The sequence below is a fragment of the Crinia signifera genome, chromosome 1, assembly GCF_055691185.1.
Source record: "Crinia signifera chromosome 1, ASM5569118v1, whole genome shotgun sequence".
NCBI classification, from domain to species: Eukaryota; Metazoa; Chordata; class Amphibia; order Anura; family Myobatrachidae; genus Crinia; species Crinia signifera.
The window spans coordinates 144,269,629-144,396,700 of NC_139217.1; the positions used below are offsets into that span (position 1 = coordinate 144,269,629).

The 127,072-nt window shown below is 45.9% G+C and overlaps 2 protein-coding genes across 3 annotated transcripts; one reads left to right on the plus strand and one right to left on the minus strand.

Annotated features, from left to right (window-relative positions):
- Positions 1-16,317: 16,317 nt before the first annotated feature.
- On the minus strand, positions 16,318-94,489 carry MYOZ2 (myozenin 2). Of its 2 annotated transcripts, none has more exons than XM_083174458.1 (6): positions 94,246-94,489; positions 80,927-81,022; positions 43,996-44,165; positions 22,851-22,980; positions 20,347-20,530; positions 16,318-16,869 (listed from the first exon to the last, which is right to left on the minus strand). In XM_083174458.1, exons 2-6 carry the CDS (start codon positions 81,000-81,002, stop codon positions 16,644-16,646), a joined length of 786 nt encoding a protein of 261 aa, XP_083030584.1. In that variant the 5' UTR covers positions 81,003-81,022; positions 94,246-94,489; the 3' UTR covers positions 16,318-16,643. The 2 variants fall into 2 exon arrangements, with proteins under 2 accessions (XP_083030584.1, XP_083030585.1); XM_083174459.1 differs by lacking the exon at positions 94,246-94,489 and adding an exon at positions 81,111-81,179.
- On the plus strand, positions 29,861-34,870 carry LOC146026726 (uncharacterized). Its single transcript, XM_083157623.1, has 3 exons — positions 29,861-30,714; positions 31,068-31,575; positions 34,858-34,870. Exons 1-3 carry the CDS (start codon positions 30,162-30,164, stop codon positions 34,868-34,870), a joined length of 1,074 nt encoding a protein of 357 aa, XP_083013749.1. The 5' UTR covers positions 29,861-30,161.
- Positions 94,490-127,072: the final 32,583 nt, after the last annotated feature.

The window sequence follows — 127,072 nt, forward strand, 5'->3', positions numbered from 1 at the left end:
TTCCTTCACTCATTCCTGCAGCCGCTCCAGTGTGCAGCCCTCACTACTCAGCAGCAGCTCTCCAGTTTCTGCCTACTGTTATCAGTACCAGGGCCGAAACTAGGGTTTCTGGTGCCCGGGGCAAGACATTCATTTAGTGCCCCCCCCCCCACAATTTTTTTTATATATATATATATATGCTTACAGACAGCAGAAGGGTGATATTAAACCAAGAAACAAGTCAATATATCATATATTATTATAAACAGGGACAGTGCGCGCCGAAGGCGCGCGGTAAAAATTTAGGGCATTTTTTTTGGGGGGGGGAGGAGAAGTGGTGTGGTCACATAGTAGTATCAATTCACATTATAGCACACACCGTAATGCCCAGAACACATTACAGCACACACCGTTATGCCCAGTACACATTCCAGCACACACCGTAATGCCCTGAGCACATTACACCACAAACCGTAATGCCCAGTACACATTATAGCACACACAGTTATGCCCCCCAGTACACATTATAAGCATTGGTTAATTGCTGCTGCCACTGGATAGAACACTGTCCCTGAATGATACACAATATGCCACACTGCAATGTCCAATTTGTCACAAACATACCTCCCAACACGAGGCAGCGGAGAGGAGACATCTGCGCGTGCCGAAGTTTAGAGGGTTCACCTACTACCGTGGTACTCCTGCGAGGCTACATCTCCCATTTTTTCCGCTATGAGGGCATTGTCAGCTCTCTAAGAGCTGTAGCCACATGGGGTGCGGCCATGGAAAATGGAGGTGTGATACACATATGCCCCCAATAGTGCAGTGCCAAATACACATGACCCCAAAAGTGCAGTCCATGATGCCCATTATACCTATGCTGCACACTGTGATGCCCATTATAAATATGATCCGCACCGTGATGCTCCAATATACATATGCTCCACACCTGGATGCTCATTATACATATGCCACACACATGATGTCCATTATACATATGCCCCACAACGTGATGCCCATTATACATATGACGCACACTGTGATGCCCATTATACATATGACACACACCGTGATGCTCCATTAAACTTATGCCACACACATGATGCCCATTATACATATGCCCCACAGCGTGATGCTCCATTAAACATATGTCACACACATGATGCCCATTATACATATGCCCCACACCTTGATGCTCCTTATTAATGAGCATCAAGGTGTGGGGCATATGTATAATGGGCATCATGTGTGTGGCATATGTTTAATGACTCATTAAACTTTAATGAGTCATTAAACATATGCCACACACATGATGCCCATTATACTTCAGTAGGTACTATGCAGGCTGGAGTCAGACACAGTTTTAAAATTAAACATTGATTACCAGATGCAGGGAGATGATTTGGAGGAGCAGCGGCGTTGATGGCATGTCATGAGGGAAGGAGGGAGGAATAAAGCGCGATTTCTAGCACTGGCGATAGTAGGAAGGCAAGTGCTGCTGTGCACTGTTCCTCACTTGGCGGCAGGAGGTCACAGATAGTGACCTCCTGCCGCTCCGCCGTCGGGAAGCGCTTCATCGCTTGGCGGCAGGAGGTCACAGATAGTGACCTCCTGCCGCTCCGCCGTCGGGAAGCGCTTCATCGCTTGGCGGCAGGAGGTCATTATTTGACCTCCTGCTACAATACCGTACGTCAGCCCAGCAGCGGGACACGGGCTACATCAGTCCCCGGAACCCCGCTACCCCGCAGGCTGTCTCCTGGACCTGACAGCGCCCCCCACCTCCAGCGCCCGGTGCGCGTGACCCCCTAGCCCCCCCCTAGTTACGGCCCTGTCAGTACTCATCCGTTACACCTATGTGCTGTCATCTACCTGCAATACTACCTGCGCTACCAGCTACAGTCTACAATAGCCTCCTGCACGCAGTGTCCAACACTATGTGCTTTCATCTGTGCCCCTAAACTCTAGAACTCACACACCACATCCAAGGCCCCACCCCCTTTCTGTGTGTGTGGCGGCATTTCCAGCGCAGTAGGTCCCGCATTTCAAGTGGGTAAAGTTGGGAGTGTCCTAGGCTCTAGTAGTATAAATGCCACTGTATCCTTAGCCTTAGCCTATTATTACTATGGGCCTTATTCTGGTCGATGCGTAAATTTCCGAACTCTTTCGGATGGCGTTTTTAGCCATCTGCGCATGCGTGGGCAACGCTATGCGCATGTGCCACGCACGGTCTCCGTACACGTTCTCACTAATACCGTACAGAAATGTGCACCGCATTCACTCAGGAAATATGGGCGTAATATGGGCGTCATTCGGAACTACACAGGGGCGTAGTTTTAAAGTGTGCTAAACTGGGCGTAAACATGGGCGTACACGAGGGAGAGCACTAATTCTGATAGGCGTGCATTCGGACAGAACACCACCTGCAAACGAACCAACAGGCAGGAAATATGCGGTCTTCATAAGCAAGTTTCACTTTGCGGACACCACTCGGTCATGCGCTAGGCATTCGGATCGCTTAATTAGTACGGCCGCACCTGAACCACTGTCAGCTGAACATAATACAATCCACTCCTCTACTCATTACTCATTAATCACACTCTTTTCATTGCTTCAATTGGAACCATTGCAGCCTAAATGGACCATTACTAAACACACAAATATATGCTGAAAGCACGGCTGCATTTTTTACACACATTTACACTGCAAGCAATGGACAGAACTTTGTATCACTAATATAAATATACATGTCACTTTTACATTCAGCAATAACAGGACACATTTGGGGATCAAATGAAAAATGTATTACAGTTAGGGAAAGCATAACATTTTAATAGCATATTATGTGGCACATGCCAAAAAATAAAGGTACCATAACAGGAATGTACAAAACAAACAAAAATGTACAAAAATTTATTTCATACATAGCCTCAGCAGAATCATTAGGAACACATCAGGTGGCTTCACAAGAAAAGTATAGCACCAACACTTCAAGTACAGTAGACAGTAATGGTAGCAGAAAGAGGGCAACAGGGGAACCAAACAAAACATTTGAAACGAGGGCAAATGTGGGTACCCTGTGCACGGGAATGGGTTGCACACATGAAGCTGACACACACAGCAAAATGAAAGATTTGGGAAGACATAAGGGTGGAGATTAATGCGGAGCCAAGTTCACTTTCGGGACCTTTGGCCCTGGTAGGGTCCTTGCCACGTGCAGCAGCTCCTCGGCCATGGCCACGTTGGGATGGTGGGGCAGGTGGAGCAGATGCTGTGGAAGGGGGGATGGTATTCCCCTTCTGCCAACAGGGAGTGCTGGTGTAGGGAATGCACCAGAAACGGCTGACAATAGGGCCCTATTGGTGGTAAGTAGCTCCGCCACAAGCTCATTATGGCGGAGGAGGAGGTCATTTTGGCGCAGGGCTTGCTCTGCCAACACCTGCAGGCTGCCAGCTATCGACTGCTGGGTGGCAGCCATGCCCTGCTGGGTGGCAGCGATTGTCTGCTGGGTGCTGACAATACCCTGCATGAACTCCTCGGTCCTACGCAGCCGCTCTGATGCTAAGTCTCCCTGCTGGCGAATCTGCCCAAGCATCTGCACCCACCTGTCCAAATCCTGTGTGGCCGTTGGCTGCTGCTGCACATGGCTGGCACGTGTGGCAGGTGGCACTGTCTCCTCCGCCTCCTCAAGAGTATCACTCCCGCACATTGGAGATGCTGCTGAAAGAGAAACGTACAATTACAACACATTCCTATAAAATTAGTACTAACTACTTATGGCATGCAAAGAAATTACCTTCTAAGTCAGTAGCAAAAACTTCCACTGGGGCCTCACTATCCATGTTGCTCACCCCCCGGACCTCCTCAATTGCAATGCAGGGCAGAGCCAACTCCTCCAGGGGGGTGAGCTGCAGTCAGCCTGGCATGGGGCCAGCCCCAGAGGTGTGGCTGTGGTTCCATCGTGCGGTCATTTTCCTCTTGAGGTTGGTTTTGAAGTCATGCCACCTGCAACCAAAGTTTAAATATTATTACATGTCACCCCTGACGTTTGATGTAGCATGCATTGAAATCTGCTACAGATTTCAACGTGTGCTTCATTCAACATAACTTACATTATGTTAAACTATAAAACCAACACTTTGAGGAAACCTTTACACTCACCCTACAATAAATATAGAATAAGTGACATGGCAATCATGTTTGTTGCTCCTAGCAACGTGACCGACCATTTACCAAATCCATCTAACATCTAATAAAAACATTAATGGTCTTGTTCTGCTCAAATGTAACACACTTGAACTTGCCTCTTTTTCATGTGCTCCGTCTCACGAACTTGTGGAGCTACCGCATTAATCTCCACAGTTATGTCCTCCCAAATCTTCCATCTCCTTGTGTGTGTCAACCTGTCCTGTGTCAACTCTATCCAATCCCGTGCACGGGGTACCAGTATGGCAAGCTCCTGCGCTTCAAATGCCATGTTCCTGGTGCTTGGTTCCTCTGTTGGCCTCTTTCGGTCACGCCCACGGCTACCAGTCGCTGTACTTGAAGTGCTGGCCAGGCTACTCTCTTGTGAAGCCACCTGCTGTGTTCCCAATGATTCTGCTGAGGCAGAAGATGGCCCAGCTGTAGATTGGGCATCTGTAGATGGGCCAGCTGCCTGCTCACCTCCCAATGGCTGGTCTCTGGTGAGGGGCACATTGGAGGTGATGGAGTCCAGGCGAGCTAGGAGGCGCTGATGCTCCTGTTCTCCCTCTGATTGTGAACCAGACATGTTTGCAGCACAAAGTTGTATTTCGTGCACACCTATATATACACATTGATGTAATAGGCGTACATAAGCCCCACCCTGCGTTCTGTGCGGCAGCGTACCATACGGCGATGTACACCGTGGTGTTTGTGCGGCGCTTAGGCCACGCCCATACCTGCGGGAAATCAAATGTACAAAACCAGGCGTACATTCTAATTGTGATTTTGTAGTCATTGGCAGATTTTAATCACAATGAACAACTGCAACTTTAGGCAGACATAAATTATATCTGTGAATGTTATTTTGTACTGTGCACTTGTTTGGTATGTACAACAAATAACACTAACCCATTCCATGTTAATCCAGTCCACAACTCATGCAATAGTAATCACTGCTTGCTTCCAAATCACATGTGATAGGCCTATAAATACTGCCTTGATGCTAGGTACATTTTAATCCACATCTATAGTGTGGGCCGGTATAAGGTAAGTGTATAAATGACACCATGGCCTAATAATGGGAAAAGGTAAAGTACTATTTTGTATGTTAGTGGTGTATTGCTTTCAGACCAATAAGGCTGTCTAATTTAGTACCTTGTACAGATATGTCTAACTGTATATTGTGGCACACTATTTAACCTGTTGTTTTCACCCATGGTTGGTGAGTATTTTGGATCTCCTAAATCTTTCACCCTGTCTGCTTTGTATGTGTGGCGAAGGCCAGGTCAGCGATGCCAACCTATGGCAAGGGTTGCTTGGCGATGCAATGTTTTCGCCGATTGTTGGGCGCATACACAATGTTCATGTCAATATGAATAATAAAGTTAATACCAAATACTACACTTAACAACCAATCACAGGACATGAATATTTGTCATGTGCCAGTGCTAAAATGGCGTCATATCAGCGTGCAGCACCCTTTAGCACTGCAGAGCTGCTGGCCCTAGTCTCCGTTATGGAGCGGAGGCTGGGACGTGCAGGTCCCTATATTTCAAACAGGGACAAGCACAAACGTGCGGAGGACCGTCGCCCAGCTGGAGAGGCGATGGTCTGACCTGCGTAGGCGGCAGCCGGAATTACTCCAGCGTTTGAGGCGGCGTCTTGAACGCTGTAAGTATTGACGCAAATCACACATAATTAACAGTGAACTTTCATTTTCACATTATTAACTAATTAAATTACATGAGGTCAAGTGGGTGTTGATGATTTAGAAATGGCATATACTATATGTGTGATACTTGCTCTTTCACATGCAGTAATGTGGATATAATATGTAATTGTAATAGAAATTTGACTGTTAAATGACACTCATCCATTTTGTTTATTTTTCCCACAGCGCGGGAGAGAGCCAGACAGGCCCAGGAGGAGGCCCGTGAGGAGGCCCAGGAGGAGGCCCGTGAGGAGGCCCAGGAGGAGGCCCAGGAGGAGGTGGAGGAGGAGGGCCAGGTGGAGGTGGAGGAGGAGGGCCAGGTGGAGGTGGAGGAGGCGGGCCAGGAGGAGGTGGAGGAGGAGGAGGAGGGCCGCCAGGAGGCGGAACACTTCCACTCCACTCCCCCTACACACACCCCTCCCCCTAGCCACTCCCCAACCTCATCATTCTCCCTTCCTTCCCCACCCATCTACCCTGGTCATGATGACCCACCCCTACCCCTACCCAACTACCCACCACCCAGCAACGTGGAGGCTGAAATGGGTGTGGCAGCCAGTGGTACGTAGACGTAATGCCTCATTACTTACTTATTTAGGTACAGTTTGTTATGTCGTACAGCTGAATACATTTTGCTTTACTATAGTAAGGAGTAGTAAAACCAAGTGGTTAGCAACAGACACACTTTGGGGTTAGAGGGCCCTGCTGCAAACGTAGAATCTGGAGGCTCATGTAGGTGATTATTGATTATTTATGAAGGGTCTTTCTATACAAGAAAAAATAATACATAAATGGAGTATGGCCAGGCCTGATTTATAATGGAGTCACAAGTGGGCAGTGCCCCTGGGCCCCCCTCTAGCCAGTGGGCCCGTGTTGTTGCCATGTATTTTTTAAACCAATTATGTCGGATGGATTTTACTTAGAAAATGTTTGGTGCATGGGAGTGGATTAGTGCTGCACCTTCACCTATCTGGCAATGTGACAATGATTCATGGAGTAAGGGGTAGAGGGACTAACCCTGCCTTTTCATGTGGTATGTATGTAATCTATCTATCTATCTATCTATCTATCTATCTATCTATCTATCTATCTATCTATCTATCTATCCTGCAGTTTAGCATTGAGCAGTGACATGCAGGTTTATATGTATAGCAAAATGTAACAAGTTCTAGTGGATGTTGCTTTCTAGTACATTGGTGAGTGGTAAGGCAGGACAAGTGTGAGTGAGGCTCAAGTGTTGTTGTGCTTTTGAAACATACATTGGCAATGTTATAAGTAACATATTGGGCAGTATTCAATGAGGCTGATTCGCCATGTTTTTATGGCGATTTTGTGCTGTAAGGCGAATTTTTGACTAAAAAGGTGAATCACCCTATTCAATGAGCAGATGGCGAATACATTTCAAGGTTTTTTTCGCCATGATTCACCGAGTAGCAATCGCTATCTTTTTATGGTGAAGTGGAATGTGAACTTTTAAAATAAAGTGTTTTGTTTTTTACACTTGGTGTAAAAAAATCATGAATTTTATTCTGAGCAGGGGCATGCTATTTTTATTCATGTGCTGTAAGCACATGAATGTATATTAAATAAAAAAAAAAAAATATATATATATAATTTTTTTTTTGCACGAGCAGCCAGCAGGGGGCCGGGAGCCAAACCGCTCATTAGATATTCATATATTCACTGCACCCGATCATTACATATGCATGATCGGGTGTAGTGAATATACCCGGTCCCCTGCTGGCACCCCCGGGGGGCAGCCTGTGTTGCCTGGCACCAGGGGAGCCCACCTTCCCCCCACAAACGTTCTGGGGCAGGCAGGGAGACTTCCATCTCCCTGCCTGCCGCCGTCCTCGGGCTTCCTGCGGCATCGCCGCAGGAGTTAAAATTTGCTGGTCAGGGCAGTGAGCCCCTGACTCGTTGAAAACTGCAGCCGTCGAGGCTCCGGAACGCGGCGGGCAGTGGGGAATGTGCAGCGAATCCTAAACAGGATTCGCTGCACGTCGTCAGTATTCTCATTGAATACTGCCCATTGTGTAGTGTAAGCCACTGTGTGTGTGTCACCATCATAGTATTTATTTGAATTTGAAACACTATTGGCTATTTAATTGTGGATATGTATGATTTATCATGCTGTAGGTAGTTAGGATTGAATGTAGGTATAACAATGTGCAATGTCAACCTGAATAGCATACTTTAATGTTGAACCCCCTTTAACATGCCCACAGGTGACCAGAGGGAAGAAAGCGAGGGTGTGCTAGGGGCCCTCCAAAGGATGCGCCAGCACCTGCTCCTCCTGGCAGCGGATGTGCAGGACCTGTGTGACCTGCTGCTATAAATTGTTTAAAAAATTTTTTGTAGTTCAATAAATGTTTATATGAAAGTTAGAAGTGGTCTGTGTGTTTTTGTATCATTTTACAGTATAGGTATAAATTGTGTTGTATATTTATGTAAGTTGCAAAAGGTATATACAGTATATAGATTTTAGGTTTATTGCATACAAGTGCTTAAAAGTGAAGGGTAATGTAAAGATGTAGATAGTGTGTTGGTGTGTATGTGTGTGTTTGCATTTGAAGAATAATTGATGATCTAATATGCATACATAACACATGGGCGTAAAGGGGCAAGAAAGATTGTTTTGAACTTTGCATGATGTAAGGGTTAATCTAAAGTGGTAGTAATGTGTTTAATTATCAATTCGAAAAATAATTGATGACCAATAAAAACAATCCCTTTTTAAAGAGGTAGCCTAATTGCATAAGTGTGTCATGTGTGTGATGTTTGAGTTCCAAATAGTAGTATGTTTTGCGGAAATACACCGCATCGGTGCGTACGGGCAGCTTCCCGTCCGTTCTGACGCTGTAAGACCGTGCAGAATATGTGTGTGTCCACCGCACACGCAAGGTTTGGATATAGTCCGTAAACACGCCCTCTTCTTAAAGTGTAAGTCCGTCCGAATGCGGAGGACCGGTGGGCGTTTCTTCTTACAATGTCTGCACAGCGTGGCGTGCGGTCCCCTCCGAAAGAATTCGGAAATTTACTCACCAACCAGAATAACTTCCTATGTTCTCATTTTTGCTCAGAGTCATAAGAGGGACACTGAATGAAGAAAAGTATCATCCAACATCCTAGCTTTATACAATCCAGTACAAGCCAGTGCTGCCCAGTAATCCCAGTACAAAACAAACAGAACCAGACACATGTTGCTGCTCACTGGTAATATCATACATAAAATCATGACTACCTAGCAACTACTTACCTAGCACCTTGCCTGAAGCACAGTGAGCAAAGTTAGCCATGCGAGGGTGTGTGGATGTGATCACAGAGCGCTTCTTTCAGTCATTTCAAGTCTCTAAAAACTAATCTGTTCTTTTCTATAACATAAGTAAATAATTGCAATGCACTAAATGGTGGACATGCGTTTTACATGATTTTTTTTATTTTGTTGTACTTTTTATGCTTTCACATGAACTACAATTCTGAATGTTAAAGTCCCATGCCCGAAGCATAGCAAAGCCAGATGGAGGCCGCGATCTTCCAGGTCACAGTTTCTGCATGTGATGTCATGCAGCCACTGCAGCTTGTCCCCGCAAATGAACCGGGCAAGCCTGCATTTTCGTGGATCACATCGCTGGTCCTGCCATGACGAGTCATTAGCGCCCCCCCTGCCATGTCTAAAACTATACTCCTGGATGTAGCCACTGACCAGTATCATTTGTAAAATAATTTTATATGTATGCTCTATATCAGGGGTGTCAAACTCAAATTCATCGGGGGCCGCATCAGCAGTTTGGTCACCCTCAAAGGGCCGGTTGTATCTGTAGGACTATGTGTCCACTCTTTATTATCATAATAGTGTCCTTCATACAAGTTTGTCCCAAATAATACCACTGTAACTCAGCAGTAGCATTTCCCTCCTGCTATTGCTGTGAACTGCAGTGCATTAGGGCACACGCTGCCTGCACAGGGGGGCAGCACTCAGTCTTAGGGCATATGTCCTGCTTATTATCATGGGACACAGCAATTAATGATGGGCTGCAATGTGCCAGTGCACACACACACACACACATAGGCAGAGAGTTTGACACTTACCCGCTCTGATGCATCCACTCCAGTCTGAGCTGCTCCACCACCAAGGACACAGCTGCGCTCTCACACAGGCGCATTTCCCCCTTCCTCCTGTGAGTAGCGCTCCTCGCACTATCTATCCAGGAGTGGGGGGCAGCGTGCTCCCGGTACTGTGCAGTGCACACTCAGCAGTAAGTGACCTGGAGCGCACAGCAGCAGCAGCACCATTCACCACGACGGACCAGCTCTTTCCTCTCTCTGGCTCCTATACAGCAGGTGGGAGCGGAGGAGGGGTTGACGACCGGCGGCACTGCGCTAGAGGGCAGATGTTCTCTGGCTTGTAGGCTGTTGCGCATGCGGTAAAGAGGCGGCTTTCTTGTTTAAAAAAAAAATCGAGAATAAAAGGTGAAGGCTGGCGGCGGCTGCGCGGGCCACATGAAGAGGTCTGGCGGGCCGGATTTGGCCCACGGGCCTTGTGTTTGACACCCCTGCTCTATATCATTTATCATGGAAAAGAGCCAGTTCAACGGAAATCATTGATGACATTGCATCATTTGCAGTGTGGTCTAATGTGTATCCACCTGCACTGTAAATTTCCCTCATGGCTCATTTATACCATGTGCTGTGCATGCTGTTTCCTGTCACATCTGAAAGGTACTAAATTTTATGATGATTATTTTCTAATAGGTTTAGCTGACCATTTGCCATGAATGTTAACCTGAGCCACAGATAGTATAGGTGTTATAGAAAAATGCGTAACACATCCAAATCACGGAACTGGAGTCCAGACTCCAGACTAACCAGAAATACTTGCTTTTGCTGACATTTGTTTGTAAATACTATTGTAACATTCCATTCCTCTTGATTATTTGCCATCTAGTTTGTTTTTCAGCATTTATAAAACACATTTTCTTCAAAACATGCTGTAGATAGACAGCTGGCCCAAGATATTCTGTATGAACCGTATTGTTTAGGGAAATTGCTAATCAGGGGAGTATAAGCAGAACAAAGCTATATTTAAAAGATTACATTGGATCACCTAAAAAGAAACATAACACAATGGAATCAGGGCTACTGCATATTGACAAAGGAAATGTATATTTCCGGTATGCACAAAAATACATGAAGCCAAGAAGAAAAAATCAATAAGGTTATTGTATTCGGTAAAGTGTTGTATGAATGCATGTTGTTACTTATCCCCAGGGTAGTTAGATCATAAACACCTCTATTATGAATCATACACACATTGGGGATTAGTCTTGTATTACTGTGCCACAATAGTAGTAGAACATGTTGTTTGCGTTACAGTACATTGTGGTGTGTGACATCTTCACCAGTGTATGCATACAGCATTGTTATGTAGAAGTACTATTAAAAGTGCATAGATCTGCTTTATTTATTTTGGATTTGAACACACTTCAGATTAAAATAAATAAAAATCCAATTATGCTAATACTGCATAAGTGTATGTGTGTGTGTGTGTGTGTGTGTGTGTGCATATATATATATATATATATATGTGTGTAAATATATATAGTGTGTGTGTATATATATATATATATATATATATATATATACACATACAGTGTTAGTTATTATATCATATAAATACTATACTATCCACTCACCAGTCTAAACCCCAGGCAATTGAATACCAGTTATATATCTGCATCTATAAAGCAGAAGTGGTTAGCAGGGATGTAGTCACATGACTAAAACTTTTTGACCCTTTGGTCAAGAGAGAGGGGAGTGAGAGAGAGCGAGGGTGTCATGGGGAGAGAGTGAAACAGAGAGAGAAGAGCAAGTTAGATGCGAAGAAAGAGAGATAGGAGTGAGAGATAAATAGAGAGAGGGTTTTGATTGAATAAAAGGAAAAGAGAGACAGTGTCAGGGAGAGAGAGGAGCAAGAGAGAGAGAGAGAGAGAGGTTGTTAGGGAGAGAGAGGGGGAAGGAGCAAGCGGGAGAAACATTACTTGATTACAGCACAGGACGGGGGTGGAAGCATAGACGGTCAGTGATGAATGGACAGAGGTATTGACTGACAGATGGACACACAGAGCACAATATGGGGGAATAGACGGATAGATGGGCAGATTGTAGGGGGCATAAACAGACATATGGATGGACAGGAGGTGGCATACATGGACAGATGGGAGGGGCATAGATGGACAGACAAATAGACAGTGCACCATATGGGGGTATAGACCATATGGGGGTATAGATGGACGAATAGGACATAGATGGATGGACAGTATTGGGTATAAATGTACTGAGAGGGGCATGAACAAACAGACATAGCACCATATGGGGACTTGGACAGAAGGAAGGGGGCATGGAAGGATGGATGGGAGGGGGCTTTACACAGGAAATGCTTTGGACGTTAATACCTGGAGATTGTACCGTATAAAAATGAATAGAGCACAAGAGTCTCTGTATCTGCGGTAGAAAGTTTATGAATTGCTGTGAAATTTTTTTATGAGAAAACCAAATCACTTGCTATAATCTTGTGACAAAATAATTTTGATCACTTATGGGGCATTTCAGGGTATTTTCTAAGTGATCTCCATCGATCGCTTAGAAAATGTCCCTACATCGCTCCGTGTGTAGAGGTGATAGTGGTGCGCGACCCTGCGCATCGGCATTGCCCTACGATTAATATACAGCATAAATCTATTTCACTGCTGGTCAGGGCCAGTGATCTCACTGGAGAACACTGACCCTGACAGATCGCTCAGCACACAGCGATGACACATTGCTGTGTGCTGAGCGATCTTGCTGAGCAATTAGAGTGATCTACATTGATCCGATAGCTCAGCAGTGTCGCCCCATGCGTAGGCCGCTATACTTTCTGGCTAGCTAAATGTGACCATGAAGATTCCAGTTCTAGAAAGGGTTGCCTGCCTATTGTCATTATATCATTGTCTTTGTTTTAGTGCAGGTTGAGTATCCCATATCCAAAATGCTCGGGACCAGGAGAATTTTGGATAACGGATTATTCCGTATTTTGGAATATTTTAATATTTCAATGATGTATTTTGAAGTATCTTGCATGTATGCTGTATAAACACATAAAATAAACACAAATATATTTTATTTGTTCAAAAAACAAGGTTTCAAAACATGAAACAAAATGTGTGTACTATCTCAGCACTGAAGCAATGCCAAGCAATCATTTTCTTGTACATATATAGTGCCAATTACATATCATGTCCTCAGTAGTGCTGTTACGGGTTGGGATCATTTGGTCTATTGCATTATGGTAGAAAGTCATTAGGTCGAATCCATTAGGTCGACATGCTAAAAGGTCGACATGATTCTAGGTCGACATGGGAAAAGGTCAACATGATTGTAGGTCGAAAGGTCATTAGTTCGACAGGTCATTAGTTCGACAAGGTCATTAGTTCGACATTGTCTATGTCGACATTCACAAGGTCGACATGGGGTTTTTCACTGTTTTTTTACCTGAATGTCAACACAGTCGACATGGACACAGTTTAAAGTGCACTGCATCCCCTCGCATCGCTCGCACACATTGCCACCACACATATTACACTACTGCAGACTCATACATAATGCATTCCATCATCATCATCAATATGTTCCACATCACTTAGTAAACAAAACTGTGATTATATTTCTATTGACATGTCTTGATTGATTCTTGGTTTTACATAGATAACAGATACTGTATATATTGGTTTCACTTATCTAGTCTTGGAATCAGACATTCCTACCACATGCCAAAATGAACATTGGTAGAGTGCATTATATGTTTTATTAAGACAGACCATAGAGCAGATTGCCTTTAGTGTAATTGGGAAGGTATCCTCTACCCATCCCTTACCACAGGGGTGGGGAACCTTTTTTGTGCCAAGGACCGTTTGTATGGGGGAAAATCCTTCGGGGCCATATGTAAAAAATTATCTTACAAGTTGTCCTGCTGCAGCCGTTCCACGCTCCGGCGGCTGCCGCTGACTAGGACTGACAGTCTCCGGCTGCTGTTGATTTTTTTTTTTTTTTTTTTAAATGCTTTTTATTGTTTTTTTCAAGTAATACAGAACAAAATGTAACATACAAGAATGTCAATGTGAACCATTTCAAGCATTAGTTATACATTGGTTGTACATTAGTTATACATTATACATTAGACTGCACTTTGTGATGGTATGTCGGAGTCTAGGGCATATATACTTTTAGGACATAGTCATTCATATTCTCTGCAATATGCGGATATTTATTACATTAAATAGTCTGTGATTCTAGAATTGCAGTCTATCTAAACACATACAATAGGTAGAAAACGAAAGTATAGCGTAGACAAAAGCTTAAGTAGATAATTCCGTAAATGTTTCCTTGAAAGAGTAACCTATCTGTACCTATACTAGGTTAGCCATCTCCCTCCCTTGTCGCTTCTCATGTCTGTTTAATGACATGTATGTTTATTGTTGTTTTTAATTTTTCCTAGCCCCTCTCGCACCTTGAGGTTAGCTTCAAATCAGATGGTCATCATGTGTGATGATATATATATCATTAGGGTTCATATTGGTCCAGTATGTTAGATGGATCTCTATGACAGGGGTTATTGGGCTTAACCCAGGTGGTAAAAATATTCTAGTGGTATCTAGTGATGTATACAACTACGGTAGGGGGGGTGGTTTTGGTTGGGATCTAAAAAGCAAGGAGTAGGGAATACCTTATGAGTAGGAAGTAGAATAAAAGCTTACTTCTCCTACGGCTAAACTAAGCTCGAAATTTTAACCGTAACAGTTAACTAACTGATTGACAGCTATGTATTATCTTATACAAACATATACATACATTATACAGTGACAAAGACAGAAGGGGGAGGGGGTGGGGAAGGGTATGAAATGGGTAGCAATGTTTCTTCTGCCTAATTTAATGTTTCCTAGTGTATAACAGGTTTCGACTGATACTTATCTGGAATATTCCTCTCAGTCTTGTTAACATGTGTCTACGTGTCATCTCTCCTCTTTACAGGCCTCAGTCAACGTGGGAGCTCGTCGACTTTGGGGGGTTCTGCAAAGTCTTTTCCATATCCTTAATGGTACTACAGGCTCTAAACCATTCAAGAGGTGGTATTATGAACTCTGTTTTCTGCTACGCTTTCCGTGATCATGGGATTGACTCTGCTCCATGAGGAAGTTTCAAAGTAATTCATAATAGTATGTCTGGAGTCTTGATCTAGGGATGATATGAATTTTTGCCATTTTGATTGGAATTTATGTGTAGCACTATTTTCCTGTAAAATAATGATCGAAGTACAGATATTGTAATAATAAAGATTTTAATTCCTGAATACTGGGTGCTGTCTTTTTTATCCAGTGTTTTAAAATTAGTTTCTTTGCCAGCGGCTGCTGTTGATTAAGAGGAATCTCGCGAGAACTACTGACCTCTTGTGATAATTCCCCTGTACTTGACTCGCAGCCAGGGCTGCCATTAGGAATTTTGGGGCCTAGGACTCATTTCCAGTCTGTGCCTCGCCCCCCCCTCCTCACTTGACTTACCGTAACCCGGCTCCTGCTCTGCCATCTCCTCTTCCGCTAAGCTGCAGCATGGATCACAGGCTTCTTCAACTCAGGATGCCAGCAGCCAATTAAAATGCAGCACTGGCTAGTGAGCCAATCAGAGCTCACGTACCGGCAGCTGTTCTGATTGGCTGCCAGTACACGAGCTCTGATTGGCTCAAAGGGCCAGTGCAGCATTGTAATTGCCCGCTGGCGTCCTCCTTCAATAAGCCTGCGCTCCGGGACCTGTTTTGTTCAGCGCACTGAGTGCAGCGAAGTGGAGGAAGTCAGGGGGTTGCAGTGGGCAAAATAAGCTGCCCGGGCCCTTCCAGAGGCCAAGGCCTGGGACAGCTGTACCTACAGCAACCCCCTAATGGCGGCCCTGCTCCCGGCAAAGCCTCTGGGTGGGTGGGCGGGCCACTCAGACCGGCTACAGGGGCCGCATATGGCCCACGGGCCTGAGGTTCCCCACCTCTGCCTTACCACCTCCATGAATATTAAATGCCAACTTTTCTTGTTTTGCCCAATCAACAGAACTAGAATTTGTGAAATATGTAACTTGGTGACATATGCCTCTTTTCAACCTTACTATGGGCCAGATGTATCAAGCTTCAAAAAGTGATAAAATCTAGAGTGATAAACAGCCAGCCAATCATCTCCTACCTGCCATGTTGCAGTCTGTGTTTATCACTCTCCACTTTATCACTTTGTGAAGCTTGATACATCTGGCCCATGTGATTATTATATTAATTGTGATTTATTTATACAACATTTTCTCTAAAGAGGGGATAAAGCATCCCAGCATTGTGAGACATCAATACTAACCACAGTGTCACAGTGTTGTTCTAGTATAATCCAGTGATTTGGAAATCTGGGAATGTTTCTCTTAAAGCAATGACTTCATATACACTAATGACATCACTGTTGTATGTTTATTGATAACAATTTAATAGGCAAGGGATTCAAGTTCAACTCAACTTACACCTGAACATTATGGTTTTGAAATAAGGTAAAGACTAACTGTACCAGTAAACAAAAAAAATGCATGAGATAGTCCAAAAAAGTAGTTAGACCTGCTAGTATAACATTAATAAATACAAATCAGAGACATCAGAGAAAAATGTGATATAATGAATCTACATGGCAGTTTAACAATGAACTTTTATCAAAACCTCTTTCATTTACAGATCATCGGTTTCTGGGACATCGGGATACTGGAGGATGTCGGAAGAGACTATAATATGTGGGTTGTCACTTGTCCACCCATGAGCTATTCTGTTAAAGGATTTTCTTGATCTAAGAGGATTTGGTGACATATCAAAGATTAGATTGTTGATATCGAAATCCGGAACATTGAAAGTTATCATCTTGGATGCGTTTTCAAATCCTCCAAATGGAGTGGCAGCCCTAGAGTTGATCATGGGACAAAGAAGTATGGGAATTAGCCCTTATAAGTAAGTTATAACTCCTCAGATCTCACAATGAACAATCAACTAATGGGGTTATTCTGTTTCACTCCTTCTCAAATGGACAAAACCATGTGCACTGCAGGTGGGGTAGATGTTACTTGTGCAGAAAGAGTTAGATTTGGGTGGGGTTTTACTGCAAAGTGAGATCCATAATGCAGTGTAAAAATAAAGCAGTCAGTATTTTTCCTGCACAGAAACAAAATAACTCACCCAAATCTAATTCTCTCTGCACATTTTACATCTGCCCCCCTGCAGTGCTCATGGTTTTGTCCATTTAAGAAGGAATTTGCCAGAAGGAGTGAACCAGAATAATCCCCTAAATTACAGAGTTTATAAAAGCAAATTATATTAAAAGAAAATACAATGGTTACATAGTTTCCTGATCTGGGAAATAGACTTAAGCTCAGTTGCACTGGCAAAAGCAAAGCAAGAAATATTTGACTCAGACACCTAGTAGCTAGATCTATGTCACGCACATGTGAAGCCAAACCTGAGAGATCCTTCCATCTGGTGGTGAGGTGGAATTGCTGGGGCGTAGTAGGGCATGGTTAGACGATGAGCTCACAAGGTCAGACTCAGTCATCATCTAAGTTTCCAGTGGCCATGTGAAAGACAGTGGTCATATGTTGAATGACTTTGAGTGAACAGATACTCTGGCATTTTTACTGTAGCTAAAACAACCCATTTTACCAGCAGAGTATCTGTTATATTTAAGCTATGAAATACCCACCTTGACATTCTAGATTTCTGAAACTTTATATTTACCTTTAATTGTGCACTGTGCATTAGTATGATCAGATATCTCATTGAAGCTTGATAAGCTTTACTATTCTAGAGTTAATTTTATCCTTTGCATGATTTCAATATAATACATCCACCGACTTTTACCAAACAATAATATATGCATAAAAGATACATTCTGATATAGAATATACTATTTATATACTTCAAATTGCTATTGCTACTGGTCATGTGACAGTCATAGTCAGTCAAGGTTCTGAATCTCCTATTTTTCTCTTAACTCCCCATTGGTGCCAGCAGAGTTCCAAATGCCCGTACACCTTGTGTACACCAGGTCCAGGAAAGAGTTTAAAGAAGATGGCAGAGACACGGTTATGTATGGCACGTCTCGTATCAGTCTCCTGCTCCCCTCTGATTTGGTGCTCTCATTCTAAATCCTCACTGAGCTCTCACCAGTAATACCATTTGGCACCAAGTGTAAGGTTTTACATGGCACACTGGGCTACATGAGACAGAGTAATGTGTAATGGCACAGAGTGTGTTAGAGCATTAGGTCTGTGCAAACTGAAGGCATGGTACAATGAATCAATGGGTCCTGAATAAAACTTTGCTTTACACATGGTACTATAATTATTATTTTTATTTATTTGGTCTGCAAAGTTCTGCAGTGCCATACAGAGCAGAAATACAACACATATATACATAGTAGGCAGCTAGAGTACAGTATTTTTAGTATAAAGATGAATTGGTAAATTCAGCAATTGAAGAAGTGTGCATTGAATGGGTAATGGAGAAGGGTGGTGCTTGTAACTCTTGGAGAGATACGAGGAAAATCAAGAGGGGACTATGGCCCAGATTTACTAAAGCATGGAGAGAGAGATAAAGTACTAACCACTAATCAATCAGCTTTTAACTGTCTTGTCATAGGCTGTGTTCAAAAAATGACAGGTGCTGATTGTGTGGTACTCTATCCAAGCTTTGATAAATTTGGCCCTGTGTCACTAAGTCCAAGGAAGACAGGTAACAAACCTTCTGAAGAGTAGACAGGTGGGGAAGTTGCCCATATCAACCAATCAACTCCTACCTATCATTTTATAGACTACTAATTACTTGATAAATGTAAGACAGAAACTGATTGGCTAGTGTGGACAACTTCTTCACTTGTACAGATTTGATAATCCATTGCAATGGAGCAGATGTATTAAGCCTTAACAAGAGATAAATACAAGGGTGATAAAGTAAGGAGCTGATTGGCTGGACGTTTATCTCTCTTTATCACCCTTGCATTTATCTCTTGTTAAGGCTTAATACATCAGCCCCACTTTCCTCCAAATAAGGGAAAGGAGAAGAAATACTAAATGTTGAGTTGTGGGTGTAGTAAATGTTCCTAGCGATAAGGAGGTAAACAAAAGACATATACAATATTGGACTATCAAGGGAAGTGCTCTGCTTTGTACCCTAACCACTACTCTACTGTATGGGCTATACCCTCAAACCAGTGAATTAGTTTCTACTCTGTGCCCAGCAAGTAGATTGTTGGTGATTATTAATATAGACAGAATATACACATACACACACAGAGGATCAAGAAAAGGCTGGCACTCTGGGGTCTTTCAAAAACGTGCTGTATTTGTAGCAATAAAACGACCAACGTTTCGGGGGTGGTCCCCCTTTGTCAAGGGGGACCACCCCTGAAACGTTGGTCGTTTTATTGCTACAAATACAGCACATTTTTGAAAGACCCCAGAGTGCCAGCCTTTTCTTGAGCCTCTATATATATAAATATATATATATATATATATATATATATATATATATATATATACACATCTGAGTAAAGTGTTCATTTTATACATGATTACATTTTGTAGGGTGTGTGAGCAGGATAAATATTGAGATGCTGCAATCACAGTCATTGCAATGCACACCCTTGTTCTGCTATTTTAGTGGTAAGCAAACACGTTCACCCCTTTAGTTGGGGGCCCTCCCCACTGTTCTACACTTCATATTACACAAACTGATTCCACAGGGATAGGAGTTACTCTGATATGACTGGCTTTACCTCAGTTCATTCACTCACAGTGCATACTGTAATATCTGGGCAGCAGGTTTGCTAAACTGTGACAGATATCTGGCTGCTATGGTACCCAGTTGACTGGGTCATTTTCAAATCCTGACTGCAGCAGGTAGGATCTGCAAAACAACTAAACGACCACCGGGGATGCACATCTGATCGGAATCGGATCTAAAACATGTCAAAACGTGCCCAATTTACATACAATAGTTCGAGATTGTATCCACATTGGGGGAAGTGAGGCCAAATTGTTCTGGTGTGTACCCAGCATAAGAGTCTGGGAGATGGATAATACAGTATCTGTGTGGACCTTGAAGTTTTAATGAGAGGGAGAGACAGAGATCACCGTTGTTTAGTGCCCTTTCTGAAACCCAGGTTAGACCCAGTTCCTTAGCATGCACTTATGGGAATTGGTAGACATATCTGAGTCAGTATTACAGTAGTACACTTGTGCGTCCGTCTACAGTATGCTAAACAGAAAACATGCACGGTTAAGTAGCCCCGAGAACTGGATTTGAGAAACACTGCTCCAGTCCAACACAGTTACGGTAGAATATTTGGTGCAGACTGTAAAGGAGTAAAAGTATTTGGGAACCGTACCTGTTGAAACTCCTGTAGTCAGGGCTCTGCACCTTCTGTCCCGGTGCGGGCATTTTGGGGTATAAAGCCTCTAGCAGGTCAGGTTCATTCACAATAGCTTCTTGCCATGGAGACATATAATACTTAGGAACTGCTGTTTCATTAAATTTTTCTGGAGGAATTTCTTTAAGCGGACCTGTGTAGCCTAGGCAAGTGAGAGGGGACACTGTTACATAACACATTTCTGTGCCAACAACAAAAGCTGTGCTGTGACATTTTATTATTCTGAATTCTACTTTATACACCCAGAGAGGTTTCGAGCATTTAAATTTAAAAAGCAAACACAGCCCTTGTGACGTATTATGAACTCTTGTTATTCATTAACTGGTAAGTAAATATGTCTCAAAGCTTTATTGTTCTTGATTTCCTATATATAAGTTGATACGGTACTTATGTAATATCTGGGCTCCCGTTTTTCTTATGAGACCGCGTCCCCTCGCGGGGCTCGCTGCGCTCGCCACGCTTCGGGCACGGTGGCTCGCTGCGCTCGCCACACTATATAAAAATCAACTCCATGCGTAGTTGGATAGTAGGGTATGAAAAAATGGGGTGCATTTAACATGGGAGCCCAGATAATACATAAGTACCGTTGATACTGTACAAACCTTTTAACATTCACAAAGATAAATAATTGATCATTTTTGAGGAAAGCTTTGCTACCCCAACACATTTTCCTGACTGCTGGGAATTTTATGGTGATGTCAGCTGCTCGACCCCGGCACCCACATCACAGGGTGATTTCCATGGGAATGCCCAGCGTTTTCATTGGAAAGCTCATGAAACATTCGGCGCCACCCCACGCTCCCACCCACAGTGTTGGGCGCATGTGCCCGGCAAAAACCCTGTTCACTGTGGCCGCACACACCCAGCGTATGCACAGGTGCAGAAATGTGCCCAACATCTGTCCCCCATGCAAAGCAATTCGAATAACCCCCATTATCTGCACTGTTTGCATACTGAATGGAGAACACCGCTCCTGCAGCCTCTCCAGTGGTCATGGCATGCCGCTGATGCTGCGGCATTACAGCATGTCTTTCCTGCCATTACAGAGGTCAGTCTTAGCTCCCCACAGCCTTCCACGCTGACGCCATTACCACAGGCCACAATCATATCTGTTACAAACCAGTTTTCCCTCCTGAATCCAAACATGGGCACATCCATGTTTGGTAAGATCACATGAGCCTCCACAGCCAATCACTCACTGACTGCTATAAGAAAATAGTACTCCTAATTTGCCATTGCTATTGTTGTCTCTCCCTAGCAGCATCCAGGTTGCTCAGCTCCTGAGGATTAGACCGATTTTAATTCCAGCTTGCAGTACCGCCTTGCTTGAACTGTGTTCCACATCGTTCCTGTTCCATTGTGGTTTCTGCAATTGATCTTGCTATTATCGGTGGTCTACCATCGATCCTGCTATCATCAGGTTTCCACCATCAATCCAGCTCGTCGGTATTCCACAATTGATCCAAATGAAAACACTTGGAGAAGTGGGCACTGGGCACAGTAGCAACTACACCCCTTGCACCTATGGTAGTTTCACCTTTGTTCCGTTCTGTGAGGCCTTTCCCCAAATCCAGATGTGGGGAGATTGTTTGAGAACATGAAAACATCATGGCTGGAATACTGATTGTAATACCTGAAGTCACCTCATATTGATCATCACATACTTACGGTGTGGGTGTAATATGTCTTATATAACAAGTGTAAATGGTGACATCATCTCACCATTGATTCGGGGAGCCTCCATCTAAGAGCCTGATTCATAGATGTACAGTATTGCACAGCTATAGGTAAGCAGCTATGCAATACTGTACAACTAATAAGCTAATGATGCAATCACAGATCCGAGTTTGAGTAAGTCAAAGCTTGCTCCAACTGGCTGCCGGAACATGTGTGCCGACACTGGGAAGTCTGCATCCAGAGACACAAAACATTTGCTTGGCACGCCTATAACATGGGGATGACATGCCCTTCACTCATGCAGCAGCTAAGGGGGACTGCAAGAAGCTTGCTCCAACTGGCTGCCGGAACATGTGTGCCGACACTGGGAAGTCTGCATCCAGAGACACAAAACATTTGCTTGGCACGCCTATAACATGGGGATGACATGCCCTTCACTGATGCAGCAGCTAAAGGGGACTGCAAGAACCCATTCTTATATGTAGATTGTCTCTGAATTCATTATCCCTTGGCTCATACAAAATACATATGGACCTATTTACTTACAAATGGCAATAACTATGATTTGTTTTGCCACTTATCATACCTATTAAAAAAAATCTGGTAAATCTACAATTTCTGACTAATATTTCACCAAGGAAGCTAAGAAGTACTGGTGATACTTGCCATGGTGATACTTGCCTGGAGTGCTAAGAGTTAACTTACCACTTTCTCAAGGTAAAGCAAATGTCTGTATTCATGTTAGCACATACAGTTCCTAGGGAGGGGGAAAGAACAGAACTTACCTGGTGCAATGCTTTGAGGGTTGGGCGGGCTTCGAGGATCTGGTGTATTAGGTGGTGTCTGTGGGGCTGTTTGCTGCACAGAATCACTGGCAGTTCCTTCAGTTTTTCCATTCTGATTTATCATGTTTTGCTAAAAGTAAAAGTGTAATTACTGCATGATTACTAAAAAAGTATATTACAAGGATTTTATTTATCTACTTAACCGGAAAATCAAATAAAGGCTCAGGAGATGACTAAAATCCCTTATTACAAGTATCTTAAGGTGCCCATACACAGAGCGATGTGCTCCGTATTTTTTGTACTAGATCGCATCACATCTAGTACAATAAGCATGCAATGTGCTACAGTAGCGTGTGTTTTCTCTAGATGTGATGCGATCATGTACAAAAAGTACGGGCTGCACATACTTTTGTGTGGTGCGATGTGATGTGCACGGTAGAAAATGCTCTATAATTATGAAGCCCCGCCCCCTCCCCGCGGACCCACGATTTTACAGTAATTAAACCAGCGGGCAAGCGGGGAGCGGGGGCAATCCCCAGAAAGCGGGAGACTTGCCCACCTTCCCGGGGGCCCGGGAGGAGGACCTGATTTTCGGGAGGTTCCCGGCCATTCCTGGAGGGTAGGGAAGCCTATTGTAAGCAACCTATATTAATTGACAGATGAGAACTCTGGAAACTGGTAAGTGGTGGCCTAGGGGACAAACTCCTCATTCCTGGCCTCATGATAAATAAATACAATATAGCCCCCTTGTGCTCAAAGCAGAGCATTAACCCATTATTACTGCAATGCACACAATGGGGATTATTGAGAGCTGATCACTGTTGTACGAATGCAAGAAGTGATCGATTAATGAATGACTGTGCATATGTAAGGACCGTAGCACACATGCGCAAGGCCAAGCAGCGTCAAAAATCAGCAATTACTTTTTTCGCAATCCCCATGCAACTTGACTGACAGGAAGCCGCCGTTGGTGGGTGTACGGAGGTGTCTGGAAAATGCAGGCTTGCCCAGAGGTTTTCAGGGAGACGTTTGTGATGTCAGCTATGGCCTCAAGCAGCATGTCTCTGTCGCAGATATGTGGAAGGGTCAGGGTTAGTTATGCTCTCTTGCACAGACTGGGAAAATCATTTGATGGTGGATGAGTTGCATATGGATTTGTAGCTGGCCGAATGCTTTGTAATATTTTCGCACACCATTCGCAGACTTGCGCAGGGTAGGTTTTTACTCTAGCTGGGCAGCAACTAACTGATTACAGGCCTCTGCCATTTCAATCAGGTCTGAATCAGGAACATTCTCCCGGAGAGGAGAATATTAAAGTCGGTAACCCTGACGTACTGTGCACCTCATATACTGTATATTTATGGTGCATGTGGCTCCCTTTGCTTTGCAAAGCAACATGAATCTGGAGTTACTTCTGACTGCATGGGGAGAGTCAGACAGTTTGATTTCTATATGTACACAGCCACAGAGTGGCCACATTATTAGGGAGTATGGATCAGATAATATACAAAAGGAAGGTCGACAGTCATTAGGTTGATCACTGAAGGTCAACATGAAGATCAACATGACTGAATGTCGACATGGGGTTAGGTCATCAGGGTCATTAGGTCGTCACAAGCATTAGGTAAGGTCGACAGGCAAAAGGTTGACATGGGGTTTTTCACTTTTTTACCCGAATGTCGGTACAGTCGACATGGACACTAAAAAAGTGCACAGCGTCCCCTCGCATGGCTCGCTGCACTCACCATTCTTCGGGCACTGTGCCTCGCTATGCTTGGCACACTATTCTCCCACAACGCCCTAGTGGATGGCAGGGCATGAAATACCGCCTGTTGGCACATGTCGGCTCAAAAAAACGTGGAAAACCCCATGTCGACCTTTTGACTGTCGATCGTCCCCATGTCGAACTAATGCCTGTGTTTACCTAATGACCCTTTCAACTTAACACCATGTTGACCTTCAGTCATGTCGACCTTCATGGATGTCAACCTTTAGTGGTCGACCTAATGACTGTGGACCTTCCCCTTGTCGACCTAGTGACCGTATACCATTATTAGGTGCACCCCATACACTTGTTGTTTTCTTTAAATATCGAACAAGTCTGTCAGTAACTCAATAGATACAATCACAAGGTGAAAATTGTTCTTCTGAACACACACTGGGATGAGGAAGAAACGTGGCTTTTGATATAGAATTATTGTGTGTGTGTGCACTAGATGAGGTGGTCGGAGTATCTCAGAAACTGCTGATTTCCCAAATTCTCAAGCAGAACATAGTTTGTACAGAATGGCAAAAGTATCTGGTGAGCATCAATGTGGTGTGTTTAAGCGCCTTAATAATGAGAGAGGTCATGGGAGAATTGCCTATTGGTTTAAATCAAGATACCAGTAACTGAAATTACCAAGCGGTACTCAGAATTACCCCTCCCTTGTGAGTGATATCACTAAACTAATTGAGCTTCTGCCAGTATACTGTATATATGTGTATGTGTCAGAAGAGCATCTCTGAAGGCACATCATCAAACCTTGAAGTGCACGAGCTACAGCAGCAGAAGACCACACTATTCTACTACTGGGCCATTCCACGAACAAGTCCTTTTCATGTAATGTTTGTTACCAGTTTTCATGGCAAGCTTTGCATCAAAATTATATGGGTGAAGTGTAATAGGATGAGAGATTCAGAAAGTGAGAGATTTGTTATGAAATCTCGGTACTTATGTAGTATCTGGGCTGCCGATTTTTTGATTGTATGCCTTAAGTTAAGGCATACAATCAGATGCGATGCGATGCGATATCGCATCGCATCGCATCGCATCGCATGCGACCATCGGATGCGATGACCCGATTTTTCCATAGGAATCAATGTTAAAATGGACTGAGTCCATTTTAACATGGAATTCAATGGGAAAAAGGGGTCCTTTTCATACCCCTACTATCCAAGTGGGCATGGAGTTGGATATAAACCTGTGGCGAGCGCAGCGAGCCACCGAGCCCGAAGCGTGGCGAGCGAAGCGAGCCCCGCGAGGGGCCGGTATTCTGTGTCCCCTCGCGGGGCTCGCTACGCTCGCCACGCTTCGGGCTCGGTGGCTCGCTACGCTCGCCACAGGTTTATATCCAACTCCATGCCCACTTGGATAGTAGGGGTATGAAAAGGACCCCTTTTTCCCATTGAATTCCATGTTAAAATGGACTCAGTCCATTTTAACATTGATTCCTATGGAAAAATCGGGTCATCGCATCGCATCGCATCGCATCGCATCCGATGGTCGCATGCGATGCGATGCGATGTACCCGATTTAGAAATCGGCAGCCCAGATACTACATAAGTACCGAAATCTCCAGTTTTTTTAAAGCAACAATCATTTACACTGCAAAATCATATTGGTTTTGCAGTGTAAATGATTTATTAACAAATCTCTCACTTTCTGAATCGCTCATCCTATGGGGGCGGACATTTTATGATGGACCATTTTCATTTCAGCAGAAGCCTGGAGGGGAGCCGGGACCGCTGTGCAGACAGGTAAATCTGCAGGTCCCGGCTGCAGCACAGTGGCATTACAATAGCCCCCAAACCACCAGCACCCACACTTACACAGCGCCCCCCCCCTCGCAACCTTGGGGTCTCAGGCGCTATTGTTAAGGGACTGGTTCATGGCCTAATGGCTATAAATGCATAGTAGCCAGAGGCGTTTCTATAATGTCTGCAGTGTGTGCAGTGCACATGGGCTCCTGGATCCACACCATTACTCTCTGCACCCACATTTAATCAACTTGCCCCTCTGAAGTACTGACTCAAGTGGGATCGGTCTAATTACACCATTAGGTCTGCCACCTTCAGGGAACATGCTGCGATTGGCCAAACTTTGCATATGGGCAGGGCTCCAATTACGCAGTTTGCATATATTAGCATCATTAAGCCCCGCTCCACTGTAATGCCCCTCTGCATTCTGCCCACTTCATTCCATTCTCCGCTCTGACAGGATGAGCAGAGTGGGGAGCCAGTGCCAGTGGTCTGCCATGTGTGTCTAATAAAACCTCAGGTTATTCACTGTTATATTTACCCACAGGCCCCTGATGATCAATGTTCCAGTAATCATCTGATCACAAGACCCTGCACTGCGACCCTAGGCACCTGATGTCTCCTGTTAGCCATTATCTCAGTTTACAGAAAGCATCAGATAACAGGACCCAGAGCTGGAAGCTGGTGATCAGATGGCTGGAGCTGGAGCAGCAGGCCAAAACCATCGGGAAAGTGCAAGTGAGAGGGGAGTAGCCAATGGCGATGGTGTAGACCATTCTTCCCAACTTCTGTCGGAGGCTGGGCGGAGGGTGGCTCTGTCCCTGCGCGTGATAGATAATTGGTACATTCTTGCAATGTATTAAGTTATTGTATTGCAGATTTTGGTGATTTTATCACATCATAGCCACATCTGAAATGTGGATTGTGATACATAAGCCCCTAATTCCCTACATGAGACCACATACACCTGAATATGACAGACTGAAGTATTTCATGCATCCATTATTTGGCTATTGGATGCACTTATTCTCTCTGTTCTGTAATACTGTAACTGAATTGTATGAAGATGATGGGTGAGATTTAATAGGATGAGAGATTCAGAAAGTGAGAGATTTTGTGAGAAATCTCCAGTTTTTTTAAAGCGGCAATCATTTGCATGGCAAAATCAGTTTGATTTTGTCGTGTAAATGATTGCCGCTTTAAAAAAACTGGAGATTTCTCACAAAATCTCTCACTTTCTGAATCTCTCATCCTATTAAATCTCACCCATGGAATTAAATACCAGTATAGTTGTTTGTTGATTATGTGCAGTGATCAGATGGGATTGGGTTGTGCTGTGTAGGGTGTAATAGAATTGTATTATGATCATTCATGACCAGTGACTAGGACATGTCAGGTAGGCATATTGCTCAAGATCTGTACAGAGTGTTATACAGGTATCTTATGATTATGTCATGTTGCTAGGTGTAGCAATATATGTCAGACAATGTCAGACAAATATTCCTGTCCAATATCAGCATGTGCCTGGAATTTGTTTTCAAACATGACAAGTATGGGGAAGAGAGGGCGAGGTGGTGAGAGGTGGAAGAATCTGTAGAAGCTGTGGTGGTGGCGGAGGTGGTGTTGCTGCCTGGGTGTAATACCTGGGACCACATCATAATGATGTCAGCAGCTACTTTCAGGAAATGTTACATGCCATTATATGTTACATGCCATTATATAACATCTTACTGTATGATGTCACTGCTGCAGCAAACACTGTATGTTCTTTATTATAAAACTTCTACACAATACTGTACATAGTGTTCAACATAGTCAATGGATATGTGCATTATACAGTTTTATTTAGAATAGAATTGAATTCCTTTTTTCGTCTCACAATGGAGAAATTCTCAGTGTTACAGCAAAGTGCATAGTAGAGATTTTAATTACTCATCAAATTTATAGAACGGCGAGAAGATGTATCAAACCTATGAAAGAGATAAAGTGGACAAGTTGCCCATAGCAACTAATCAGCTTCTAACTCATACAGTACCTACCTACGCTCCAGGAATTGGAAACATAAAATAAGATTTTTAAGGCAAAGTAGTGCTCAGTATTTGTCAGACAATAGAGTAAATCTTAGATGCTTCCTAATACCCCTTTTACACCAAAAACCCTGGTTGGACCCTGGTCTTTGAACACGGTTGTTTCCAGGGTCGGCTGCAGGGTGGAGTTACAGCAGCAGCCGCGGCGAGCATCCCCTCCGTCGCCCCCCTCCGTAGCCTGACAGCTCGGCCTCAGCAGCCGCAGACACCCCTCTCCTACCGCAGCAGCTGGGGACAGCTTCCCCAGCACTGTGGGTGCCTCAACCCGCAGCGGGACCATTTACACTGGCATCTACATGGGTCCTAAGCATGTTCTACCCAGGTCAGGACCTGGGTAGAAGACCCGTGTAAATGGACACGGCATGACCCCATTTGTACCACCGAAGATCCGGGTCTGACCTGCCGTTGACCTGGATTTTTCAGCGGTGTAAAAGGGGTATAAGTCTGTAGCCATCATTTGGTATGGAATGTGGAGGGGCACTTGGGAATTATAAAGATTATTTGTACTAAAATAATGTGAACAGGGTGTTTTCACACTCTTTTTATATATCACAATTTTTTTTATCTTTATTCCCATATGTGTAAATGCAATGTGGGCAAATATACAAAAAATTATTAAAAACAATACTGGAGGAAGCCCTGTGATAATAACACATCTTCAGACAGCGTTATCCAGGCAGAACATAGTCAGGCGCGGGTGCCTGTAATCAGCCATGTGTGTCCAATAATTTAAATTGATTACAAGCTGCCACTGTTCTCCAATGCTGTGATTGGTAACCTGGGGTATTATTCTGGTTCACTCGCAAAGGCAAATTCATTCTCAAATGGACAAATTCATGTGCACTGCAGGTGGGGCAGATGTAACTTGTGCAAAGAGAATTCGATTTAAGTGGGGTGTTACTTCAAAGTGAGATCTACAGTATATTGCACTCTAAAAATAAAGCAGTCAGTATTTTCTCTGCACAGAAACAAAATAACTCACCCAAATTTAAATCTCTTTGCACATGTTTCATCTGCCCCCCTGCAGTGCACATGGTTTTGTCCATTTGTGAAGGAATTTGCCTTTGCCTTTGGCTCAGGAGAATCATCAGATGGCAGGGTCACAGAGCTGGAAACCGGCGATCAGATGACCAGAGCCGGACGAGAGCACCAGGTCACAGATCAACATGAGTGCAGAGGTGTACCCAGTGATACCAGCAGCAGTGCATGTGTGGCACAGGATTCAGTATGATTTATTTAGACAAAATCCCGACCACCATTGGTCTATGGTCAAAATACTGACAAGGTCAAAATCCCGACATGGCACTGCACCCATTATAAATATGCCACTGGCACACAGACAATTCTAAATATATGGCCAAACTGCTACTAAGTTCTAGGCCAAGATTACTAATACCCCTTTCAGACAGAAAAAAAGACCCGGTAATTTCCCTGCTCTTGCCGTGTCGACACGGGTTTTTCTTCTGTCTGAAAGGGTCAACACGGGTCTAAAGTTCCGGGACTTCGACCCAGGTATTTACCTGGGTTTTTCCCGTGTCAGACACGTGTTTGCGGCTGTGTGAAAGGGTCCGACCCGTGTTTTTCTCCCGACTATTGAAAAATCATGCTGATTGGCTGTGCAGCATGGCGCTGCGTGATTGGCTGATCTTTACAGGTTCCCTGATTGGCTGAGCGCACGTGGCAGAGGCGTGCAGCGCAGCAGTAAATGGCCATGGCACACTGGAAAGATGAGGAGATCCGTGAGCTGCTCAGTGTCAGAGGGGAGGAAGAAATCCGAAAACAGATTACTGGCACAGTGAAGGACGCTGTAGTCTACACCAATATTGCCAAGGTCCTCACTTCAAGGGGCATTGTGCGTACCCAGCAGCAGGTGGTCAACAAACTAAAAGCTCTGCGCAGGTACTACAACAAAGTTTGTGACAACAACAGGAGGAAAAGTGGTGCTGGGAGGATGGAATGGGTTTACTTCGACCAATGTAACGAGGTCTTTGGCAATTCTGCCCTGGTGAACCCTGTTGCCATATCATCATCCAGTGCAGCTTCATCACGGAGCATAACTCCAGAATGCAGCCCATCTTGCCCACCTATAATGGAGTTGGAAGACAGCATAGACAACAGCATCCCTGATCCTATTGCTGCCATGGAGGACACAATTGATCCATTAGAGGCTGAGGTTGAGGACAGTGGAGCCAGCACCATTACTCCATCTGGGACACCCACTCCTGCACAGACTGAGACCCCAACGTTGCGTCGTAACAGTAAGTTTTTCAAGTATTGTTTGTGTATCTATTTTAATAGATGTACAGGGGGCTATAGGTATCAGCAGGCCTTTAATGCCCCACATGCTGGTACCTGTGGTTCTTCCAAGTATCAGCATGTGTTGCAGGCTTGCTGGGACCTGTAGTCCCACTGTAACACAGGTAACAACCCCGCACCCACTACTACAGCACACGTGTGGTGTGCCCTGGAGAGGGGTATTGTGGGAACCAGTAGTAGTAGTCTCTCTCTCTCTCTATCTATCTATATATATATATATATATATATATATATATATATATATATACACTGGCATGCCGCTATTGGATTGTAATGATTTTTCCTTTATTTTTAGTATTTGATGTACCTGCAAGGAAGAAAAAAACGTCAAAGATGGAGCTTGCTACGCGCTCAATGTCAAGAATCCTGGTAGATCATCTCCGAGAGTCCGATCTTGAATTTCAAACTCAAGAGGATGCCCGACTGCAGCGCTTCTTTGACAACGAGAGACAGTTGCAAGATTCCTTTCTCACACAGTTGGTGGGTCTGCACGAACGCATAGCGCGTGAAAATCGAGATGCACAGATGACCTTCCTTACCAATATGGTGTCTACATTACAGAATCCGCAGCCTTACAAGCTGTGTAGTCCGTACGCTGAGGGTGATTATTGTAATCCTCCACACAGAGGCCATACATTTATGCCTTCAAATTCAAGCCAAACTACTGTGCAGGGCCAAGGGCGTAGTTATACTGAAAACATGGGCAATAATTTTTCACATGCCACACAGCCAAGTAGGCCACATGCCAATGCCAGTCCACAGGAGACAGTGCATGATACTGTCAATGGCACAGGATATAGAAGGCAATATGGCAATGTGAAAAATTATGCTGATGATTCAGTGAATGCCAGTAATCATAACACTCCTGTTAGCACTGTAATCAGCACTGCCTACAGGCATTTGTAGTAATGTTGCTATATGGTTGTTCTTTTTATATTTTTTCTGGGCTCGTTCAATTTTTCTTGCTTAAAAAGTGGCACTTACAAGGCCCGTTAAATGCTGTGTTCCATTTTGATGTACACAGTAGAGTATTATGGTTCTTTAGTTTATGAGCCTCAAAAAAGCTCATTTGGTTCTTCAGTTTGGAGCTGAATCAAAGTTCTCAAACTTTTTTTTTATTTAAATGTGTACAAATAGAGTATACTCTAGATATGTGACTGAACATAATCTATAATGTGTACACAGTATGCCTTCTTCTTTATCTTTAAGGCAATAAAAAAATTCCCTGTTTGGGGCTTATATTTATATATTTATATTTTTTTGGGGTGTACTAAGGGCTATTTCACACACTCCGACTCCTGTCGGATGGCGAAACCCCGCACGGCCAGGAAGCCGTGCCACACACCGTAGTTAATAAAGGGCACAGATGTGACCATTCACCCAGGCCGCCTGGTTTCAGCCGGATCCCATCATTGTAAACTGCTGTGTGTGGCACAGATTCCTGGCCGTGCGGGTTTTCACTGCCCGGCAGGAGCCAGAGTGTTTCGAATTGCCCTACAGCACAGGTCTTCAACCTGTGGCCCTCCAGATGTTGTGAAACTACATGTCCCACCATACATTGCCACATTTTTTCCTATAGTAGGATGGCAAAAAAACTCAGGGCATGCGGGGACATGTAGTTCCACAACATCTGAAGGGCCACAGGTTGAAGACCTGTGCCCTACAGGTACCAAAAATTGCAAATACAAGTGTTTATCTATATATATACAGTGCCGGATGAAAAGGTGTGGCTGCTGGACAGTCAGACTTAGGTGTGTGTCTCCCCTATACAATATCAGCTTGGATGGCAGCACAACCTATTCACCCACCACTGATAGTAGACCTATGCTAAATACATATTCTACCTCGTGTTGCAATAGTTCAATGTTGTTTCAGTGTTGAAAGGGTATTTATGACCACTAAAGATTTATATTTGAAAACATTTTATATTTAAAGTGAACTGCATAAAACATGTTTTGTGAAAAATAAAACAAGTTCATTCAAACATACAACCAATGTGTCCTTGTACTTCTACTGTGTCATAGTATTTAGGTTAATAGAGAGGGTGTTCTGCAACTTGTCAGCCATGTTTAATGCAATGCAGTGAGCAGTCACCTCCCACTTTTCATGACCTCATCTCTGTGTGCCTTTAAAACTGTCCTTTTCTTATGACACACAGAGTTTTGCAGGAAAAATCTGGCTTCTGTGTGAAAGGGGTCGACACGGGAAATACCCGGGTTTTTGCTCCTGTGTGAAAGGGGGTCAGCCCCTTGCTGTCTAGTTGTACCCGGGTTTTTGTATCCGGGAAATACCTGGGTTTTTGGGATTTTTCTGTGTGAAAGGGGTATAACAGTGGCATCACTAGCCAGGTGCTGGGGTTGTGGCACAGGTGTCACCCTCAAAAGGCATGACACCAAAATGCCATCTCTTCTGCAGTGACAGGAGCTAGGTGCTGCAGTGTGATACTCTCCTGCAGTGTGATACTCTCCTGCAGCACCCTGCTGCTGTCATACATAAAGGCCCTTATTCTGGTCTGCATGCAGCTAGTCTGCGTTCGCACAGGGACTGGTGTTTCTTTAGTGCGCATGCCCATTTCTGCGCATGTGCATACACAGGGAGCGTGCACCCACGGCCAACATTCTGCACGCACCCAACATAGTAGGCGGAGGGGGGCAGAGAGGGGTGTGGGGCGGTGGGCTTCCCCATTACCATGTGGGAATGTCCAGTAATTCATGGGTGTTCCCATGTGAACGCTAGGCAGGGGCCATGCGTGCGCGCAAATGTAAGTGATTCGAAAGATGTGGGTGTTCCCCGCAGCATGTGAATGGATGTTTATGTTATACATCCATTCGCAGCCTGTGCGTGGGAACACACGCTGCGAGAGGGGGGCGGCCCGGCATTCACTGGGTGGGGTTTGGTCGATTCGCAAGGCTGCGAATTTGCAGCCTTGTGAATCAACTAGAATAACCCCCAAAGAGCAGGCATTGCAGACAGCTCCGTCTCCAGGGGCAGCCAGTGATAAAAACGGGGGGCCCCAAAAAGGGCATTCACGGACATATTTCACATTGACCCCTGTGCAGACATATACCCCATTCACCCCTATTGTATTACATGTCAGTAAACCTGCCTATGTTTAGGCACCTGCGTGGTGTGTATACACTGGATATCTCCTCACGGATCTCGTGCTAGATAAATAATTCTTTTTTTTTTAAATTAAGATTGTTTAACTACATAAATAAAAATAAATAATTTCTCAGAAGCGAAGGCGTAAAGGCATTAATGACAGTGAAGTCACACTTCCATTACTCAAGCTCTATGGAAAAAAAAAGGAAATACATAAATTCTGAAGGTTCCAATTTTCTAGTGAAGTCTAAAGAGACATATTCTAATTAGCATGAGCTAGGCAAATCCAGTTTAGTCAGCTGATGAGATACGTGTGAAAATGACCTCTGCTACAATTTGAGTCATTCTGTCTGTGTGTCGCAATGTACTCAGACTCTGTATTATTGTACACAAAGTACCGATAGGTTTCAAGCAAAACATTTCACTTTCTCAGTCTGCCACCACATGTGGAGGCTGGAATTAAAGCAAAATATTAACAAAGACATGATTCATTTATTCTCCAGTTGTAAAGTGGTGTATGAGTGTGTATACAGGACATGTGCTTATGTTCCCAAGTTCATATTCTGCCCACATGGTAATGTAACCATGCATTGTGTACGAGAGCCAATTCCATGTCCAAACGCTCATTTCCTATTATGATGCAAGTCATTGAGACAGCGTACAGAAGCTGTTTCTGACAATATTAACCATTTATGCCTGCTTTATGTATTCAGATTGTCCAATGTCAAAGCTGATTTATATTAAAACGTCTAGGCTACGCACAGGTTTACACGTGAAGAAAAAGGAAATAGAAAGATTGTCTTCTTTTTTTGGCGCACAGAAGTAAGAAAGAAAAAGATTCTGATATTGTTATTAAAAATTAACTTTTAATTTGTCTGCTTTAAAACTGCTTATTTTGTGAAATATTGGTCCAATAAACAGAAATGTATTAAAAACAGTGTCAGTGTGTCTGTTATTAAGTTTTCTGATTTGATTTTATTCAGAGAGAAGTATTGAGGCTGTTTTTAAACATCCAAATGCATTACCTAATGCCCATTTCCCACTGCAGCCTTAAAACGGTATTTTGCCGATTTTTGAGGGCAAAATACCGTTTAAGGCTGCAGTGGGAAAGCGCCAGAGTTGAAATACCGTTTAAAGTTAAACGGTATTTCAACCCGTTTTCAGAGCAGGGTTTTGCACGGTAATCTACCGTTTAAGATGCAATGGGAATGCATCTTTAAACGGTAGAGATGATTGCTGATTTTTTTCAGCAATCATCTCCGTGTGTGTACGCTGCCGGGCTGAAAGATTAACCACTTTCAGCCCGGCGGTACGCCCCGCTGCCCCCCGCCCCCCCCTCCCCCTCACCCCCGTCCTGTTATACCCCTTTTACACCTTTTACACGGGTCCCGTGTAAATGGTGGTGTACATGGTCCCGCTGCGGGTGCAGGCACCCGCAGCGGGTCCACAGCGTGCAGCGCTGGGCAAGATGTGCCCAGGTGCTGCGGGAGGAGGGGGGTCCCTGCTGCTGCTGAGGGGAGAGGGGGTACCTGTCAGCCTGACACGGCGCTGCCGCTGCTGTATCTCCCCCCCGGCGGCCGCTGCCGCTGCTGTATCTCCCCCCCCCGGCGGCCGCTGCCGCTGCTGTATCTCCCCCCCCGGCGGCCGGTCCTTGCGGCGGATGTACAGTCAGTGTCGGCGGTCCCTCTGGCGCAGGGGAAATAGTACTTATTTCCCCTGCGCCAGAGGGACCGCCGACACTGACTGTACATACGCCGCAAGGACCGGCCGCCGGGGGGGAGATACAGCAGCGGCAGCGCCGTGTCAGGCTGACAGGTACCCCCTCTCCCCTCAGCAGCAGCAGGGACCCCCTCCTCCCGCAGCACATGGGGACAGCTTCCCCCCTCTACCCCCACAGCACCCGGGGACAGCTTCCCCCCTCTACCCCCTCCAAGCTGCCTGTCTATCCTTGTTGATAGATATATATCTATCTATATATATATAGATCTATATAGATATATATATATATATATATATATAGACATAGATCTATAGATCTATATATATATATATATATATATAGATCTATATATATATATATATATATATATATATATATATATATATATATATCAACAAGGAAAGACAGGCCTGACCCATTGTCACAGGCACTAAACGTTTTGAAGAGCTAAAACGTTTTACCTGCAATGGGAATGGTACTTAAATGGCATTTGAAACTGTAATCTGCTGCAGTGGGAATGCTAAATACCATTTAAGATTACCTGTAAACTAAAACGGGTCTGCAGTGGGAAAGCAGCATAATTGTGTGTGATCTTGCAACTATTTCCTGCAAGTATTGATACAGTGTTTCCTCAATGGGTTATACTTGTATCAGATTCCCTCACATCTGTTATTTTTCTATAGACAGATGTCTTAAGGTGCGTACCCACGGTACGATTTATGTTCCGTATGATATTGTATAAGATTTCCCAGGAAAGTCCAAGTGGTCAGAAGCATAAAATTTGTGCTTAAAATAACATACAATGTGCATAAGATATCATATACGATATGACGTCACAGCTGTACTACACTATACTATCTTATGCTTTCTAGACAGAATTGAGTTGCATGTTCACCCGAACAGCTCCCTGCCTGACGACCAGCGGGAGCGCGCATCGTACTTCGGATAGTGCGTACACGCGGTAAGATATAGCACACTATCTAGCATGCTATTCGAAACTAGCTAGATAGTGTGCTAGATTTTGCACTATATCTTACCGTGGGTACGCACCTTAAGTTTTAGTCAGAAAAATACAGGGGAATATAAGAAGACAGAGTAATATTTATAAATTCTGACTTTTTTTATTTGATATATTTTGCACATGTGGTAATGTATATAGTTAATTCTTGTTTGGCAGCCTATACCTCTGATTTATTTTGATTGTTGGTTCTTAGTCCCTAAGAACCAACAATCAAATTAAATCAGAGGTATAGGCTGCCAAACAAGAATTAACTATATACATTACCACGTGTGCAAAATATATCAAATAAAAAAAAAGACAGTGGTAGTTCCACCTCTGGCCAGATTTAATGGGGCAGATGTATTAAAATTCCCGCAAATACCCCCCCCCCCCCCCACAGCAGCCTCACTGCTGCGCAAGACCTTGCAATTATTGAGAGATCTCGAGCGCAACCCAGAGCCAGCAGCATGGCTAGTGTCTTCGCAGTGGAGATAGCTGCCTGTTAACACATCGCCTCGCTGCTTATTACTGGGGGGGGGGGGGAGGGATAGCAGGGGACAGCCCCGCCGAGTGTTACTTGGCGAGGCTAGTTAACTAGGGTTAAGTGCAGAAATGCACTTAACGCTAGTTCATACATCTGCCCCATCATTAAGCCTTAAAAGAGCTAGAGTGAAGAGTGATAACAAGTGATAAAGGAGCAGCCAATCAGCTAACTGCCATGTTACAGGCTGTGAGGTAGAGATGCTCTAAAGCGAAAATGCAGTTAACCCCCCGTTATCTGAGTTTTACTGCATTCTCGCATTCTCTAAAGTGGGAGCAGCGCTGCGGTGGGTATTTCCAGCTTTTGCTTTTGTGTTAGGGATCTGTCATGGATCCCTCCCAGCATACCTTGCGGCTGGGCCTGAGACTCACAGGTCTCAGACCCAGAAGTCCACGGACAGTATCGCATCACAAAGGGCAGCTCTTATTGCAAGTGCTGTCCTTTGCGTTATAATAACATATGTTAGAGCATATGCGATTAGTAAGAATGCGGTACCCGGGGAAGAGTGGTGATGTTAGAACATCCCATCCTATGTTTGAGATATGACAGTTAAGAGGTGTACACATGGGCAGGCTGCCATAGTCGTGCGGCTAGTCAAAATGTACTTGCCTGCACTGTCTATATCGAGGGACAATAGCTCCCCCCCCCCAGACCACGCATCGCTGTTGCCCATAGTGCGCACATGGGACAATTCTTGCTTTAGAAGCTGATTGGCTGGACATTTATCACTTGTTGTACTCTCCACGTTATCTCTTGTAAAGGCTTAATATATTATATTAACATGTGAAAAGAGATTCAATGAATGCTTACATGTCACGTTCAGACGTATCCATAAATCGTCATGGGGAAATAGGACATATGAGATCTTAAAGCAGATGGTGGGAAATATATGGAGGAGATGTATCCCTACCCTTGAAGAGAGATAAAGTAGAGAGAGATAAAGTATCAACCAATTAGGGTGGGATGAAACATGCATCACAATTGCAAGCGATACATCCTGCCACTTACTGCATACATACTGTAGCGGCATCAACATCGCCAATATGTAAAGTATGTTGAATCCCCAAAAAAACAGCTGTCCCGAAAAAAACTGTCCTTTGCAATTATAGGACTTCTGGGTTAATGAACAAGGACACTGTCCGTCAGTACATGCCTGAGACAAAGGGGACACTGGATCCAGCATGGTCCCTCTCTATGCACAATGCAAAAACAATCCCATAGGATTCTATTAGTGATGGCATCTATAGATGGTGTTGCCTAACAGGTCCAAGCTCCAAAAAACAATTGCATTCCAGAACTTGGAACATATGGGACATGCATCCAGGCACATATTGCTAGATGGTACAGTATTTGGTTACCAAGAAGCTTCACTCTATTGAGCCATTAACCTCAGAACACTGTTGTGTGTTCAAAAAGATTCATACTTTCATATACATGTATAGTGGGACTGTTCAGGGATTCTTACATACTGTACTGGAACAATATTTATCATTAATAAGCAGAAGGTTTAACATTGAAAATAGTAGTTGATTAACACTCATGAATAACCCTGTTCTTGTATTTCCTTTTTGTCTACCTTCTACCTTTACAATTAAAGGGAAAAAAATGACAAGAGCTGATTGGTTGCTACTTAATCTCTCTCCAAGGTTTAATACATCAAACCTAGCGATATAGCTAGCAACTGCGGCATGTGTAATGAAGGAGCAATATTTTGCTTCAACCTTCATTACATCACTCAGTGTGTACCCAGGTTTCGATATGCTTGTCCATCTGGCCCAGAAATCATCTGTGGGCACATCGCTCCAATGTGTACCCAGCATTACTGTAGCTGTCACTTTTAAAAATCACTGTTTGATTGTTCTGTTTGTACTGTATGTTTGGACCTTTTTTTTTTAATATTCAAACTGCACACATAGCAATGTACTACGCCACAGAGTCTTTAGAGTGTTGAACAATGCAAAGTAGTACATATCAAGGGCCTTATTCGAGTTCACACTTTCAGACAAAATCCTTCTTAGATGGACAAAACCATGTGCACTGCAGGGGGGCAGATGTAACTTGCGCAGATCTAATTAGATTTGGGTGGGGTTTTACTTCAACGTGAGATCTATATTGCAGTGTTAAAATAAAGCAGCCACTATTTACCCTGCAAAGAATCACCAAAAAATCACCAAATCTATTTCTATCTGCACATGTTACATCTGCCCCCCTGCAGTGCACATGGTTTTGTCCAATCCAAAGAAGGATTTTGTCAGAAAGAGTGAACTCGAATAAGGCCCCAATATTTGTACTTAATATAAATCTGTCATAACACACTGCAAGCCTGTATATAGACGGGACATATATAAGACTAGGACAGAGACAAACAGGAACAAAAGGAGGGGGGACACATGGGACCGACAAGAATACCTCTAGTACTGACGAACATAAGTACCTTTTTATATTGAGTGCTTTTTAGTAAATAGCCCTATAATGTGTTAACATACTTGGTGAAATCTAATAATAATAATAATATTAATAATAATAATTGAGTTTCTGTACACATCAGCGGATGTCACAACTATGAACAGACCATTTACTTAACCAGTGGAGTGAACCAATTGAAGACAATGAATGACAGTGTGCTGGTATGAGTTTGTGTTTTATTACTGTATTTGGCTTGAGGATAGTTAAATATTGTGTCATGCATGTAGTGTACTGTAATGGTAACATGTGACTTGTAAAACTGCAAGAAAGGTGATGTCAACACATGTGCTCCTGCGATAAGACAATGACTAATAATACATCCTACGGCAACAGGAAGTCCGTGAGTACAGTACATACATTCTGCAGAGTTGTCAGAGTTGTGCTGTCACTTAAGAGTATTACACAATGCACTGGAAATACTTGAAGAGATCACTGTGTGCACAATACTACAACACAACATAATAGCTGGGGTGGATTCAACAAATATGATCTGGAACTCACAGAAAAATGATGTCATCTGTAAAGGGAACATATGTTTTAGCATAAACATCTAAGATAGTGAGGAACCTATGGGCCTGATTCAGACTTTTCCCATGTACCATCCATGGTCATCAGTGTCCCGCAGTGGGGGGCAGTTGGGAGACTCCTCTGCTGGTCATTGCTCAGCGGTGAGTCGATGCTGTGCACACAGCTTCTATTCAGGAAGACAGACGGGCTGGGGGTATGGCCAGCAGCTCACAGAACACTTGCTCTGCCCCGACAGTATCGAAAACATAGTAGGTAAGGTCCCACCTTCAAATTTTGGACACGCGTTTCTCCAGAGTTGGAAGGTATGGACACAGGGAAACAGCTTAAGAGTAGCCATTTGAGTTATCTTTTGAGATTTCCCACTATATAGAGCAATGCTCCATCTCATAAGAGCATTAATCACATTTGGAGTTAGTAATAAGCTTTATTCAAGTGACAGGATGTCAGCTCAGTTAAACATTGTTGGCTAAATTTATAACCAGCAACTAAATATAGGAGTAAATCAGGAATTGTGAGTTCACTTTGTCATGGTCTGGTGTTCCTTCCTCAAATTTCTTAGTACTTCTGGATTTTGTACAGTTAAGGTGGCCATACTGCTAATCGATTGTCAGATTGGGCTGGTTGAAACAAAAACGTGGTTATATCTGAATGACCATTTTTGGCAGTTTTCCAGCATTTCAAAGCTAATGGTCAACTGTCATTTGCTCTCATCCATTACCAGGATTTTGTTCGAACCAGCTCAATCTGAAAATCGATCTGTAGCTGTATGGCCAGCTTTATACTACACCTGCGCCCTCTCAAGTTATAAATTGGATATTAAAAAAAAAAAAAAAAGGCGGGAAAAAAAGGACAGAATTAACTGGATAAGCGAAGCATCGAGGCACACACACACACTGGCCGGTATGTCGGCCTTTTAAGTGACCAGCTGATATATTGCTAGCCCATTGGCCATTGTGTACCAGCAATATGTTTGTGAATTACATACCCTGTAGTTCACAGACATATTACAGTATTGGTGTAACACAACCCTTCACTACTGGGTTTGAAGGATACTCAAAAATGTGGCACATAAGCAGCCCAGGCTAGTCCTATACTTTATCATTACATCTGTAGAATGCAATACACAGCCTATGGCGCTCAATACATAGACATATAAATCAAGAAAAATATTGTAAAAAATAATACATTCCTTAAGAGGTAATGTTTTTATACTAGTGTTCAATGATTATAAGATGTTCACGGTTGTCCTTATATTTAATTTTTTATGAGTCTCACCTCTACCCTAGACTTGATGGGAGAGAAACAAAGAAATTGAAAAGGACCCTCATCTAAAAATACCTTTATAGGATTGCCAGTTTGACAACAAGTTGGAGTATGCACAACGATATAAAGATACCCTGATGTGTTTCTTTACCATCCAAACTGCGTGTGTGTGGGGTACGCACATTACCTTATAGGAAGTTTTAGAAAGAAACAGCTACATATCTTTATCCACTATTTCTAGTGTGAGTTTGATGTCACCTGTGAGTAAAACACAACCAAGAATTCAACTATTTTAATGGCCCTTAAAATATTACACAGTGCTAAAATGAACGACAAGAGTCTAAAAAGTTCCAAAAGATTCCAAAGTTATCCTAAATTTCGGTACTCTTTACTTAGAACGGCGCCCACGATTTTGATCGTGGGCATCGTTAGTAAAAAATCTCGGGCATCTCGGGCATTGAATGCACTAAAAAATCGGGTGCGATGCGACCGACGAGATGCCCGCGATTTCCCATAGGGAACAATGTTAAATGTCTCAATTGACCCAATTTTCCTGTTCAATGCCTCAATTGACCCGATTTTTCCATAGGAAACAATGTTAAATGGGCCACAGAGGCCAAATAGGCACCCTGAAGTGTATAATGGCCACCCGAATTGTTAACGCCACCCCACGATCAACATCAACCCGAAGCGTGGCGAGCGCGTCCTACGACCTTTTCATACCCCCACTATCCACGTCGGCGTGGAGTTGAGAATAGAAAGTGTGGCGAGCGCAGCGAGCCACCGAGCCCGAAGCGTGGCGAGCGCAGCGAGCCCCGCGAGGGGACTGCGGATACCTTCACAGGTATCCGCGTCCCCTCGCGGGCTTCACAGCTGTCCGCGTCCCCTCGCGGGGCTCGCTGCGCTCGCCACGCTTCGGGCTCGGTGGCTCGCTGCGCTCGCCACACTTTCTATTCTCAACTCCACGCCGGCGTGGATAGTGGGGGTATGAAAAGGTCATAGGACGCGTACCGCCGCCCCTCGCGGGCTCGCTGCGCTCGCCACGCTTCGGGTTGACGTTGATCGTGGGGTGGCGTTAACAATTCGGGTGGCTTTTATACACTTCAGGGTGCCTATTTGGCCTCTGTGGCCCATTTAACATTGTTTCCTATGGAAAAATTGGGTCAATTGAGGCATTGAACAGGAAAATCGGGTCAATTGAGACATTTAACATTGTTCCCTATGGGAAATCTCGGGCATCTCGTCGGTCGCATCGCACCCGATTTTTTAGTGCATTCAATGCCCGAGATGGCCATGATGGACGCCCTTCTAAGTAAAGAGTACCTAAATTTCCATACGTGTCACCCAAAAAAATCCACTGGTGAAATAAGGAAACTCCAGGAAATAAGGATACTAGCAGCCAGCAATAACAATAAAACAAATAGACTAAAACACGATATTGTAGCATCAAAATCAACAAGCTACTCCCACCTTTTCAATCATATCATAACAAAACTATGATTCCCGCTATTCCATGTATTTAGACATCTGTCATTAAGTTCGGGATTGAGTACACACATTATACCAGAGGCAGAACTCTGGGAGGCAATGGAGTCATCTGCCGCCGGGCTCCTGCTCTCAAGGGGGCACCTCTTCACCTCTGCCAGTTTAAATACATTAATTGAAAGCCATCAAAATCACTTCTGTGGCTGAGTTCTGAAATATATATGTGTTTTCGCTCTCTCTCTCTCTGTATATACAGTATATCATGTATATTTCATAACAGACTATATATATTTTGATTAATGTTGTGTGTGTGTGTGTGTGTGTGTGTGAGGGGGGGGCACCAATATTCATCTTGCCTCCGGGCAACTGGGACGAACTTACGTCACTGCATTATACAATAGACATGTACATGGTCGACACTTAAAAGGTTGACACAAGCTTTACAAGGTCATAGGCGTTGACCTAGTCCCTGTCGACTTATAGTGGTTGACCTAGTGACTGTCAACCTAGACATTGTTGAACCATTATCCCAGAGCCGCATTAAAGAGTTGCCAACAGAAGCTATTGCAGATGCACAACTGCATACACATTCATGACCTATATGTGAAAACAAGGAGTATCAAGGTTAAGGGTTGAGCTATGGCTACACAGACTGGATACAGCAGTAACAACACAAGTTAAATGTTTTTGCATGTATAAGCTTGGAGCTGATGGCATATACACAACCCCGGAAATGGCCATAACACGTCTACGTTCCTCCAACTACTCCTCATTACTACCTCCAAATGGTCACTTCACTGTCAATCACTTCTACATGAAATACTCATTAGGAACAAGATAGCAGCGGCCTCTTGGCGCATGCGCACTGCATACAAACATGAATTAGGCCCTATGTCTCATCCTGCATAAATCTAGGAGAAATTAACAGTGAAACTTTTTGTGCACTACAAAGGGACATAAATATGGGTAGGTGAGCTTTGCATAACAGGCTATATAGTATTTTGAATGATAGTATTCTTTATTTACTTTTATTCATAATGTTTCGCTTAAAAATCATTGATGACAAATGACTGCTATTTGTAAAATCGATCATCGCAAAATACTTTCATGATACCTACATTGGTCTGGGGTGCCATTGCGTATGGGAAGTTTTCGAAGGTGTACTTGTCAGATCTCCGCTGCCGCATCTTAAAGAGCCTTGCCCCTCGGTTGTTGAGAAGAGACAGTTCCTCCAACATTATTTCTCTAGGAACACTTATCTTTTTCCCGATGTCAAATCCATCTGACTCTGCAAGATGACAGAAAATCACAATGATTCCCTCGAGACTTGTTAACAGCTTCAGAATAATTAGGCTGTAAAATGAGGATTCTTATCATGGGACTGAATAAATTATTACAGGAAAGAAATAGGTGTAAATGTAATGTTTCATAGTGTACTTTACTGGAACTAGGTTATTATGTGATACAATTTTATATTTTCTTGTGGCATTTGTAAAAAATTGTTCTGATTTGTTCGTGTTACTTATAACCTGATGACCAATATTCCTTTTAAGCTGAACAATCTGAAAATGAAAGAACATATTGATTTAATGAGAATTCTGTCATTTAAGGATACACATTGAGGGGTAAATTACTAAGGTCAGAGTTTTTATGTGTGCAATATTGCCCATAGCAACCAATCAGATTGTAGCTGTTATCCTCCAGAAGAGGTATGTCCAAACTACGGCCCTCCAGGTGTTGTGAAGTCCCATTATGCCTTGCCAGAGTTTAGCTATTAGGGAATGCTAAAACTATTGCAAGGCATGCTGGGATGTGTAGTTTCACAACAGCTGGATGGCCACAGTTTAGACATGCCTGCTCTAGAAGGTGCTATATAAATGATATGGAGAATCTGATTGGTTGGTAGGGGCAACATCTCACGCTTCTATAAACTCTCACCATAGTAAATTTATTCCTGAGAATCTGCTGCTCAAAGTAACCATGGACATTGATTTATTTAAATATTCTAATGAGTAGCTAAGACTTTTATTAATAACACAACTGTTTTTCTCTATCATCCTCTGAGCGCCATTGGTTGTCTGACGTCAAACAGAAGTGCCTGCCACAGATAACTACTTCCATGTCCTCCCTATTCAGATCACAGGACTCTATGGTTAATGACACCCAGTGCCCAATCAACCAATAGACATATGGTTCCCAAACGCTGCCCTTAAGACACCCCAACAGTTTAGGATATCCATGCTTAGGCACAGGTGTCTTAAGTAGCACCTCAGTCAGTTTTATTATACCATTTGTGCACAAGCAGATATATACCTAAACCCTGGACTGCTGGGGTGCATTGAGGACCGCTTTTAGGAACCACTCAAATAGGCTGATGAAGCTGTCGCCTAGGTAGCCAGGGCTTGGAGGGTGAAGCGCTAGTGCTGCCAGTTATGGGGCTAGTTAAGATCTCGAAATGAAGAAAGGGCAGCTGTAGAAGACCGGATCTTTGGCATTAGGAGAGGTTCCACGTCTAAGGAAGACCAGGCTCCCAGGTAGGTACACTACTCTGTTTAGCATACTTTGGGGCAGATGTATTAAGCAGTAATGGAGTGACATAGTGGAGAAGTTGCCCATGGTAACAAATCAGCTGCTGTGAATAATGTTATAGTATGTATTGTAAATTATAGATGCTACTTCAGTGCTCACCTCTCCTCTGTTATCACTGCTTCATACATCTGCCCCCTGATTGGCTAATATTACTCATGAGAGAGAGCAAACATTCACACTGTGTTTATTTCCTGACCACCTTCCTATGTGAAGATTTCTTTTCACATATAGAAATGCGCTTTCACCACTGACCGAAAAGTGGGAAGTACAAAATGTGTCTCATTTGATGTATAGAGTGAAACCAGAGCTCAGAAATGCTGATAACAAGTTATCATGAAGAATGCAAATATACTGTATGTGCTTCCATCTATACAGCAAGAAATGTTACAAAATCAACCTCACCCCTTTCATTTCAGAAAGCTCCCAACACTAAATGAAATCTCATGCTAGCAAGCACTATGCCACAATACTAGGCAGCACAGTGCATTATACATAACTCCGTATACCTCAGCCACCTTGTGTAAAAGCTTACAAGTTTCTATGGCAACATAAATATTTAGAATAGATTGCATTAATAAAATGGGTACTTGTTTCCTAGCACAGTGCCAGCGATAAAAATTGTATCCATCGGGACCCCAAAAATCGCGTCGATCGCATCACATGCAACCAAATCGCATGCGATGTGGTCGACGCGATTTTTTACTTTGGAATCAATGTAAAATGGTCCCTGAGACCTGATGTTACATTGGCCCCAATGTTAAATGCCCCCCAGACCCCAATTTCTATTGTTTCCCAACCCTGATTGGTCAAATGCCCCCCCATTGTTAACGCCACCCCACGATGAACGCCAACCCGAATCGTGGCGAGTGCAGCCAGCCCGTGTGGGGAGGCGGTACGCGTCCGCCGACTTTTTCATACCCCCACTATCCACGCCGGCGTGGAGTTGATTATACATAGTGTGGTGAGCGCAGCGAGCCACCGAGCCCGAAGCGTGGCGAGCGCAGCGAGCCCCGCGAGGGGACGCGCATTTCTTCACAGATATTATCCGTCCCCTCGTGGGGCTCGTTGCGCTCGCCACGCTTTGGGCGCGGTGGCTCGCTGCGCTCGCCACACTATATAAAATCAACTCCACGCCGACATGGATAGTGGGGGTATGAAAAGGTCAGAGGATGGCATTCATCGTGGGGTGGCGTTAACAATGGGGGGGCATTTGCATTTAAAATACCCATAAGGGTGGGTATACAATGAAAAATCGGGTCCATTGGCCCATTTAACATTGTTCCCTATGTGAAATCGCGTCCATCGCATCGGTCGCATCACATGACTTAACTTAAGGCATGCGATGGACGCGATGGACGCAATTTTTTCATTGTCAGGGAAAAGGCTAAAAATAGCCATAAAATCGCGTTGGTCGCGACCATCGCATACTTTAAGTTAAGGTATGCGATCCCCTACGACGGGCGCCGTGCTAGGAAACAAGTACCATAAAATGATCTATGCACTTCTGCATAACTTATGCCATAATTTGGCTTCTCGTAAATAAGGCCCAGTTGAAGTAGCCATTTTGTGTTCTGAAATCAATATCATGAGGCTGAGAATCATACGAGACTCGAAATGAGCAGGAGGATCCAAAAACACTATAGTGACACTTTCTGGTCATTATTAATCAGGCGTGTGTTGTAAATTATGTGTATTGCAGAGTTAAATAGGCACACTCCAGTGGATGACAATGAACAGCCCAGTTATTTAATCGGTGGTGTTAGTAACTTAATCAGTGGCATCAGTTTATTGATAGCAGATACAGCCATACTCATTGTTACATGTACAGAATGTAAAGGTAGCCGACTTTCCGCATAGGAGAGTTTCATACAACTCACCAGCCTGTGTGTAAACACTGAAAATGGGTAGCAGTGTGGGATTCCGGAACAGCTTTATAGCTGATAATAACCAGGTCTCCCATCATGTCACTCTACTCAACAAAGACAAGATGACTCCTGCAAATGCTCAGTAGAGATCTTGGTGGCCATCTTGGAATAGGGCATGAAGCCTCCCCGGAGAACGGGAAGGCTATTTTCGAAGCAGTAACACATCCCTCTTTCAACAGTTCTGGACTCTGAGTTCATAGACAAGTGGCAGATACTGTGCCATGTAATAAAGTTATACCTTGATACTAGGTGGCTGAAGATAGTAAATCTTTATTTTTCATGTTGGATACATAAAAGCCATTCATAGAAATGCATTACATACAGTAGGAAAATAAAAAGACACAATCTCAGATAATATGATAGCACATGAAGTAACTTAATTTACACAATTTAAAGAACAAATTTACAAAATGAAATATATTCTTTCTTTCTCATTATGTCATAACCGGTGTAAGGAACACAACAGTTCAGAAGCCATCACTAGCAACACATGGCAGACATAGGGTCAGATATTGCCATCATGTCTAGCTCAACCTTAGCACAGTTTCCCTGGCACAATGCCCACCAAAAGAGTTGGAAAGTAAACATATTTTTTTCTTACGCTTAGTGGCTCATAACATGAAATGAGAAGATTGTTTGACAGAGCTGAGGCTGGCATGGTCTAGTCTGTGGTCAATGATAACATTTATTTCCGTGTAACAACCTACTCTCAGTCTAGCAAATATACAGTACTGTGTTGGATATTGCAGGCTTCCTTATGAAGTGTAAAATAATATTTTGCTTTGAAACATCTGCTCAGGTTGTCTAATGGTAAAATGCCTTCTCTGAAACCAATAAACACATCTTGTGATTCCATTAAGTAACTTTTCTTTTAGGTTGCTTAAAAGCTCATGTCAATACTCCAAGATCATAAAGAACATAACAGTAAATTGGAAATATTTCATTAGTGGAAAAGAAAACTTTAGTTTCTTAAAGTACATTAGTTATGTTATACAGTACTTGTATTTACTTAAAACCCTCATATTAATTCTCCTAGAGTATATTTCCTAGAGGTGCTTAAGGTTCACAGCTCAGACATAAATGTTTATTTAAACATTTAAAGGCTGACATTTTCTTTTAGAAACATAGAATATGACAGTAGATAAGAAGCCCTTGGCCCATCTAGTCTTACCCCTTTTTAGTCATACTGTTACCTAAAACCCTATTTGATCCTTATTTCTTTGTAAGGAGATCCTTATGTCTATTCCATGTACAGTATGTTTAAATTGCTCTACTGTCATAGCCCCTACCACCTCTGATGGGAGACTATTCTGTCTTCTACCCTTTTTGTGAAGTAATGTTTCCTCAGATTTCCCCTGAACCTCCTTCCCTCCAGTGTCAGTGCATGTCCTAGTGTTCTGATACTTTTCTTCATTTGAAGACTGTTTCCCTCCTGAACCTTGTAAAATCCCTTGATATATTTGAAAGTTTCTATCATGTCCCCTCTTTCCCTTCTCTGCTCCAAACTATGCATAAATACCCTCCAACATGACCCATTCCATTACATACAACATAATCTGCTCCTGGACTTCCCCAACATAGCTACTGTACAACATCAGTGTGGGAGGCATACATTGTGGCATAATGTGAACAGGGGTTCTTGTATGGCATAACTGAAAAGCGCAACGGAATATGCTAGGCTATATAAGAAACTGAAAATAAATAATAGGGGGTATAGTCACAAAGCAAAGTTGTATGCAATGTACCGATCTTCAGTACATTGCACATACTTGCATTTACACAAGTGCAGTATGAGTACTGCATCATGAGTCATAGAATAACTGCAGACAGTTGTTTAAGGAGCAGGAGCACCTCTAGCATCTGTCTTCTTTACGGTAGCGGCCATTTTTTGAGGGGGGCAGGGGGTCTCTGTATCCATGTGGATAGAGACTCTGCATCCCTGTGGCGCTGCTTCCCCAGCCAACGTCTCCTGGTTCCCGGTGCAGCGGAGGAGGGAGGAGAGTGGGCCGGCTCTGCACGCCCTCTCTCTTCCTAAGCTCCTGGAACTTGAGCTCCACCAGACCCACCCTCCCTATGATTCTGGACACAAGGGCACAAGCTGCTGGAGGGACACAGAACAGTGTGCTGCTGGAGAGACACGGGAGCAGTGAGCTGCTGGAGGGACAGATGGCAGATGTGGATGGAAAAGTCTACAGTGTATAGGTCGACAGTCAATAGGACAACACCAAAATTATGTGCAAAAGGTCAACATTGACTAAAAGCCGACATTGACAAAATGACGACATGCGATTCTGATGCAAAAGGCTACAATGAACAAAAGGTCGACACAAGCACAAGGCCAACATGAAAAAGGTTGACACATAAAAATGTTGACGTCAGTTTTTTTTACCATTTTTACAACACCTCTAGCTCGTTATGCTTTGGGTATGGGTCCGCTCTCTACTACCGCTCTGCTCAATTCGAGTTCATGTGGATGATAAAATATGAAAAAGCGCCAAATATTAGACCTTTTAATTTAGATATTTTGCTCGTGTCAACCTTTTGTCAATGTTGACAGTTTGCATGTCAACCTAGACCCTGTAGACCTATCATCTGGATCCCCACAGGACAGTGAGTTGCGATAGAGACACAGGAAAGATGAACTGCTGGAGGGACACAGGCAGCTACTGTACTGTAGTTGCTGGAGGGATGCAGAGCAGTGAGTCGCTGGAAAGACACAGGAAGAGATGAACTGCTGGTGGGACACGGGCAGCTACAGTAGTTGCTGGAGGGATGCAGGGCAGTGAGTTGCTAGAGGGAAAAAAGAGAAGATACTGGAAGGACATGGTAGAGATATGGTATAGTGGATCGATGGTGGCTAGTTCAACCATGCCTAGTCCTTAGTTTAGTGTAACTTAAATGGGCATACACACGTTGAGATGTGTTCTAAGAGTTATTGCTAAGCTATTTAGTGTAGTCGATTTCCCAGTGTCTAGATCACTCAAAGAGAGCCCATATACTTTCAACGATGTGTGCTAAGCGATTTTACTTAAGCAAAGAAAAAAAGGCTCAGGATGACGTAGCTCACGAATGCTATCGCTCATTCTGTACACACAGAGAGATTTGCAGTCACTTGCTAAGAAATTTGACTAGATTTTGACTGCCTGACTTAATTAGCGAACGATAGCGGCATGCGGGACCGCGCATCGCCATCCCTTGATGCTTACTTCGCCATCCCTCGATGCTTACTTTCTAGGCAATCTAGTCATATTGCTTAGTAAAGTGCACAAAATTGCTCCGTGTGTATGCCCCTTTAAACTTGGAAAAGTCTCTTCAATGTTCCTTTTTTTTTGCGAATGGATCACTATTTGCCATGTATTCCCAATTTTTCATTTATTCTTTCTTTCTGGGCAGGGACTTTTTGATCGCAGGAACTGCTTTTTCTCTAATGAGCAATCCGTGCTGAATTAGTTCCAAAGTTTTGTTTTGTGGAGCAAAGTTGTAGTTGTGAGCAGTAATGGCATATTTTGCTTTTTAATTGACTGACACTGTGGCAAGAATGCTAAAAAAGCATAAATGTATTTCCCCTGATCATACTGATCATAAAATTCTGTTTCCTAAAAATTGTGTGTGTAGACACTACAGTATACATGATATTCATCCAGTTTTACCTTGCTCTTGGACTTACCTTATTTGTGTTTCCAATCCAGTGTCTGCAGTTTTTCATTTCCAATAATAAGCATTCTTTAAAACTTGCCCTCTGGCCTCTCAAAGTAGTTCCAACTAACGTGAGGTGAAGGGGGGAAGTTGGCGTCATGGGATATGAGTTTCACTACCTTTCCGGTTCCATTTTAAGTCCCGTAGTTTTAATCTGAAGCTAAATATTGTGATCTGTTTACTTTTCACATTATACAGCACATAATTATTTATGTTACAGTTATTATATTGAAAATCTACTAAGAAGTAATTGGACATTGGAGGTTCATAGTATATTCTGGTTCCAGTTAATAGATCTACAGTCTCTAGATAGACCATCAATAGGCGACCCCAAAAAAGGTCGACAGTCAAAAGGTCAATGTGAAAAATGTTGACATGGAAAATGTGGACATAATGCAAGGTCAACATGAGGTTTTTTGATTTTTTTTTTTTTAACTGCCTTGTTCTTCCTTCATCATCCATGTCTGCATAGACAGGTAATATAATAATGTGCCAAATGTAGCACCGAGCCCGTAGCATGGCGATCAAAGGGAGCCGTGTGAGGGTATGTAGTACACTAATTGGGGGATAATGTTGTCAATAATCGACAACGAAACCCCAAAAATGCGGAAACCGCATGTCAACCTTTGACCCCGTCGACCTTTCCCACATCACCCTTTTGATCCCATCGACCTTTTGACCTTTCAACCTATTACATGTTGACCTTTTGTGTTTGACCTATTGACTATCTAGAGGCTGTCTATCTAATAATACACATTCGTATATTCTTGATAATTACTGCACATCCATGAGGTGTACAATGCGAAGTGGCTTTGACCGTACCGTAGCTTTGTATTTTTCCGTATTTCTCTGGGACAAGACTGTCACATCTCCATATGGCACATTTTAATAAATCTGGTAATGAAAGCTTGTTAGGACAAATTATCAGTACTCCATCTGTGTGTGATTTGCAAGTGCATCCTGCTAACAAGGAGTCACTTTAGAATCTGAGTTCCCTTGAGGCCCCAGGCTCATACAGTATGTGTGGGTCCAGCAAGCAGACTTATGTAACACATTTTAAGTTTATAGCTGGGAGAAATGTATAATTTATTAATGAAGTCCAGAACTGGGGAACATGATAGCTGTCACGGAGTGCGTGCAGCCCAGTGGGTGACAGACAGTAAATCACCACGTCCGTGATTATTTTCCTACCACAGGAAGACGTTAATTGTGTATATGCCAAGCCACACTCACCTATCCTAACACAAATATATGTGTAAATACTTCTTTCAGCTGTGCTTGTGAATAAATAAGGAAATGACACAACAGACTATTGCTCAATACTAACCTAACGAGGAAAAGAAAACTGAGTATCAGAATGTACTCAGTGCTTAGGCCTGATTCAGACCTGATTGCTGCTGTGCGAATTTGCACAGCGGGCGATTATTAATACACTGCGCATGTGTCAGGGCAACAATGCGCATATGCAACGTCTTCCAATGATGAAAATCTGCTACTTTTTCCTTTGCCAGCCGTTCACAAGGTGATAGACAGGAAGCCAGCATCTGGGGGAGTGGCGTAACTAAGTTTTGGGTGCCCCCCCGCCGTTAGGGGGGGCGCCCCCCCCCCGCCGCCGCCCCGCCAAGCACCCCCAATCCCCCGCCGCCCATGCAACCCCCCCCCCAATCCCCTGCAGCCTTACCTATCGCGCTGGTCCCGGCGGCTCCGTTCTTTTTCTGCTGAGGACCACCACAAAATGGCCGCCCCCGTACAGCAGACAGTTTCAGAGAACTGTGTGCTATATGGGGGCGGCCATTTTGTGGTGGTCCTCAGCAGAAGAACGGAGCCGCCGGGACCAGCGAGATAGGTAAGTCTGCGGGGGATTGGAGGGGGGGGGGTGTAACTATAGCACCGCAGCCCCCGGCGCCCCCATGTGCACAGCGCCCCCCCTCAGTGGCGGGGGCTGCGGTGCTATAGTTACGCCGCTGATCTGGGGGTGGTAACCAGGGCTTAAAGTGGTCTTGGAGTGGTGGTGGAACATTAAGGGATAAACGGTCCGACACTCCAGCAGCTCACTGTCCATGTCCCTCAGCAGCTCCATGCCATGTGTCCTTCCAACAGCTTCCCCACCTCTGAGTCCCAGTGCCAGATTAAGGTCTAAATGGGCCTGGAGCTGAAAACTATCAAGGGCCTATTATGTGCAATAAAAGGGCTTGTGGCCAGCACCTAATAATGTGAGAGGAGTGACCAGTGTTCTGGTTGGGTGGTCTGCTCATGGGTGTGTCTCTATTTGTGTAAATACTTTCAACTAATTATATATGCCTGGAAAAGGCAGGGGGCTGGCATAGGAAAAATGCAGGGAGAAATATTGGCGGGTGCCCTCCAAAGATGCACCCGCAGGATGCCGATGTCCTAAAATACTTGCGGGGTGAGGCGGCACTTAAGTCATAAAAAAAAACCTGAAAGCCAAAACTTGGTAGACAACATTTCAGCACCTTTTATGTGGTCACCTAAATTTACCACACCATATACCCCTTATACAAATCATGCAACACAACAGTAACCCCCTTATACTGTACTTGCCTCTTGCACATTATGCCACATGAAATGAGCCAAAATTCACACCGACTGAGCCAAAATTCACACTATGGCACACGGATTGAGTCAAAATTTACGTTATGCCACACAGATTAAGGCAAAATTTTGCCACAAGGATTGAGCCAAAATACACACTATACCAAACAAATTGAGCAATAATGCACAATATGCTTCATAAACAGGGGCATTGTGCGCCAAAGGCACGCATTAAAAATGTACACATAATGCCCATTACATGTTAAGCCATACACCATAATGTCCATTACGTATTATGCCAAACACCATAATGCCTATTAAAAATGATGCTACATAAGTGCTGCTTACCTAGATGCTCTTTGCCAGGGGTTCCATGCTCATTGCCATGAGGGATTACATGCTCATTGCCAAGTGGGAATACATGCTTGCGGTAACTGGGGGACAGCCGTCGCCAGGCAGAAATGACAGCCATTGACAGCTGGGCAGAGAGCAGGAGGCTGCCAGGCTGTATTCAGAGCACTGCAGGTCCCAGTTATTTGAAATAATACCCCTTTCACACCAGAAAATGCAGGGATTTACCCGGGCCCTTTTACGCCAGCCTAGTCCCTGCATTTCTGGTGTAAGGGGAGAGAAAATCACCCCCCCCCCCTTTAAAAACCAGCTATATCTTCGGAACCAACTGACCCATTTACATAAGACTGGTATCATATTGAATAACTTTTGAGTGGGCTTCCAATGATTTTGTGAAACTGGGCCGTTTGGTTCCAGAGAAATCTGTCCTCAAACAAAATGAATAGCCATGAAATTACATTCAGAAATGAACACATTTGTTTACCCACCGTATCTCTGAAACCAATTAACCCAATATGGACCAGCCTGGAATCAGAAGGCTTCTGTGATGCCGGAGGCGGAATTGGCAGCCGTTGGAACTGGGTGGGGATCGGAATTAGCGGGTCCCATTTTATCCTATGGGGAAAACTTTTCCAGGTTTGCCTTGTGGTATCTCCAGTTCCCTGGGGGCTAGCGATGCAGGGCCCGGCTCGTTGGAAGGCCCTGGCCCTCAGCTACAAAATGGGCATATTTGGAGAGTGGGCCTGGAGCTGTAGCTCCATCAGGCCCATTGTTAATCCGGCCCTGCTGAGTCCCTCCAGCCTCCTCTCACCCTGGCTTCAGCATTCACAGAGCCTTAAGGAGGAGAGGGCAGTGTGCTGTACCCCTCCTGTAACCTCACTCCCACTCTCAACCGAAATCATGCTCAGACACAGTATGTGGGATTGAATCATTGGCCACAGTTTATTCACCACACCTTAATTACATTTGCAGGGTATGGACAGAGAACAGTGGGCAAGGCAAGCAACCTGTCAATGACCTTTATTGACTTAAACTGCGGGGCGTGCCCCTCACCTATGCTGTAGGCCCTCAGCTATGCCTCTTACCTGTGAGCCAGCCCCCATCGATCACCCATTGCCTGGCGCGCAGCCGTCTGGCCCGCCGTCGACAGCTAGAGCCTGGCATAAGGCCCCACCGAGGGTGAATCTGCAAACCTTAGCTGGCTCCTCCTGTCCCAATGCTTTGCGCACTGCTTCTTCCCGCCCTGCGACATGCTTAAAACAATCCACTGCGATAATATTGCATAACATTAAAACCACTTCCCTTTACTGCCGGTTACCCAACCGCCGCTCAATACACTCTTGTAATCAATACATTCCCCTTGAAACCCCAGTGTATTCATACGTGATCCCGTTAATTTCCTTGTTTCCTTTTTTTTTTTAAATAGTACTTTACATATCACACCATTACATATCACACAATTACAACGCCTACGCCCTTATGGGTCCTGAAACCTAGAAATACTAAATGGGATGGATGGGTGGGTGGGGTCTGTGTCCTGCCTCTGCTTGTGCTGAATGCTGCCTCCCCCACTGGCTTGGCTATTTAAACCCCCCGCTTCTAACTGGCTGGCCGGGGTTCCATGTGTGAAAAGGGGGTCAGGCAGACCTTCCCGCCATTCGGACCTTGGTCCACCACTGCCCCTCCTCATTATGCCTCTTCGGGAGCCTTCTTGGCTGCCTGCGCTCTCTGCTCCTCTTAGTGGCTCTACATCACTACAGCGGTGGCGATGGCATGACATCACATACGCTGTGTCGGAAGAAGCAACCGCTGGACAGGCTTTTCAGGAATTACTCAGTTCCCCCTCACTTTAACCCCTTGTGCTAACTATCCATTTAATGGTAGTGCCAAGAAAAATGCAGGCGTGGCAGAGTAAACGCAGGCGTGCCTAGGGAAAATACAGGCGTACTCGAGCATTTTATGGGAAGGTGTGTGACGTCAGCACTGGCCTTGATTAGGCTGATTTCATCACAACCCCTGAGTAAATTCAGGGCTATGCGGCGATTGCGATCATTGAAAGAATTGACCGATGGTCAGCCTCTAATGAATAGTTTCGAACATATTTGCTCAGCTGCGAAATCTTTGATAGTCACACACATCTATTCGCACAGCGTGCATATTAATTCACTATAACAGAGAAGCGTCTACCAAAAAAGGGACTGTCCCAGGAAATTCAGTAGAGTTGGGAGATATACATCCTTTGAGAAAGAACTGACAGGTATACGGCTGTGCATACGGCTGTGGCCGGATAGGCTGTGGCCATAGTTTAGCTGTGGCCCTGTATTGAAGTGGGCCGTTTTAAAGTGGGAAAAAGGAGTCATAACTATGAGCGTTATACCTGCGTTGATTCATCTGACCCCTCCTCTATCCTTGTCTCCAACAGGTAAATTCAACTTTATCACAGGCATACGTGCAGACTATCTCTCTCTGCTGTAACATCCACATGCTTTTGAACTCTACTGGGTACATTTGCAAGCAAGTGTCTTCACTGCAGAACATTGCATCCCTTGTGTGTGGGATTGTCTTATAGGTAAATTCAACCAAATCTCTGATCTGTGTAAATAACAACAGTACCTTGCCTGTGTGTAGTGAGGCATGTATTTTTTATTCTAAATGAGATATAGTATCCTGGAATGCCAGAACTGTTTTTGTAAGCCACTTTTATTGCTCTGTATAGCAGGGGGTGGGGACTGAGGGTGTAGATTCCAATTATTGGAAATTGGGAAGAAGGCATTGTTAGAGTATATTAGTTCTCATTGCATACGGCTGTGGCCATAGTTTAGCTGTGGCCCTGTATTGAAGTGGGCCGTTTTAAAGTGGGAAAAAGGAGTCATAACTACGAGCGTTATACCTGCATTGCACCGAAGGAAAACTGAAGGCAAACTACTACAAATCAACAAAAACACACATGGACTGCATTGATACCTCAAGAGTATGTAATTCATCTCCAATATGCTCTCTTTATTTCTGTGTTATGAAAACTCTTGTATGATTTGAAAAGTTCTGATTTAATGAATTGACTGTAATTGTTATTACTTGTTTGGGGACGTTGTTCAGTGAAGCATAGTTTAGTGTTGCATTCTGCCTGATGTCTACTCAAACACAGTGCAAATGATCTCCTTTGACCATTTGGCCGTTAGTGTTCAGGTGTAGCCTAACCTGAACAGACTCACTATATTCTTAGAATAATTGACCTGCAGCTTTTCTGAACAGTAAAAAATAAAAACAGACATTGAACAACATCATCAAACAGGTCATTTCAACTTTAGATTTCCATTTTGTACTGTATGAACATGGCTAGGAATAACAGATGCACAGGCAAAATTTTTAAAACTATGTGTGCAAACGCTAGAAGCCTAGGAGACAAAATTCTTGATCTAATTGCAATAATGACAAGGGATGACCTAGACATTGTGGCTATCACAGAGACATGGTGTAATGATAACCATGGCTGGGACGTAGCTATACCAGGATACAATTTATTTAGGAAGGACAGAATGGGAAGAATCGGAGGAGGGGTAGCAATGTATGTAAAGAAAAACATAAATGCTACTTTAATACAAAACATTGAAGAAAAAACTGAGGCCCTTTGGGTGACCATAGAAATGGGGGAGAAGGACATTATTCGTACTGGGGTCATCTATAGGCCACCAGGCCAGGGGCAGGATTTGGACAGGAGTCTATTGCTTGATGTCACTAAAATGGCTTTAAAGGGAGAAGTCATAATCATGGGAGACTTTAATCTACCTGATGTGAATTGGGAGGAGTCTTTTGCAAGATCATCTACAAGTGGCAAATTTCTAAATTCCCTACAGGGAGTCTCTCTCAAGCAATTGGTGCGGGAGCCTACTCGCAAACACTCAATATTAGATTTAATACTCACAAATGGTGACAGGATATCAGACATATATGTGGGTGAGAACCTGGGATCCAGTGATCATCAAGCAGTATGGTTTAGTATCAAGGCAGGGTCCAACTTCAGTCACACAAAAACTAAGCTGTTGGATTTTAGGAAGGCTGACTTTGCAAAAATGGGGAGATGTTTAAGCGACTCATTAGCGGATTGGATGAACTTGAAAGGAGTGCAGGAGAGGTGGAGAAAATTAAAAAGTGCAATACTAAAGGCAACGGACCTTTGTATCAAAAGGGTTAAGAAAAGTACCAGGAAAAGGAAGCCAGTATGGTTTACTAAAGAGGTATCAACTAGTGTAAAAGCAAAAAAGATGGCCTTTAGGACATACAAGCAGACTCAAAATAATAATGACAAAGAAGTGTATCTTGCCAGACGCAAAGAGGCTAAGAAAGTGATCAGGCGTGCCAAGGCACAAGCTGAGGAGAAAATGGCTCAGTCAGAAGATAAAGGAAGCAAAACTTTTTTTAAGTATATAAGTGAAAGGAGAAAATAAAATGGAGGAATAATAAGACTGCGGACAGACACTGAGAATTTGGTGGAGGGAGACAAGGCAATTGCAGATCATCTAAATAATTACTTTTGCTCTGTATTCACTATAGAAGGAGAAGGAGAAGGGAAGGGACCAGAGTTAAGTTGCAAAGACATTCATAAAAATAAGGTAGATGAAGGTACATTTACTAGGGAGAAAGTCCTAACAGAACTTTCAAGGCTGAAAGTGAATACATCAATGGGGCCAGACGGAGTGCATCCATGGATACTAAAAGAACTAAAAGATGTGTTGGTAGCGCCATTAACAGATTTATTCAACCAGTCACTAGATACAGGTGCAGTTCCAGAGGACTGGAGAAAAGCAAATGTAGTTCCACTGCACAAAAGCGGAAGCAAAGAAGAAGCAAGTAACTACAGACCAGTGAGCCTTACATCAGTAGTAGGGAAAATAATGGAAACACTATTAAAAGAAAGAATAGTGGAATATCTTAAATTAAACAACTTACAGGATCCAAAACAGCATGGTTTTACTGCAGGGAGATCATGCCAAACAAGTCTCATTGACTTTTTTGACTCCGTGACCAAAATACTAGATGAAGGGGGGGCTGTAGATGTGGCATATCTAGACTTTAGTAAGGCATTTGACACTGTCCCACATCGCAGGCTGCTAAATAAACTTGAAAGTGTGGGATTGGATTATAAAACAATTAAATGGATAAGAACCTGGTTGCAGGATAGGAAACAGACAGTTGTAGTAAATGGAGTGCATTCTATGGAGGGACATGTTACCAGTGGAGTACCCCAGGGATCTGTACTTGGACCAGTGCTCTTTAATATCTTTGTTAGTGACATTGCAAATGGTATTGAAGGGAAAGTATGCCTTTTTGCAGATGATACAAAGATATGCAACAGAGTAGACACACCAGGAGGGGTAAATCAAATGACTGATGATCTAAGTAAACTTGAGAATTGGTCAAGAGAATGGCAACTACAGTTTAATGCTAAAAAATGCAAAATTATGCACTTGGGACTCAAAAACCCAAAGGCTCAATATAGTATCAAGGGTACTATAATGGAAACTACTGAGGAGGAAAGAGATCTAGGAGTCATTATTTCAAGTGACTTAAAGGCAGGGAGGCAATGTAACAAAGCAATGAGGAAGGCTAGTCAGATGCTTGGTTGCATAGGGAGAGGAATCAGTAGCAGAAAAAAAGACGTAATAATGCCACTTTATAGGTCATTGGTACGACCTCATCTGGAATACTGGGTGACATTCTATGGGATGAGATAAATGCTTGTTTTTTTTATCGCACCACTTCGCACTTTTTCAAATTGCAAGATTGCCCCGTTTTTCGCATATTTAATGAGATGCGAAAAACGGGCCAAATAGTGCGAATAGGTGCAAGGTGGTGCGATGTCTTTAGTCCTGAAAATGTGCAATTTTCATGTCTGAAAATCGCACGTTTGCAGGAAAGCGCAAATAAAAAAAAAAAAACGAGCGCGGGGTCCCCCGCCCGAGCATAACCAGCCCCGGGCTCATTGAGCCGGTGCTGGTGACATAAAATCACGGTCCCCGACAAATAGGGGTCCCCTTGATTTCATGAAACCAGCACCAGGCTCAAGGTCCGGCGCTGGTTCCCAAAATACAGGGGACAAACTGACTAGGGGTCCCCTGTATTTTAAGAACCAGCACCGGACCCAACCAGCCAGCGGGGTAATGCCACAGCCGGGGGACACTTATTATATAAGGTCCCGCGGCCAAAGCATTATCCCCGTGGCTGGTCAACATGGGCAGGGGTCCTGGGGAAGTGGGGACCCCCCCAATGAAGGGGTCCCCCCCCTCTAGGACTTACCAGCCCATGCTGAAAGTCCGGGGCTGTCCCCGATGCCCCTGGGCGGTGGGCATCGGGCTGATGGAAAGTGTAAAAAAAAGCAGAAAAACTATTGTTTTCTACTGGCGAACTATGAGTCCCAGCAAGCCTCCCCCGCATGCTGGGACTTGGAGAACCACAAGTCCCAGCATGCGGGGCATTAAAGGGTCCGCTGGCACTTGTAGTTCTACAGTACAAAAAATAGTGAAATAAAACACACTGACACCCTGAAAAATCAAAGTTTAATACACACATAACACACACACACTGATACTTACTTACCTTGAGCCCGTCGGTCGGTCCCTGGATCCTGGGTCCGGGCTCCGGGGCTCCAGGGCAGAAGAGTCCGGTTCCGGGGCCTTGGTCCTGGTTCCGGGGCCGGTCCTGGGGTTCCGGGGCTCCAGGGCTGAAGAGTCCGGTTCCGGGGCCTTGGTCCTGGTTCCAGGGCTGGTCCTGGAGTTCCGGGGCTCCAGGGCTGAAGAGTCCGGTTCCGGGGCCTTGGTCCTGGTTCCGGGGCTGGTCCTGGGGTTCCGGGGCTGGTCCGGGGTCCAGGATCCGATGAAGTCCACAGGGGTACCTGAGGAAGGAAATCCTACTCAGTTGGTCCCCGGCGACGACATCGGCATCCTCTCCGGCAGACACGCTGCTCCCGGTTGCTGTGGTACCCGCTCTCGGACTGAAGAGGCGAAGAGATTTTCATCTTCCGCGCCTCTTCTCAGAATGATTCCATTGGCCGGCTAGCGGCCAATCAGGAGCCGAGAAAGTCGGCTCCTGATTGGCCGCTAGGCGGCCAATAGAATCATCCGGAGAAGAGGCGCGGAAGATGAAAATCTCTTCGCCTCTTCAGTCCGAAAGCGGGTACCACAGCAGCCGGGAGCAGCGCGTCTGCCGGAGAGGATGCCGATGTCGTCGCCGGGGACCAGGTGAGTAGGATTTCCTTCCACAGGTACCCCTGTGGACTTCATCGGATCCTGGACCCCGGACCAGCCCCGGAACCCCAGGACCAGCCCCGGAACCAGGACCAAGGCCCCGGAACCGGACTCTTCAGCCCTGGAGCATGGGCTGGTAAGTCCTGGAGGGGGGGGACCCCTTCATCGGGGATAATGCTTTGGCCGCGGGACCTTATATAATAAGTGTCCCCCGGCTGTGGCATTACCCCGCTGGCTGGTTGGGTCCGGTGCTGGTTCTTAAAATACGGGGGACCCCTAGTCATTTTGTCCCCTGTATTTTGGGAACCAGCGACGGACCTTGAGTTTGGTGCTGGTTTCATGAAATCAAGGGGACCCCTATTTGTCGGGGACCCTGATTTTATGTCACCAGCACCGGCTCAATGAGCCCGGGGCTGGTTATGCTCGGGCGGGGGACCCCGCGCTCGTTTTTTTTTTAATTTTAACTGTTTATTTTTTTTTTCACCAGAAACCTGCACAGAACATTGCGATCTGTGCAGGTTTCTGGCTAATTCGCCCATCAGAACCTGGTCTGATTTTTGGGCGAATTATAGTCACACTGTATACAAATCGCATACCATTAAATATGCGATTTGTATACTTTTCCATGTGAAAACATCTGTATGCGATGTGCTGCGAAAAGCAGCCATCGCATTTCCAGTGTGTCCAACTTGTTGGCAAAAATCGCATTTTTTTCACATTTTCGGAGCTCATTAAATATGAGAAAATGGGAAAAAATGCGATTTCGGCCGTTTTTGCGAAAAAATTCGCAAAAGTCTAAAAATCTCAACCCATAGAATGTCACCCACTGTGTCCAGTTCTGGAGACCATATCTTCAGAAGGATATAAATACATTGGAGAGTGTACAAAGAAGGGCAACTAAAATGGTTCATGGCCTACATCACAAAACTTACCTGGATAGACTAAAAGATCTTAACATGTATAGTTTGGAGCAGAGAAGGGAAAGGGGGGACATAATAGAAATCTTCAAATATATCAAGGGTTTTAACATAGTACAGGTGGGAAATTTTCTTCAAAGGAAAACAAGTAATAAAACACGAGGACATGCACTGAAACTGGAGGGAGGTAGGTTCAGGGGAAATGTTAGAAAGAATTACTTCACAGAAAGGATAGTGGATAAGTGGAATAGCCTCCCATCAGAGGTGGTAGAGGCTAAGACAGTAGAACAATTTAAACATGCTTGGGATAGGCATATGAATATCCTTACAAAGAAATAAGGATTAAAAAGGGTTGAGTTTACCTGAAGGGTAAAAAAAGGGGCAGACTAGATGGGCCAAATGGTTCTTATCTGCCGTCAAATTCTATGTTTCTATGTTTCTAGGGGATGCGGTCATTTGATCTACTGCATTATGGTAGAAAGTCATTAGGTCGAATCCATTAGGTCGACATGCTAAAAGGTCGACATGACTCTAGGTCGACATGGGAAAAGGTCGACATGATTCTAGTTCGAAAGGTCATTAGTTCGACAGGTCATTAGTTCGACAAGGTCATTAGTTCAACATTGTCTATGTCGACATTCACAAGGTCGACATGGAGTTTTTCACTGTTTTTTGAGCCAACATGTGCTGACAGGCGGTATTTCATGCCCTACCATCCACTAGGGCGTGGTGGGAGAATAAAATAGTGTGCCGAGCGTAGCGAGGCACCGTGCCCGACGCATAGCGAGCGCAGCGAGCGATGCGAGGGGATGCAGTGCACTTTAAACTGTGTCCATGTCGACTGTGTTGACATTCAGGTAAAAAAACAGTGAAAAACCCCATGTCGACCTTGTGAATGTCGACATAGACAATGTCGAACTAATGACCTTGTCGAACTAATGACCTGTCGAACTAATGACCTTTCGACCTAGAATCATGTCGACCTTTTCCCATGTCGACCTAGAATCATGTCGACCTTTTAGCATGTCGACCTAATGGATTCGACCTAATGACTTTCTACCATAATGCAATAGACCAAATGATCCCAACCCGTTTCTAGGTAGGAAAGGCTGCCAGGGCCAAATTAACAGCCCAGATAGAGAGGGAAAAAATATAAAACATGCTCAAATGTAAATAATGTTTTTATTTGCTTTAACACTTTAAAAAAGAAAATAACAGCAACTGGTATCTAAAGATGCAAAACATATCTTAAACTAAGCAAATGATTGATAGTGATCCTTATAGTTGCTAATATTATCATATTATATACTGGGAGTAAAAGATATTTTCGATTTTATTGGAATGTAATGTGCCTGGGTTTCCTGATGTGCAGGTATCTAAGTGTAGAGCTATATATAATACCTGTGGAACTGGAAATAGTTTGAATGCAAATTCAGTCACCTGACACTCTCTGTAGGTGGATCCAGAAAGACAAAAAAGTCACATATGTGCATTTATTAACTCAAGGTCAGTATACACAGTAATAACACACCCATGTGTGCATACCTTCCAACTTCTGATTAAATGAAATAGGGCGAGCGCCCGAAAAGGGGGCGGGGCGTATGCAAATGAGGGCACGGCTTATGCTAATTAGCCGCAACCTCATTTTCATACGAGAATAGACGCTGTGCGCACGCGCACAGCGTCTATTCTATTAGATTGGGGGGGTCTCCCAACTGCCACCCCCCGCAGCGGGACAATGCCTGCCGCGGGTGGGACAGCGGGACAGGACCCGAAATCGGGACTGTCCCGCTGTAATCGTGACAGTTGGGAGGTATGTGTGTGTCTTTATTCTACTGCCCTCTTGAGAATAGTTGCTGCATTCTACCTTTGTGTCAGATGCCCCTGCAAAGGTGAAGGGCTTACTGTGCCTGTGGGGGATACAGTCATTAGTTCGACATGCATTGGGTCGACACCATTAGGTCGACATCGGTCTAGGTCGACATGGCATTAGGTTGACACAAGCATTAGGTTGACATGGGCACGGTTGACAGTCAAAAGGTCGACATGGGGTTTTTCACTGTTTTTGCGCCGACATGTGCCGACAGGCGGTATTTCATACCCTACCATCCACTAGGGTGTGTGGCGGGAGAAAAAAATAAGTGTGCCAAGCGTAGCGAGTCGCCTTCCCTGAATCATGGCAAATGGAGCGAGCCATGCAAGGTGACGCAGTGCTACTTTCAGTGTCCATGTCGACTGGGTCGACATTCGAGTAAATAACCCCCCCCCATGTCAACCTTTTGACTGTTGACCTTGCCCATGTCGACCTAATGCTTGTGTCGCCCTAATGTCATGTCAACCTAGACCCATTTTGACCTAGACCCATGTCGACCTTTTTGCATGTCGACCTAATGGTGTAGACTAAATGCATGCCGACCTAATGCTTGGTGACCTAGTGATCCATACCCCACTGTGGGACCTTTTTATTAATTTGGCATAATAATTATTCTAATGTGTTATTGCTTTTATTCATGGCAAAAGGACATTACCTACCAAGCAGGGGCCGAAACCTTATTGAGCATGTGTGGTCCAACGTCTGCTGTGGTCCCCTGTATATACATTTAGGGGGTCATTCTGGTTGACCTTCAATGTGGCAAAATTCTAAACGCCGCCCATACAAAGGTCCACAAGTCGCCCGCATGCAGATTGCACCCACACACATGTGAATAGATGTTTTTTCATAAACATCTATTTGCAGCTTCTGTGATGGGGCAAAATCATTCGATGGTCGCCGACAATCGAATGATTTTACAGCACTCGCAGATCTAAGACACCTCTCTGGTGTCTAAGATCTGTGGGCTCCCTGTACAGGAAGAGGGCGGGCAGCTGACACCCATGTCATGGGTGAATCTCCATGGGAACGCCCAAAGGTGCTGTGCCTGAAGCATGGGGAGCACAGCGAGCCATGCAAGGGGACACTGGGGATGATTCTGGGTAACTCGGCAACAGCCACCACCCCAATGAGAATCCACCAATCCTCCACAGCCAGCCGCTGTTTCACTGTCTATCTAAACGTGGTTGGGCAAGTTTAGACATTTCGACTAATCAGATGCCCCGACCACTAGTGGATGACCATGGTACGGTTGACCTAAACATGGTTGATCCTCTATCTCGGAATTCATTTAGGGGATACTTCATATGCACAAGTACTGCACAAATAATAATCCATAATTACCCCGTATGTATCTTTGCTTGGCCACACTAACCTCTTAAAGCAGCACAGCGCACAGTAAGGAGAGGGGTGGATGGCAGTGGGCTGGTCCGGTTGGTGGCGCGGGCCGCATCCGGCCCGCGGGCCGGCGTTTGCCCACCCCTGCCCTACACACACACCATACCTCCCAACATGACCCTCTCCAGGAGGGACATAATGCTCTGTTCCTAGACTTTTAATGTAGAATTACCATCCCCTTCCCTTTTAATGTATCATTACCAACACAGGTGATGGCAATCATACATTAAAAGGGAAATCCAGGAACAGAGCATTGTGTCCCTCTTGGAATGGGTCATGTTGGGAGGTAAGTGACCTTGCCAAATTAAGCAAAGTCGCTTAGAAAATGCCTTAATATAGGCATGTGTGTAGGCAAACCTACAGTCCGCTGGTTTGGGATTTTTTGCATTTTTTTTAACCCTGTGAATGCCATGGACTACATGGACTGAAGAGGCTGCAATCTACACTGGAACTAGGTGAATATATATTTTTTACATGTCCCTAATGGATTCTACTAGAGAAGAGGACTGACCAACTGGAACCCTAGTTAAGTATGTATGGATGCATGTATGTGTGTATGTGGGTGTGCATGTATTTTACTAAAACTACAGTATACCTACAACAGGGTTTGTGTCTATTTGTTTTATTATTGGTTTAAAATGGGACTACAAGTCTCAGTGGGCCCTTTAATGCAGGGACTTGTGGTTCAACAAGTCCCTGCATGGGGGGACTTCAGTCCTGGCCATGGGTGGACTTAGGGGGACCTCTTTATTGGTGGGTCCCCACTCAGTGGCGCAAGCAAGGGGGGTTTCTGAGTACCCAGAACCCCCCTCAGGAGTCTAAGGACCCTAGACTGAAAGCTGAGGGTCCCCTCTTTCCATACAAGAATTTTATAAATCGGCCCTGGGGAACCGAAGATTTCTGACTTCTGATCAGTGGTCCCCATCCAAGCCTGTTAATTGCTCTTCCCAGTCAGATATTTCAGGTTTTGTCTATCTTAGAGTTTTTCTGAGGGCATATTCCAAAAGCTGGGACTCTTCCCCTTTGATGGACATTAGTAGCTTGTCTCTACTGTGCCCAGAACCAGAGATATCAGCCTTCCAGCAGCTAGTTACTGCTCCAGCTCCACACACCTGGTATGTAGTTTTATATTCTCATTGGCAGCTTGCTCTGCCTCCTGAACTCTGATCCCTTAGTCCCCAATACTATTTGGTAGGTGGGATTGTCTTGTTTTTGCTTCCATTAAAAGCTAAGAAATCTATTTTCTAAAATTATGAATAATAAGCCCACTCCACTATACACCCCTCCTCTGCATATTAAACATCCTCTAACCCCTGAAAGTTATGTATCAGGACCCCTTTATTCAGGCCAATGCCCCCTTCCCCCACCTCATCTCATGTGTGTATATTATTATTGTTATTTTTATTATTATTTATATACATTTGGTCTATCTATAATACTTTAACTGACCCGGGATATACTGGGTCACCTAAGTTTCCATCTCCGTGCTTTGCTCAGCCCCTCTGGAAACCCCCTTCTGAAAATCCTGTGTTTGCCCCTGCTACATGTGCGATTCTCAGACAAAAATTGCACATTTGACATGTGTGTGATTTGGTGTGATTTTTTAGATGACTAAATGACTCCAAGTTCCGGACTTACAATCTCTGTAGAAGCAGTGATTCAGATTTGGCATCAGACCGGTACCCAGTAAGACATAGCAGCAGCAGGTATTTGAATATGGTGCTACTGGAGAGCCAATCATGAATGGGCCGGACTGGGGCGTAGCCTAGGGGGAGGCCCCCTTGACAGGGGTTGGAAGGAGCGAGTGGTTTTAAATGGGTTAGCAGGGGAGGGGTTAGCTGAGGGATGATGAGGTGGGGGAGGGGCTTAACGGGGTGGTGTTGTGTTATATATTGGGGGGTCACGTAGTCCAGGTCAGACATTTTGTCTGGAGATCAAAAGCTTGAACTGAGCTGTGACAGTGAGTAGCATCTGTCCGGCCTAGGATGGCGAAGATTGATGCAGCACTGGCTTCCCTGAGAGAGGTGGCTGGTACACAAGGAGCGGCCTGGTTGCAGGAGCAAGTGTCAGGCCTCTTACGGGGGTTGGGAGCAGACGCGCACACGTCTGCCCCGCTTGGCGCCCGGCCTCGGAGGTCACGGCCTCCGGAGCACCTTAGCCCTTCCATTACCCCCAGAACTCGGCGCCGGTCAAGGAGCCCCATGCGGGACCCTCCAGGCCGAGCCGCGGGACGGACACCTTCCTCCCGGCAGGCCCGACCTGGGAGTAATCCAACTGGACGGCGGAGTTCTCGGCGCGGGGGGAGTCGCCTCCCCGTGCAGGAGGAGGCAGCGGGAGTGACATCGGGACCAGGCGCGGCGGGGCATGGCGGACATGCTGCTGCCCAGCGTGAGGACTGTGCTGAGAGAGGTGGAAGAGCCACGGGGAGCGAGCAGCAGCCGGCTGGCTTAGACCGCGATGAGCAGCCTTTACCTAGCACGGCACCTGCGGGATCCTTGGCTGGTGCGAGTGCGGCGACCGGGCCTGCTGGTGCAGAAGACGTACCTGGGTCATCTGGAGGATTGAGAGAACGTCAGGGAACAGGAGCTGCGGCTGCTGGGTTCACAGCCCCCAGGCAGCCTGGTGAGTCATCATTAATGTCCTTTTTGCCTCGGTCGGTTAGTCAAGGAGGGGCGGGTGCAGGTCAGCAGGGCGATGGCAGTAGGGGTCTTGCGGAACTGGTTACTGGTTTTGCGGAGTGGTTTTCTAGTGTGCGGCAGGGGGCGGGACCGTCACCAGGGAACGCGTGGGTTTCGCCGGGACAGAGCACTCCGGGTACTAGTAGTGGGGGAGCCCCACAAGCTAGCGGGGAAGCGGAGGCGGAGGCAGTGCGGGTTAGTGACTCAGCTAAGGGGGAGGTATATGTCTGCTTTGAGGGGCCGTTGGGGGCACATCTGAAGCAGGAGGTGAAGGAGAAGATTTGGAAAGGGGAATATGTGGAAATCTTTTCCTTGCTCCCATTAGAACGGTTCAACTTAGATAGACCGCGGAAGGATGAAAAGAAGGAGGAGGAGGAACGCCGGAGGTATCGGCTGATACCAAGGACGTTTGCTAATTGGTTACAGGCATTTGCTATTCTAGCAAGTGTGACTGGTGAAAAAGCGCCGGAGAATTGCTCCCCCTTGTTTTGTTATATGGATGCGATTGCAGAGGCGAAAAGGGTTTATGGGGGTCAGGCTTGGCTGCGTTATGATGAGCAATTTAGGCAGAGGAAGGCGGTGCGGCCTAGTATCCGGTGGGATCACAAGGATATTGGGCTTTGGTTGAAAGTTACAGCGCCTAATCGGTTGGGGCAGCCCTTTTGGGGGGATAGGGGGGGAGCAAGAGAAGGGGTCAATAACACGGCCTTGCAAAAGGGCTTGTGTTTCGCATTCAATGAAGGATCGTGTCGCTTTGGTGCAAAGTGCAAGTTTAAGCATGAATGCTCATCTTGCGGAGGTACCCATGGGGCAAGCAAGTGTTTCAGGGGAAAACCGAGGGAGTCCAATTCAAAAGGGGGTGACTCCAATACGCCTGGAAAAGATGCGGGGGTATCTGCGTAGATACCCAAATAGACAGGCGGCGGTGCTTTTAGAGGAGGGGTTTAGGGAAGGGTTTAAAATCCCTTAGGAGGTTACGGCTACCGGGGTTTTTAAGGGGAACTTGAAATCAGCCAGAGAACACCCAGATGTAGTGGGGGAAAAGTTAGCAAAGGAGGTATCGTTGGGTAGAATGTCGGGTCCTTTTTCATCGCCGCCAATTGCGGATTTAGTGGTCTCGCCTTTAGGGGTAGTCCCCAAAAAAGAGGCGAACAAGTTTCGCCTCATACATCACTTGTCATTTCCAAAAGGGGCGTCGGTCAATGATGGTATTGACCCTGACATTTGTTCAGTGGTTTATACGTCATTTGACGCGGCTGTGCAGTGGGTGAAGCGCTTCGGAAAAGGGGCACGTTTGGCGAAAACAGATATAGAGGCGGCTTTTAGGTTGTTGCCGGTTCACCCGTCGAGTGTTCGTCTTTTAGGTTGTTTTTGGGATGGGGGTACTTTGTTGATCGTTGTCTACCGATGGGGTGCTCCCTGTCGTGTGCGTATTTCGAAGCGTTCAGTTCATTTTTGGAATGGGTGGTTAGGGATGTATCTGGTTGTGGATCGATTATTCATTATCTGGATGATTTTTTGTGTATTGGTCCAGGGGACGGTAAGGTTTGTGCATTGTTGCTGAGTACGGTGGAGCAGGTGGCAGCGGAGTTTGGGGTTCCTTTGGCTCCCGGAAAAACTGAAGGGCCGGCGTCGGTGGTTAGCTTTCTGGGGATTACTATAGACACTGAGAGGATGGAATGTCGCTTGCCGGTGGAAAAATTGGTGTCGCTGAAGGCGGAGGTAGGGAGGGCGGCGCTATTAAAAAAGGTCAAGCTGAAGGAATTGCAGTCGTTGCTAGGCAAGTTGAATTTTGCATGTCGTATTATCCCAATGGGACGAATTTTCAGTAGACGATTGGCGGGGGCGACGGCCGGGGTTAGTTCTCCGCATCACTTCATTAGATTGGGGAGGGAGTTGCGAGGTGACTTGAAGGTGTGGGCGGAGTTCTTGGAGTCATTTAATGGAAGGGCCATGTGGATGTCGGACTCGGTGGTGGCATTTGATTTGGATTTGTTTACTGACGCGGCCGGGAGCGTTGGTTACGGAGCTTATTGTCAAGGTCACTGGAGTGTCGGCAAATGGCCAGAGTCATGGTATCAACGTGGCTGGGTACGGAACTTGGCGTTGCTGGAGTTATTTCCGATTCTGGTATCGGTGGTGATTTGGGGGGAGTTGTTTCGGAACAGGAAAATTTGTTTCCATTGCGACAATATGAGTGTGGTTAATGTGATTAATCAATTGTCTGCATCATCTCCTCCTGTGGTTTAGTTATTGCAGCGGTTAGTGTTAGAATGTTTGGCCTTGAATGCTTGGGTGGTAGCACGGCACATTCCGGGGGTTGCTAACAGTATAGCGGATTCTTTGTCTCGTTGGCAGTGGGATCGCTTCAGGGAATTGGCGCCGGGAGCAGATCAGAGTGGGGTCAATTGCCCGTGTCACCTTTGGGAGCTGCTGGAAGAGTAGTGGATCAGCTCATCAGGGCTTCCCTTGCCCCGGGCACGTGGTCGGCTTACTGTCAGGAATGGCAGCACTGGAACGATTGGTGCAGGTCGGTGGGCCTACAGGAAGGCGAAGATGAGATGGGGGTGTTGCTTTATATTGGCCATTGTAAAGAGATGGGGTGGTCAGTATCTAAAATTGGTCGGTGCATGGCAGGTTTGGCGTTTGGTTTTCGGGCCTGTGCAAGACCGGACGTCACGAAGAGTTTCCTGGTATCACAAGCGCTGAAGGGATGGAGAAGGGGTCATGCAGTGCTGGACAAAAGGAGACCGGTTTCCTTCCAGGTGTTACATGGGCTGGGCGATAGGTTGGGGTCGGTCTGCCGGTCGAATTATGAAGTTAAGTTGTTCAAATTAGCCTTTTCATTAGCGTTTTTTGGGGCATTAAGGTTGGGGGAATTGGTGAGTCCTAGTGTCGGGTCACCGGGGGGGGTTTAAAATTCGAGGAGGTTGACCTATTTTCGGATAGGGTGGAGTTTGTTTTGAGTCGGTCAAAAACCGACCAATTGGGCAAGGGGAAACGGGTAGTTTTGTTTGCAGTGCAAGTTTCCTCTATGTGCCCGGTGGAATGTCTTCGAGTTTTTAGGGAGTGTAGGTTTTCCGGGGGTCGGCTGAGTGACCCATTATTGGTACATGCGGATGGGTCATTTTTGTCCCGTTTTCAATTTGTAAGCGTATTTAGGAAAGGGCTACGTTGGTTGGGAATGCGGGAGGAGGATTATGCGGGGCACTCGTTTAGGATTGGAGCAGCGACGGAGGCAGCGCGTTTGGGTTTTGGAGAGGATTTAATAAAAAAGATTGGGAGGTGGGACTCGGCGCGGTTCAAATCGTATGTGCGCCTTGGAAAGTTGTAATGTTCTAGTTAACATTTGATCGAGGGTTGTTCGTGTTTTGTCTCTTTTGTTTTGTTTAGGGCAGCCTTCGTGCCTCATTTGGATTATGGGACATACGTATGTCTTTTGGGGCGCCATTCGAGCTGGAGTGAGACCAAAGGGAAGACAGTTGGGGTTGGATGGAAAGGAATTTGAGGTCCGCTGGCTGGGAAGGCGTGGTATTGTGTGGAGCGGGGTGTTACCGGAATTTCACCGTTTTGTACGTCTGGATAGGCCTCCTGATATTTTAGTTTTGCATATAGGGGGTAATGACCTGGGAGCTAGGCCTTTTCGGGAGTTGATTGGCGACATTAAGTTTGATTTGTTGCGCATTTGGGCTTTATTTCCAGAGGTTATTACAGTTTGGTCTGATATAGTACCACGGCAATTCTGGAGGGATGCTCGTTCGGTGGTAAAAATCAATAAAGCCAGGATAAAGGTGAATAAAGCGGTGGGGAGTTTTATGGCCAGAAATGGTGGAGTGGTGGTGCGTCATAGGGAACTGGAGTCAGGTACGGGCGCATTTTGGAGGGGAGATGGAGTTCACTTAAATGCAGTGGGCATAGACCTGTGGTCTCTGGCTTTACAAGGCGGAGTGGAAATTGCCGTGGGTATGTGGCGGGGACGCAGGGGGTTAAGGGGTTAACCCCATGCGTTGTGGCGGAGGGGATCCTCGAGGTTGGTGGTCATGGAGGCTTGGCTTTGTGGCGGGGAGGGCCCCATGGTGGGGGCTGGACTCCTCGGGGTGAGGCGATATATATATATAATGAGCACTGGGTATCTGCATTTCGGTGCCCTCGAGCCAGTGTCATCGGCTGGAGGTAAAGCCCGGGGGAATGCTCGGATATATATACTGGATTTTAGAGTTTAGGGCCTCGAGGACCACCTCTGTCGGGTAATGTTTGGTCTATTGTTAAATTGTTATTGTTTAATAAAGATGGCCGCTGTGGCCAATTTCATCCAATACGGAGTGGCTGTGTCTTACTACGTGGAAAAAGGGGGGTGATGGGAAAGGTCACAGCGAGTTGACAATACACTGTCATGAATGGGCCGGACTGGGGCGTAGCCTAGGGGGAGGCCCCCTTGACAGGGGTTGGAAGGAGCGAGTGGTTTTAAATGGGTTAGCAGGGGAGGGGTTAGCTGAGGGATGATGAGGTGGGGGAGGGGCTTAATGGGGTGGTGGTGTGTTATATATTGGGGGGTCACGTAGTCCAGGTCAGACATTTTGTCTGGAGATCAAAAGCTCCCACCCACCCTCCCTCTTTTTTTTTTTAGTGTCAGTAGGTTTAAGTTTAGAGGATAGGGTTCGGTTATTATGCTAAGTGTTAACTTCTGTCACAGTGGCCGGGGCGGAGGGGATCCTCGAGGTTGGTGGTCATGGAGGCTTGGCTTTGTGGCGGGGAGGGCCCCATGGTAGGGGCTGGACTCCTCGGGGTGAGGCGATATATATATATATAATGAGCACTGGGTATCTGCATTTCGGTGCCCTTGAGCCAGTGTCATCGGCTGGGGGTAAAGCCCGGGGGAATGCTCGGATATATATACTGGATTTTAGAGTTTAGGGCCTCGAGGACCACCTCTGTCGGGTAATGTTTGGTCTATTGTTAAATTGTTATTGTTTAATAAAGATGGCCGCTGTGGCCAATTTCATCCAATACGGAGTGGCTGTGTCTTACTACGTGGAAAAAGGGGGGTGATGGGAAAGGTCACAGCGAGTTGACAATACACTGTCATGGCATGATGATGTGAGCGGCTGTAGGGAGCCAATTGAAGCTTGCTGCATCATAGCTCTGTCTGGTGGCTGACATCAGAATCCACAATGTGAAAGAGAATTGAGCTCATCAGAGGCAGGAGCAGGAAGGAGATGCCCAGAGAAAAGCTCCTGTGGGTGTGGAAGAGGCAGGAAGACCCTGGAATCAATAAATAAGATTCCATTTGCTGACAAAGTGACGAAGACAAGGCACCAGTCGGCCAAACAGTAGAAGAAAACAGCTGATGACCAGAGAGCTCTGCAGTGGTTTGAGGTTGCATTCTTGTGTATTAACCCTTTTCTAGGTTACAGCTGCCCTAGGCTAATACACATGTACAGTAGCTACTCTTGTAATGCTGCTAAACACATGTGTATGGGCGCTCAGGGACTCGCCATTCACGCTGCCCATGTGCATGTAACAAAAGTTTTTCAGCTGGCTTGAAGGATCTAATGCTTGTGGTGTGTGAAGGAGACTTTGGCTTTAGGCTGCCCAGCTGGCACTGTAGCATAATGTACATAAAGTAATGGTTCCATCAGTATGTTACATTGGCACAGCCACCTGGCAGTCCCCTTAAGACACTTAGTAATTGGTGTTAATGAGGCCTTAAGAAGGCAATGTGCCTAAGCCATACTTGCCTACTTTTGAAAACTAGTTTAAGGTAGATTATAGTTGGCGGCAGAATTTTGCACAGCGCCCCATTGAAGGGGCGTGTCATTCTCCACCCAAAGGGCGTGTCTAGTTCCATATACAGTGAGATTGTGAAAAAATATTGTGATTGTGGCACCTACTGTAGACGTGTGGGTGTGTACTGCTACATCTCAGAGTAATCTTGTAAAATGACTTATATCCAAATGTAGATGAGCCCCAAAGCAGTTAGAAAGAGCTACTATACTTGTTAAAGTTCTGGGAAATGGTGCTGATGATTCAATGTAAATGTATCTGTCTCTCATTCCTTTTTTCCCCAAAAAATGTAAGAGTGTATTGCGGGCTAGGTGAAATGAGGGAGATTGGTAGACTAATGAGGGAGAGAGGGAGATTGCTGTTATTTCAGGGAGTCTCCTGCAGAATGCAGGAGGGTAGGCAACTATGGCCTAAGCCACCAGCAATTTAAGTGACTCTGGGCACTCTGCCCAGGTCATTCTACCAGGCCCAATGAATTAATATGGGCTGTAGACCAGATCAGGCCTGAGCCCAATACTTTAAAGCTGAATTGTCTGATATTGTCCTCCATTGAATACCCCAAATCGAAAACTGAAGTAGTAAAAATGTATTTTTGAACACAGCAAGACTGTTGCCATGCACCATTCAGCACAGCACCTTCGGAACTGTTGGCTGAGCTGGTAAGGGTTATTACAAGCACAAGACCCAGACCTCTTTCATGGAACAGAGCAGCACTGTGCCTGGTGCTTTGGGTGCCATCGTGGGCTGGCACCAGGACAAGACAACTAGCTTTGGAGGCCCCTGCCAATAAAGTTGCTAAAATGATATACTAGTGATGTTATTATAAAGTAAGCTGAAACAACATTGACACAAGCTGAACTCTTAGCAAAAGGGATCACTGCAGGACATCTTACTATATTGCAGAATATGACATTTTGATTTACTATAATATCATAAACATGTAGCTAGCAGGACTGTTGGTAGGGAGCAAAGTCGGATTATGATCCCATGGGGCCCTAGGCAAGCAGAGTATGGATTGTTTGGTTGACCTAAAGATGGTTGACAGTCATTAGATCGACACCATTAGGTCGACATACTGCAAGGTCGACAAGGGTCTAGGTTGACATGGCACAAGGTCTACAGGTCGTTAGGTCAACACAAGCATTAGGTCGTCATGGTCTAGGTTGACAGTCAAAAGGTGGACATGGGGTTTTTCACTGTTTTTTTTACCCGAATATCAACATAGTCGACATGGACACAGTGCCTCCCGTGTGGATGGTAGGGCATGAAATACCGGCTGTCGGGACATGTCAGCACAAAAAAAACAGTGAAAAACCTCATGTCGACCTTTTGACTGTCGACCTAGACCATGTCGACATAATGCTTATGTCGACATGTCGACCTTGCACCGGCGGCACTTCGGGGGTGGGGCCTGATGTAAACGTCATCAAAATGACACAAATTGCATCTTTAGCCCCTCCCCTCAAAAGCAGCTGATTGCAGGAAATGAACGATGCCGCGGGGGAGATGGGGGGGAAGGGGGGTTGCCCACCTTTCTGGGGGATACGGTCATTTGGTCTACAGTATGTTGGTCGACAAGCATTGGGTCAACACCATTAGGTTGACATGGGAATAGGTTGACATGGTTCTAGGTCGACATGGGTGAAGGTCGACATGGGTCTAGGTTGACCTGGGTTTAGGTCGACACAAGCATTAGGTCGACAGTGTCTAGGTCGACAGTCAAAAGGTCGACATGGGGTGTTTCACTGTTTTTTGAGCCGACATGTGTAGACAGGTGGTATTTCATGCCCTACCATCCACTAGGGTGTGGTGGGAGAATAAAATAGTGTGCCAAGTGTAGCGAGGTACCGTTCCCAAAGCATGGCGAGCAAAGCTGTGTCCATGTCGACTGTGTCGATATTCGATAAAAAAACAGGGTTCAGCACACACTCATCTGACCAAGATGCCTCAACAACCATAGTGCAATTTTTTACACCAGCCACCGGGATATTTTCGGGTCGGCCTCAGTGGAAATGCAGGGTTGCCTACCCTCCGTGATTGGCCGGGAGGGTCCCGGAAATCGGGTCCCCCTTCCGCGTCCCCGGAACGGTGGGCAATCCTCACGGATTCTGCCTCACCCCCCGCATCTCCCATGCAGCTGCCGGTCGCCTCGGTCAATTACCCCGATTTGTGGGTTTTCGCAAGAAGGGGGCGGGGCTAAATGTGCAAATAGCGCCATTTAGCCCCACCCCTCCTTGAGGTCCCACAAATTGTGGGAATTTCCAGTGCTGGGGGCGGGGCTTGATGACTTTTTAATCAGGGCCCCGCCTCCAGAAGTGATGCTGCCTGTCTCCTCTCCGGGCTTCTCCCGGAGAGAAGAGTTTACATGTAGGCAAGTATGTGTAAATGGGCACTTAAAAATAACCCCTTGAAAAAAAAACAGCAGTGGGGCCAGGGAGGAGGTGAATGGATGCCTCTGTGTGGTGTCCATACACCTCATGGAAGGATGCTGAGGGGAAAAGGACGGAGGCTGGGGGCAGCCCAGCAGCTTTCCCGAGGGCTGGGCTTGACCCCAGCATGACGTGGGCTCTGCAAGGGTCATGGCAGCCAATTTACCAGAGCTTGGAGATGATGTCCAAGTGATATCTCCAAGTGCCAGTATTGAAGACACTGCACCCACGTGCAGTTAGAACGGTTGCAAACACGTGAATCCCGGATCTGACCCAGATTGGAACTGTGTTCCAAATACCGGGTCATATCTGGAATTTGGGTGTAAAAGGAGTATAAATGTGGTTCTCTCAGGGTGACCCAAACCGCACTCACTGCACCCATGTTTTAATACTCACCGTTTCAGAATCACGCGCCGGGCACTGCATACATGGCAAAAATTCCCTGACTCAGGACCGCAAACTGAGAAACCGCACTATGAAATAGGTTTTTAATTACTATTAGCTCTCAATTAATGCATGACAACATGTTTTCCAATTATGCACCTTTATTTAGGAATGACCAATTTACCATACATAACATTATATAGTTAATATATTGCCTATTTTGCAACAGTTGTGGGAATATTTGTGTTGCAGTTATCAGTTCCTGGGCATTTTCTGAGCAACCTCCTACAAAAAAATTGTACAAATATGCCATAACATACATACCACAAAATGCTGAACCAAAGGTGATTTATCCCAGAATGTATACTGCCAAACAGCTGCGAGGTATAGATGCCTGACCTTCTTCTATTAAGAAACTCAAGAGCATGTTTGGCAGTGAGAATGTACACACCAAAAATGGGCTCACCTGTGATGTTTAGGTATATGTATTTACTAAAGGTCAATTTTGATTGATTTCAGAATGAAAAATCTATTTTAATAGATGTTGGCCTTCCAGAGCTAAAACACACATTTACTTAACAGATGATTTTTTTTTATTATAATCATTTTGGAATGTTAGTAAATGTGTGTTCTAGTGCTGGAAGCCCAAACATCGATTAAGATATTTTAATTTGATCAAAATCATCTGAAATCGACCTTTAGTAAATATACTCCTTAGTCTCTATTTCAGCCCCTGCAAGATGAGCAGCACTTATTCAACAACAAATGTGGCCAGTGCAATGTGATCATCAGCTGGGACGCAACAGCAGGCCAGTGACATATCTCAGCTAATAGGAACTAAAGCCAAAATGTACTAACATTGCACACTCTACCACTGCAGATCCAAGTGAATAAATAAGGTTCCAGAGTGCACCTATAGATCTCATCCCTTCTTTTCTTGGACTAAAATGTACGAAGCCTTGGAGAGTGATCACATTGAGAGAGAGAGATAAAGTAGCAACCATTCAGATCCTAACTGCCTGGTTAGAGGCTGTGTTTGAAAAATGACAGTTAGTCGGATTGCCTGGTTTATCTCTCTCCATTTTATAACTCTCTTAGGGCCAGATGTACTAAACTTGAAAAGTGATAAAATGAAAAGTGATAAACCACCAGCCAATCATCTCCTACCTACCATGTCTCAGGCTGTGTTTGAAAAATGACAGGTAGGAGCTGATTGGTTGGTGGCTTTTCACTCTCCATTTCATCACTTTTTAGGGCTTAGTACATCTCTCCCAAAGACTCTTTGCCCCTCTATGACAGATGTAAATAAGGATACAGTAGATGCTGCATCACAGAAGCAGCTCAGTACCCTGTCCTCTCACCTAGTAGTTATGTTTTAGCATACCTCCCAACTGTTCCTATTACCGTGCAGGGCTGTCACTAGAAATGTTGGGGCCCGGGACTGATCTACAGTCCGGGGTCCCAGCGGCACAGCGCCATATCTATTTTGTGACCGTCCCACGTTGGTCCCAAGGGCAGGGGGGAGCAGTTGGGAGTCCCCCCTGCCACAGCAGTGCATGCGAACAGCATTTATTCACTGAAGAGAGGAACAGAGGGCATGGCCAGCAGCTCCTCGAGTAGCTCAGAGGTATGGTTTTATACTCAGTCTAATTTATTTCCGGATACTCTGTGTGGGGGCTCTGGCTGTAGCACTTACGTGAAGTGTCATGGATATATATCTAATGCTCCACGCATTTCTGAGTCACATGCAGTGGCGACTCTTCCCTTTCTGTAGGATGGGGGCTGCCGCGTCCTGTTCCCCTTCACCAGGCCCAGCACATGTGCAGTATCAGCAATGTTACTGTGCATGCATATGTATACCCCAGGCTTTTATAGGCTGCATTGGCAGCTTCTCTGCTTCTGCTTCAGTGGCTTCTCTTTGCATATCGCATTTCGGACTGGCAGTCCCAGTGGAAGGGAACACCTCCTAGTGGGACTGCCTTTACTGCGGGTGACTGGCAGGTAGGAATTCCAATACAAAGTCACTGCCAGTCACAGTGAAGCCAGTGCAGTCTCACGGACTGCATCTGGTTTCACTAAAGCTGATCAAGGTGGCTGATTTTACCTGGGGGTCATAGGTAAAAACCAGCATTGGTCACATGTACAGGTAAGGGGAAGCCTGTTTCTAATGAATCTTGCACCAACACACAAGGTGGATAGAGCAGAGATACTAATGATGATGTTTGGATAGAGCAGTAAGCAGGAAATGAAAGTAAGACAGAAGTGGGCAATGTTGTACTTCTTTGCATGTGACAGAGACACACTGCGCATGTCCACCGTTGGTAACGGCTAGGCGACACATACAGTATCAACACTGCAGATCTGTGCAATTTCAAACTGCATTCTGTGCGGCAGGCTTGCAGTGGGTTTTGATCTCAGGGTTGCTCTGTCTGATGGTGTATACAATATCCAATTGATGGTATGTCTTTGTGTGCACATTTGCGGATTTGTTTGACATCTCAACAGGATGGCCACTGGCTGCAGCGCTAGCATAAATATGCAGTAGTGGTGGTAACAAAAGCCATCACTGAATCACTCCTCTGTCTCTGAAATCTCCAACAAATCTGCAAACATTTACACAATTGTGGGCTCCAATGTCAGCTTGCACTACAAGTTCCAGCCTACATATGGGTGGCAAGGCCATGCTGGCACTTGTAGTACCACACACCTGAACAATAAATTATGCCCCCATCATAAAATAATTAGTGTTGCCACAATCATAAATACATTCTCTTTGCCCGAATTATAAATCAATAATATTCCATCCAAAGTCAATTATTGCATTTACGGTATATTGCCTCCATTTTGGAACAATCCTTTATATTGCCTTATGTGAGAGGATATTGCCCCTATTATATTAACACTGCCCTGTGATCAAATAATACATTTACATTGGCTCCTTATTACAAAATATATTCGAAACATCGGAAAACAGGGAAGTGGGGACCAGTACCACTGGGATTTGTAAAACGTCAGCAGGAGTGGTGTTAGATCCACAGTTAGACTGTGTAGGAGTGCCAGGGCACTAGTGACTCATGTGGAGGTGCTCCCCTGAGTGTAATAGGGGGAGGTATATATTGGAAGAAGAGAAGAAGAATCAATTCATCCAATATACAAAATATATTCATAAATTATTATTGCCCCCATGAGTAATATCTCAATGTTGTGTCAAGTAATAAACACATTATTCTATGTTGTGTTTTGACCTGTAACTTAGTACAAACTGCATATGGTCTGTCTTGTCAGACTACAGCTATAAAATACAGAAATGTGGACTTGAGGGACAAGGAAATTGTAGTTACCAGATGGTTATAAAACCAGATTAAAGTGACACTGACCCAGGGTTGCCTACCCTCCTGGAATGGCCAGGAGGCTCCTGAAGAGACTAAAAGTCTGTAACCCTTCACTGACCTATGCTGACATATTACTGTTAATAATTATAAAAATACTAATTAGGAACCTGTCAAAATGACAGAACAGTGTAACAGTAATGTCAGTGCTGGCGGTTGTCCGAGCCCAAACAGAGAAACACTTGATTGCACCAGGTGCGCAAAAAACTTGAATTCTCCCAATAGAGGTGAGGAGCAGCTTTCATCTTTTATTATAATGGATATGAGTCAATTCATACTGAGAAAAAATATATTTTTTTCTTATGTGTTAACCTCCTACCTTTGTCTTTATGCTTCTCTGCTACTTCTTAAACTCCTCCTGGTGTCACCTTCACTTCCATACCAATGGACTCACTATTTGGTCTGACTCCCATTCCCTCAAACTCAAACATGTGTGGAATGAATCCAAACCCAGGGCACCTATCAAATCTAGGCTTTGGGACATCTTTAATTTTTGTAATCATCAGTACCACTTCAACTTATCTTATCAAGTGTTTCATTACGCCGCCTACTGGACCATGGAGACTGTTTATGGTTTTTGCCCTAAACACAAAGATGAAAATTAACCCCAGTAGAATATCCATCAGCTGTTCCTCAGATTCATTCCATTACAGCAGTTGTTCATCTGAAAATAGATTCCAAATAGAGAACTACAAAAGGCTCAGCCACCAAGGGTAGAGCAACATTCTGTCAGGTTATTCTTGGACATTGCTTCACATACAATGTACTCAGTACTGTACAGTCAAAAACATCAGACTCAAATATTTGTGTGCAGTGAAAGTTAAATAAAATCATTTGTACTGTACCAGGTCCTTGGATTTCCTTCATAATGGCTGAGGCTTGGGCCCGCCTCTCTTTCTGCAGGGCACTGTGTGATAACATTGTTGTTGTGATAAGTCTCCCTGAAAAGATATATAAAGAAGACAGTTAGGACAGGACTCAAATAAATTAGGATCATTGCACAGATAATGACGGAGGAACAAATCACACCTGTTATAATTAATAACCGTAGAGTATACACAAGCTAGCAACTGTAGCTTGCCCTGACAACCACTTTCCTGCAAAAAAGATTTCTAACCTGTGAAATCCTTTCGCTGCATTTAAAAAAAAAAATTGTAAACCATAACTACACTTGCATACTTTGAAAAGGCCATTTGGAGGATTGTGTAAGCAGCTCCCAGGGTGCATTGCTAAAGAGGGTGTGTAGTGCGTTGCCTGAAACAGGGGTCAGACAGTTGAGTTACATCCAACTGAGCGGAACCAGTTACATCATTTTCCAGGTAATATCACAGAGATATAATAAAGTTAAATTGCAAATGCTTTAAACCAAGTATTTAACTTTTATAAAACAAGTGCAGTTGTCTCAATTTAAAAAAAGTATGCAATGCTCACAGAAAGAGCCTGAACAGATGGCCAGCAAGTCGGCTCTTTAGTCCATGAACTCATGAACTTTTTTTTAAAATTGAGACAACTGCAACTTTGCGTCACCCTCCTGCACAGTGTGCTGGCTGGTGGATAGATGGGCGGATCAGGGGCAAGGACACACAATTGCTCCATTGTAGCCCCTCCCCCAATATATAGCACTGTAAAAACAGGTGCTCTATAGCAGTGGTTCCCATTTTCCAGGTCTCCACACAGAATCAGAGGCAATATAATTAGCTCCAACTGTGGATCTTTTAAAATGTGCCTGAATAATGAGTGCACCTGCTGGGTGACCTGGAAAACGTGCACTGTTGGGGTACTTGAGGACCAGGGTTGGGAACCACTGCTCTATAGTGATAGGTATGGCTACGTTGATGGGATTTTGCGTGAATAATGCACCCATTGGCTATCCCTACCAGGATGTCTCTGTGGCCTTCAGTCATCAAGAATGCTTTAGCTACTCTTATATAAATGCCTCATATCTCTGACATTTGTGCATTATGTACGCACATTAATGTTACCTATTGATGGATTCTATCACTGTGAACAAAGAACCTGATTCACGTTGGCTTGCATGCACAGCATCACCGCCCCGCCGAACGGCTGCCCCCCTCGCTGTCTGAATCCCCTCTGTAGCATACAAGGGGATAATGTACGCTAACACATCCCCTCTCATGTGGCCGCTAGCAGGAGAAATCCTTCATCATTCATCAAATGATCTCTCCTGCCTTCTGCGATAAGAGTTCATCTAAACTGACTTTTATTACAGCTGCTGGTCATGTGACATCAGCCTCCTGTCCTGAGCAGGGAACGCCATGCCTGCGTTCACAGGAGAACACCCAGCATTTTCATGGGGATTCCCACAAAATGCTGGTCGTTCCCCTGATGTCGCCCCCTGTCTGCCACCATCAGAATGGGCCATCAATTGGCCAAGAAATATTTGCCCACCAACCAGCTTCAAGGTAACCTCATTTCGGGTGGGTCCCTAATACTAAGTTTGGATCTGGGGCGTGGAACCCCAAAAAGTGATTTGATTAATAATATGGAGTGTGCATCTGCACCACGTGTTTTTCTTTGCCGAACTACAAGTCCCAGCATGATAGTACCTCATGTATATTGGATGTGCATTCTAAGATCCCCCCCCATAACCATCAGAATGGGGATGGATTCGGCACCTTCCGAGCCAAGGGGAGTCAGGCCCAAACTGTCACACACACCCCCCCCCCCCCCCATACATGAAGAGACGCCAATATAGAGGAGTGGAGTAGCATTGCATAGTCACATGAAAACCCGCACACCACATCCCCTGTGCAGTGGCGCGACCCCTTCTGCTCTCCGGCGACTGTGACCGTCCCTCCTCCACCTTGGCAGGACGGCCCCAGGCCGGGAGTAAGTTGGCGTGTAGTCCTCTGCAGCTACTGCGGGGGAGCTGTGTGCTGCCTGGGAATGGGACACACAGCTCCCGGCCACTGTTTGTATACAGTGACATGAGCCATCGCTCATGTCACTCATGTCGACCTAGTGACCCATACCCCCTTGAACATGTAGATGGATGGATAAACATAAAATTCTGCATAAAATTGCAGAATACAGCAGCTGCTGTAGGCTCCTCACATACACTGTCATTCAGCACAAAATTATATAATTGAGCTGGGTGATACCGGTTCATCTATGGTCCGCCCTACTCATTAGTCCAGCCTTTAAAAGAAAGACTCTCTCAGTTTTCTAATCGATATATGCTGTCAAACTGCAGGGAGAGTCACAGTAAAAAAAACCATTTATCCCTCAAATGCAAGACTTTCCCTGGGTGTACTAGCTAAACTTCACAGGTTAGTTTGTAGCACAAACGTCAACATGAAACAAGTCAACTTGAGTTTTTCAGATTTTTTTCAAACATTAGGGCTGGGGAACCTCCGGCCCGTGGGCCGTAAGTGGCCCCTGTAGCCAGTCTGAATGGCCCTCCCACCCGCCCTGCGGCTTGGCCGGGAGTCAAGTAAGGGGGAAATTTGTAAGTTGCATTTTTATATATGGCTCCCAAAGGATTTTTCCCCATTACAAATGGCCCTTGGCATAAAAAAGTTTCCCATCCCTGCTTTACATCCAAGAGGGTCTAATTTTGCATAGCTCAGCACTGAAACTCCGTGCCCCCCTCCGCTGAATACTCTTGGTACTATACAAGGGGATGTATTCACTAACACATCCCCTCGCAGGACTGGACTACCCCTAATACTGTCCCAGATGCATCTGTCTGCAACACAAACTGTTTTGTAATATTAGGAGCTTGCAAAGCAGACTGTACATAAAGCTAGTCTTAAGTCTTGCCAAGAGGTTTCCACTGGTCTAGATCATGTTATTTTGTATGGAGACTATTATTTAAGACATTCAGTTAGTGGAGCTGCTCTAGTGGCAAAGTCCTATATGAACTTTCTGTAATATCCCACAAACATCAAATAAGGTACAGTAGGTGCAAATCCCAGTCTTGTTTTTCTTGAGACACTGCCCTCTTTATCATCTGTCTACCAGGCCATCTGCTTGTGGGTGATACACTGAGGTGGTAATCCTGTCTAACGTTGACAACTGGCACAACTCCTTCATAAGTTTGCAAACAAAAGGGTTATCTTGGTCCATTAAGACCTCCTTCGGTATACCCAGGACTGTATACAGGGTTAGTAGCTCTCTGGCATAAGTGCCAGATTTCATATTACACAGGGGTGTAATATGAAATCTTGATAGTGGATTATGCCACCTCCATGTATCTGGTGGCATAATCCACTATCACTAGTATGTATTGGTGCCCTCGAGCAGAATTTTTCTCTGGCCCTATCAGATCCATGCCAATTTGCTCAAAAGGCATAGAAACTATAGGGAGGGGTACCAGTGGATCCCTAAACTATGGCAGAGGGGCCATCTTCTGGAACGCTGGAAATTCCTGACAATACCTCTTGACTGAATTGCATAGATGCATTGCCAAAATAACTTTATATGTGTTGAAGGGATTTCTCCTCCCTTAAATGGCCACTCCAAAAATGCATTTATGCAGCTTCCAAAACCAATCGCTCGATTTTTCAGGGAACTAACAACTGGTCTACTCTTTTCCCCTGTAAAGTGGTAACACAATATAGCAAATCATTTTTTAACATAACCACCCTACCATTAACCACTCTTACAGTCTTAAAGGTGTGTACCAGATCGATGTCATCGCATTGGTCTTCTCCACAGTCCTGCAATAATATCTTCTCACCAACAGGGTTCCATTGGGCCTCAGTCTCAGTTTCCTGGGGGGGTTCAGTAGCTGCCGCTCTCTCAGATGCCAGGCTTTGGTAATCTCTGCCGCTAAAATGCCTAAACGGTTGACTGTTTGTTAATGCTATATTATGTAAGCAGGGCCTGCAGCAACGGGAAGTCACGTCCCAGGATTAATGGATAAGGTGGTCGGGAGGTCAATGTAGTTACCACCCTAAATTGCTGGCCTTGTATGGTCAGGGGTAAGTATACATGGGCACTCCTCAACATCGCCATGGATACACAACACCCTGACAAGAGGCAGGACCTTGTAAGCTCCTGGAGGAACTATGTTGGCAGCTACAATAGTAAGCTCACTACCAGTATCCTCCAGTGTCCAGATCTCCCGGCCTTCCAACTGTCCCGGCATCTGTAATAGGGAGGACTCTGCTTGGGATACACACGCAGCAGCCATGCTAACCATTGGCCAAACCAGTCCATCAGCTCTCCCTGTTTTGGGCAGTCCCGCCTCACGTGACCATTCAAAGCACACCATGAGAGGCAGAGCATATGTCTTGACCACCAGAATCTGGGTTCTGGACTTTGGTACTGCCACGAATCCTTACCTCACTTTACTTAATTTTCCCAGGATCAGGGGCTGCTCAATTGCCACTGCCAACTCCTCAAATGTCTGGGGGTAAGCCTGAAGGCCCCAATGCTGCATCAAGACGTCTAACATCCGCATAGCCTGGTCCAGTGTGACTATCTCCCCAAATTGCACTGCAGAGTTTTTATCTTGATGCAACCAGGACCTAGCCTGCTGTGCTAGTTTGGCCAGCTGAATCCTCAGAGGCTCAGAGCCCTCCAGCCACCAGTCATGGAATTCTTGGGCTTTGCTGAGGCCCTGTCACTCCAATCCTGTCAAGTATTGCCTTCTTAAGGCCAGGTTAGGGGCATGACTCAGCCACAGACATATCCAAATATGCTCTCTGTGCTTCCCATGTAAAACATTGAGCCAGCCTGTCAGACCATTTCTCCCCAGGCCATACCAAACGCATGGCCATGTGCTCAAATATAAAAAGGAATGCCTCTATGTCTTGAGCTTTGGTAGCATTTCCCGCTCTTGCCCACCTTGCCTCATTAATGTCCAGCCCTTTCCAGACAATTCTGACCACTTTACAGCTCACAATGTTGTTTTCATTCAATTTAGGCCAAGGTCTGCAGCAAGCTGGCTGGTTATTAACACATGGACCTTCTGACAGTATCAGTATGGGGGTGCAGTACACACAAACAATGAATAAAGAAGAGAAAAATTGATTTGAATTTTTTTTACTTTAATTATTTTTAATGCGCAGCTTTTATAACACGGAAATTGTGGTGTATACTATTGGGGTACAGTATACACCAAAAAAATAAAGAACAGCAAAATGTATTTTTATGTTTTTTTTTTTCTTTTTATGGACGGGACTTGTATAACACTGTGTGGACTGTGGAGGCAGAACAATCACACACAGAACTTGTTCTGCTTCTGACAGTAGTATGTAATGTATTGGATTGCAGTGCAGCACACCACAGTGACCACACACCACAATGAAAAAAAATTATCAATGAAAAGCTGACTGACAGCCTGCCTGTGTTCTACTGTACCTCACTACACTGACTGACAGCCTGCCTAACACACGACCAGTACAATTACTACAATATAATTAAGTATATTATATATATAATGTATAACCCAGCACATAAACCCCTCTGAAGTCTGCACAGCACAAACCCCTCTGCATTGCACAAACCCCTTTGCTTTGAGTCTGTACTGCACTGCCAGAAACCCCTCTGCACAGCACAAACCACTCTGCACTGCGCAAACCCCTCTAGTCTGCACTGTATAACATTCCTCTGCACTGCACAACACCCCTCTGAGTCTGCACAGCAAAAACCCCTCTGCACTGCACAAACCCCTCTATCTGCACTGTACAACATTCCTCTGCACTGCACAACACCCCTCTGAGTCTGCCAGCACAAACCCCTCTGAAGTCTGCAGTCTGCACTGCACAACACCCCTCTGTCTGCACTGCACAGCACACCTCTGCACTGACTGCACTGCACCCCTCTGCACAACACCCCTCTGCACACTAAGGATGAGTCTGACAAGTTCAACACTCCTCCTGCACAACGCTCAGACCCGCCATGAGCAGAGCTTCGGTTTTCCGAACAAAGCCGGAAACTCATGAGCACGGCTCGCGGGATGTAGGGCCGGCTATGTTCCACGGAATCCGAACCGCTCATCTTTACTCCTCAGTATGTTCCAGTGGTCACTACATTAGCTCACACCCCTGGTCTATCACCTGGGCTGTTCCACCATCGGGAGCTCTGTTCCATCATCAGGAACTCTGGCTCCCAGCAAAGGAGCCTAGAGGGGAACACTGCCGATTTACCATTGTCCTTTTCCAGTTCTCTATTGAAATCAAAGTAGCAGCGGACTTTTGATCTACTCTTATTCAATCCATTTCATTCTATTCATTGATGGATTTTACAGTTTCTATTGAAACTAGATTCACAGTGGACCCCTTATCAACGCTTATCTTTAAAATCAGCCTACTGATGCATTTCTAATTGACAAACTTACTTAAAATTGCACTTAATAAGAACATCCATAATTGATCCGGTCTTTAGAGGAGACATGTTCTCTTATCACGAATTGTGTTCTGTATATCAATCAAATGGCTATGTACTTTTACCCCTGATGAAGTCATTGTTGACGAAACGCGTTGGGTTTCACCTTCCCATTGAAGTTCATGCAAAAGAATCCTAACAGATCCTAATCTGCCTGCAAGGACTTTCTTTTTAATAATATATTTTTATGTATATTTAATGTATATAAGTGGCATTATACAGCATTTAACTAGAATGTTCTGATCTAGCAACCAGGCAGGTTCAGATTTCTATAAATCCAAACTGCTCATCTCTATCTCATATGCAAATAGGGGTGCACATAGGGTTACACCCACAGAGAGGCTGATTCATTGAGGGACTCTCCTGCATTAGCTCTTGCTTCTATTAGTAGTCACAGCAGCCATAATATGCAATTGCTAGTTTCAGCCTACTCCCGCACCCGAACCAGTCAAAATGTTGACATGTGTTTTTCACGTTTTTGTCCAGAATGTCGACATAGTCGACACGGACACTGTCAAAGTGTACCGCTGTGCTCGTCATGCTTCGGGAACTATTCTATTCTCCCTCCACGCCATGTCGACCTTCAGTGGTCGACCCAATGCATGTCAACGTAAACAACATAAACATATACCCTGCTTACAATTACAACTGTACATAATTGTGTAGGGGGCTTCTGAGACAGACAGGCATGTAGCCAGAGGCGAAGCGAGGGCGGTGCCGGTGGAGCCCAAGCTCCGGGCGCGTGAAGCTATCATGGCGTCAGAGCCGTGCCGGCACCGCCAGCTCGCCCGCTCCATCTCCCCCGCCAGCTCCCGGCTCCCCACTGTGTCTGGGAGACGTGGTGCTATTTAAAATTCACGTCTCCCGCTGGGCCGCTAGCCAATAGGCGCTTGCGGTCCAGCAGCCCATCAACTGGTGGCTGTTGGACCGTGAGTGCCTATTGGCTAGCGCGGTCCAGCGGGAGATTTGAATTTTAAACAGCAGCACCATGCACGTCCCGGACACAGTGGGGAGGGGGTGCGCTGATAGATGCCTCACGAGGGGGAGGGGACATGCCCTAGGTCTGCCTCTTGCCATCCCGACCCCAATGTGCTGCAGGAGGGGGCGGCGGCAGCGACAGCTACAGGATCTGTATCGCCTCCGGGCTCCCCTTCTGAACTTACGCCCCTGACTCCCACCCTCCCTCCCTGTTCCACACTACTCCCACCCTCCCTCCACCTACTACTCCCACCCTCCCTCCCTGCTCTGAACTATCACTCCCACCCTCCCTGCTCTGCACTATAACTCCCAACCTCCCTGATCTACACTATAACTCCCACCCTCCCTCTCTGTTCTGCACTATAACTCCCACCCTCCCTCCCTGCTCTGCACTATAACTCCCTCCATGCTCTGCTCTGCACTATAACTCCCACCCTCCCTCCCTGCTCTGCACTATCACTCCCACCTTCCCTCCCTGCTCTGCACTATCACTCCCTCCCTCCACTATCACTCCCACCCTCCCTCCCTGCTCTGAACTATCACTCCCACCCTCCCTCCCTGCTCTGCACTATCACTCCCACCCTCCCTCCTCTGCACTATCACTCCCACCCTCCCTCCCCTGCACTATCACTCCCACCCTCCCTCCCTGCTCTGCACTATCACTCCCCCCCTCCCTCCCTGCTCTGCACTATCACTCCCACCCTCCCTCCTCTGCACTATCACTCCCACCCTCCCTCCCTGCTCTGCACTATCACTCCCACCCTCCCTCCCTGCTCTGCACTATCACTCCCACCCTCCCTGCTCCGCACTATTACTCCCACCTTCCCTCCCTGCAAGCAATTTCAGTCCCCCTTGGCAATGAGCAATTTCAGTCCCCCTTGGCATTGATCATGAAGCCCCTGGCATCGAGCATGTAGGTAAGTGGCACTTATGTGTTAAATGTGTAATGGGCATTACGGTTTGTTAAATAGTATGTGATGGGCATTACGGTGTTATATAGTATGTGATGGGCATTACAGTGTTTTATATAGTATGCGATGGGCATTGCAGTATGTTATATAGTATGTAATGGGCATTACAGTGTTTTATATACTATGCGATGGGCATTGCGGTGCGTTATATAGTATGCAATGGGCATTACGGTGTGTTATATAGTATGCAATGGGCATCATGTGTGGCCTTATGTGTAATTGGCATTATGGCATGTGGCTTTATGTGTAATTGGTATTACAAAGTTTGCTAAAATGTGCAATGGGCATTACGTGTGTGGTATAATGTTGGTCCGTGCCCACTTTTCACTGCGCAGGAGCCTCACCTACTACAAATGGGGGGGGGCATGCCCTTGCTCCGGGCGCCGTGGCACCTAGCTACACCACTACATGTAGCACATACAGTATACACCCTTTAAGATAGCTGTGAGGTTGGCTTTCTATTTTTACAAGTAAACTGATGTTTTAGCAGTGTTTGTGGTTTAATAAGTATAACCCTATGTAATAAGCAAATTTTAAAAATGGATCATCAATACAGGGCTGCCATCAGAAATTGTGGGGCCTGGGACTGACAAAATCCCCATCCCCTCTCGATCCCCTCTCGATGCATAATAATGATTTATTTTATTACCTTTTTAATTAGCAGTACAAGGGCAGGCCGGGGCAGCAGGGCTGCATGTGTGCTGTCACTGTGCAGCACCACTCCTCTGTCCAGTCCCCAGGCTTGTGACAGTGAGGCAGGCACGCGGTACAATCTCCTCATCTGTTTCGCACGACGTGACGTCATTACGTGCTGTGGGTGCTTCCTGTGGAGGTCTCCCGTCGTACTGCAGGCACTGATGATAATGAAATCAGAGCTGCCGCGCTCTGGCCACCACGGGGCTCTGTATATGTGAGGCGGGGCAGGCTGCATATTAACCGTGGCGGCCCGTTGATGCTATTGCATAAGGGGGAGGGGGGGTGCGGCGTCTCAGCGGCTGTGCTGTGTAGTGAAGTGAAGGGGGTGCTGGGGATAGAGCTGCCCAGGCCCTACCTTCTGTCAAAACAGCGGGTCCAGGACAGTTGTCCCCATAGCACCCCCCCCCTCGAGTCTCCAAAACACTGACATCTGCTGGCAGAAGGTAGCAGACTAGCTTTCAAAGCTTTTGCTTTGAGAGGGCTTATTAGTATACATATAGAATCCATTGTTAAAAATAATTTTGAGAAGCTTTTTTAAATAAATTTTTTCAACAATAGGGGCTATCACTACAAACTACCAATACAATTTATCCAGTGCAGCTGAGCAATATATAGCTTCAGTACCTCTGGAATTGGCCTGAAGGGTTTCAGTTTAGCCAACCTGTTGCTGGTTCATGCATGTGCAGTAGAAGGTTCTACCTGGCATGTGAATGGATGTTTATGTAAAAGATCCGTGCGAATGTACGCAGCGTGCGAGAGGAGGCGGGAGTATCACCATTCGCAGGTCGTATTCCGGTTGACTTGCAAGGGCGCGAATTTACATCCGAGCAAATCAACCAGAATAATACCCTAAGAGTGCGGACTTCGGCTCAGTTCCATCTAGCGAGCAACAGGTCAAATAATAGATTAAAAATAGATTTCAAAATTGTACAGTAAAAAGAGTGCTTTTTTTAAAATTACCCTTTATTTTATTAACGCCATCTTGATTTTCTTGTAAAATAGGTTTTCCTAACTTTGCATGGGAAGCTATTGCCGGAGAAGCCTGGAAATAACTCATTGGGGTTCAAATGTATAGACCAGTGATTTTCAACCTTTTTACCTTGCGGCACACTAAATAAGATTTTAAAATTACCAAGGCACACCATGAGATCCCCACAGGTCAAAACACATTGGCCCCCACAGGAAATAAAACAAACCTATTGGCCCCCATATAAAAACCAATCACACTGGTCCCTTTGCATGAAAAGAAGAGACCAGTAAATAACAGTTGAACCGGTGGTGGCTGTAAACTAGTTTGGGAATCTCTAGATCTGGAGGCACACTTGAGAACAGCTCATGGCACACTAGTGTTCCACGGCACAGTGGTTGAAAAACACCGGTATAGACAGACAGTCAATAGGTCAACCCCATATGATCAACATGGTCAAAGGGTCAACTGTGACAAAAGGTCAACAGATAAAAGGTAGGCAGTGCTTAAGGTCAACAGGGTTCAGTGGTTCGACTACCACAGTACAGTTACAGTTACAGATACAGTTTTTTGGGTGGTTTTCACACTTTTTTTTTTACTCTTTTCTTGATTTACCATCCACATAGACTATGATTGGGAATAATAACCTCTCCTGATGTGTGGTGAGTGAAGAGAGCTTGCCAGGGTAAATGTTTGCAATAATTATGGCTACATATGATGAAACATACACACAAAAAAGAATTTAACAACTCTTTTGTGTTGACCATTTCCATGTTATCCTTTTGACCTTTTTCCTAATGCATGCTGACCAACTTCTATACCACACCCTCTTCTTGATAGGACACAACCTTAAATGTGTATATACACAGTGAGATTTTGGATGTGTACGAGTTTGACTATGCATTTCCCTTGGACTTCCCAGAGCCTAAAACCACACAATCTTAACTATATTTACTTGAGATTTTAACTACAGTATGAATGTTTTTGATTATACAGGTAGAACACTGATTATCCAGCATTGCATCGGTTCCATAAGCTAGATAACAGATTTTTCTAGATTATCAGTGATGTCATTTGAAAACAGGGAGCCCCCCACAGTGTGACCCTTGCACCTCGATTGCCCCCTCCCCCATAGCTTGTTTCATTCATGCACAGCATCCAAACAATGTGTCTCAGCCCCGCAGTGCAACCACCCCGCAACATGTATCCCCCACCATGCAAACCAACACCCTCCCACTGCCCCTTTAAGCCCTTCTGCTATCCTCTCAAGGCACCCACCAAATCCTACATTCCCCTGATGTGGAGGTTTCAGACTACCAGGTGCCGGAAAATCTGTGTTCTACTAAAACACTAGACTGTAACAATACAATATGGTCAAAATTGGCTTGCCTGCATGGTCTATTTTTTCTAATGACACAAACCTACAATTGGGCAGGCTTCGTGATTGCAAGCTGTATACACACTGTGCGATTTGTACTAACTTATCTTCCGATTTTAGATATATTCAACGTATGCACCTTATCACAGAGAAAAGTATTTTTTCCCTTTATTAAAGTAGATTCCTATGTTATTAGGCCCCGGAGGGAATATTTATCTTTCTTTTGTCAATCTTCATGCATTCAGTGTTCAGCTAGTATTCCAGATGTATTATTGCACAGGCTTTAAACCTCTACAATTACTCTCCATATACTGTAGTGAGACAAGGCTTTTGTACCTCTGTACTAACAAATTTGAGTCACAGATAACGTTTGTGCAGCCTCTGGAATAATAAGCACAGAAGCCTGTGCTGGTGACAAAATACAAAGCAAGAAGTGGGAGAAATGATAATTGAACAGCCATTGTGAAAATGTAATATGACATGCAAAATACACATAGAGATTTATATCTACACACCCACACACATATATATCTATTCTATATACTGTATATAAATAATACCCACACACATATGCCATACTTTGTATACTTAACATTAAGGAAGTAACTCACTTTGACCACATATAGTAGTAAATTATTCATTTACATAGTCCAAAACTACCTTTCTCCTGAAAACACAAATTGTTACAAATGATCTTGATTTGTAGAATTTCTTATATATCACTTAAGGTTCATATTTAGAACAGAAAACAAAAGTAGTTGCTTAGCAACACAATCTTCATAATTTCCGAACTCACATGAACCATGAGAATTGTGCAGCTCTGGCTGCTGTGTACATGCCAAGATATTTACATGGAAAATTTCAAGTTGTTTTTATTGGCCACAGCTGCATTAAAGCGGGGTTCACACTGCCAATCTCCCAATAATTGTATTGTGTGTATGCAGGAGCGTTAGCCCCGAAGGGTTTCAAACGCTCCTGCAACAGTCAGATTGGAAGGTCGGGATCTGGTGTTCCGCACACGTTATCTAGTTCCCGAACGCTTATCGGATCTGCAGAATCTATCTGATATTATACACCCTGCATAAAGCTGTGAACACACGGGGCAATTCTTCTAAGTGATTTTGATTACATTGTGAAAATCGTTTAGCTGGATTCCTGAAACGCCCCGTGTGTACTCAGCGGGCTATAGTGGTGCGCGACCCTGCAGTATTGCTATCCTCTAGCCAAATAGACACTGCAGGCAAGAATACTATGACTAGACATTGAAGTGTCTATCTGGCTGTACACTCGGGCTGCTGCTGGGGATAACCGCCGGCTTAAATCGCCCAGCCTCCAGCCCTTAAGACTTATTTGTGTCCAGTACAGTTTCCCATTGTGTGTACAATAGTGTAAAAAGTAATGCCAGATACATGATATAACCTTCCCATTCTATACATGTGGTTCATGTACAAGTGCATAACTCCTCATTAGAAGTGAGCATAGACAGTGCTGTAATTCAAAGATGTCTAAATACTGTCACATGTCAATCAAGTTCAGGTGTACAATTCTCTGTTTTGAAGGGACTGAAACATTTCTTGTTTTGCTATATAACCTTCAAAAGGTGTTTAATCTGTTTATCATTAATATTTTGCTGCAGCATCATTACCTCTGTCATTACATTCATGGAGTGATGATTTATATTAGATTTCCAAAAAAGGTACCTATCACATACGTCACAAGATCCTAATTCAAAGAAAGATTCATTGTGCCTGAAACAATCGTGTGCCAGTCCACCACTAACTGGTTCACAGCACAATAAAAACGGAATGAATAACTTACCTTTGTTTTAAAGATGGAAAGCACCAGGCACTATGGGTGGATTGCTCCTACTGTGCTTTAAGTCTCAATGACCTTCCTACTCCTGGACAGTCTTTCCAAGCACAGTAACTGGTATAGAGGCAAACTGGGGGTCTCTAACACGCTACACAGCCTGGCATCTCAGTGACATCAGACTGCTAAAATTAGATCTAACACTCAAGACTCTTATATGTTTAAGTTTTATCATGAATGAAAACCAAACTCAAGAAAGAATCCATTATGTTCATCTGGACCTATAATAATACCAATAGTGAAACTTTTGCCTTCCAGTAACTCATAAGAACAGAATATACTTTTAGTGTGAGAGCCATGGCACTTTGCTAGAACAATGCGCTGTGGTGTAGTATGGTATTTGTCACTTTGGAGGTCATCCGTCAGATCTTTTTTTTGTAATATGAGCTGTTGGCATTGCTGCTGCCTTCTGCTCTGCAGCCCGTAAATAATCCTGCAAAGACGTTTGTGGCTGACATTAACCCAGCAATCCTTTTAATTCAAGTTAAGCTAACTTTCTAATAATGCTTTATAGGTTGAGCTATTATAGGCTGTATAGACTGGACTATGGCCCTTATTCTGGTTCATTCGCTCGGATGCGAATTCGCACAGGGACCACTGTTTTGCGCATGCGCAGCAGCATTTCTGAGCATGTGTATATGCTGGGAGCGTGCCAACTCGGTGAGAAATCTGGTTGCCGAGTGCACACTCCCAGCCTTGCGAGCGGGGTGGGGGGGATTGGAGAGGGGCATGGGGTGCTGGGCTGGGGAATTAGCATATGTGTACGCCCTGCGTTTCATGGGCGTTCCCATTAAAAGGCTGGGCATACATATGATAATGTGGTCGTGACTCACATGCAGGGGGCGGACAGCTGACATAGCCGGATGTCAGCTGCCCGCCCAATTCCCTGCATTTCTTCACTCATATGTAGGAGTGGTCTGGGCCACCCTTACATATGCGGGCACCTAGCGCTATTTTTGAGGCGGAACGCTCCGGAACGCCGTTCCTGAAGTTCTGATGAAAAATTACCTCATCAGGAACGGCGTTCCGGAAGTTGTAATCAGTGGCGTTATAACTTCCGCATTCTCTGCGGCGGCTGGGTGAATGGAGTTGCGGCGACTTGCCTGGGTATCCCCCGCCCCTCTGCCTCCGACACCATCACATCGCTGTGCAGTGCGCACAGCGCTTCCATAGAAACATAGAATTTGACGGCAGATAAGAACCACTTGGCCCATCTAGTCTGCCCCTTTTTTAAACATGTTACCTCAAACCATATTTGATCCTTATTTTTTTGTAAGGATATCAATATGCCTATCCCAAGCATGTTTAAATTGTACTACTGTATTTGCCTCTACCACCTCTGATGGGAGGCTATTCCACTTATCTACTACTCTTTCTGTGAAGTAATTCTTCCTCAAATTTCCCCTGAATCTTCCTCCTTCTAGTTTCAGTGCATGTCCTCGTGTTCTGCTGCTCCTCTTCCTGTGAAGAATGTCTCCCACCTGTACCTTGTTAAAACCCTTGATATATTTGAAAGTTTCTATCATGTCCCCCCTTTCCCTTCTCTGCTCTAAAGTATACATATTAAGATCTTTTAGTCTTTCCTGGTACATTTTGTTATGTAGGCCATGCACCATTTTAGTTGCCCTTCTTTGTACAGTCTCTAATGTATTTATATCCTTCTGGAGATATGGCCTCCAGAACTGAACACAATACTCTAGATGAGGTCTTACCAATGTCCTATACAGTGGCATTATTACTTCTTTCTTTCTACTGCTGATACCTCTCCCTATGCAACCAAGCATCTGACATGCCTTCTTCATTGCTTTGTTACATTGCCTACCTGCCTTTAAGTCCCCTGAAATAGTGACACCTAGATCCCTCTCTTCCTCAGTAGTTTCCATTATAGTGCCATTTATACTATATTTAGTCTTTTGATTTTTGCAACCCAAGTGCATGATTTTGCATTTTTTGGCATTAAACTGTAGTTGCCATGCTCTTGACCATTCCTCTAATCTACCTAGATCATCAATCATTTGTTTTACCCCTCCTGGTGTGTCTACCCTGTTGCATACCTTTGTGTCATCTGCAAAAAGGCACATTTTACCCTCAATTCCATTTGCAATATCACCAATAAAGATATTAAAAAGCACTGGTCCAAGTACAGATCCCTGGGGTACTCCACTTGTAACCTTTCCCTCCTTTGACTGTACTCCGTTTACTACAACTCTCTGTTTTCTGTCCTGCAACCATGCTCTTATCCATTCAACTATCTTAGAATCCAATCCCAAGCTTTCAAGTTTATTTAACAGTCTGCGATGTGGGACAGTGTCAAAAGCCTTACTAAAGTCTAGATAAGCTACATCTACAGCCCCACCTTGATCTATTGCTTTAGTCACCCAGTCAAAAAAGTCAATAAGATTTGTTTGACATGATCTTCCCCCAGTAAACCCATGCTGTTTTGGATCCTGTAAATTGCTGGTTTTGAGATATTCTACAACTCTTTCTTTTAAGAGTGTTTCCATCAATTTCCCTACTACTGATGTAATGCTCACTGGTCGATAGTTACTTACCTCTTCTTTGCTTCCACTTTTGTGCAGTGGGACTACATTCGCTGTTTTCCAGTCCTCTGGGATTACTCCAGTAGCTAGTGACTGGTTGAATAATTCTGTTATTGGTTTTACCAGCTCCCCTTTGAGCTCTTTTAGTATCCTTGGATGTATCTCATCTGGCCCCATTGATTTATCCACTTTCAGTTTTGAGAGTTCTGTGAGGACTTTCTCCTCTGTAAATGTACTTGTTTCTCCCTCAGTTTTCTGACTATACTTGCAACTTAATTGTGGCCCCTTCCCCTCTCTTTCAGCAGTGAATACTGAGCAGAAATAATTATACTTCCATGGTGAATCCCTGCCCGCAGCCCACTTGAGACGCACGCTCTCCTGGCCGCTTGCCCGCCTGCCTGACCTGTAAGAATAATTACGCTGGACTGACCTCCGCACTCTACAGGCAAATTAGTGCTGTTAGTGGAAGCTGAAAGTCTGGAGACCTTCATAGGCAGTGGCTGAGCTGGAGAAGAGGTGCTGTTGGAAGTTCCTCAGAGGTACCGGCTGATAATTCTGCACCCATTTTATTTTTGCAATCGAAAATCACAGTGTATGGCATATGAATAATGGGCATCTCCGTGTGTGGCATATGAATAATGGGCATTACAGTGTGTTGCATATGAATAATGGGCATCTCTGTGTGTGTCATATGTATAGTGGCCATCACGGTGTGTGGCATATGAATAATGGGCATCACGGTGTGTGGCATATGAATAATGGGCATCTCTGTGTGTGGCGTATGTATAATGGGCATCACGGTGCATGGCATATGTATAGTGGCCATCATGGTGTCTGGCATATGTATAATGGGCATCATGGTCTGTGGTATATGTATAATTAGCATCACGGTGTGTGGTATATGTATAATGGGCATCACGTTGTGGGGTATATGTATAATGGGAATGACGGTGTGTGACATATGTATAATGGGCATCACGGTGGGGGGCATATGTATAATGGGCATCACGGTGTGTGACATATGTATAATGGGCATCACGGTGTGTGACATATGTATAATGGAGCATAACGGTGTGTGACATATGTATAATGGGCATCACGGTGTGTGGCATATGTATAATGGGCCTCACGGTGTGCGGCATATGTATAATGGAGCATCACGGTGTGTGGTATATGTATAATTAGCATCACGGTGTGTGACATATGTATAATGGGCATCACGGTGTGTGACATATGTATAATGGAGCATAACGGTGTGTGACATATGTATAATGGGCATCACGGTGTTTGGCATATGTATAATGGGCCTCACGGTGTGCGGCATATGTATAATGGAGCATCACGGTGTGTGGTATATGTATAATTAGCATCACGGTGTGTGGTATATGTATAATGGGCATCACGTTGTGGGGTATATGTATAATGGGAATGACGGTGTGTGACATATGTATAATGGGCATCACGGTGGGGGGCATATGTATAATGGGCATCACGGTGTGTGGCATATGTATAATGGGCATCAGGGTGTGCGGCATATGTATAATGGACATCAAGGTGTGCGGCATATGTATAATGGAAATCACGGTGTGGGGCATATGTATAATTGGCATCACGGTATGAGGCATATGTATAATGGAGCATAACGTTGTGCGGCATATGTATAATGGAGCATAACGGTGTGCGGCATATGTATAATGGGCATCACGGTATGTGGCATATGTATAATGGGCATCACGGTGTGTGGCAAATGTATAATGGAGCATCTCTGTGTGTGGCATATGTATAATGGGCATCACGGTGTGTGGCATATGTATAATGGGAATCTCTGTGTGTGGCATATGTATAATAAGCGTTACGGAGTGGGGCATATTTATAATGGGCATCAAGGTCATCAGGGTGTGCGGCATATGTATAATGGGCATCACGGTGTGTGGCATATGTATAATGGACATCAAGGTGTGCGGCATATGTATAATGAAAATCACGGTGTGGGGGATATGTATATTTTGGCATCACGGTATGAGGCATATGTATAATGGAGCATAACGGTGTGTGACATATGTATAATGGGCATCACGGTGTGTGGCATATGTATAATGGGCATCACGGTGTGTGGCATATGTATAATGGGCATCAGGGTGTGTGGCATATGTATAATGGGCATCATGGTGTGTGGCATATGTATAATGGGCATCACGGTGTGTGGCATATGTATAATGGGAATCACTGTGTGGGGCATATGTATAAGTGGCATCACGGTGTGTGACATATGTATAATAAACATTACGGTGTGTGGCATATGTATAATGGAGCATAATGGTGTGTGGCATATGTATAATGGGCATCACGGTGTGTAGCATATGTATAATGGGCATCACGGTGTGTGTCATATGTATAATGGAGCATCACGGTGTGTGGCATATGTATAATGGAGCATCTCTGTGTGTGGCATATGTATAATGGGCATCACGGTGGGTGGCATATGTATAATGGGCATCACGGTGGGTGGCATATGTATAATGGAGCATCTCTGTGTGTGGCATATGTATAATGGGCATCACAGTGTGTGGCATATGTATAATGGGAATCTCTGTGTGTGGCATATGTATAATAAGCGTTATGGAGTGGGGCATATTTATAATGGGCATCACGGTGTGTGGCATATGTATAATGGAGCATCTCTGTGTGTGGCATATGTATAATGGGCATCACGGTGTGTGGCATATGTATAATGGGTATCTGTGTGTGGCATATTTATAATGGGCATCACGGTGTGTGGCATATGTATAATGAGAATCTCTGTGTGTGGCATATTTATAATGGGCATCCCGGTGTGTGGCATATGTATAATGGGAATCTCTGTGTGTGGCATATTTATAATGGGCATCACGGTGTGTGGCATATGTATAATGGGCATCTCTGTGTGTGGCATATGTATAATGGGCATCACGGTGTGGCATATGTATAATGGGAATCTCTGTGTGTGGCATATGTATAATAAGCGTTACAGAGTGGGGCATATTTATAATGGACCAATTCTCGGCGTGCAGGTTGCAAAACCGCAGTATAAGGTAGTCTTTTCCTGCAATGCTGTGCCCCTTGCAGTGAGGCACCCCTGTTTTTTGGGCGCATATTCTCCACTTTGCTGCTGGGGATTGTTATGTTACTGCCACTGTTGGGAGGAATTATATGGGTTTTTTTTTATGTAATGCCCCGCCCATTTTGTAGCCCCTCCCACATCACTGCCCACTTTCTGTCCCGCCCACAGTTCCTGAACCTATTTTCCTACAAAAATAGCACTGCGGGCACCTTCGCCATTATTCGATGATCGGCGACCAGTGAGAGATGGGGGAGGTTCCCACTGGCATGCCAATGGATGTTCTTGTAAAGCATCCATTCGCAAGCCTTTCAAAGGAATTTCACATGCAAATGGGTTGTGCGGGCTAACCATTCGCAAGGCAGGGTTTGGTTCATTTGCAGGGTGCGTGCACGCGTCCGAGTGAATGAACCAGAATAAGGCCCTATATGCAAATCAGTAATTACAACACAAAATATATATATATATATATGTTATTTGTACCCTTTGTTGGTGTGTGGTAGCACAGAGGGCTCTATTCAATATGTTAATCTTCATGATAAAAATTGAGAAATATATTTTCAATGTTAAACTCTGCTACTCAGCAAAGCTTTAACAGAGAAGGGGGTCAGTTCATGAAGCAGTGAAAGCATGGAGAAGTGAGCCAGTGGAGGAGTTGCCAATGGCAACCAATTCTTTCACTGCTCATTGAAGACATAAGGGTAAATTTACTAATGCATCTAAAAATGCAAAGACATGATATTGCCCATAGCAACCAATCATATCCTGTCTAACCCCAAACTTCACCCCTACACCGCAGCCTAACCCTGACTGTTCCTTTGGCAGCCTAGTCGTCACTCTCATACTTACCAATCCAAGTTGTCAGCTTTTTCCCCCATCAGGATCCTGTGGCCAGTATTCTGACAGTCATAATTGTGACCACTGGGATGCCAGCTACATCAACTGCACCCCAAGACTACAGCCTGTGATAGTCAGTCATCGGTTTTTCCAGCAAGGGCACTTAATAATTAGCAAGTAGCTACCAGCGGTGTAGCTAGGTGCCATGGTGCCCGAAGCAAGGGCGTTTCTCGCCCCTCCCCCGTAATGAATTGGGGGGCGTGGCTAACATGTGGTGGCATGTTATATTAGATTTAGAGAGACCCCCTCACCAATCCTCCAAACCCCCACCCACCATGATCAATGATTATTGTTATTTATTAATGTATGAATGTGTACTATACAATGTACATGTACAATGCTTCTTGAACTTTACTGAAACTAAAATTCACCTTGATGACACAGCCTGTCACACAGACAGGGCGGTAGCCAGCAGCAGTCAGCCTCCTCCTCCAACAGGCTACAGCCAGCACTTGGGACGGAGTGATGACGCTGCTGCAGGGTGGAGGGAGTGTAGCAGGGGCAGGGGAGTGTCTTCCTGATTTCTGCTGCGCTGCCCATGTGGCTTGTCATCACAGCCGACTGAACCGAGCAGCAGCAGCTTCAGAGAGGACATGGGGAAGACCGTGACACCCAGGGCCGGTGCTAGGGTGTTCGACGCCTCCCTGCAAACTTTCAACTTGCGCCTTCCCATATTCAATAAAGGGACAGTGCACACCAAAGGCACTGCAAATAAAGGGTGTGGTGTCATAAGGAAGAGGCATGGCTGCACAACAATATCACCAATTCAATTAAACCATATATAGCACAACCTTATTCACATTACAGCACACACATATTGCAGTATTCAATGAGCATTTTGGCGATGTTGCAGCGAATCCTGTTTAGGATTCGCTGCACATTCGCCACTGCTTGCCGCGTTCCGGAGCCTCACCGGCTCCAGTATTCAACGAGTCAGGGGCTCGCTGCCCCTGACCGGCGAATTTTAACTCCTGCGGCGATGCCGCAGGGAGCCTGAGGACGGTGGCAGGCAGGGAGATGGAAGTCTCCCTGCCTGCCCCAGAACGTTGTGGGGGGGGGGGGGGGGGGGGGGCGCTCCCCGGGAGCCAGGCAGCACAGGCTGCCCCCCGGGGGTGCCAGCAGGGGACTGGGTATATTCACTACACCCGATCATGCATATGTAATGATTGGGTGCAGTGAATATATGAATATCTAATGAGCGGCTCGGTTCCCGGCCCCCTGCTGGCTGCTCTGTGTAAAAAAAATAATAATATATATATATATATTTTTTTTTTATTAAATATATATTCATGTGCTTACAGCACTTGAATGAAAATAGCATGCCCCTCCTCAGAATAAAATTCCTGATTTTTTTACACCAAATGTAAAAAACAAAACACTTTATTTTAAAAGTTCACATTCCACTTCACCATAAAAAGATAGCGATAGCTACTTGGTGAATCATGGCGAAAAAAACCTTGAAATGTATTCGCCATCTGGTCATTGAATAGGGTGATTCACCGTTTTAGTCAAAAATTCGCCTTACAGCACAAAATCGCCATAAAAACATGGCGAATCAGCCTCATTGAATACCGCCCATAGTAGTATCCCTTATACACAAAGCCCACAGTAGTGCCCCTTATACACATAATGACCACAGAAGTAGTGACCCTTAAATATAACATCCACAGAGGTGCCACTGTGGGGGGTTGGCAGCAAGACGCTGGGCAGACAGAGGGTGGGGCAGCCATATGCTGAGCAGTGAGAGGGGAAACAGATGCTGGGCAGAGGATGGAAAATGACAGATACTGGGCAGAGAGTGGGGACAGATGTGGGGAGATGAATGACAGATGCTGAACAGAGAGGGGGTGGCAGATGCTTGGCAGAGAAAGGAAACAGATGCTGGGCAGAGAGAGGGGGAAATGCTGGGCAGAGGGGGAAGATGCTGGGCAGAGAGAGGAAACAGATGCTGAGTAGAGAGGGGGATGGATGGTGGGCAGAGGGGAGGAAGGGAGGATTAGGGTTGGAGGTAGGAAGGGTGAAGGTAATTGATTCAATTATGTTAATTAAATAACTTGATATGTGAAAGGAAAATGACCAATGGTGGGGTTTTCCGGATGGCCGATCGACAGGGAGGAAGTTGACAATACCATTGTCAACCACTAGAGGTTGATGGCGTCTAGTTAGATGCCTATACTTATTTTTGTGCGTTTAGATAGACAGTGACGGGAGATCGACAAATGGTGAGCATCGACGGGTACCTGGTCGACAGCAGCAAGGTCGATGATTACCTTCTTTCGATCTCCCGTCACTGTCTATCTAAACGCCAACAATCATTATCATGTTTTTGGTTTCCATTTGTGCGTATAAGGTTTGTTATACATTTGTTGCATTATGAAATCTTGGTACTTTCAGCAAAGCTTCTTCATATAGCAATTACTGCTAAATTAATTAAACTTTTGGAAATAATAGGGTAAATTTACTAAGTTGGGAGTTCTAATGAAGATGGGATGATGCCCATAGAAACTGATCAGATTCTACTTCTTAAGGAAAATAAGCAGGTAAGTAAGTATAGACCAGGTTTAACTACACTAATTAAATGTTTAATAAAACATATCAATTAAAACACAATAGAAATATAGTCACCCGACTTGTACTGAGTCCGATTATGTATCATCAGTGCTCCTAAGCTGTATAACATAACCAACGGCGGGGATGCCAGTGGTCAGAATACCACAGCATGGTGATCCCACAGGAGGGAATCCTGATGGGTTTGGTAAGTATACTTACAGAACCTGTCAGGAGTCTGACTGCCACCATCCCCATCACCAGTCATCTGCCTCTCACATATCAAGTCATTTAATTAACATAATTTAATCAATCAATACCTTCCTCAATATAATAAAAACATTAACTCCCACAAAAGCATTTATCCCTTTACCCCCATAATAACCCCCCCCCCCTTTCTATAACTTTCCCCCTTCTATAACTTTCCCCCTTATACTTCTATTTAACTCCTTCCCTTCCAACTTGCCTGTTGCTGGGTCAAAATTCAGCTCTGTTCTGTACCTACTACCCCAGATGAATCCCTACCTTGTGGAGTTCACAGGCAGGTTCTACTTAAGCGGCACCTAGGGGAGATCACCATGACCCAGCAGCAGGCTGAGGTGGTAGCTCCCTTCTAGTCTGCCAGCAGGACCAGAGAGATCCTGACAGCCAGGAGATTTCAGAGGAGCAGCTGCAGGCAGTATGAGGTGCTGAAGTGTTTGTGTGTTTATGGCAATGTAATTACCCCCTTGTAGTGTATGTATAATTTCAAATAATTTAGCATATGTAAATATGTAATTGGTCATTATTGGCATTAGTTACTAGAGCGTAACTGACGCCGCACCACAAAGCATCTCTATACCCTCTCCACCGCCAAGCGTCTCTCTATCCCCTCTCCACCACATTGCGTCTCTATCCCCTCCCCACCGCCAAGCGTCTCTCTATCTCTTTCCCACCACCTTGCGTCTCTCTATCCCCTCCCTACCACCTTGCGTCTATATTGCCTCCCCATTACCTTGCATCTCTATCCCCTCCCCACCACTTTGCGTCTCTATCCCCTCCCCACCACCTTGCGTCTATATCGCCTCCCCATCACCTTGCATCTCTATCCCTTTCCCACCACTTTGCGTCTCTATCCCCTCCCCACCACCTTGCGTCTCTATCCCCTCCCCACCACTTTGCGTCTCTATCCCCTCCCCACTGCCAAGCTTCTCTGTCCCCTTCCCACCACCTAGCATCTCTCTCTACCGCCCTGCGTCTCTCTATCCCCTCCCTACTGCCCTGCGTCTATCTACCCCCTCCTTACCACCTTTCTTCTGTCTATCTCTTCCCAATTGTTCTGCATCTCTCTGTCCCCTCCAGCAGATGAATACTTCTACTGCACCACAGTGTGGTGGTGAAGGGGTGAGCCTTCAGTGCGGAGTATGTGGAGGCCAATGTGTTTTTTCATTTGGTGGGGGGGGGGGGGGGCTTTCAAGAGTTTGCTATGGGGTCTACAAAGCTCTAGTTACGCCTCTGCCCTCAGCCCCACACGAACCCCATCAAGGGTAAGGGAAGTCAAAGGCAGGGGTGTCAAACACAAGGCCCGCGGGCCAAATCCGGTCCGCCAGACCTTTTCATGTGGCCCGCGCAGCCGCCGCCAGCCTTCACCTTTTATTCTCGATTTTTTTTTTCAAACAAGAAAGCCGCCTCTTCAGCGCATGCGCGGCACCCTACAAGCCAGAGAACGTCTGCCCTCTAGCGCAGTGCCGCCGCTCGTCAACCCCTCCTCCGCTCCCACCTGCTGTATAGGAGCCAGAGAGAGGAAAGAGCAGGTCCATCGTGGTGAATGGTGCTGCTACTGCTGTGCGCTCCAGGTCACTTACTGCTGAGTGTGCACTGCACAGTGACCGGGAGCACGCTGCCCCACACTCCTGGATAGATAGTGCGAGGAGCGCTACTCACAGGAGGGAGGGGGAAATGCGCCTGTGTGAGAGCGCAGCTGTATCCTTGGTGAAGGAGCAGCTCAGACTGGAGTGGACGCATCAGAGCAGGTAAGTGTCAAACTCTCTGCCTATGTGTCTGTGTGTGCACTGGCACATTGCAGCCCATCATTAATTGCTGTGTCCCATGATAATAAGCAGGACCTACGCCCTAAGACTGAGTGCTGCCCCCCTGTGCAGGCAGCGTGTGCCCTAATGCACTGCAGTTCACAGCAATAGCAGGAGGGAAATGCTACTGCTGAGTTACAGTGGTATTATTTGGGACATACTTGTATGAAGGACACTATTATGATAATAAAGAGTGGACACATAGTCCTACAGATACAACCGGCCCTTTGAGGGTGACCAAACTGCTGATGCGGCCCCCGATGAATTTGAGTTTGACACCCCTGATCTAAGGGATCATCATGAGAAAAACCAGTATGAAGCCAGAATCAAAACACCCATATATAGAAATAGAAATGTCAAAAACCAAAGAAAAACGAATCAACTGACCAATTATGATCAAGGTAGACCTTATACTACCTACAATAAAAGAAGGTTTCAAGACACAAAGAGAGATAACACCCCCTCTATGAAGATAGATATCAAAATACCGAAATGCCCAACATTCATTATGCCGACATGGTCAAATTGCACTCACGTTCAACATGCCAACATGTCAAAAACTCTACTTACTTGGGGGTTGGACATAAGTCGACAGGAACGATGTATTGGTGTACCGCATCCCCTGGCATGGCTCGCCATGCTTCTGGCATGGTACCTCACTATTAGGGGGAAATATACTATGATGGGAGTTCTATTTCAGATGGGATGTTGCTATGGGCAACAGATCACAATCTACTTTATTTATTTAGCTCCTCCTAAAAGATAATAGATAGAATCTGATTGGTTGCTCACAGCAACATGCCATCTGAAATAGAAATCCCATTTTAGTAAATGTCCCCCTTATAGTCTAACTTTAAGCCCATTCAGAACAAGAAGTAAGAACAAGTCAGTTTCAACAACAACAAAAAGAATTCATGAAAACTCATGTTGACTTTTGTCATGTCGACATTTTAAATGTCGTCAATTTGGCTGTGTCTGCATTTTGACCATGTTGGCAAAAATAACAAATATTTTTATGATTGTCTGTCTGCGAGTGGTTGTCGGTATTTTGACCTTCTGTATTTTTACTGTCAGTAAATTTACTGCGTCCCACAATTGTATTTGCAAATAAATATCCATGAAATAGTCCTCAGTTCCGGTATGTGAGATATTTCCTCCCAGCGTAGATCCCTATTTCTAGGTACCTGTTGGTATGGTAAAAGGAATAATTTGTTCTAAGAATCACCCGCCCACACCAGGAGAGGATTTAGCTCCTGCACAAGATCATGCATCAACAGCTATTTTATCATCAGGGACACTGTGAGCCAAGTTGACTTTGTTCAATGAATACTGAATGTTAGCTAATTATTAATTTAATACACTGTAATCTCTAAAAAGAAAATAAATATTAAAAGGAAGGTCAACTGGGTGAAAGTATTCCTCTTTTCATCCCAGCTATTACCCAGAAATATACCCCTTTTACACCGCCTCAAACCCCCGGGGCTTTGGAGGGTCAGACCCGGGTCAGAGGCGGTGTAAATGTGTCACGCCGTCTCCCTTTACACGGGACATCTACCCAGGTCCTGACCTGTGTAGAACACGGCTAGGACCTGGGTAGAGGGCGGTGTAAATGGGTAAGCTGGGTCGGATGACCCGGCTCCCATTTACATCAATGGTGGACGTACAACCTGCGGACTGCAGCATCCGCAGGTTGGATGGGGGGCACACACAGCCTGCACTGCTGTCTGCTATACTCTGCAGACAGCACCGGCGGCAGTGGAGGAGGTGAATGGATGCCTGTGTGTGGCATCTATTCACCTCCTGGACGATGGCTGGGGGGGTGCACGGGGGCTGACGGTAGCCCAGCAGCTTACCTTGGTGCTAGGCTGCCCCCAGCACGGCGATCGGTGTATCTGGCGGGGATCACCGCGGCCTCCGTCTTCACTGCGGGTGGGCACCGCAGTGTAAATGGAGTAAATCCCGGATCCGACCCGGCTTGGATCCTTCTTCCAAATGCCGGGTCGGATCCGGGATTTTTGGTGTAAAAGGGGTAATAGTGATCTCAAAAACAGAGGTGATTAGTATTGCATAAAAATTTATTTGCAAACTCAATTTTGCCCATGATTCAATAGAGGGCTGTATAGGGCTCGGGCCTGAGCTTCATTCATATTGCCACTTACTGCCCTAGCAGTGCTGGCAACGACGGCACTGGTATTAATCATAGCCTTGGTGGAGGAGCTCCAGGATATCCTTATCTCAGTGTCCCTGCCTCAGTGATGCCGGCAATCCCAGCTGGCACCACTGCTCCCACACTTCCTGGGTGGAGATCTCACAAGACCTTGATTAGCCCTTAACTCCAGTAGCATCAGGAAGCACTCCCATCACAGCGCAATCTATTGTGCCGGCGCTTGCACCCCCAAAGGTACCAGTGCCTCAGGCTCGAGTCCATCCATTAGTAGGGATGGCTATTGGTTTTACATCCATTGATGATTGCCATCGATGTCTATGGTTAAATGGACCATTGATGGCAGGTAACTATTCTGTGCATTGACATCCATGGTTTTGCCATGGTTTTGCCACCATTGCTTATACAATTGCTTATGTGAAGCTGCTGGCAATGCCAGGGTGGGGCTGAGCTATGAATGACATCTCAACCTCTGTAAGAGGTGGGATATTTCCATTTCTTAGACACACATCTTAAGAGCTGGGTGCTGTGCAGAGCTTCTGGTTGACAGTCTTGCAGCAACAGCAGCAATGTCATGTGAATGGAAAAAAAACACATTTGGCAGTTACCTTTGATGATGCAGTTTCAATCATCTGCTGGTGTGTGCCTATATAACTCTGCAATATCCACCTTCACACAACATTTCCAATAATATGTGGCAGTATTCTATAGAGTGCATACCTCCCAACATTATCATTGCCATTAGCGGGAAATGTGTGTGCCTGAATTTTGGGGGCGTGGCATCCCAGACAGAATGGCCTACAATCGCAGTAGTCCCACGAGGCAATGCCCCCATTTTCCCCGCTGAGGGGGTCATTGCCAGAACTCTGTGAGCCGATGGCCATTCCCCCAGTCCTCTTGTGTCTTAGAATAGACACGGTGCACATGCGCACAGTATTTATTCACCGCAGGTCTGCTCAGCAAAGCAGCAACAGGCAGCGGGGACTCCCAACTGCCCCCTCCACTGCGGACACTGGGGCAGATGTATGACCATTCGTTAGGGGGGAGAAGGGGTATCAGCGCACGTTATGTGCACTGATACCGCTTCTCCCCCATGTATGATGAGCCAGTGTGCGGTAAAGGTATCTAAATGATAGCAGGCCAAATGTATGAACGTTCAGCATCGCTGACCGTTCTGCATGATGCTGGTTTTGGGTTTGCCAGAAACATCCTGGCGAAGCCCTATCTAAATAGCAGGGACAGCGCTGTCCCTGCTGTTGGCTCTGGGCTGCGCTGGGGAACTCACGTGAGTAGCGAGATCCCGCGCATGCGAAGTCCAGCCGGCCGGGGGACAGGAGACAGGGCATCAGTGATGCGCTATCTCCAGGAGGAGACACCGCTGGAGGGGGGAGTTAGCACTCCCCTGCTTCGGCAGACAAGATGTTAATACATCTTGTCGGTCTCCCCTCCTGCTTCGCGCGATAAGCGCTGCTATAATACACCTGCCCCACTGCCGGCTATGTTTGGGCTATGCTTGGGCTATGCTTGGACAGTTGGGAATAATAATTGAACATGTTATTGTTTGTCTTTACTGCAATCATTATCATGTGTTTAGTTTCCATTTGTGTGTATAAGGTTTGTTAGAACCACGAATGCTGAATAAGCAATGAGAGAGCATAAACCCCTGATGGGTTCCCCAGGTTACACTGGAAGGTCAGCTGACATGCAAATAGGATGGGCACAAGGCCTATCAGAGCAGTGGGAGGGTACAGACAGGGAAGAAAAGGAATATGCTTACAGGAAGTCCTTCCTCTGTCTGGAAAAGCTGCTGCAGGACCAGGCAAGCGCTGCTCTGCAGCAAATATCTATTTGTTCTATACAAACGGAGCTTTCAATCTATATTCTCTCTTTCTGTCTTCTAGATCTGTCCCTCTCTATCTTCATCTGTCCCTCTCTACCTAGCTAGACTAGCCCAGGAGTGATCTCTTACCTGCATCACTTTCATCATGGCCTATAGGCCGCGTAGGGCTACCCGCCCGCCTGCCCGCCTTAATGATTCTGCTGAGGCTGCCTGGGAGGTCGCGGGGCCTAGCGGCGTGGTCCCTGGTGGTTCCAGTGGGGACCGGAGGGGATCGCGCGAGGCCTGGCGGCGCCTGAGCTGCCCGCACAGCCTGACGCGATGGTCGCGGCGCCGGCTGATGGCGCGGCCCGGCGCCGGACCTCGCGTACGGCGAATACAGGCCGCGGCGTCCAGGGGGGGTCGGGCAGGGGTAGAGCCCGTGCCGCAAATGTCCGCGGAAGAGGGCTAGGCCCCCGCACACATGCTGGCGCGGCCGCTAGGCCTGGATCGCGGCCTTCCGCCCGGTCCAGCGCCAGAGGCGGATTCGCGCCAGCAAGACAGCCCACCTCTACACAGCCCCATGATGCTAGGGCCTTGCCTAGCCTCCGCCCCTCATCCATCCCCATCCTGGCTTCCAGGCTGCCCCAGGGGGGTCTCCCCTCCGGAGCCCCCTCTCCCACCTTTAATAGACCGGGTAGAGGCCGTGGGCGTGCCAGGGGAGGGGGTCAGGGGCCGAATAGGGCCCAGATGGTGCCAGCAGCCCCCGCTGAAACACCTAGGGGAGTGAGGGCCACAGGGATGAGGTCTCCGCTGCACCTGGCTAGACGACAGCTGCTTAGGAGGGCCAGGCTAGTCCCACTTCGCAGTACTCAGCCCCCTGCCCCTCCTGCGCCAGTACCCATTGCAATCCCCCCGCTACCTGCGGTTGCAGATGGGGGGGTGCAGCAGTTCCTGTCCCTGCTATCCAATTTTATGAGGCAGTCACCTGCTCAGGGAGGGGGTGCTCCTGACAGCAGTCCGGCCCCTTCGTCCACTTCAGTGATCCCTACCCCAGCCCTGTCAGGTAGGGCCACCCCGGCCGCGGCTACAAGACCTACGGCCCCTCTCAGTGCGAGGGATATCGTTGCTTCCGGTACCCCTCCGGTGGGTTTGGTGGAGGAGTCCTCCCAGATGAGCCTCGTACCAGTGGAAGGTACTTCAGGTGGGTCAGCGTCTAAGCGCAAGCGGCACAGGCGTAGGGCCGCACATACCTCCTCTTCCTCTGGCGGGTCCGACTCGGGAACGTCGGAGGCGGAGGGAGGCCGTAAATCCCGCAGGCGGCGCAGGCACAGGCGCCGTAGGCACTCCAGTTCCAGCGGTAGCTCGGGGTCCCCGTTGTTCCCTAGGGGAAAGGTAGTCCAATGCGAGAACACGGCCGTGCTCAGGGGACTCAGGCGCAGCGTTCAAGAACGCATTAGGGACGGGAAGTACGTCAGCTTCTTCGCCATGACGGCGCAGGCTGAAAAAGAATATCGCGCGGCGAAGAGACGAGGGGGTATTGGGGAGGAGGCCTACTGCACCTATCACCGGTGGCAGGCGGGCATGTTTATGTTTGCGGCTTGTTACTTAGAAACAAGACCGCAGGAACACATGAACATGGTGCGCTACATGCACATGATTCATGGGATGTTCCTTTCAGAAGCCGACTCCTCATGGCGCTCCTATGATGAGAACTTCCGCCGCAAGCAGTCCGGGTTGGCCATTATGGCTTTTGGGTGTAAGGACGTGGAGATATGGATGGGGCCGAAGCCTGCGGCTGCTTCTGCGGCTGCGCCAGCCTCCAGCCCCGCCCCTCGCAGAAACCAGCAATCCTTGCGCGGGAGGGCGGGGGGAGCCCCCGCTGGGCGTTGCTTCGCCTTCAATGGAGCGGGTTGCGCCCTTGGCACTTCATGCAAGTTCAAGCACGCATGCTCAAAATGCTGGGGCAATCACCCATTTAAGGATTGCAGGAAAGGAAAGCAAGGGGGCACCTCCCAGACTGCAGCAGCCGGGGGCGCACCTCAGTAAGGCCCCTTCTCCTGTGCGGGTTGAACGCTTGGCCGGCTGGCTGGGACGGTACCCGTGTAGGGAGGAGGCCGAATTTTTAGAACAAGGCTTTCGTCTGGGTTTCCGTCTACCAATTCGGGGGGAAGTAATAGCGCATGCCCCCCGTAATTTAAAATCCGCAATACAGATGCCCGGGGTAGTCTTAGAGAAGGTGGCCAAGAAGGTGAGCCTGGGCAGGATGGTGGGCCCCTTCCCGTCACCCCCTATTGAGAACCTGGTTCTCTCCCCGGTAGGGGTGGTCCCAAAGAAGGCTAGCGGCAAGTTTAGGCTTATCCAACACTTGTCTCTTCCCCCGGGCAGCTCTGTTAATGACTCCATCCCCGAAGACTTGTGCCGCGTGCGGTATCAGTTGTTCGAACAGGCGCTTGATATAGTGCGCAGCCACGGACGCGGGGCCTTGTTGGCCAAGGTGGACATTGAGTCCGCCTTTCGCCTTCTCCCGCTTCATCCGGAATCGTTCCGGTTCATGGGCTTTCGCCTTCCCACAGGTTTTTACGTGGACAGGTGCCTGCCGATGGGCTGCTTGATTTCTTGCGCCTATTTCGAGCGTTTTAGCAGTTTCTTGCATTGGTGCGTAGTGTCGGGTTCAGGCGAAACTGGTGTGGCCCACTACTTAGATGACTTCTTGTGTGTGGGCCCTGCTGGTTCCCATCGATGCAAGCTCCTGCTGACATACCTGCAGGAGCTTTTCCGGGATTTTGGGGTCCCCATTGCGGCGGACAAGACGGAAGGCCCAGTACCGTGCCTGTCGTTCTTGGGGATAGAAATCGACACAGTGGCGGCCTGTTGCCGCCTCCCCCATGACAAGCTGTCTCGGCTACGCGGAGCCATTAGCCTAGCATTGGCAACGGGTAAACTACAGTTGCGCCAGCTCCAGTCGCTCCTTGGGCTTCTGCATTTCGCATGCAGGGTCATACCCATGGGTAGAGTTTTTTGTAGGAAGTTAGAGAGATCCATGTCAGGCGTCAGACACCCCCTTCATTATGTACGTCTCTCCGCAGAGATAAAGAGGGACTTACGCACCTGGCTTTCCTTCCTGGAACAGTTCAACGGAGTCCTTATTTGGCCTGCGAGCCCACGCACCAATGCACAGTTACAATTGTATACTGATACAGCGGGCGGAGTGGGATTCGGAGCCTTCCTTCACGGTTCATGGTGCGCCGCTCCATGGCCCGTGGAATGGGTGTCGGAAGGGCTTACAAAAAACCTATTGCTGCTGGAGCTGTTCCCCATTGTAGTGGCGCTGGAATTATGGGCAGACAGGCTTCGCGACTCCAGCATCATATTCTGGTGCGACAACTTGGGAGTAGTGCACTCAATCAACAGGCAGGGTTCAGCTTCCATGCCGGTAGTCCGCTTGCTTGCGCGCTTGGTGCTGAGATGCCTGCTGTTCAACATACAGTTTGTGGCACAACATGTTCCCGGAGTAGAGAACTCTGTGGCAGACGCATTGTCCAGGGCCGACTGGGATAAGTTCCGGGCCCTGGCTCCTGATGCATCTATTGTTGGTGAATGCTGTCCCTCTTATATTTGGCAGATGATCAGGCCGGAATGGAGGGGCTAGCCATGCGGGCTATCGCGCCACGGACGCTCCACTGCTATCAGGCTGGATGGCAGGAGTGGGAGCAGTTCAGACTGTCCGCTCCGCAAGCAGGTAAGACACCTGAAGCGGCCATGGCGGCCTTTGTTTGGAGTTCATACTCCGCTGGTCGCTCTGTCGCCTCCGTGCGCAAGACTTTGGCAGGGGTGTCCTTTTTCTCCTCACTGCAGGGTAGGGCGGATCCGTCCCGGTCATTTTTGGTGTCCAGGGCGTTGTGGGGTTGGCGGCGGGCTACGCCTGCTCTCCCGGACTGCAGGCGCCCTATTGATATGTCGTTACTTCCAGCACTGCTGGACGCCCTGGGGGACATTTGCTGGCCTTATTATGAGGTCCTCTTGTTCCGCACGGCGTACGTGATGGCATATCACGGGGCCTTCAGGATTGGAGAGCTGGTGGCCCCGTCAAAACGGACGCCCTCACCTCTGGCTGTGGATGATCTGGTGGTCCAAGCTGACTCGGTGCTATGTCACCTGCATCGTTCTTAGACGGACCAGGCTGGGAGGGGGCGGTGGCTGTCCTTGCTCCCGTGCACGGTGGAAAGGGCGTGCCCTGTGATGTTGGTCTCGGCCTTCGCCCAGGTGCGCCCGGACCTACCCGGCGCATGGCTGATGCATGAGGATGGGTCACCGCTCACCAAATACCAATTTTGTCACGTCTTGGGGCGGGCGCTGGAGGCCACGGGCCTCGATCCTAAGGAATTTGGGTCTCATTCCTTTAGGATTGGGGCTGCTACCTCGGCGGCTGCAGAGGGCCGCTCCGACGCAGAGATTCAATCTTTGGGTCGATGGCGCTCGGCAGCATTCCGAAGGTACATTCGGCCAGCCTTATCTGTCACTTTTCACCATGGTCGACTGGACGCATAAGCGCTCGTCAACTTCCAGTGGGGGCCTTGAGGTGTGTTTTCACATCCGTCTGGGGGCACAATTCGGCTATAATTACAATCTGGCATGGCGTACTTGTTAGTTTACTCCAGACGGTGTGTTTTGTGCCTCAAGAGCTGGTCGGCCACGGTTTTTTCCATTCCTCTCTCCTAACAAGTGTGGTGCATGTGTGGTATGCAAGCTTGTTGACAGCCTTCTAACCTCTCTATAAATATTTCAGGTCGACAGGACGTTAAGTCCATATGGATGATGGGACATTCCTTTGTCTTTTGGGCTTCTAGGGTGACCATCGCCTCTGATGTGCGTGTGTTCCGTCGGGCTGGGGAGGTTAGGTGGCTGGGTGAGAGAGGTATGTTGTGGAAAGGACTGCAGGCTGGGCTGATTCGAGCCCTGCGAAATTTTGGGGTCCCGAGAGTCATTATATTCCACCTGGGTGGCAATGACTTAGGGCGGGTTACCGCTCTTGAGCTACGCTCTGTGATTGTGCGGGACCTCTATTTTATTTCGCTGTATTTTCCAACATGTAGGTTGGTGTGGTCCTCCATTATATCGAGGATTGTGTGGAAAAATGCGGTATCCTGCCCCTGCCTGGAGCGTTCACGGAAGATGGTGAACGCTGCAGTTGAGAAATATCTGCTGACCAATGGCGGGGGTGTTATTCGCCATGACGCCATCAGCTTTCAGCGGAGTGCGCTGTATAGAAGCGATGGTGTTCATCTGAGCCCGGAGGGCGTGGCTCTGTTTTTGGGCGATGTTTTTAGTTGGTTAGATACACAGTGCTGAGCGTTTCCTATTCGGTGGCGGTGCTGCGGCTTAGGGCCTAGCTTTGGCGGTAAAGAACGGTCATCCTTGTAAGATCTTGAGGTGTGTGTGTAGATAGTGGGGTGTCGCTCTCCCCTGACATCTATGGTCATCGGCCATGCTTCCGCCCGGGGGGTGGTCACCACTAGCACGAGTGGATGACCGGGGAGAGTGATCACCAGCGATGGTGTGTATGGTAAACATCTTTAATCCCACTTTCCTATAGTGACCGTTCTTTGGTGCCGCCACCATTATATATATAGTTTAGTTTAATTGTCAAAATAAATTGACATTCATTTTGAAACGCCAGCACTTGTGTCTGTGTCTTTTTTATTAGATAAGTTTAGTTATTAAGGTTAAGGTTAAGTTTATGGTGAGTTGAAAGGTGTAGACCTGGGGGATACCTGATGGGGAGTTTAAGAACCACGAATGCTGAATAAGCAATGAGAGAGCATAAACCCCTGATGGGTTCCCCAGGTTACACTGGAAGGTCAGCTGACATGCAAATAGGATTGGCACAAGGCCTATCAGAGCAGTGGGAGGGTACAGACAGGGAAGAAAAGGAATATGCTTACAGGAAGTCCTTCCTCTGTCTGGAAAAGCCCCACCCACCCTTCCCTATTTCTTCTCTCTTCGGCGGCGGTAAAGAACGGTCATCCTTGTAAGATCTTGAGGTGTGTGTGTAGATAGTGGGGTGTCGCTCTCCCCTGACATCTATGGTCATCGGCCATGCTTCCGCCCGGGGGGTGGTCACCACTAGCACGAGTGGATGACCGGGGAGAGTGATCACCAGCGATGGTGTGTATGGTAAACATCTTTAACCCCACTTTCCTATAGTGACCGTTCTTTGGTGCCGCCACCATTATATATATAGTTTAGTTTAATTGTCAAAATAAATTGACATTCATTTTGAAACGCCAGCACTTGTGTCTGTGTCTTTTTTATTAGATAAGTTTAGTTATTAAGGTTTAGGTTAAGTTTATCGTGAGTTGAAAGGTGTAGACCTGGGGGATACCTGATGGGGAGTTTAATACATTTGTTGCATTATGAAACCTTGGTACTCTAAGCAAAGCTTCTTCATATAGCAATTACTGCTATATTAATTTAGCTTTTGGAAATAATAGGGTAAATTTACTAAGTTGGGAGTTCTATTGCAGATGGAATGTTGCCCATAGCAACTGATCAGATTCTACTTCTTAAGGAAAATAAGCAGGTAAGTAATTATAGACCAGGTGTAACTACACTAAGTAAATGTTTAATAAAACATATAAATTAAAACACAATAGCAATATAGTCACCCGACTTGTACTGAGTCCGATTATGTATCACCAGTGCTCCTAAGCTGAGCACCTGGACACTTACCTACCACATCTGCACTTTTATTGGATCCAGACCAGCCGCCATCCAGATCCACATAATACAGCCATTATTCACTCCGGAGGAATTTCCATCTCTCTCATCACCACCATTATGGAGGATACTGCTGCTATGCATTCCTAAATTGGATTAATTCCCCAAATGGACACAAATTGTGGTAACTATACCTTTACCATCTATCTAAAACAGACTTGTCCCACTGGAGACAAGACCCATGTTGACCTTGCAGTATGTTGACCTAGTGGTTTCGACCTAATGACTGTCAACCATCTTTAGGTCGACCAACCGACTGTATCCCATTCCGGGTTCATGGAAATAGGCTAAATACATTACATGCCTTTCATAACACTTTAGGAGGACCACAGTCACTTTCAAGAAGACTGCATTGTCTAACAATGCAAAAGATCCCTACAAGCAGATCCCTACAAGCAGAAAAAAAAAAAAAAATCACCCAGTCCCACATTCCTCCCACTATCTCCCTCTCTCACTGACCCTCTCAAAGGCTCCAGATCTCAGGGAAGCCTCTGCTGCAGACACCGGAGGCTGCTCTCTCCCCACCAGCGCTCCTTGCACCAAATTATACTTAAGATTTTGCACATCCGGTCTCTCAGTGCATCCGGTCCTTGCAGATCATGGTCACACACTTTCCACTTTGCTCCCCCCATCCGCAGAGCGGAAGGCTAAGTCGAGGTTGCGTAATGACGTCATGATGCGGGCGCGTCATCACGTTGCTATGCAAATTAAGTGGCCGCTCAGCAATGGATGGAGAAAAATCGGCACACAAGGCCATCGGCCCATCTGGCATTTGTATACATAGGAATGGATCCATCCAGCTTTCATTATTTCACACAGCAAATTATCAAATGGTGCCTTGTGCTTTATTTGATTTTATTGTTATTTATTTTTTTCATTAAATTATATGTTATTTTAATTTTACATTGTTGTATAGCGCTTCTTTGGTTTTTCTCAAATCTAAATTTGACCTAAAAACCGCGAAAAAGCAATTTTTTTTCTAAAAGTAAAAAAAATGGCACTTAATTCAATACCTCCCTGCATCTATGTAATAATTGTGAAAAGCATATGTATTAAAACCTTATTAACCCTTTATTAAAAGTAAATAAATGATCTACTAAACCATTAAAGGACATGACTTTAATTTTACCTTTCTCTGGCTGTAATGTTAATAGAATTGGATATCACCCTGCTAGCTTTGCAAGTTCTTCTCTCGCATGGTATTCCTGTCCTGTCTGCTACACTTTTGAACTTCCTAGAAAAATAATGAAATCCAGATCCTTATTATTTAAACGCCATGGGTGGTTTTGTTGAAAATTATTTTCAAAAAACAGATATGCTGTATCTGTGAACTGAATCAAGATCTGATCATAATTATCTAAATAATATCTTAATGTTATGCAATTGTATATTATATTCACATTCACCATAACAAGTAATGACGTAAATGTGATAAATTACGTTCTCTTTTATAACGTTAGATGTTGTATACTTATTTTTTTTACATTTTTTTTTATTTCTTATGCCACTGCCAGTCTTACGCCAAGGCTAAAATGGTTCACACAGTTCACAATGTTTTCAGGAAGCAGAAAGAGAACACTTACAGAGCCACAAGCCCGAGTATTGTTCTGCCTCAGATCTGGGAACACCACTAGCACAGTCTACTGGGCAGCAGTTTTATTTGGATTACAGAATGTAAATGTAAAATACAGCACTACATTCTTATAGTGTGTACGCACGGTGAGATTCCTTAGCTATTCGACTTAAGATTTGAGTGCTATACAATCTTGGCTAACTCTGTACTATCTACATACAATTAGAGATGTGCAGACTCGGATTCCGGAGATCCGAGCCCCCACGGACGTCATCATTACGAGCCCGGTTCCGAGCAGCGCTCGGAGATTCCCGCCTGACTCGGGTCCGTCCGCGTGGTCAGAATGTCATCTCCCGGTGCGAGGCTTTAAAAGCGGCTGCTGTGCCCGCCATCTTCACTCCAGTCTAGTAGTGGGTTGGGAGAGGGTGTGTTGTTGCTGCTGCTGGGGCTTAAACTTGAGCTTGACCTTGACCTTGAACGCAATATTTTTTAATCGCTGGGGCTGTCTCTCAGTGCTGCTGTGTAGTCTAACTGTGTACTTGTAGTACTACTGTCTCCTCTGTGCGGTCTACCTCTGGTGTGCTGTAATTAATTATTTTATTCACTGGGGCTGTCTCCTTCAGTGCTGCTGTGTACTCTGTTCTCCTCTCTGCTTAGGACAGGGGTGGGGAACCTCAGGCCCTGGGGCCGTATGCGGCCCCCGTAGCCGATTTGAGTGGCCCTCCCACCCTTTGCCAGGAGTCAAGTACAGGGGAATTCTCGCAAGAAGTTGGTAGTTCTTGCGAGATTCCTCTTAATTAACAGCAGCCGGAGACTGTCAGTCCTATTCAGCGGCAGCCGCCGGACCGTGAAACGGCTGCAGCAGAACAATTTGTTAGAGAAATTTTTACATATGGCCCCTGAAGGATTTTTTCCCCATACAAACGGCCCATGGCACAAAAAAGGTTCCTCACCCCTGGCTTAGGAGAACAGTCTAACTGTGTACCTGTAGTACTACTGTCTCCTCTGTGCTGGGGCCTACCTCTGGTGCTGTGCTCAGGGGCGGATTGGGATGGAAAACCAGCCCGGGAAATTTCTCAGAGCAGCCCTAATGGAGGCGGAGCCTGTTAAGGGGTGGGGTCTGTCAAAAGGGGTGGGATACAGAGTTAGACACAGTTGCAGCCTTCCTTGCTAGTTTTAAATGTGAGTTTATACTATTGCCACTATAAAGCGTTCGAATATAAGAATTGAGACGTCCACTGTCACAAACATTGTCCGTCCACTGGAGAATAAAACAAAACAAACCCATTCGCCACTATAGAAAAAAAAAACCATATAGGCCTCAATAATGATAAATAAAGCACTCTGGCCCCCATTTTGAATTCGGGCCCCTTCACAGGAAAATACAAACAAAAACATTTGACCTACAGGCCCCACCCCCGCCCCTTGACCCCCCTTATGTTTTTTTTTTTTTTACATTTGCTTCAAATCTATTTTTGATTTTGCACATGGTAATGCCACATACACGTTACGTCACCACACTGTTATGCCCATGACACGTTATGCCACACACTGATGCCCATTATACATAATGGGACACATCGTGATGCCCATTAAATGTTATGCCATGAGTCGACAATGAAAAAAAAACAGTAACAAAATGCACCCCATAATGCCTATTACACGTCACACATCCATATTATACCACATGCCATAGTGCCTATTACACGTTATGCCAGGGCTCAACAATTTTTCTTGAAAGAAGGACAACAGTGACAGTGCGCACCAGAGGCCATAATGCCCATTTCGAGTTATGCCAGGGCTCAACAATTTTTTTAAACTAAGGACAACAGGGAAAGTGCGCGCCAAAAACACACCGGAATGCCTATTATACGTCCCACACAACCATTACATAAGTATACTACATGCCCATTACACATTATACCCCACACCATAATGCCCATTGTGCCGCTGCCGCACAACTGATGCCCATTACTAATATGCCCCCCCACAGTGCCAGATATGCCCCCAGTGCTAGGTATGCACCCCACAGTGCCAGGTATGTCCCCCCCACAGTGCCAGATATGCCCCCCCCCCACAGTGCCAGGTATGCCCCCCCACAGTGCCAGGTATGCCCCCCACAGTGCCAGGTATGCCCCCCCCGTGCGCCGACCGACCAGAGGCAGCTGCTGAGCACAGTCACAGTCACAACTCACAGCAGGTCACATGGCTGCAGGAGCCGGAGCCCGGAGGACTAGTGACACTGTCACTCTGACTCTTTGTCCCGCCTCCTCCTCTTACCTGCCTCTGCTCTGCCAGCGCCGGAGCTGCCCGCCCATCCTGATGTTGATCTGATCCCCAGCGCGCGCAACTTCTCCTGCGCGCCGCTGCCTGCCGGGGATCAGATCACAAGAGCAGCCCAGCCTCACACACAGGACCAGCTCTTCCGCGGCCATTTTGACTGCTGTAACAGCCGAGGCTGGCAGCAGATAGTTTTGGGCAAAAGTGCTGCGGCGGCCGTGGAGATGTTGGTCGCACGGTCCGCCGCGGCCCAGCCATGGGGGTGAGCGGCCACTACATGCCTGGAATCGGGCGGCCACTACATGCCTGGAATCGGGCGGCCCACCGGGAAATCGCCCGGTTTCCCGGTGGGCCAATCCGCCTCTGGCTGTGCTGTGCCTGTAATATTATATTATATATTAATAATTAATTAATTATATTATATATATAGTCCACTGGTGCTGCCTGCACTGAATCTGCCAGTATTATTTAGTTACTCAGTCCACTGTTGCCACTGGCAGTGCTACTGCCTACCTAGTGTACCTACCTAGTACATACTAGGCTGCTTTATCTAATTTAATTAAGAAATAATACTTGTGCTGTGTGGGACTGTAAAAAATTGTTCCATGCTGCTGGTGCACTGACGTGTGCCACTGAGTGCCACTGCCAAGCAGTACCTAAAATAAAATTAATTATTATATAAATTCTGCTGGTGCACTGCATAAAGCTACTGGTGGTGTGTTATATAATAACTACCTTTTGTGGTGACCACTGGCAGTGCTACTGCCTGCCTGCCTACCTACCTAGTACCTAGTAGTTTATTTTCTCTACCTACTAGGCTGCTATATTATTAATAATTAGTTGAATTATATATAGTCCACTGCAGTGGTGCAAGTAGAATTTTTTTCTTGGTGGTACTGATAGCCTCCACCAAAAAATGGGCGTGGCCATGTGTCATGAGGGGGCGTGGTCACACAGGGGAGAGCTAGAGGAGTGACTAAATGACAATAGTGGCGTGGCATCAGGAGACAGGGAATCAGAAACAGGGAATGACTGGGGGTGGGTTGGCTCTTGCTTGGGGGAGAGCCGGGCAGCTTGTGCTTACAATTGTGGAGCCTTCATGCTGTCGGTGCCGGTGATGCCTGTCAGTGTGACAGGCTAAATCAGCAGTAGCCGGTAGCTGCATACAGCACCAATCATAACGCTGGGTGGGTGGGCTGCGGATGCATTATATTTAGACTTAAAATAAAAATAGAATTTACAGTGGGTCAGGGGTTAAGTGGTACTGCGTACCTGCAACATATTTCTTACAGGTACTCCGTACCACGCCGTACCCCCTTACTTGCAACACTGGTCCACTGGTGCTGCCTGCACTGAATACTGTGAATAGAGGTTGCCAGTATTATTTACTCAGTCCACTGTTGCCACTGGCAGTGTTACTGCCTAAGTGTACCTACCTAGTAGTACAAGTACATACTAGGCAGCTATATCTAATTTAATAAAAAAAATAATACTTGTGCTGTGTGGGACTGTAAAAAAATAATTCCATGCTGCTTGTGCACTGACGTGTGCCACTGAGTGCCATTGCCAAGCAGTACCTAATAATAAAATTAATTATTATAAATTCTGCTGGTGCACAATACTAGTATTGCTGACGTATCTACCTGTCTTGTGCCTAGTACTGTCTTATCTACCTGTCTGGTGCCTAGTACTGCCATATTTACCGTCTGGTCTGGGGCTCACTGCCTAATACTGGCGTATCTACCTGTCTGGTCTGGGACTCACTGCCTAATACTGCCGTATCTACCGTCTGTCTGGGGCTCACTGCCTAATACTGCCGTATCTACCGTCTGGTCTGTGGCCCACTGCCTAATACTGCCATATCTACCTGTCTGGTCTGGGGCTCACTGCCTAATACTGCCGTATCTACCGTCTGTTTTGGGGCTCACTGCCTAATACTGCCGTATCTACCGTCTGGTCTGGGGCTCACTGCCTAATACTGCCGTATCTACCTGTCTGGTCTGGGGCTCACTGCCTAATACTGCCGTATCTACCTGTCTGGTCTGGGGCCCACTGCCTAATACTGCCATATCTACCTGTCTGGTCTGAGGCTCACTGCCTAATACTGCCGTATCTACCTGACTGGTCTGGGTCTCACTGCCTAATACTGCCTAGTATGTCTGCCCCTAAGGCTGCAAGTTTAGTGTCTGTGTCCCTGTGGCAGGGCAGCACCTCTTTATTCACAGCGCCCCCCGCAGACACCGCCGGCGCCCGCCGCAGACTACTCCCCCAAGCTGCCACGGGGGCTGCCGCATGATAGCTATGCCACTGACACTACACACATGGTGGCAGCAGTGGGCACACACTGCAAACAGTACACTACACATGGTGGAAGCAAGAGGCACACAATATTGTACAGCACACTACACACATGATGGCAGCAAGGGGCACACACTGCAAACAGCACACTACACATTGTGGCAGCAAGGGGAGCACAGTACAAACAGCATACTACACATGGTGGCAGCAAGGTTCGCACACTACACATGGTGGCAGCAAGGGGCGCACACTACAAACAGTACACTACACATGGTGGCAGCAAGGGGAACATATTACACACAGCACACTACACATGGTGGCAGCAGTGGGCACACACTACAAACAGTACACTACGCATAACAACAACAAATGGCCAAATTTGCACGTTTCTCCGATATCGCCAACTTAATAGGATGCAAATTGCAGTAAAAATCACATTTTTTTCAGCGAAAATCAATTTTTAAACACACTTCAATTCACAACCAGATATTTTCTCATTAAAAAGTATACAACTCGCAAATTGAATTAGATGCGATTTTGGGGATACGTTACCAAAAATCGCAAAACAAATGGTCGAATTTGACAGAAGCATGCACAGACCAGTGCAATCTGTGCATGGTTCTGTCCAAAAGAATGTGTAAAAGTAAAAATGTGTAAAAAAAATGGCGTGGGGTCACCCCTCCTGAGCATAACCAGGAGGTTATGGTCAAAAGGTAAGTTGACCTTTTGACCATGTCAACCTAATGCATGTCAGCATTTTTCATGTGTCAAAATTTTGACCTAATGCATGTCAGCCTTTTTCATGTGTCAAACTTTTGTGTTTTCGACTGTCGAGCTATGACAGGCTCTTTCACACACATGGGGTGAGATTTAATAGGATGAGAGATTCAGAAAGGGAGAGATTTGGTGAGAAATCTGCAGTGTTTTTAAAGTGGCAATCATTTACACTGCAAAATCAAACTGGTTTTGCAGTGTAAATAATTGCCGCTTTAAAAAACCTGGAGATTTCTTACCAAATCTCTCACTTTCTGATTCTCTCATCCTATTAAATCTCACCCATGATTTTGCTCGATACTTGGGCAGATTGTCACATTAGCATATGAGAGTGAGTTCAATGCCGCGGGTGTAGGGAACAGTGGTAAAGCCTCTTACTCAGAATAAGCCCCAAATAGTGTAGAATTTGTCTTTTTATTTCCTTTTTTTTATGCTAACCACAAAGGAACCAGAACTTTAGGAATATTTCAGTGTCACAAGAAGTTTGACAATAAAGAAAAAGGACATTGTGGTGCTTAATAATACATGTGAAACAATGGGGAAAAAAAATCACAATTTGTTAAAGAACAGAAAACATAAACATAAAAAACAGAAAACATATAACATGTGCAAAGTTGTCAAATCAGCATACATGAATTACCACCCGGGGTTATCAATTAAGATAAATACTTTACAGGATTTTTTCAATTCCTCATTTAAAAAAGCTGCCCTGCGTGCGATGAAATGCGTTTTAAAGGACTTGTGCCAGGGGCGGATTGGCCCTGTGGGAAACCATTTTCCGGGGGCAGAGGCGTAACTAGACATTCATAGGCCCAAAGTTTGTATGGGCCCCCTATTTAGCAACTGTTGGTAATAAATGAATATAGCACATATACCTTAGACTGTAAAGATGGGCCCCCTTCAGCTCTGGGCCCCATAGCAGTTGCACCCCTTGCACCAATGGTAGTTACACCTTTGTCCGGGGGGCTGGCCCATTACTGACCAGAAGCGGCCACTCACCCCCCCTGGTTGGGCCGTGGACAGTGCCATCCGCCATCTCCGTGGTTAGCGGTCACAGCACTATGCCCCAATCAAACATGGCTGCGGCCAGCCTTGCCTCCTACCAAAATTAAAATGGCCGTGGGAGGGCTGGTGCGCATGCGCGGCTGCACGCAGCTCCTCCCGTGGCTATTGTAGTGCAGAGGTGGCCAGATCACAATCGCGGGTGTATGTGATGTCACCACTACAAGGCTGAGCGCCGCGGCTGCAGCGTGGGAAGGCTGAGCGCAGCGGCTGCAGTGTGGGAAGGCTGAGTGGCAGCGGGCAGACTCGCCGAAGCAGGGGAAGTTGCGCCCGTGGCGGGGGGGGGGGGGCATTAGGCAGAGTCCCCCCTGTCACTCTGAATAGACACTGTGTGCAAGCGCACAGCGTCTATTCCTGCAGCCGGAGGGGCTGGGGAGATAGCCAGCTCATGGAGCTGCTGGATATGCCCCCACAGTGTCGAAAACGGGGTTGAGGTTTGGGAGGTATGATTTAAGTTGCTGTCTGTGATGAAGTTTTGTGCCCTCATTAAGTGTATATATATATTTATTATTATTATCACCAGGGCCGGATTTAGGGGTCAGGCCGCCCCTAGGCACAATATTTTTGGCCACCCCATATGGAGTACAGACTGACAGATAGACAGGGGGAGTCAAAGACAGGCAGATGGGGTTAGAACACCATAGAAAGAAAGAGGGAGGATATATGGGCAGGTGTGTGCAGGGGTGCCGAGAGGGAGGGGGAGCAGGTACAATTTACCCGGGCCCAGGCCTGTCAGGGGGGCCCGGGTCTGGACACACAATTTTTTTTTTATTTGGTGACAAGTGTGCTGGGTCTGAGTGCGCCGTAGTCAACTTTTCAGTGACGGCATTGGGAGTACAGATGTGGGCGGATTTTAGCCGGCATGGGGGCAACATCATCACAGAGGTCTTTCCGCTCTCCGACTCCAGGGCCTGCTGAGAGCCCGCCACGTGATTTAAAAGTTTACTCCTGGCAGAGCATGTTAACCCCTGGCAGAGCATGTTAACCCCTGGCAGAGCATGTTAACCCCTGGCAGAGCATGTAACCCATGGCAGAGCATGTAACGCCTGGCAGAGCATGTAACTCTGGGCAGAGCATGTAACCCCTGGCAGAGCAGGTTAATCCCATGGCAAAGAGTATGTTAACCCCTGGCAGAGAATGTTAACCCCTGGCAGAGCTTGTAACTCCGGACAGAGCATGTAACCCATGGCAGAGCATGTAACCCCTGGCAGAGCATGTAACCCCTGGCAGAGCAGGTTAATCCCATGGCAGAGAGCATGTTAAACCCTGGCAGAGCATGTAACACCTGGCAGAGCATGTTAATCCCATGGCCAAGAGCATGTTAACCCCTGGTAGAGAATGTTAACCCCTGGCAGAGCATGTAACTCCAGACAGAGCATGTAAACTCGTGGCAATGAGCATTTAACCCCTGGTAGATCATGTTAACCCCTGGCATCAAGCATGAATCCCATATCAATGAGTATTTGGAACTTACAGTATGTGGCATAATATGTGTGGTATTATATGTAATAGAGATTACAGTGTGTGGAATAATGTGTAATGGGCATTATGGCATGTGGTAAAATATGTAATAGGTATTACAGTGTACGGTATAATGTGTACTGCCACTACGGTTTGGCATAACGTGGAATGAGCATTATGGCATGTGGTATATGTAATGGGTGTGTGACATGTGTAATAGGCATTAAGGTGTAAATTTTTGTCAATGTATCCACCAGTGGCATAACAAGGGCCAACAGAGTGTGCAGGGAGCTCTGTCCGTGGGGGCCCTAGGAAGTTGTTGTACCAGGGCCCAGGATTTCTCTTGGCGGCCCTGGGTGTGTGCATAGCCAGATGGGGCAGAGCACCATAGATAGAAAGACAGATGGGTGGTGGGCATAGACAGGGGTGGGGTGCATAGACAGATAGGGCAAAACACCATAGATAGAAAGATACATGGGTGGCTGGCATAGATGGATGGGCGAGGAGCATAGACAGATGGGGTAGAGCACTGTAGATAGAAAGATGGATGGGTGGCGGGCATAGACAGATGGGGGCAGAGCACCATAGATTTTAAAAAAATGGTTTGTGGGCACAGATAGATTAACAGGGGGCATAGATGTAGGGCATAGACATAGGGTAGGATGGGTGCAAAGCTAGACAGAGAGGACAGTCTGACAAACAGACTGAAGGATGCTCACCATCAAACAGACTGCATTAGTTGGCTACATCTTTCCCCATGCTGCGGCTCCAGTCAGCGGCTCTTCCTGTGCCTGCAGAGCAGCGGCAGTAGTGGATCCTCTTCTCCCCCTCTTCATGGTGCAGCTCATGTCAGCGGCGGCTTCTGTCAGCGGCAGCGGCGGGCCCTCATTCTCTCTGCCTACCCCACATGGTGCAGCTCATGTCAGCAGCGGCTTCTGTCAGCGGCAGCGGCGGGCCCTCATTCTGTCTGCCTACCCCCCATGGTGCAGCTCATGTCAGCGGCGGCTGTTGTCAGCGGCAGCGGCGGGCCCTCATTCTCTCTGCCTACCCCCCATGGTGCAGATCCTCGCCCTTTCCTCTGACCTCACCCCCTTCTGTGGCGCATCAGCGGCAGCACCGCTTATCCTCAGCGGCAGCAGTAAAGGCTGCTCCGCCTCTCACCCTCCCAGAAAACCGGCAGTGACTTTCTCCTCCTGTGTGCCCTCCCGGGTACTGAAACGCGGGCCCCAAACCTGCGTGACACTAATTAGACCACTCACTGTCAGTCACCACTCTGTGACGGAAAGGCAGCCTGACTGCCTGCCGCCCATAAGATGTGCCGCCCCTAGGCCCGTGCCTCACGGGCCTAGTGGCAAGTCCGGCCCTGATTATCACAGGCAGCCAACTTTTATGAACTTACACTTGTGAAGAGACCCCCT

What these genes read in the sequence shown, in the direction of transcription:
- MYOZ2 (XM_083174458.1), bottom strand. Translation starts at nt 81,002, where the DNA reads ATGTTATCACACAGTGCCCTGCAGAAAGAGAGGCGGGCCCAAGCCTCA. An exon ending in GAAGGAAATCCAAGGACCTG is followed by an intron (nt 44,166 to 80,926) that starts GTACAGTACAAA and finishes GTCATCTTGCAG; the next exon opens with AGTCAGATGGATTTGACATC. An exon ending in CAATGGCACCCCAGACCAAT is followed by an intron (nt 22,981 to 43,995) that starts GTAGGTATCATG and finishes TTTTACTTTTAG; the next exon opens with CAAAACATGATAAATCAGAA.
- LOC146026726 (XM_083157623.1), top strand. Translation starts at nt 30,162, where the DNA reads ATGGCCATGGCACACTGGAAAGATGAGGAGATCCGTGAGCTGCTCAGT. An exon ending in CCCAACGTTGCGTCGTAACA is followed by an intron (nt 30,715 to 31,067) that starts GTAAGTTTTTCA and finishes CTTTATTTTTAG; the next exon opens with TATTTGATGTACCTGCAAGG.